Source organism: Pipra filicauda, unplaced genomic scaffold, assembly GCF_003945595.2.
Source record: "Pipra filicauda isolate LSUMZ 115617 unplaced genomic scaffold, ASM394559v2 scaffold224_size1409572_pilon, whole genome shotgun sequence".
Classification (NCBI taxonomy): domain Eukaryota; kingdom Metazoa; phylum Chordata; class Aves; order Passeriformes; family Pipridae; genus Pipra; species Pipra filicauda.
Window position 1 is genome coordinate 443095 of NW_024104337.1, and position 143183 is coordinate 586277.

General features: G+C 42.0%; 5 protein-coding genes across 10 annotated transcripts; 2 read left to right on the plus strand and 3 right to left on the minus strand.

Annotated features, from left to right (window-relative positions):
• Positions 1 to 19260: 19260 nt before the first annotated feature.
• On the minus strand, positions 19261 to 25838 carry TDP2 (tyrosyl-DNA phosphodiesterase 2). Its single transcript, XM_027745325.2, has 7 exons — positions 25559 to 25838; positions 25402 to 25484; positions 23194 to 23361; positions 21882 to 21973; positions 21318 to 21436; positions 20765 to 20935; positions 19261 to 19925 (listed from the first exon to the last, which is right to left on the minus strand). Exons 1-7 carry the CDS (start codon positions 25769 to 25771, stop codon positions 19644 to 19646), a joined length of 1128 nt encoding a protein of 375 aa, XP_027601126.1. The 5' UTR covers positions 25772 to 25838; the 3' UTR covers positions 19261 to 19643.
• Positions 25790 to 31993, plus strand: ACOT13 (acyl-CoA thioesterase 13). 2 transcript variants are annotated; one of them, XM_027745326.2, is made up of 3 exons: positions 25790 to 25932; positions 28935 to 29119; positions 31285 to 31993. In XM_027745326.2, exons 1-3 carry the CDS (start codon positions 25852 to 25854, stop codon positions 31439 to 31441), a joined length of 423 nt encoding a protein of 140 aa, XP_027601127.1. In that variant the 5' UTR covers positions 25790 to 25851; the 3' UTR covers positions 31442 to 31993. The 2 variants fall into 2 exon arrangements, with proteins under 2 accessions (XP_027601127.1, XP_027601128.1); XM_027745327.2 differs by lacking the exon at positions 25790 to 25932 and adding an exon at positions 27599 to 27770.
• A 7218-nt stretch (positions 31994 to 39211) lies between these two features.
• CUNH6orf62 (chromosome unknown C6orf62 homolog) lies at positions 39212 to 46054 on the minus strand. The gene is made up of 5 exons (XM_027745339.2): positions 44681 to 46054; positions 42584 to 42760; positions 41873 to 41995; positions 41003 to 41137; positions 39212 to 40500 (listed from the first exon to the last, which is right to left on the minus strand). Exons 1-5 carry the CDS (start codon positions 44807 to 44809, stop codon positions 40375 to 40377), a joined length of 690 nt encoding a protein of 229 aa, XP_027601140.1. The 5' UTR covers positions 44810 to 46054; the 3' UTR covers positions 39212 to 40374.
• A 1252-nt stretch (positions 46055 to 47306) lies between these two features.
• On the plus strand, positions 47307 to 61857 carry GMNN (geminin DNA replication inhibitor). Of its 4 annotated transcripts, none has more exons than XM_027745336.2 (7): positions 47307 to 50241; positions 56501 to 56565; positions 58250 to 58348; positions 58738 to 58867; positions 59541 to 59623; positions 59697 to 59807; positions 61382 to 61857. In XM_027745336.2, the coding sequence occupies exons 1-7, from the start codon at positions 50220 to 50222 to the stop codon at positions 61565 to 61567; spliced, it is 696 nt and encodes a 231-aa protein (XP_027601137.2). In that variant the 5' UTR covers positions 47307 to 50219; the 3' UTR covers positions 61568 to 61857. The 4 variants fall into 4 exon arrangements, with proteins under 4 accessions (XP_027601137.2, XP_039237379.1, XP_027601138.1 ...); XM_039381445.1 differs by having other exon boundaries at positions 47313 to 50241; positions 58735 to 58867; XM_027745337.2 differs by lacking the exon at positions 47307 to 50241 and adding an exon at positions 55814 to 55873 and having other exon boundaries at positions 58735 to 58867.
• A 4736-nt stretch (positions 61858 to 66593) lies between these two features.
• Positions 66594 to 119284, minus strand: RIPOR2 (RHO family interacting cell polarization regulator 2). 2 transcript variants are annotated; one of them, XM_039381448.1, is made up of 22 exons: positions 119018 to 119284; positions 101278 to 101404; positions 99909 to 100064; positions 99192 to 99270; positions 98968 to 98991; positions 97768 to 97821; positions 95406 to 95555; positions 94393 to 94456; positions 90280 to 90323; positions 88870 to 88995; positions 87328 to 87476; positions 86170 to 86299; positions 83506 to 84195; positions 80297 to 80367; positions 78782 to 78950; positions 77232 to 77367; positions 76169 to 76330; positions 75009 to 75167; positions 73760 to 73962; positions 72150 to 72233; positions 70445 to 70535; positions 66594 to 68208 (listed from the first exon to the last, which is right to left on the minus strand). In XM_039381448.1, exons 2-22 carry the CDS (start codon positions 101376 to 101378, stop codon positions 68108 to 68110), a joined length of 2943 nt encoding a protein of 980 aa, XP_039237382.1. In that variant the 5' UTR covers positions 101379 to 101404; positions 119018 to 119284; the 3' UTR covers positions 66594 to 68107. The 2 variants fall into 2 exon arrangements, with proteins under 2 accessions (XP_039237382.1, XP_039237381.1); XM_039381447.1 differs by lacking the exon at positions 80297 to 80367 and adding an exon at positions 80722 to 80906 and having other exon boundaries at positions 119018 to 119281.
• Between the last annotated feature and the right edge of the window lie 23899 nt (positions 119285 to 143183).

The following is a 143183-nucleotide window of genomic DNA, read 5'->3' on the forward strand; positions in this document are numbered from 1 at the left end:
CTGTGACTCTATCTACTTCAGTGAATGATTGCATCTATGGCAAAAATTGACTCCCTACCTTCCCTAAAAGATTTTTTTTTTAGTGAGATGATGATAGGGTAAAGAAAAAATATGAACTTATGACTAAGTTGTCATTTTTTTCCCTAGAAAGAATGCTTTCCATATTTCCACAACTGAGACATCAATGAATGTTAAGACACATGGACAAAAATATTTGAATAAATTTTTACTGCAATTGTACAAAGTCATGCTTTGCAGAATCAAAAAAAATTTGCAAGCATACAGCTATTTGTACTGTAGTTTTTCCTTCACATTTCAAGATAACACAAGTGTAAAATGTCAGATTTTTTTCACCCATTGCTATCACCATTCCATTCTAACTGTTAGCTAACAAGTACCACTTAGGCTTGAGGCCGTTGGGAAGACCCTGTTTTGCAGTTTCTGCTGTTGTAAGCCACAATATCATTAACTGCCAAAGCCTATCTGTAGGCCAAGGTCAGGTAAGAGAAATGACTGGGGAAGAAGGTAACTCTTATCAAGTAGTCAGAGAGATCATGTTGAAGGAAGGAACTAAAAAACTCAGCCCTATAAACTGTAATAATCATGTTCAATTAAGCAGTCCCACTTCTAATCAAGTTGACTTTCTACTAATGCTTAATAATCGGCAAAAATGCAATCCTTTCTTCTCTCCATTCACTGTCAGGTATCTTGCACAGCAGGACCACTTTGATCAAATTCCTTTTGCACCTGACATTGCATAAGCAGGAATCGTTTCACCAAGTGGACTGCATAAAGTCTGCCTCATTTTCACTTCAGCAGACAGCAGTTCAGGGTATAATTGTCACTAGTATTCACCCACATAAAAGTACCATTTGAGATGACAGGAAAGGAACTCAATTACACCAAGTCCACGCTTGTCTTGCTAGTGCACTTTCTGGTGTGCACTGAATATTGGTGTCCTGCTGTTAACACTGACCTTCCTCAGTGAGAATAAACATTGGTGGAGAAAGACAAAAAGAAATGCTTCTATGTAGCATCTTTCCAAAACAGACTAAAGGAGTTAATCTGAGAGACAAACTACCCTTGATTGGGCCATGTACACAAATAGCGTTTGAATGTTTTTGTCATTTTACATTGTTTGTACTAAACATAGTTAAATGGAAACATTATTCTTACTGCTTTCTACTTCTGCAATCATTTTCTTTTTTTTTTTTTTTAATCAGTAGCTTCCCTTCTAATTATAGGAACAGTCATGTGCAAATCACAATTTGCCAATATAAGTTTAAGTAGCTATTCTGGGGACAGCAATGTTTCAGATATAAGCAATCGGCTCATGACGCATCTCACAGCTTCACGGCTTTTTTTATCCTAGGCACTAGGGGGCAAAAGACATAGAAATAACTTGGACATGGTGTTCTTTTATATGGATTTATGTTAGGTGTATTGCAAGCTTTAGGAATAAAGCTGAACTAGACCTGAACTAGTATCCACTAAGTTTTTCTTAGATAGACTTAGATGGACTTGCGATGTCTTGTATGGGACATAAGTTTGCTCTTTTCTCACAAACTAAAAAAGAAATAAATTATACATTTTGGGCACAGAAAACATTTATAGATGATTATGAAGTCAACATCGTGGGTGAAAGTGAAGTTGTCGTTATATCAAGAGTAATCTTCTTTAAGAATGGGAATAGGTTTTTCAGATTCTTCTTTGCCAACTGTCTTGTGAGGAAGGTGTGACTGACCTCCCCTATGCAGCTGCCCTGCTGCCATGAGAAACCTGACAAATACACCACCAACTAATTTTGATCCGTTGACTAAAAAACAGATTTTGAGTTAATCTTATCCAGTTATAACACATAAAGAGTCTGCAGCTCATGAATACAGCACCGGAGAATACGGCTTTGAAGTTTCACAGCAGTTTAGAATAGTGGTGTTTAGTCTCTCACATGCATATAAACTTTGGATGGCAGCTTTCCTTTCAAGCCAACCCAGGTTTGCTCAGAAAAAGAGATGATGCAGAGCAGGTATGAGGAGACAAGTCTGTGGTCAGAATATGAAAGCACTTTAAACAAAAATTTTAATTCTCCTGCCTTTTACACTGGTGTCACACCAGTTTCCTCCTGAGCATTTCAGTGCATTTGCACTTGGCCTAGCCAAGAGCTCCAGCTGAGACCATAGTGGTGTTACATAATTCATATGTATCTACTTTCCAAAATTCCAGAGTTTGGGCTAAGAAACTGGTAAAATTACTGTACCTTCCACAAGAAGTGTTTAATCAATTTTAAGTATAAAACAAGTAGTGGTCATAATCAGATGGTAGAAAACAAAAAGATAAAGTTAAACAAACTTCTACTAACCCTTGATTCTTGAATTCTTAGGTTTTGCTTTCTGGTTGGAGCAGGCCTTATAAAAACTGACATGAGCCCACACTCGTGCTGTAGGTGAAATAAAAGCCTTTTTTTTTTGAGCTTGAATCATCAGCAGTTTCAGGATGAGATATTTCCTGTTCTGTTAAATGGAAGCTGTGATGTAAAAATAGACAGTGCTATTTATTGGAAGCTTAAGCATGCTGAAGTTTTACAGATTTAGAAAGTTCACTAATCATTATCAATTAAAAAGGCTGCTTCATTCTGCATAAATTAATCATAATGATGCACTTAACTGCAGAGCCTGCTGAAAATATTTATTTTGAAAAAGTGATACCAAATTTAATCCAAAAGTGGTACTTATAGTAACAGTCAAAGCTTTTAAACTGCTACAATTACGGGGCTTTTTTCTAAATATCTTATAAACTCAGCAAGATTGTGTTACCGGTGTCTTTGCATCTGGTAACTATTCAGGATATTCTGAAAGGCGAGAACAGGAAAGCAATACTTACTTTGAGTGTCTGGAAGACTGAAAGTATACAGTGTTCCCATTAGACTTTCTTACATTCAAGACTATAGCTGAGAACAAAAGCATTCATTCCACACTACTGTGAGAGAGAGTAACACAGCTATTACCCAGTATCCTGTCCCTGCAAATGCTTGAACATAAGAAGATTCTCCTGGGTGGAATTCCTGTCAAGGTCTATGCCAATGGCGAGGCTTCTGTTATGTGTTATCAGGTTTTCATATATTGTGATCCTAACATCCAGACTATTTTCAGGAGGAGAAGCCGCATGGATTATATCTGTACAGGCGCCAGTGGTTTCATACAGAGCACTGCAGAGGTGCGTGCAACTTCCTCTTTAAACGTGCAGCGTCTGACTTTTCGGGTTCCCATAACTCATTACTGCTAAGGCTTCTTAAAAAGCATCAGAAGCACAGGGTCTGTTGTGCTCATCATGGTGCACCATGTTCAAGCAGAGACAGAGCACAAAGACCTGCAAGCTGATCTGGTAAAGTCTGAACTCATTAACTTTTCTCACTAGATTCATGATAGGCATAATTGTACCTACTGTTATATATGTATACCTATAGTAAGAGTCTATACAACTGAGTACTTGGAGTGCTGTTGTGTCAGATTGGGACTTGCCTCTTCCCCACACAGTGCCCCCATCCGTGGACCATGTGATGACAGCATTGGGCTGACAAAGAGGAGCAGAGCTGCTCCCAGGGGCTTTCCAACCTGGTAATGGAATTATCTCAATTTTGCTCTAAAAAAACAACAAACAGCTAACAAAAGGTCGAGAATGAGTTCCCATGATCTGGAAACACAGCATGAACAGATTTAACGTGGAATTGTTTTATTCAATGCAAAATAGTACAAACAAATGAAAATATCTGAGATTCCATAAATAAAGCATGGACTTACTATTACAATAAAAGTGATATTTTGATTTCATGAAGAGTATCTTTCCTAGTGATTGTGATAATAAAGCACTTGTGGTATATTGTGAATCACTGGCTCAGATTGCCAGTGTTAAAACCTGACTTTTACAGCTAGGCACTTATTAAGTCATACGTACGTTGTTTTCACTCTTGAAATAACCAATAATCAAATGGTATTTGGATAGAATTTCAAGTGGAAGCATCTCAAATCTCTAAGGGCTTCAGCACTTTTGATATCTCCAAGGTGTTTTGAGAAGCAGCCAGTACTGGTGACCTCCAGCACATGATAGTGACCAGGCAATAGCTTCTTAAAAAAACCTCAAGTTTCAATGCTGGTTTTTTTGTATGTAGTAAAATAAAAAAAAATGTATTGAATATTTCCAGTCTATATGTTTACACTACTTTACATAAATATACTGGTAAGTGATGTAAAAATTCCAGAGACTTCAGCTTTAAATCAAACTAGTTTGGCACATTGTGGATGCACAGTATCACTAGTAGTTATCTTTTACCATTGTATGCATTAAAGATGTAATTTGGAAGGTTTTTTTTTAAAATCCCAAACATTCAAAGAACATCATTACTGTAATCTTGCACGGGCAAACAGAATTAATTAAAAACCTCTGACATTATGAGTTGATTAATCAAACATACATTGATTTTGTAAGCTTTATGACCTGTAAATTCACTAAGAGCATTGTATAGCTGATTTATGAAGTCTTCCATTCAATACAATATATTATGTACATATTATTGATAGGTCATAGCATAAAACAGTGCATACTGGTGCTTTCATTCAATATTACAAACTACATACCCACAAGTGCCAAAAGGTGGATGGTTTCTTCCTAGCAAAATAAATCAGAAACTAATTTATATGGAGAGTAAGGGGTAGTAAATATTTATATGTAATATTTTTACTTAGAATGTTTCTTTGTAAAATCAATTATATAAAAGACACTCATCTTACATTGGATCTAAAGTATCATGGGCTCATACAGATAATGCATATAATGAATATTATTCTCCAAGTGGGTGCTATAGTGTTTGTTTATCCTACTGCAGAAAATAAAGTGCAAATATTTAGTCAAATACTACTAAATTCTTCAAAAACTTGTAAAATATTTATTAAAGTTTTACAACATTAACTGTGCCTTAAAATGATACTCATCTGTGTCATAGCTGTGCACTCAATATGTTCGTGGCAGCATTTTAGTAGTCTCAAAGCTCACCATCCAGTTCTTCTTTTACCATCCACTTTTTCAAAAGTGAATTAAAATATTAGTCATTGTTATAAAAGAAGAAGGATGTTCCTTCATGTCTGCAGTCTAATGATAAAGTAGTAGCCCAGTTTTAATTATAAACCATAAAGTAAATTAAGTAAAATAGCAAAACCTTGAAGTATTTATCAGCAAATAACATCCCACGGCGGAATAAGACATTATCTAATTGCATCTGGCAGACCTCTCACCCCCAATATACTGCAACCTCTCTGCTCCTTGGATCATCTGTCCCATTCCCTCTTTGCTTTTATACAGTGGCCTTTTTTTTAAGTTTTAATTTCCCTAGGACTATTAAAAAAAAAAATTCCCCCACAAAACCAACCAACCAACCAACCAACCAATAACAACAATAAAAAAATCTGTCTGGTAGCTCTGTTTAAAACTTATGCTTAGTTTACTGACAATAAACACTAAAATTTCCCTTTCTCAGTGCCATCTTTTCTCAAGAATGCATTTTGGTTAACTAAACCTAATTCTCATTCACTAGAAGTGAAATATTAACATATACAAAGGCCATTGATACCTGCTGATTCTCAACATTTTTTTTCTCATTTCAGACATAGCTTTTGATTGCCATATGTTTTCAATTTGTAGTAATTTAAAACCTTGCCTCTCTGTAGCAGAATGAAATTTGGCTTCAATGATTGTCTCACTGTTATCGGTGCTGTCCAGATTTTTCTTTCCAAAAGCCACACACTGCTGGTGCTTTTTTATTTGTCTTGTGCTTAGAAAAACAAACAAAATTCAACTGAAAGAATCAGACTAACATTATTTCCTTTTTTTTGGAGTTGAATGGAATATTCATTGAAGTGACTCATTCACTGGCAAAGTACAATAGTTTGAAAGAGACAGGAACAACTCTACTGAACCGTCAGGTTGCTTAGAAGTCTACAATATTGTCAGAATTAAACTTGAAGATAAACATTCCTCTTCAAAAAATCTGAGTGTTTGTGGAAAAATATTATGATTGCTAGAAAAGGTAGACTGTGTGTCTCCTCTTGCTGATACATTTCTTTTCTGATATAATAGAGCCTGGCAGTAGTCTTACCAAAAATAGCTGGTTAAGCAAGATGGCCTCATCTAATACTTTTACAACCATCTTATAGGGGCTTTCAAGGGCAGTATCAGTCCCTCTGTTTTCATGAATGTGAATGAACAATTCCATAGGGATTAATCTTAAAGAATTTTTTTCTCCAGAAAACTGTGGTTGTGTGGGAAAGAACATAATATAAAATACAACCTTTCATTCTCTTGTCTCTCCCCTGAGAAGAATGAAAAAGAAAAGTTCTCCAAACGTCCCTTTCAGGCATTTTGTGATCTATGTGTGCTCCTCAGAAAAGTAAACCAGATATGTGCATGTTTTCTGGTTTATTACATGTCTGTAATTTTTTTTATAATATATATTCCCATTTTTGTTCTGGAGTTCACTGCTAAGATTTGGACAAAAATTGAAATGCTATCTTAAGACCCTTGATTTTGTAGGAGTCTTCATCTACAGTCTAATGTGTTAATATATCTGTGAACTTTTTTCCAGTCTGGAATTTTGCGCAAAATATTCCCTCTTTATCAGTGTAGGCATATACAAAATGCAGTCCTTTTGCTATACGTTAGATTACATATTTCTCTGTGGTAGAGTTATCACAGATAACTTCAGCTAGATAGAGATTTTTCAACCAAATCTCCACACTCTATAAGGAAAAACCGAGACTTACAGAATGGCCTGGGTTGGAAGATCACCTAGTTCTACCCCCATCCCATGGACAGGGACACCTTTCACTAGATCAGGTTCCTCAGAGCTCCATCCAGTCTGGCCTTGAACACTTCCGGGGATGGAGCATCCACAATTTCTATGGGCAACCCGTTCCAGTGCCTCACCACTGTCACAGCATAGAATTTCCTCCTAATTTCTAATCTGAATCTGTCCTCTTTCGGTTTGAATCCATTACCCCTTGTTCTGTCACTACATGCTCTTGTAAAATGTCCCCCTCCATCCTTCTTGTAGGCTCCCTTCAGGTGGTGGAAAGTTGGAATTAGGTCACCCCAAAGCCTTTTCTTTTCCAGGCTGAACAAACACAATTTTGAGCCTTTCCTTGTAGGAGAAGTGCTCCATCCCTCCAATCATATTGGTGGCCCTCTGGACTCACTCCAACAGGTCAATGTCCTTCCTGTGGTGGGGACCCCAGAGCTGGACACAGCACTTCAGGTGGGGTCTCACCAAAGCAGAGCAGAGGGGCAGAATCCCCTTCCTCAACCTGCTGGCCACGCTGCTTTTGATGCAGCCCAGGACATGTTTGGCTTTCTGGGTGGCGAGTGTTCATTGCTGGCTCCTATTTAGTTTCTCATCCACCAGCACCCCCAAGTCTTTCTTGGCAGGGTTGCTCTTGATCTGCTCATCCCCCAGCCTGTATTGATACCAGAGGTTGCCCCAATCCAGGTACAGCACCTTCCACTTGGTCCTGTTAAACATCATGAGATTCTCATGGATCCAATCCTAGATCTTGTCCAGGTCCCTCTGGATGGCATCCCATCCTTCAGGTGTGCCACCACCACCACTCAGCTTTGTGTCATCTGAAAATTTGCTGAGGGTGCTCTCAATCCTTTCATCTACATCATTAATGAAGATATTAAATAACATTGGTCCCAGTATGGACTCCTGAGGGACAGCACTTGTCATGATATCCACTGAGACTCAGAGACATGGACCACTACCCTCCAGATGCAACCATCTATCTAACAGTCCACTCATCAAATCCTTCTCTTTGCAATTTAGAGAGAAGGATGTTGTGGGGGACCATGTCAAAGGCCTTACAGCAGTCCAGATAAATGATATCTTTAGCCCTTCCACTTCCCTTGTCCACTGATGTAGTCACTCCATCATGGAAGGCCACCAGGTTTGTCAGGCAGGACTTGTCTTTAGTGAAGCCATGCTGTTTGTCTCAAATCAGCTCCCTGTCCTCCATATGCCTTAGCGTATCTTCTAGGAGGATCTGTTCCATAATGTTCCTAGGCACAGCGGTGAGGTCGACAGGTCAGTAGTTTCCAGGGTGCTCCTTTCTACCCTTTTTAAAGATGAATACAATGTTTCCCCTTTTCCAGTCACCCAGGACTTCACTTGACTGCCAAGATTTTTCAAAACTTCACTGTAATAATAATAACAGTAGTAATAATACTAATAGTAACAACAAAACCAACATTAATAAATGGGAATATTTACTTAATTTAAAACTTTTGGGGCTATAATGATATTAAAATACTGGTAATACTGTAGTAATATGAAAATATTTTTTTTCTGTAATTTAAAAACTGTAAACAGTTCTTAGTTAGATGTCTTTTCTGCCTTCCAGTGTGTGACTCCTTCAGCTGCCATAAAAAGGCAATCTTCAGACAATATCGTTGTAATTTCTGAAGACATAAAATCTGCATAACCAGTTTTGTTGTAGCTCAATGATAAATTTCTGAATAAGTGTAAAAACATTGTGGTTACTTTTAGGATTAGGCTAGAGGATTTGGTAATGTAATTTATGTCATCGTTGCATGAAGAAGTGATTTTTTCCTCCTACTTTGTGATAAGCAGATAGTAACATTTTTTAAATCGGTGCTGTGCTCTCAAAACCTATTCTTTCAAGAACCATACATCAACCAAGCCAAAATTGCTCTCTTGTGTATACAAATCCTCACCTCACATACAGTAATTTGAAACTATATGAATTAAAGAACATTGAAAAGAAATAAAATATCTCTGCTCTGCAGGTCCACGATGGGGAAAACCATTAAGATCACTATGTTTTGTGTCTCATTTGCCGTGTGCACAAGCTGTCCTCTGGAAAGCTAATAGCTTGTAGAGAGTGTTTGTTTTTCCTACTCAGCCAGCATTTGATCTTTTGATCAAATAAACTCAGAAATGTTTACTGTAAAGTAGAAATACCCTCCAAGAACTTACTGAAGGACACGTAGTAAATCCTTTCAGTCAAGCTTCAACAACAACCAGAAAAGATGCTAGCAGATTCTTCTTCAGCAGGAAAAAAGATGTTTTGATACAGCTCTTAAACAATTTGAGTAAGTACATTACCTATAAAAAGAACAATAGAGATTGACACTGACGGTTTTCACGACTACGAACAAATAATTTGTAAGTGCATTGTGCTCAGAGCCAAAATAGGACCAGGAATTCAATGAGCCTCTAGCTGACCAGGATATGAAGATGATCTGATAAGGATCACTCTATGACAGTTTTGCTTTTGCATTGGCTGCTGAACAGACAGAACCTGTTTTCTGTGGCCAGCCAACTATTGATCCAACTCCTTTCTGCCAGTGGTGCAGCTAATGGGAATTCCACAGGCAAATCAAAGTTACCTTTTATCTTCATTTTCATCCGAAATATGAGTTGGTCTTTTGTACTCTAGGCAGTCATTTACTGCTCATTTCCCTTTATCGATGGGTAAGAGCTGAAGTATAAAATGATTCTCAAGTGTAGTTAAACTGAGGTAACAGTTGACATTGTGACCATGATTATCGCTGCAGAACAACTGCATGAATCTAGATTTCATTCATCTTTGAGGTAAAATACAGTAGAAAGTATCCTTAAAAGAGAATTGTGCTGTAGTTGAAGAGATGTATTGATTTGTCTGCATAGGGACTAAGGGCGGGGGGGGAAAGGTGTCCAAAGTCCTTAGCGAACAACAACAGAGCAGTAAGGTGTTTCTCACTAATTTACATTCAAGGGCTTTTCCCCACACTGTATCTTAGAAATAATTTCCAAAGTGGTCTTTCTTATATGTTTTTTAATACTTTTCTCACAAAATTATTACTAACAAAATGAACAGAACACAAGAAGAGGAAAGCCAAGTCACTCAATTCATTTGTAAAATGGTAAAGGATGATTGATACTGTAGGTAAGTATTTTTTATATGTAGTTTTAATTCATAAACTACAGTATATCTCATCTCATTTCAACAACAGCTGATGTCTCCATTTCTCCCTGGAAACTCCTTCAGGTGCCATTATAAGAATCATAAATAATATGTGCTAATGAGACATGGATTGATTATGTTGGAAAAGCTGACATTTTCACCCATCATTCTAAACTATGTTTAATGATGGATTACCAGCAGTAATTCCTCTGATATGAGATTAAATAAAATAGCAGGCTGTTTCAGCAGGCTAGTCCAAGGAGATGACAATAAATCTGCTCAATTATTGTATTACCAATCCAGTTTTCACTGCTAAGGATATTATTATTTCATTTAGACTTGTTCATGCATCATAGATTACTTTATTTGAGTCAGTCAATGGGAGAAACTGCAGTATTTTATTTTCAGAGCTGCAAAGAACCGAGCTTTGAGAGAGTACAGTACATGCAGCTCAGCAGGCTTCAAGCAGACAGAAGAAAGCTACCAGTCCCCTTTCAGACCAAAAATATATTGTGAAAGGAACATTTTGTTTTCACGTTAGTTAACTCTCTGGAAAGCCTCAACCAAAGGATACTGCCTGAGAAACTAATCGATTGAAACAGAATCATTGGATCTTCTAGGATTTGTACTCCACCCAGGTCCTGTAGTATATTGATAATTCAGGTCATTCAGAATATCATTTGGCTTGAAAAACTAGACTGCAAATAACTGCAACAAAAGAATCCCTCTTTTCTCCTTACCTCATGCTTGGAAGGGAGGAGACATGCCAAGTTTATTAACAGAAAATTAATAAACACAGGTAATAACACAGAAAGTTATTTTCTTTGCCAGACTGACCTCACAGTCCTGATAAACTCCCCTTCCTTGCAATAAAATGAAAAACGTTGCAGTTCACTCAGTGCCCCTGTTCTCCTCAGAATGTTTTGCAATGGCAGATAATACTACAATATGGAGCATGCCAAGTGCCCAGCTAAGCCATACAGATGTGAGGGAACTTTTAGGTAGATGAGTAAGTTTTAAACTTTTATCCCAGACTGCAAATCAGTGCAGCAGGTGGTCTGTTGAAAACACATCACACACAAAGTAGTGTAACTTTACCAGTTACTCTTCTGTAAAATAAGGAAATATGCAAACAATGGTTCCTCCACTCTCTATACACTAGAAAGGTGACAGCCTTGCAGTGGCAAGTTGTAATCTGTTCCTTGCAGAAGGAAATTTCTCCAATCCTGCTCCAAAATCTACTTCCCAAGTTTTCACAGACCTGACCCTTTCCCTGTGCTTACGGGCATTCCCTAAAGAAAGATGTCAATAAGGTAGAATTTTCCTCAAAAATAAAAGTACAAGATCATTTATGCTCTAATTGTGGAAATTCTGTACTGAAGTGTCGCAACGAGGGAAGAGAGTGACGCTCAATATGAGAATCAGCAAGCTTCGTTTATTGATCATTGCTAACAGCTTAATATATGCTTTATAATTAGCTCATACATATTGCAAAAGCTAAGCTCATTATTGGCTCTGGCTTAAATGTTGATTCCGTCTCTCACTCCTTTCCTTTGTTGACACTTAGATGTTGATTCCGTCTCTCACTCCCTTCTTATGTTGACACAGGTGGCTCTCAGTTGCTTTTGTTTTGCTAATCACAACGACCTGTTTACTAGCCAACTAGCAGGCACAAAGACACTGTAGCTTTTGCTATCTCAGATTTTCTCACGGCCTAGGCAAGCCGTGTTCTATAGCCAATTCCCTACACTGAAGTGCAGTAGTTAGATGAAGAGGAGAGATGTGTGGGACATAGAATTTGTTTCTTCCCTAGTATTGTCACTCAGGAGTCAGCGAAGAAGTGAAAGCTGCTGACATGCAATGGGAAAGCTTGCTTTAGCAAAAAGGTCTTCTCCCTGGCTTGTTCCTTTTTCACTGCCCATCAGATAAGCTTTCTTCTTATCATATAGACCAAAACAAGGACATGTGCCCTCGTGGAAGGATAACCACACGTGTCTCTGCAGTGCTGGACTAATTTAGCAATATGGGAGTCAGTGTGACTAGGTTTTTGAAAAAAAAATCAGTTTGATTCTCGTCATTTGTCAAAAAGGCAAAGAGAATTGTTAGGAATTATTGGATAGTAGTGGAAGTAAAATAAAAATGCTGTTACATCACTGTGTTGACTAACATCACCCATTCAAAAAGGGTATAGCAGGATTAGAGAATGCAACACAGTCAAGAGTCAAGTCAGGCCTAACCTATTAAATAAATATTTGAAAAATATTTGTTTCACAGCCATATTCCAGCTACTGCTAAGACCTCAAAAAACTCATCAACAGCTAATTACTGATTTTAAAAAGACAATAAATGCACCCCAGATGTTGTATTTTGAGGATGCACAGCACTGCAGATTTTAATTTTGGGTACCTTGACAGTGTTTACTCTGTCCAGATTTCTAAATATATTCATATTATTGATCTCCTTAAGGTTGGCAGTTCAAACAATCTCTCTCAACTCTGAAGATAAACCCAAAAGCCAGTTAACTCAATGAAAGGACAAACTCCATAAGCCATATTCAAAGCCACATACAGAACCCACACACGCACCTGAGCACGTTTATGGCAAGGATGCTGCTGAGGCACAAACTCCTGAGGCTGTTTGGCCAGTCTCATGATTTAAAGTCTCTCTGCAGGCCCTGGCACAAGGAGCACAACACTCGAGGACATTGCATTCTGCTCACTACTGTGAAGGGAGGGAATGGTATTTTTGCCATCATGGCCTGTCTTGCTTGTCAAAACAGCTTTGTATGGAAACTGCACAATGGAGAACGTCAGCACAGATCCAGGAGCAGAGCCATGGAATTTCTGTGTCAGAATGAGTGGAGGGTATAAAAATATTGTAATACATGCAATAAGCAGTGGATAGTTTGCTAAACTATTAGTAGAATGGTTCAAAGATGGTCGTATTTTCCTAACCTACCCAACAGTATACACCTATATGTATTCCTTAGTTCCTTAGTTCTGCACTTATCAATGGTGTCTCAAGATGTTTCCAGTTTCTCTGTACTCAGCTGCACTTCAAAGATGCCAGCTTTGCTTCTCAAGGATGCTCGTGTTTCCCAGATTGGTAGGCATTTTCCCTGTATTTCAGCAGGTACCTTCTTCTGTTCTGTATTTTTCCCTTTATAACCAGGTCGCCTTTATGGCTGCTCCCCTATGTGTTAAGTTCTGCCTACTCTTTGATAAATTGACAATTCTTGACACAGGAAAATGGTATTTCACAGGTGCTAGAGGATGACGGGAACAAAAGGTGTTCTAAAGATGTAAAAATGTCATCTCTTCAGCATATAAGTTTTTTGCCTTGTCTTTTTACTTTTCCTCTAATTCCCACCTTACCAATTTTTTTTAACAGTAGGCTGTATGACATTTCCTGAAGCTACTCAAATCTTCCCTTGTACAAGGAGCCAGTAACTTATGCACTTGATCTGTAAATGAGGATATTAATCTCTGAACTGTTATACTGGATTTCTTGTGGGTATATATGAAGGAGCCTAAAGAAATTGTCTGACTGCATTTAAAATATTTTTTCATGCTGTGTTGTTATGTCAATTTTGATTCCTCAGTTTCTGTGATTGCCATGTTTAGGCTACGGTTACGGAGGCTGAAGTCAGCATATTTGGTGTAAAAATAATTATTCTAATAATAACACAAAAAAAGATCAATGAGAATGTTGCAATTTTTTGATGTTGCCAGAGACTGCTTGGCTTTGAAAAGGAAGTGTGTGTGCAGAGAGGAAGCCTGGCTATCTCTCCTTTTTGAGGCACCCCCATTTCCCATGCCCTGCAGCCTTCTTGTCAGGGTTGATTTTCAGAGCCAGCGAGGGACAATGATTGTCCTCCAATGCATTGTGTGCTTGTGAGTTCCTAATTTTACTGATTGGAAAAGCACCAGATATAACTGCAGATTTTTTTTTATTATTTCTTTATTATTTTATTACTTCTTCTGCAGGAAAGAATATTCATTTAGATACTCTGTGCTAAAGCTTTTTGAACCATCTGTGCAAGTATGCAAAAGGCTCCATGGTGCAGTGCAGGCGTAAGGAGATAAGGCCTCTTCTCATCCTGTCAGGAGGAGACATCTCAGTGAAAGTAGGGGGAAAAGGATGAAAGTAGCAAGTGCATCTCTTTGCTTTCCCTGCATGGCAGTAGCTGGTGCAGTGCCCTTGGTTTTCTCGCAGACAGACTTTCCTTATTCATTGAACAAACAGAATGCAAACAGTCCAATGCAAACACAAAGGCATCAGAGCAAATGGCTCTCACTCATGAACTCTAGCAGCAGCTCATATTGCCTACTCACTGTCTGTTAAGTCCAGAAATGCTATGAAACTGAGGAGCAGACCAAGAAAGCAGATGGCTGAGGCTAAGATGGTATTTTCTAGCTGAGCCAATTCTTGCCTTTCATAGCACTGAGGAGCTAAAAGTTTAACACTGATGATATAATAGGCTGAGTGTGCTGTAAGCTATCTAAAGACTACCAAAGCTTTAAAAAGTAGCTTACTAAACGAATGTTGATCTGGTTACCTCCAGCTCCTTTCTGCAGTAAGTTAATTCAGCTGGGCAGACAAAAGCCCTGTGAAGCTGTCGTCAGCTAGGACAACTAACTCACTGCCAGACTTTCAGAGGTAGTTTGGATACCTGGCAAGCACCCATTCCATCACCACCAAATGGACCTACGATGCTGGTAGCAGGGAAGCCCTGACTCAAGGCACGGTATTACTGGGAGGTTTCACTCATTGCAGGGAGCTGGTGCAGCCCTCTGAGCACCTGAACCCTTCTTATCTGCCTTGTTCACAAATCAACCAGCTGTTTGGAAGTTTGTCATGTGACACCTGTTCCAAAGAGGTCTAGAAGAGGCACTGGATTGATTATCACACCTTGGTGAGATTGTGTTATGCTTTTCCAGAAAGACTCTTCTTCCCCACCTCCCATCTTAAATGGATAAAAATTTTGACCTGTTTCAGTTAATGTCTGCCTGTCGCTGATAAGTGTCGGAACGGCCAAAGCGACACAAAAAAAGGTTCCAGCAAAGTTTATTCCAAGAAAAAAGCAGGGACCCCCGGGGCTGCTGCACAGCCCCTTAAGTACAGTTTTTGAACACACGTAATGCACATGGATAGGACAGTTCAAACTTTCACACCAGAATTCTTACAGCTAATAGGTGCATTTTCTAAACTCTACTTTCTCACAACAACTTTGCTCTTTCTCAAAACAGCCCAGTTCTTTCCCACAACAGTCCCGAGCACCTGCTCTTATTTTTCTCTCATGTTGATGTTCTTCCCAACCACTCTCGTTCAAAACAGGTCCTTGTTCTCATGAGACAGTGCTCCTGTTCTCATGAGACAGTGTTCTCTGTTCCCACAGGACAGCTTCTTCAGGGTGCATCAGTATGTTGTCAGGATCAGGGCCTCCATTTTCAGTCCTCTCTTTTCAGTCCATCTCAGGGGTATACTTTGATCTGGTCAACATCTATTGTTTCATCAGTATGTGCCAAGGTGCTGACAGACCCGCTGTCACCCGTGACATCTGCCAACACTGAAAAGGAGGGTTGTATTCATCTTCAAGGCAGATTTTTTTCTGATTCTTCAATCACTGGGAAAATTTTTGAAAGCCACAAGGAAGTGAGCTCCCTTTCTTGGACTATTTGTTCAGCCTTGTCAGTTGTACTTGCATGCATCTTCTACCAGGTCCAGGTAAAGCTTCTGTCTCAGCAAATGATTTTTGTTTTTGTTAGCATCTCTGTCCCACCAGCAGCAGTATCAGGAAATAGAATAGTTCAAAATATTATAATGGCATGGTGTAATCCTTACTTTTTGTCTTTCATTTAAGTGTTATCCTTCAACAAGACGAACAAACGTTCTTACCCTTTTCCTTGGTCAAAACTGTACATCTACAATACGTTAGTAGGCCAATTTCTTATCATATGAGCATAAATATGTAAGATAACACTAGTGATTTTTCTGTGGGTTGTTGCAGATACAATATAACTTTCATTTCAATAGTTGTAATTAAGCAGTGTTTCTGCCTACTGTGCCTCCTGTTTAAGCCTCCTCATCTCTCAGGCATTACCAAAACAGCAGTGTTACACTGACGGCTTCTCAGTCACTGGGACTCATTTCCTCTGAGCTCATATCACACAACAAGCCTGGTCTCCAAGAAATAAAAATATGCTGTTTTCGAATCTTCATTAATTAGTATTTATTATACTCTTAGTGAACAAAAACCTGGAAAACTTACTCTAATGAAGTTAAGTGAACTCACTCTGTAACCCCTGTATGGGGTTAACCTGCCATCGGTATTCCAAGGCAGCACCCACAGGCACTGTGTCGTCAGCAGGATTTTGTACAGGATTTGGCTGCCACTGGGGGAAAATATGTTAAGATATGCAGAAGTGAAAACATGACCTTTATGGAGTTTTTCAACTATACTGGCTGAAACAACTGAAAACCAAGCCACTAGCTCATCAAAACACAGCCCATCTGTTTCTGTGCAAATATTCTTGTCTTTTATTTTATACAGCATCCATAACACTGAGGTCTGCAGGTGTTGACATAATATAGATTATCATGTTTGTATTTTGATCTAGTAATTTTGAATATGTCTGGTCTGTTATTGCATGAAGTTAACTTTGAAACCAGCATATGATGTGTGATGTTCATTGTTTTAATCTTCCATACACTTCCTCTTTGTAAAACAATTTTTTATTAGTTAGAGTTTCAGATTACTCTCTACAGTCAAGAGCATAGATATTCTTTACATATACAGTTTCAATAATGATTAGGGAGTTTTCTGCTGTTACTGTGGTTATGCCTGCTACTATTTTTTCCCCTTTTTTTTTTCTGCAATCCATCTATTTGCCTCCTTGGATGTTTAACATTTCTTTATTTTATTCTAGGTATATCTCTTCTCTTTTAGCAAATTCAAGCTCTTTTGATGTAAAAATGTGTAAGACTGGCTGGATTCTCAGTAAAAATTGCTTCTCTTGATATCTGAATCAAAGAATTAATAAAACAATGCCTCCAACAGCACATAAGAGAATGATTGCACTTTCTCACATTCACATGTTTGTATAAGTTCTTTGGGCTATAAAGATGCCATAAGATTATGCTACTGAATAAGGAAAATAAATCAAATTACTAATTGCAGGCCAAGACATCTTTGGTTTAGTTTTGCTGTTTCTACCGCTTTAGGTTTTAGTTGCTGTATTCAGCAGATATTTTACCTTTTACATCACTGATTAAATTAAGACAAATTATTTTAAGGACTCTGACTGCTCTTGATTGTCAGCAATTTGGATGCTTATTAAGTGGTTAAAGTACATTTAATTAAAGAAGTATTGCTTCATATCCAGTAGTCGGTAAAACATTTAGCATTTATGTCTTCTTAAACTTATTTAAGTATTATCACTTTTTCCATAGAAAAACTCAGTAAGACTTTTAAAAGACGTAGGCATAATTTCCTCATTTGAAAGCATGACTAACCACTAATTGCACTGACTATAGTCTTACTCTTACCCACCGTTTATAATTACAAAAATGAATTGGCCCTTACAAAGTGTTATGTCTTTGCTTGTGCCTATTAAAAATCTTACGTAGCCCCTCATTATCTATTCCAAAGTTTAAGAAACACTGTTCATCAGAGAAGGGATCAGTCAATGCTAAAAATGGGTCTGGAGTTTAGGCATCTAAGCTAAGTCACACACTGTTATGAATATTTTCTTTTTTTGAATCTTTTCTCCTTCTTTTTGTTCTTTCTTCCCCAAGTTAAAAGCCTATTCTAGAACAACAGGAGTCATCCTTTTTCATGTCTTCCAAAACAGTCCAGAAGATGCAGCCTCAAAAACAAAAGCAGCCCTAATACAGAAGCCACATAATCTGGTGTTTATTGTGAGGAAACATGAGTTTATTGTGCTTTCCCCTTCTCCAACACCTTTAGAAAAGTCAAACTTATTCCACGCCTTCACCTTTACCTTCCCCACAAATCCTTTGGCTATAACTAACAGAGAGGAGGAGGAGGAGGAGGTTTAAGCCCTGAAAACAAACCCCATGACATTTCTTCAAAGGCTCTTGGTGAGGAAGACAAGATCATGGAGCAAGTCAGAATGTGTGACCTGTGTCAGCCCCATTTTAAGCCTGAAAGGAAAATCCTGTCAGTTGTAGATATTTTTCACTTTCTTATATAACTGTTTATTTGGGAATAGAAAGAAGAGATCATAGGCTCAACGTGACTCTGCCCTCCTCTTTTTGAAGCTGAGTTATTATAAAATAATGGAATATGTTGAGAGCAATCAGGATACAAAGATTTGGACATCCTTCCCAAAACAGGCTGTTCTTTTACCTTCCGTAAAAGGAATTTGGGTTTTGATGTTTAAAGCAACAGCAGAACAAGAGACTTCCGCAGCTGATTTCTGTGGAGATGAATTAATATCCTGAGGTTTATTTGCTTGTTTAGTACGGTCACCTGGGCCTCCTGCTGAATCAAAGGAAAACCACACCGACCTCAGGCCTCCCTGTCCCTGTGATGAAGGGAGGAGCTGGTTAAGGTTAACCTTTTGAACACTAGGAAGCACTTATTTACCAAGAGGGTGATCAAACACCAGAACAAGCTTCCTAGAGAGGCGGTCAATGCCCCAAGCTTGTCAGTGTTTAAGAGGCATTGGGACAGTGCCCTCAAAACGTGCTTTAACTTTTGGTCTGCCCTGAATTGGTCAGGTAGCTGGAGCAGATGGTCCTTGTAGGTCGCTTCCATTCTACGAGAATGATTACACAGTTCCTAGAGTAAGAAATTCTGTTTGATCTTTTGCAAAGTCAGTGAGACCTTGGGCTGCTCAGGCTTTGCACAGCAGTTTACAAGAGCTTCTAGAAGAACATCGAAAGACAACACGTTTTAATCCACAACTTATATCCATGTTAATAAACATAAAGGAAGGTATATACTATCCCAAGTGAACAACTTCCACGCAACTGCCTATAATCTTTTCTTGTCAAGTAGAAGGCATATTGTTCTTAAATCTGTTCAATAGTAGTTTAATTCCTTCTTAAGAAACCCTTATTCTGTGAGAATCTACTCATTCTTTCCTCAGCTGCCTTACTGTCTTGCCTGAAGGGGTATGTAAATTCAACACAAACTTCAGAAGTTAATACAGAACACCCTACAAAAGACAAGGTTGTAAAGGATGATGGAAATGGTTACAAAATAAACACAGTAGGCACAATAAAAGTAGTTTTAAAATAAAAAAGCAGGTTTTATTATAAGATCATAATATGTGCCAAAATAAAAGTGCTTTTAAAACCACTGAGTATGTTTGTGAATTGTTTTTACAGGTTTCTCCTCCCATTTTAAAACTAGAATTTTGTTTAGTATTTGCAGATATTCTTAAAAATAAATATTTAAAAATGTGATTCAAGAGCAGATGCAAACAATAAGGAAGAGGGAACCCTAGCCTGAAATGAAGCCACTCCTGCCAAAGCCATTCTGCCAAAGAGCAGAGCATATGTTGGGGCTGAAAATTTAAATACACCCTACTTAAACTGAGAAGGTAAAATTTTGTAAAAACAAGAATAAGTCATGTAAAAACTAACGATGCAAGCCTTGTTACGTTTTTATAATATCACATCAAAATTACACAGAACACCCCAGTGATCACTAGGGAATCTGCCACAGTCTAGTTTTTCCAAGCCGATTAAGTCCATACTTCGAGGAATAATATTTCCCCCTTCCACTGCAGGACGAAAGTAAACACGGTCAAATCTCATCTTGCACTTGTATGGTGCATTTAGGTTGGTATTGGAGTGGGTGTCCCAAGTATAGCGGCAGTGTTGTGGTTTACCCAAAAACTCCCAGATATCCGTAACATTTTTAGGTAAGTCACCAAGTTTAGCAACCTGAAGGTAGAAGAGGGGGAAAAACCACATAAACCCACAACGTACTGAATTCGCAAGTTTTACCTTCAAAAATAGAACTGAGTTGTCACAGCATTGCTTTTTTCTGCAAAACATTAAGTTGTTAAGAACAAAGATCTTGGAGATGTTTCTAAACTGTGGTATTTCTCAGGATTCTCTAAAGACTGACCAATTCTTGTAGTACTGTCTAAATCCAAAACATGTTACAAAATAAATGTTCAGCTCTGAATTGTTGAGGTATAGGGGTCAACACTGTGTTCTCTGAACCAATGTCACTCCAATTCACTGCAATGGAATTTCATGACAGGGAGAGATGAAACTCTGATGTTCTAGTAACAACGCACAAATTTCACTTCTAGTATTGAAAGCAAAAAATTACCTCTAATTTTGAATGTCTTGATTATGGGGGATTAAAATCCCAAGATCTACTTCTCTAGAGTACCCTTTTCTTTCATTGGTTCTACAGGCTGAGAATCGGCAAGTTGGGCAACTAAAGATCAGGTTCTCAAAATGAGAACATGTTTTTGAAGTCAAAACTTCATCAACTCTCCCTGCATCTGCTCAGATATAAATATTGTCAATAAAGTATTTCATTATTGGGAAAGGGTCTCCATATAAATCATCTCAGCTATAACAATGCCTCAGCATAGCAATGCTTACCTCTACTTAGCCACTCTTTCACTTTTTAAGAATAAGTGTTGAATATCTCTGTTCTGCTTAAGCAGTTAATTTCTCATAAGGACAACAGAAAAGCCTGAGAAGATTAGAAGATTTTGTCAGAATACCTTCTCTAAATAACATGGTTGTTTATTTCTATTTACCTCGCTGTCTCTGAGGTTTGTATCCCCTCCAAATATAACAGTGGTGGACTCAGACTCCTCCTGCATTCTGTTTAACACTATTTGCAGCTGCTTTGTACGTTCCTTAGAGTGATCTTTAGTGCTCTCCAGATGAGAGGTCATAAGGCAAAGTTCATTACCAGATATGCTCACCTATGTGTGAAACAAAGAGGCAATGTTACTAACCAAACCACAATAAGAAGTTCAAAGACAAAATCTAATCACAAAGCAGATTACTGAATGACAGAGTTCTGGTTAATATTAGTTTCACATTGAAGAAAAGTGGCTTACAGGAGGATAACAGGCTTTTAGTTTTGTTTTCAGAGATTATGAGACTTGAAAATAAAGTACAGTAAGTAATTTTGATAAAAGATTTAAGTTTGCTAGTATCAAATGCCACTGGGTTTGTATGTTTGGAGAAGTAATTTTTCTGCTGTTTGAGACTGTCATAGAGAAAAAGCCACTCCAGGATTTCCTGGCATTTTTTGTTTGGAAGGCATAAATAAAGCTGTTTAGTACATACTGACTCACTCACATGCACAACCAAAAGGTTCCTCTTCATGGCAGTTGTTGGAAAAGGTATTATCTCATGTTTCAGTAGCTTCACTCTGGATTTCTTTAACATTATGACAGTGAAATACTCATCTATGTTACCTAAAGAGAACCAGGGAAAGGAATGTTCGAGGATATCTTATGCTGTATCATAAATAAGTTAACGTTCTGAAAGAGACCTTATTATCACAACTTGTGAGAATCAACATTAATTTGTACAAAGTCACTAGTGAAATGTTGCATAATAGTGGTCTGAATTTTTCAGATTTTTTAAATGTAAATTTTTATGAAATTAGTTATCTATGGTACTTTTCGGCTACACTGCTACCAGTCTTTCAAAATGCAGAAAAAAAATATAAAGGAAACCACCAGGCAAGCAAACTTTAGACATGCGTGATTTGCATCAAGCTATATGCTGGTATGAAAACACAGAAAATAATTTAAGTACTTCCTTCTTCACTTCATTCTTTATATTCCTACAAATCATTGGAGGGTTTGGCAAGGGAGACGGAATAAAACCAAACTTCATTTTCTGTTTTTTTCTTACCTGGAATAATAGTGTAACTGCCTGCTTTCATCTGTAGAAGACAGAGATGTGGTGGGATGACCTCTTGTAAAAACACAACGTCTGGATTGTATCTGAAATCAGCAAGGCAAGATTTTCAATTTAACTACTAAAAGGTAGTACTGCTACACTCTGAGGCCAAATAGAACAGGGTCAGGGATTTCAGGTGCCCCTTGCCCTCTATTTCCTAGATATTGTAAGAATCTATTCTTTAAATAAAGAAAAAAAATATTTCCATCATATTTAGCAGCATGTAGACACATCACCATTATATACCATGACTTTGCAAACGTTTGCACAGGTTTCATATACTATATACATGAGGAATTCAACTTAAGCTGCTGCAAAGCAGCTCTGGGACATGTTCTCCATAAGACTGCAACCACCACCTTACTCCACACCCTTATAACAGATCCCCTCAGGTAACCTTCAATTCATTTTGTCCCAGTCTCTTATTTCTTAGAGCTGTACAATCAGTAACAGTTCACATGGGGCAGCAGTCTTGAAAATGCTGATTCAGACATGACTTTACAGCTGTCCCTATTTTTGCTACGCTGCTGAATAGCCCTGCTCTAAGCAGGTGAAGGACAAACCTAAGGCCTTATTTACAGAAGAAAAATACTGTCACCCCAGGTTAACTAAATCAATTTTCACTTGATTTAGCTAAGGAATTTCTGCTGTTTTGAGAGGAAATTACCACATGTTTAAATAATTTAATTTACATTGATAAGTTACTGTACTAAGATAAATCAATGAGCTTTTAAATTGCTCATAAATGTATTCAAGGTAGGCTTTCACTGATAGAACTGTAAAAGATAATCACAGATTCTATTGCTTTTATCTTGCATATTTACTTTTTTGATAGACAACTAAACATTGTCTAGCAAGAGAAAAAATTTCACTACAAAAATCTTTGTTGTTTCAAACAGTTTGCTCTCGTGTGAAGTTGTTCATACTACTGGAATGTGACAAGAAAGTCTCTCGCAGTTTTACTCTTCTTATGCACAGGATGCAAGTATGAAGTATGTTCCTGATGTGTGACTTCAACTTGAACAATATTGTTCATCAACAGATTTTTAAAGTAGCTATCGCAGAACACTTAACCCTTGGGATCTGCATACCTCTTCCAGTCAGTATACGAACTTTCAGCTACTTAGGGTTTATGAAGTGATTGCACTGCGCATCTAACATTAAGATAATTTGGGCATGAAGATTTGTAAATACCTAAATCAAGAAACTTTTTTTTTCCTTTAAATCCAGGTACATGACAATACAAAGATGAAGCTATACTTACAATGCCAGGTACGAACAGACCCCTCTAGCTCGTTCTTTCACATTTCCTAGATCCAGCCCATCGATGTTCCAGGTTATCAGTGAGAATTTACTGTCATCTTCTTTTTGCTCTGGGTCTGCACCATTGACACCGCCATTACTAGTAGTTGCATCTGCTGTGAGGTCAATACTAAAGAGAGAGTTTACTTGTTTGTCAACATGCATAATACTGTTCTTTCTGCCGTTACCTCCCTTATTTTCTAAACCATGTATTGATCTCAACATAATTTAAAAGCGCAGTAACTAAAACAGAGACTCCAGTCATACAGAGCTGTAGTACACAGGCGAAGTAAGTGGTTCCTCTTCCTCCTTACAGACACAAAATAACATTTACCATTCTGATTTAAGCTACTCAGATGACAATCAGTGTAACCCAAAGCACCTGAGTAGTTCAACTCTTTCCTCCTGCTCCCACTCTTTCCCCATATCCTTCAGGAACAGGCTGCTCCCCATTGGACTCCCCACAGGGTCACAAGTCCTGCCAGCAAACCTGCTTCAGCATGGGCTCCTCTCTCCATGGGTGCACAGGTGCTGCCAGGAGCCTGCTCCAGCACAGGCTTCCACTGGGGTCACAGCCTCCTTCAGGCATCCACCTGCTCCAGCGTAGGGTCCTTCCAGGGCTCCAGGTGGATCTCTGCTCCACCGTGATCCTCCATGGGCTGCAGACGCACAGCTGCATCATCACGGTCTTCACCACGGGCTGCAGGGGAATCTCTGCTCCAATGCCTGGAGCACCTCCTGTCCCTCCTTCTTCACTGAACAGTCTGCAGCGCTGTTTCTCTCACATATACTCAGTTCTCTCTTCTGCTGCAATTACTGCTGTGCAGCAGCTTTTTAACCTTCTTAAATACATTACCCCAGAGGTGCTACCACCATCACTGATGGGCTTGGGCTTGTTCCATGGCAGGTCCATCTTGGAGCTAGCTGGCATTGGCTCTGTCAGATGTAGGGGAAGCTTCGGGTACCTTCTCATAGAAGCCACTCTTGTAGCCCCACACAATCAAAACCTTGCCATGCAAACCCAGTACAGAATAACCACACTGATGTTGTGGTTGTTGCTAGCTAGCACTTTCCCCAAAACCAGGACTTTTCAGCTTCTCATGCTCTGCCAGTAAGCAAGTACATAAGAAGCTGGGAGAAAACATGGCCAAGAGAGCTAACCTAAACTGGCCAAAGAGATATTCCATTCCACAGAGCATCATGTTCAGTGTATGAACTGGTGGGAATTGGCCAGGAGGGGCCAACTGCTGCTTGGAGATGGGCTGGGTATCAGTCAGTGGGTGGCTGAGCAACTGTATTTTGCCTCACTTGTCTTTCTTGGGTTTTATTTCTCTCTCTCTCTTTTGGTTGTCTCCCTTTTCATTACTATTAATATTATATTATTTATTTTATTTCAACCATAAAACTGTTTTTATCGCAACATACGGGTTTTACCTTTTTTTTTTTTCCAATTCTCTTTCCCACCCCACTGAGGGTGTCCAAGCAAATGGGTGCATGCCACTTAGTTGGCATCTGGGGTTAAACCATGACAGGTAGAGATGTGTAAAAATTCAATTCCACTTGCAGTTTGATATCTTTTGTATGGCCTGGTGATGTGCTGTGAGACTGTGTATGTAAGACACAGATCTTACATCTTAACTTCCACAGGTACATTTAACAAGGTGTGCATGCACATGCCGATTTTATTTAAAGATATAAAGATCCGTACATCTAGTATAATACATATATGCATTGTTTCCACGTACACAAATGTGTGTGTGTGTGTACAGTAAACTGCATGTGTATTGCTGCACAAGGCAATGAGAAGAAAATGAGCCTGTCTCTTCTCCAAACGCTCGCAATCCACGAGCCCATCGGAAGGTGGTTGAAGCATCCACAGAGAGAAAGTGCAGCCCCTAAGTCTGGCAGCCTCTCAAGGCGAGAGAAACGTCGGGAAACGACGAGAACAGTGCAGAAAAGGCACAGAACTACCTGTCTCGGCACATGTCAGCCGAGGTGCGATGCCATGCTCGCCGGGCTAGGCCCCGACCCGGGGATGGTCCTCCCCAGGTGAGGGGGTCCCAGCGCCTTCCCTCGGAGGGGAACCTGCCTCCACCCGGGGAGGCACCGCTGCCCCCACCTCGGACCCATCTCCTCCTGCCACATCCCCCCTTGCCCCGGTCTCACCTACCAGGTGCCGGAGCCCGCGGAGGCCGCCCCGCCTGCCGCCCCCTCCGTCTCCAGCGGCGATTCGAAGTAGGCGTTCAGCGCCCTCTGAAACACAGGGGCCGGTGGCAGCGAGGGGCCGCCGCCGGGCAGCCCCGCGGCCCCGCCGCCCCCGGCCGTACCTCCATGTGCCAGTCGCTGCCGGCCAAGAAGCTGCGCGCCACCGCCACGTCGCTGCTGGTGATGGCGGCGAACTCGGAGCACAGCACCTTCCTCCGTTTGGCGACGTGCAGCGCCTCCTCACCCTCACCCTCCTCCCGCGCCGCCGGCGGTGGGTCCCGGGCTGCCTGGACCAGCTCCTCCCGCCGCCCCTCTGCCGCCGCCGTCTCCTCCATGTTGGAAGGCGGCGGGAAGCACCGCCCGCCGGCGTTGCCGTTCCGGGGCGCGGGCGGGCAGCGATCGGCCGGGCGGCAACATGGGGTTCACGGTGGAAACCCTGAGGGAGGCCATGAAGTTCATGCTGGAGTCGCAGGGCTTCGACCGGGTGCTCCGCAAGGTACGGGCACTCGGGAGGCAGGGAGCGCGTCCCGCCGGGCTGCTCGTTTAAACGCCGCTCTCTCCTCTCCCGGAATGTCGGGCTGGATTGGGATGGGGGGGGGGGCACGGCACTAGCCCGGTGTTGCAGGCCCGGCGGTGTTTTCCCCGGATTCGAGGCCTCGGAACGGGGCTTGTGCCGTGGTGGTAACACGGGGATAGAAAACGCAATTGTTCTTCGGTGACTCTCGTTAGATACTCCAGCTGCCTTCCAGCAGCTCTCTGAAGGTGAGGACTGTGCTGAATAACCTTCAGGAGTCATTCAGTAGCTGATATTCTTCTTCCAGGAGTGTGAAATTATGAAATAAATGATTCCTCTTCTCTGTTTAAAAAGGGAGCTCATTATGACATCTCACACCTAACCCTGAAGTCAGGCTGAAAACACAAGCACCTCAGTGCTCTCTGAGTTTCTACACAAGGCCCTACAGTAATACCTTCTGGTATAAAGAAATGTATTTGACTGGTACTGCTGTAATGACTTACTCCTCCTTATAGACACAATTACGTGTATTACATGTACATTAATTGTACATCATATGTACAATTATGTGTATTACATGTACATTATGCTCAAAAAGGTTGAAGTTACTGTGTTGTCTTAAACTGTGTAGTGCGTGGTAGCGCAGCTGCTGTGTACGGCAGTCCTGTGAAGCAGTTTCAGTGTTTTCATTAAATTTTGCAATGCTACAATTCTCCGTTGAATTTCTATTTATTTGTGCAACTGTGACATGGAGTGATGCTGTAAATATATCTAAGAAAACCAACCATGCAAAAATTCATATGATTTGCCTTGTAGAGGAGCAAATGTAATGATGGAAACAGTGCTTTTGTTGACAGCTCCATGATCTGATACATCCAGTAAAAACCAACTATTTGCAAAGCAATTCTTACTGTCATGTGTCTCCAAGACATGTTGGGAAGTATGAAGTTTAAAAAAAATGTATAAAGCTTTATGTTTAAGAAGCTCATTTATTTATAAAGAGTCCAGTTAGTTTTTAGTCACCTCTTCCTGTGATATCTTTACTGTCCTTTACCTTAAAATTATATGAGGTGGAGAGCAAATGCAGCATTTCAGCTCATAAAGGACAGTGAGCCTTTGGAGACAGGCTTCCTTCCTTGCTCTGGAATACTTTTAGACTTTTCCTGGAATCTTCTAGAATTACGCTGACACTAACCTGATCATAGTAAGAATCAAAGTACAGTTGTGTTTGAATTGAAAGTAGCTGCTGTTTTTCTGGGAGGTACCTGAAGTCTTTCTTACCGTAACTAAATGGGCCAAGATTTTTCCTATCCTGGAGAAGACAGGTTTTAGTCTGAAACTGGTTCAGCTCCAGCATTAGACTTAGTTTCTGGTTTAACTCCAGTGTGGTATCTACCTAGGGCTCAGAACTGTGAGTTTTAAAGCCCTTTTTGCAAAGTAGTGCATGGCAATAGTGGCTGGAAGCTGAAGCAGTATGCTGGTTCCTAAGGCAGACGAGTGGGAGGACAAGCACAGGAGGGCTGTGAACTACGGACCAGCAGTTATAGCTGTGTAGGTCCTGGAAGCACTCAAGTACTGAACTATTTTTGTCAATGACAGCAGGCACCTAGTGCCAGATCAGAGCAATGGCAAATGGAACTGGATGCTTTCCTTGCCTCACAGGTGGATTGGAGCACCACTCCCTGACAGAAGTGGAAGCCATCTGCTCCCAGTGTCAAGCATCAGTGAAGTCCTCATTAGGAATTCTGTCAGAAGTCTAGGCCTCCAGTGAGTGCAGCACAGCATGTCTGGTGTAGGACTTGGGATTTTCACTGATCAAGGTGCTATTTCTGTATTAGAACATTGCCTCAGTGATTTCCCCTCTGTTTAATCCCAGCTTTTTCCATTCGTAGACAGACTGTGTACTACATCATCATTGATGATGTATCATTTCTCTGCAAAATTTGAATAAACTTTGGCTTATCAGAAAGGGACACTGGCTGACACTGAGCTCTTACGCTGCATTATAAATAAGGAATAATGAAACTGGAGACATTTCAATCTCAATACCTTTTAAAAGAGATTTAGATCAACTCAGCTGATAACAGTATGGAAATATGGAAGTTTAAGAAAAGGCTTTTAAAAAGGAAGGAGGAATTAAAATTAGTAGGAATTATAATAAATACGTCCCCATTTCACTTTTAATACTCTAAAGTTGTAGGAATAAATATATATGCTGAACTTAGCCCAGTTTTTCATCTGCTTTCAGACTTTGAAGATAGTGCTACTAACTGAGAAAACTTGAATTGAGACTTTAAAATGCTGAATTGCAGTAACTTCTTGGTCTCAAAATTCTAGTTTCATGTATTGGTTACAGGGAAAGGCATGGTACCATAGATGTACTGTAATTCTGTATTTAACACCTATGAGGTGGAATAAAACTGTATATGCAAATAATGATGCTGTAACACTGTGATACAGTCTTGGATACTTCTACACGAGTATGAATTTCAGATCAGAGAGGCCAATCTGATTAGTATTTCCAGTGCTCATTTCAAAATACTGATTCTGAGATTGCTCTAATATAATGATTAATGAATTACTGGTGGTCTTGTTCCTATTTTGTGAGCCAACAAATACGGCTTCACAACTGTGGTACACAGAGATAGAGCATTTTTGTGTTCCCTCTAATCTGGCCTTTCACTCACAGATTAAAGCTAAAGAAAAACTTAAGAAGAATGTTACCTCCTAAGGATTCCTGACAGCATAGAAAGTATTGAAGTTTTGTTAAGCTGTGTGCAATAGAAATACACATTTTTCTAAGGCAATAGTCTTCTGCTCAAAATTTATGGAAATACCTAATGTGACAGTTGAGTTACTGTATCTGTCATCGTTTGTCTCGTGAGTCCAGAATTAAACAAGCTCTACTTTCATTTGGATTCAGGGCGATATTGGGTGTTGGTACTATGATCAGTAAGCTTTTTATTCCTTTTTTGGTCATACAGATGAAACTTGTTTCTGCAACTCCTGGAAACATTGTTTGTGAAATGAAAGTAGAGGAGGAACATACGAACAGATTTGGCACATTACATGGAGGTTTGACAGCCACACTCGTGGATGTGGTGTCAACAGCAGCGTTGCTGTACACGGAAAGAGCAGCACCTGGAGTCAGTGTGGACATGAACATCTCGTAGGTATCATTCACCATGTTTACTAAAACATACTAACTTTTCTTCCCATATTGACTCCACTGTACCTCATTTCTGTACTGTGGCACCCACCTGAAACCGGTTTCTTTGGTTTCAGAAGTCCTGTTTTGATAAATAAAGGGGAGGCAGATGTGTATTTGGAGACACTGGCATTTGGTTGCAAATTCTGAGTTGGACTTTTTTAAGCTTTTATTACACGTGTTTCAGAGACAGTGTCCATTCATTCATAGAATGTAAAGGTATGTTGATATGTTGTCAATTGTAGTCTTAAGAAATTGGTTCGGCTTCAGACTTTGCTTGTGTAGATACATTAATGTCTCCTCAAAAACCAAGATCTAGGGTAAGCAGCTTTCTATAAACCCTCTTTTAGTATTAGTCCATAAAATGTTAAACCAGAAAAAATATTAAAACAGGAAACAGTTCAGCTCTGAACTGTTGTGTGCTCATACAGAGGGTAAATTACAGATTGAATCAGAATTTATCAGTGGAGGAAGATTCCTTTGTTCTATGTCATTTCAAGGTAGTTTTATACTGAGAACAGTTCTTCCTGTAATGCAGATTTAAAGCACAGTGTCTTTAAAAAAATAGTTGTTCTGAAACTTTCTTTGATCATGCTATTATAGCTTGTCAGCTTTGCTTCATTACTTTTAATGAAGATATTATGACTGATTGGAACTAAAGTAATCCTACTTGGAATAACTAGAGCATTAAAAATCTTAGAAAAGTAACCCCTCTTCAAAACTGTCTTTAAAAAAAAAAAAAGCCTTAAAATTGTGTGGGGAGTGATCTGTATCTTTACAAGGTTCCCTTCTTTCTCCCCCAGCATCTTCTGATTTGTCCACTGGCAGATGGGACTGAAGCATCTATTTAAGCTTTATACTACCACTGTGATGACTAGGATCTTACTGGAAATTAAAACCTGAAATTCCCCTATGATTATGGGGTTTTCCCTGTATCTGACATCTGAATCATTTACACTATCAAGTATGCCCACCCAATTACATAAGGGATAAAATCTTAGGAAGGTGCTGTCTCTTGGAGGTGATTCAAAATCACCTTTAGGCAATGTTACATGAAGCAGTATTAATAGCTTTGTTTAATCTGGACTACTGCTTTCATTGAACAAGTAATATTGGATATTGAACGTTGCTATAAGACAACTTTTTTCCTTTTTGGGAAAGGAGCTTTTAAAAAAGTTGTCATGAGGATAGCTATTTTAGTAATGGAAAGAACAGAGAGAAACAGAGAAACATTTTTTTTTTGTAACCACAAGAGGATCAGCAGCAGCCTCTGGGAAAGAGACAAGGCTGAAACTCTGCCCTTGTCAACTAACAGACCTTGTGTTACATCAGCATTAGGCATGACTGACATACTTGTGACATGGTGTCATCTATAAAAATGGACTGGTTGATGGAATTTATCTCAGTAAGATTTATATCCAGCAATTCTACATTCTGCTCTGTAGTTCTAACATTTGAATATTGTTCCCTTACCTCAGGTCATGATTGGAGATTGGATCATGTTCCTCCTAATCCTTTCCAGGCTTTTTGTGGAGGAATTTCTTCCTATTCTCTGAAGTGTGTTTTAAAAGCACACCCTCCTGCTCATGTAAATAAAAACAAAGAGTTATCTAATGAATGGAAACAGCATTTGAGGGCTGCCCAGATTTCCATGACTTCCCTCTAACCAGGGTATGGGAAGCAGTTAACCTATGCTTAGGTTCCATACAGAAATGACCTGGAGCTTTTGTAAACAATGACATTCTGCAGCTGAACCAGCCAGACTAGTTCAGAAAGGCTGTAGGCAGCCAGCAGTGGTTGGAATAGGACTTGGCACTTAACTTTTAACTGAGGTCTTGGATACTGATTGTTTCAGTTCCAAAATGGACTTTTCCTCAGAACCAAGCCAATGGGTTTCTTTCTAGCCTCCATTTTTTCAGAGAACTCTTATACTTACTTCCAATGGCAGTACTTAGAGGAGCTCAAATACTTTAAGAAGTGGGGATTTGCAAGCAGGCAGTTAGAGACACGTATCTTTATTGCCCACTTTTGCTAATTCCCTTTGTGATAATCTAAAATGCAGGAATATTCTTGGATTTGTCCTCTATACAGCCTCTTTTAATAGTTCATTTTTTATTTCCTTCAAGATACACTTCTGCTGCTAAGATTGGAGAAGAGATATTGATTACAGCTCAGATTTTGAAGCAAGGAAGAAGTCTCGCGTTTGCCACCGTGGATTTAACAAATAAGGCAACAGGAAAGTTAATTGCACAAGGCAGACACACAAAGTTCCTAGAACATTAATATAAGAAAGTAATGTAAATAATAATGTTGGACTTCAGAATGCCATACAGAATTATTTTCTCACTTAAATAAGATACCTGCACAAAGTTGTGTTATTCTGTAAAAGTGAATTTGTCTCACTTCCATCATGAACAAATCTTTTGCCACCAGAATTGCCACAAGGCTAAAACTAGTGCCTATTTTGGGACGAACAACAGAGTGTGATGGCATAGGGATGCATCTGGCTTTTTTTTTGGTCAAGGTAGCAGAAGGGAAGAGCCTTTGGAACAGCCATATGGTTTACCAGCATGACAGAGTTTTAAGAGATCCGTTCTCTTTACCTGTGGTGTCATGTGACAAAGCAACCCTGTCTTCTGGCCTGTCACAGTCACACGCAAACACAACTATATATGCTTATAAACTGTACTTGTTCTGTAAGATGATAGTACAGAGTTCTTATAGTGCAAAACTGGTTTAAAAGTGTAAAGCAGGCTAATGCAAAATGTTAATTTACTGATGCTGTTAACAAATTCAAAAGTATTCAATAAAGCTTCCTGAAACTACCTTTTTAAAGATTATTTCATGGGTTGGTAACCTCTTTGCACTGAGTAAAAGTTTGCCAACACGATGTGCTTGAGAGGATGTAGCGGAACCTTTGTACACAAACTCACCTCAGGTGTCATCATCTCCCTCTGATTCCTGAATGTGAAAATGCAGTTATATCACATGGGTTTTTCACCTCTACCTACCTGAAGTTCTGATTATATTTGTTTAAAACTCATCAGCTGCACGTTAGAGATGTATCAAAATAAATCTGGTGACCTTTGATCAGGCTGAGGCTGTAGGTTGTCTGACTCAGGTTGAATGTGGTAGTTAAGCTGCTGTTCATAGCTGAAGACTGGGCTCCTTGTGCACTGTTCTGGTCAGCCTTAACTGCTTTCTTCTAACTGATGACAAACTATACATGGCCAGGCTATCAAACTGCAATAAAGACAGCAATGCTACGTATGCAGGGCACATTTTTCTTCCCTAGCGGGAGATTTGAAAAAGCTAATCTACACTAGTAAAGAGCACATGTTGTGGAATTTGACTCATTGTCTTTCGTCATTCGACTTCTTTGATGAAATGTGCAGTTGGGGGGGTTTTTCTGGGGGTTCCTCAACCTAAAGAAATAATTTCCAATGAGTTAGGTGACCTGTTCATGCAGACTGATTTTCAGGATAAAGTCAAACAAGTTTACTAATGTGTCATCAATCTTTCCGAAATTACTTTTAAACAAGTGATATAGCTGATAACTAACCCTTCAGTGGAAGTTCTCTAAAAAAATAGCTACAGTGGGCTCAGGCTACCAGCACGTATTTTTCCTGCTCAGGAAAAATAGAACAGTTGTTCATGGTATATACATTTCCAACAGAAGCTTTTTCTCTGACGCTGTCTCAGAAGCAAACATTGCTTACATGCCTGTGGCTAGTTGAACTTTTAATAGCGGCATCTTCTCTTCAGCAGTACATTCATAAATTGTTTTTTCCTCAGCACTTGCAGTTAATCATGCTCAGAATCTCCCTGAATCCTCTTTAAAGGAGCATAATGCTTTGCTAAAATAGTTCTGCAAAGATGCTTCCTACAAGAGCAACCTTTTTTGTTTTAAATCTTCACTCAGCAGAACTAGATCCTTCACTGTATTAAATTCTCACTTTACCGCTCCCTCTGCCTGGAGCTCTGTTACGAGTCTCAAGCATCTCCAGTTCTTCTACAATTACTAGGATGAGCAGTCAGAGAGAATTCATCACAGCAAGTGGACACACCTAGTGAATTTGGCAGTTGCTGATCTGGTTATCTTCCTATAAACATGTTCTGGCATCCCCAGTCATCTTTTTTCTCATTCTTAAGTTTACCGGTTTTCTGCCATAGGCTACTCATGTAGAGTGTAAGGAAATGAAAGTGAACATTAAAACTGCTCCCTCAATTGCTATAACCGCCCCCCCAATTCACTGGAACACAAGACTGATTTTGACTATTACCTGAAATAAAAGGCAGAGGGTGAGAACAAAGGAGGTGCCGAATTCAATATGTGCTGAAAGACTGAGAATGCTCTCAGCTCTGTGTGCTTGGGCGATTCTGTCCTTGTCTAACTGTCCCACTGCAACTTCACATGACTTCCCTCAATCAACACCGGCTGCCTCAGGAACTTACCATAGTTAAGTGGTCTCATTCTATCACTTAGCATTCATCATATCTACATAATTACAACTGAAAAGCGTCCAGGCAAATTGAGAGTGGCAAACCTCAACACAAAAACAACAGTACTCTCCCGTTCCCAATCGAGCCTGCCAAGGACTGTTTCAGTCCAAGAGGGAAATGGGAAAAAAACCCTGAAAAAACAAGTGAATTTCTCCCTTACAACAGACTATTCAACATAGTATTTTAGTGCTGCCTAATTAATGAGGGACATCATTAATATGCAGGCCAGTTATTTTAGAAGAAGTTAATTAAACTGATTAATTTAAGACAACCTTGTCTGTTATCCCTCTACCAGCAGCATGTTGACCTTGTAATTTATTTCACAACTTAGGCACAGAGATGACCTTAGAAGGATTTGTCACCATTGAGCCTGCCTTGCTTTGGGAGTAAACTGTCAAACATCAGACCTAATACTTGGATGTGTTCTCTGCTGATTTCACTCCAACATACACACTGAAAATTCTGTATCTTACCTTAGCTGAGTCTTGAAGAAAGCAATGGAAAAAAATTACCATAATAAGGACAAATGGTACTTGGCTCCACCTGGCATCAGAACAAACAGATCTCCTGTGGGGTTGACCTGGTTCCATCACTGCAGATTTAGGCACAATTCTCTTACAGGCAAGAAAATACAGTGACTTCATGAGATCATCTTGTGAGTCTTAGTAGTATACCAGATTACATATCCAGTAACTGACAGACAACTGCAAGTTCCGTATTTTAGAGCTTGGAGACCAGCCCTCCCATATTGTATTTGTTGTGGTTTGGGTCGTTTTTTTTTTTTAAAACATACCAAACACCTACACCATACTTGATGTCTAGACGTCTGTCCTCATGGAGGGCCACATAGTGGTATGCCATATGTTGTGGAACAGTTTGTCTTTCTCAGTGAAAATAACTTCAGCTTCCCACTTCATACAATACGTTGGCCAGCCAAGTGTTTGATGCTGGTTTCACATCATGACTTTTGCACGAATGCATTCAGACTGACACCCAGGGGCTTGCACCATGTACAGCTGTGCATTACAGATGCCTTAAGAAAGTGAGGAATCAGAAAAGACTTCTTCCCTCTGGCGTTTAAAACCAGGAGTCCAAATACTAATCAGGGCAAATACCTACAACAGATTAAGGTGCAGTGAGGAGGGGTTTAGTCATTAAGGATTCCAGCTCTCAAGAAGACTCAATTTGTCAGTGATTAACTGAGGGGAGGAATAGGTAAGGAAGGGCATCACTGCTGAAATAGGCGTTAAACTATCAGGACTCCTTGTTACTCCTTCAGGTCAAGCCACTCCATCACAGGGGTCTCACACCTGAGCTGCTGGGTAATCTGCCAATTTAATGATGAGCTAGCTGGTTGGTTTACAATTCTCAAATTGACAAACATTACCACCTAAAGGGGATGGGGCAGGGAGGGCAGGGATGTGAGGAGAATTAGGCAGTTAAATAACTATTCTGAACAGCAGTTCAAATCTGTTCAGCTTCATTGACTGGCTCTGAGCCACAGCCACGGGATACAGAAGAATTTCCAACTGCATTATGTCACTGACCATTGTTGAATTCTCTATCTAGAGAGGCCATTTAGCCAGTAGAAAGAAACCCCCAAACCTCTCCCTTACCTCATTGTCCATGGGAATGAAGAAAAAAACACTTAGATTCCTATTTTGCTACTTGAGTTCAGGGACAACATGATGACAGTTATGACCTTTGTGATTCTATAATGCATTCACTGAATGACTGCTACCACCAGATCCCAGTCTCAAGCTGCTGTGGACACAGCAGCATATACAGTCCTCGCCTAAAACAGAGTCAAATTACATGCAAGCTTTCATCAAAAAAGACACATTTGCTATCCCTTCAGGAAAACAAACAAACCCCACCCAACAATAGAAACCCTACTTTTGTTCACCAAGACAGTACCTGCAGCTGTACCACTGTAGTAAAATTCTAGATCTTTGATTTCTTTTGCTTAAAAGCAGTAGCTGTTTGAATAAATAGATTTCAGGAGTCCAGAAAAGCAGTTTGCTGAATGGGTGCTCTAGCATACTGTAATTGTGCTCAAATTAAGGGACCTTTCCATATGTAAATCCTTTCCAAACAGAAGTAGGTCACGAATATCTTCAGCCCTGAAAAGCATTTCAGTCAGCCATGCAGAAGAGAAATTACACTTAGCTTCAGTTAACCTGTAGAGCTGACACAGCCCTTCATGGCATCTGCACTGCCAAGTCAGGCTCATGAGCTCCCTCCCAGCTGTGGTGCACAAATCAGGAAACAGCACCTGCTGCTGCAGACAGAACTGCGGCCTCCTCCATGGTATTCCTCACAGCACGGTTCATCTCTACTCCAAGACCACCACATCAAGTAAGACTTAAACACCAAAGTAATACAAAGCACCCACCTCTGGTCCATGACAGCAGGGAAAGCTAAGGGGACTTCCAGTTGTAGTGTAGAGGTTTGCTCGTCTCAACCTCTGAAGTGCAACAGCCGAGCAGATACAGACAAGACCTACAAGCTGAAGCCTTGCACTCACAACAACAGCAGGCCATAAAGTAGTACAGGTGCAAATGAAGGCAAAACTTGTACACAGAAATGTCATTTCTGGGTGCTAATGATATTAAGGGATAAATTACAACATTGGCCTTATGGTTTAGGAAAGAGTCATTTATAAGAAAAGATTACCAAAATGAAAAAAATTCACAGAATGAATTCTAGAATAAACACCACTCAGACTAGTACCATTCTTCAAACATCCACACTCCTTTTTTTCCCCTTATGTAAAGGGTTTTAATAGTTTTATCATGTTACTTCACTCCTAAGAGCTGTTCCAGAATTTGCAGGCTTACATAGCTTGTGAATTTGCTTCTGCAATAAATGCAAAAATGAAAAATCCGGCTGATAAAAGTAAATAGCAATTAAGTAAACTCACACTGCGTGTCCATCTGCTTAGTGGATGAAAATATGCTCTAGTAACTCTTGACTTTAACAACTATCATGCTCAATGGCAGGAACCTTAATGTAATCTTAAATGAAGCCTCCAACAGTCCATTAGACTAATCTCTGCATTAAGAGACAAAAAACCCTTCAGTGACTCTTCTCACCGTTCAACCCCCAGAGATCTAGATGTAACGCAACTTGGCATTCAATAACTGCAAGTAATCTAATGACTCAGTACACGACAAGTGCAAGAAAAAGCAGGGTTCTCTCAGTAGTGGAACAGGAGTGGGCAGGGAAGGATGCTTGCAGAGTTCACAAGCTGGGACTATGTGCAAGGAGCGAGAGTTTATGGCACTCCTGTCGGGTTTTAAAGTTATTTCAAAATTAATACAGTGCATCTTAGTGTGCCAAATAAAGATATGGTAATTCACAAGGACCATAGCCACCTACCCCCAGTGAAGAGTGATTCTCTGGTTTGTATTTTCTAAGTACAAATCATGTAGGTCTTTCAGAAGTGTCAATTTTTTAAGTGCCTAAAAAATTAAAATTTGTAAAATTACTATTTTTCCACCCCACCAGTTTTGTTTCTAATAGGTTTAACATTTTGTGATGAAAAAAAAAGAAAATTAAAGAGAAAGGCTGAATAATCTCAATGTATTTCTACTATCTGATCTATCACTTAACAGATCAACTTTAGCGTAACAAAATAGTTTTTGAGAAGGAATTTGTTTTGTTTGAGACAGACGTGACAATGGGCATCGACTGCAAACTAGTTACAGGCCTATTACATTTTGGCAATGCTTGTACAGCAGTTCTGCCTTACCATATTTTGGTAACTCTTGCGCAGCTGAAGAAGCTTGAAAAGTGAGAAACATGTACCGACTATGACATTTAAGAACCTTCTCCTCATCATGCAGGAAGCACCTGACACAAGCTTCCCTTCACCAGACAATTCATTGAGATGCAAGAAATCTAACGGGCTTCTATCTACTTAATTTATCTGTGCCCCACTGGCACTTACCAAATTCTCAGGACAAATCCTCAAGAAAACAGCCTCTTAAAACTCCATATTCAGGTGAAATATTGAGTGTATTTCAATTATTGGTAGTAGCATATCCAAAGTAGCCACACAAGCAGTTGACAGCAGGTAGTAACTATTATTCTTATACAAGAGCCCTTTCTGTATTTACAAACAGCTCCACTGAACACCAAATTAGGTGCACACCATGACAACCTGTGCTTTGGAAACATTAGTTTTGAGATAAAACCTACACTTTGAAGAAAGCCTACCAGAAAGCCACTAAGCTGATATAAAGAGGGCCTGAAACCAAAAGCTAGATATTATGAACTGCTTCCATTCACTTCTGAAGGGCATTTTGCTGAAGTAACTTATCAGAAGAATATTCTAAGATCAAACTGAAAGCTCCACTGAGGAAGAATGGAACAAGAGTTCAATCTCTTCCCTCGAAAGCCATTCTGTTTAAGAGGAGAAAGAGATACCCTTCAAAGCTGACAACACAAGAACAAATTTGCACTCCCCAAGATTCTCATGCTCTGAAGCCCATTGGTCCCCTTTACCTTTTTCCCCCCACTACTTAGACAATACAGATGGCTATCAACTCAATCTGATAGCACAGCAAAGGCATAATGTTTGTTAGTTGGGTAGAATGGACATTTAGCAAAATTAGTATTCCAATTTTTTGTTTTGCCTAATTCCAACTGTGTTCTCCCAAGAAAGCATGGTATTATTGAACTCTGGGATCACTGTCACAAGGAACAAACAAGCAGCCTGTCTTACGCATCCCATACAAAACTAAAGCGATTAAACTGAATGGGTTGTTTCCTGTAATACAGACAATTAAACTTAAGGATCATACCACTGCTGACACTTAAAAAACACTGTACGCAGCCACTCAGGCACACACACCTTGAGGTTTCTTCTAAGAGAAATCAGAATGAAGAAAACCAAAATTCCTAATGCAAGAACTACATCATTTGCTTTGCTAACCAAGGTAACTATGGCCCTATTCTCATTGCTGTGAGATGATGTCCAAAATGACAAATTAAGAACAAAGGGTGGCATTTAGGTTTTGTAGGGTCTTGAAAGTTAAAGTTTCAGGAGCCTGGAATTTGTTTCCTATCTCAAGCTTCATGTGGACCCTTGGTATTATATCTTACACATCATTCAAAGAGGCACTTAAAGCTGGGAAATTTTCAGTGATTTTAAGAGGTGTGGCAGTTACTAAATATTTTAGAAAGTCTTAGCATTCTGTAGAGCAGCATTTTCAAGATATTTCTTTGTAATGTATGGCATCTATGAAAGTGAAGTTGGAGCTTCCACGTGGTGTTCTTCTAGGGTGCTTCAGATTAACTTGTAGGAACTTATAACTGAGGAAGTAAAAATACCCGTGTACTAATACAACAGTATGCCAGTAATTCCATTATTTCTGGCAGGTACTTTCAAAACATAGAGCCCACATAGAACACCTTTGCCACTAATCTTTGCTAACCTTCATAAACATTTACATTCTGTACATTTTCAGTGTTTGCAATGGGGGACACTTAAGACATAAGACACTACTGAAATTCAATTCATAGGATTTTCATAAATAAAACCAGTCATCTTTCACCTAATTTATTTAAATTCCAATTTTTTTCCAATTCCAAACAAAAGCTAAATACAAGTTTTAAACAGGTAAGCACTAGTTTTATCCAAAGGGAGCAGGCTTATGCAGTTTTATTCCAGTAAAGTACTCAACCCTTAAGCAGAGCCTTCTTTGTCATCAAAACTATACAGTAGTCTTCCTTTTATAATTGCACAATCTTAAAATGTTCTGCCAGAACCAACTTTTGACACTCCAAACACTATTTTACATTGGTTTATAATGTCTATTCCAAAAGAAAAAAAAAAAAACCTCAATGGGTTTTCCATAAGAAATGTTTTAGAAACCAGTATTTCCTGCACAGTTCACCTGCAAGTTTACAAGTCTCAACTCTCAAGAAAAAATAATCCTCTACCAACATTGTTTCTGCAGCTATTATTTTACCTTTTTTTGAGCTGCTTTAGCAACTTCAGACTCCAGGTCTGCCTCATCTGTATAAATGCATCCAACTCAAAAGAATACCTTCATACAGTTATACAGCAACTTGGGGAAAGAGATCCAAAACAAAAGTGCCAGTAAACTTAGACATGGCCAAGCAAACTAAAAGAGGCAAAAAATGCCTACACATTAAATGAGATGCATTTTTTTTAAAGAAAGATTTCTTTCCCACATTTACGTCCTATTGTAATAGCCACTTTTTCGTTCATTAAAACGAGTGATAGTGCTCTTCGATACAATCATTAATAGCAAAGCTATAAGGCTTTTATACCCGTTACATTCACTTCTCACCCTCCAAATACTGATGGTTAACATTATAGATGTTAGGGGGCATGACCAGCACAAATGGGAACACCACCACAAATGATCACCTTGTGCTTTCGGATACATTTGTTTCAATGTAGAGTCCCTTCATTTCACATTTTAGCAAGATGCTGATGCAGTGCAGAAGTGTGCAGAGCATCCTTTCTTTCACAAGGTCCATGCAGAAAACATCTAAAAAAAAATTGCAAAGTTCTGAGATACAAATGATTAAAAAAATCCAGGATGATCAAGTTTCACAATGTATAGTGTTCTGAACATGAGTCCATTTTCTTCTAAATTCTGAAAGAATAAAGTGGTGAGGAAAGTGAAAATCCACTGCTGCACTCTGTGATCTTCCCCATTTTGCTGGCCAGTATCTTACTCTGGCATGTAAGGACAGAGGTGATCCTCTATGGTACCAACCGTCCAGTGAGTGAGCTGCTCCTGTGGCAGATACAGGCAGATGCTGCATAACTTGAAGATTGTAGCTTTGTTTTTTGGAGTCTAGAGGCAAAGAAAACCCAAAGAAAAGCTATTAAACCTAAAAGTTAACTCAGGACTAACAGGCAGACCCCACAGACATTTAAAATTCACTGTTTCATACATATAAACAGCCTGAACTTAAAATTAGTCTGCAACCTCTAATGAATAAAATGTTTTCGTTATTCTGTTCATTCTTCACTTGAACAATTTCTGTATTATCACCCAAATCAAAACAATGTTTTAATTTTTCCAGAACACTTCTAGGTCTATTTTAGAACTTATTTAATTTTTAATACAAAAACATTAATTCTATGTGAATGCATCTGTGACCCATAGTTAGCTTTTGCACGTATGAATCCTATTTATAGCGTAACTTTCCTCTGAAACTGCCAAAACGCAATCGTGAATGCATGATCCATTTTTCTACTTGAGTATTTTCCAACAGAATCACTGATGTTCCCAAGTAGAAAAGGCTTTTTATGATTAAAACACACTTGTTAAGATGAGGACAAAAGAAGTTTACCTGCAAGTGCTGTCTGTCAATGAAGAGAAACACTGACTGGTTAGGGTTGTTGACAACAATTCCAGTCTTGTCCTTTCGGCTCAGAACATGCAGAAACTGTTTTTCATAGTCACCATGATGAAATTCAAACTTGGCCTACATGGTGTGAGGGAGGGGAATAAAATATTTATTAAGATAAAGCTTGTGCAACCTCTAATTTCCTTCAATCTGGGGCTTAACAACCACTTTAGTTTCTTTCCTTCTCCAATCTATGAAAAGCAGAAATTGGGGACCACAGCAACGACATACTTGAGTCTTGGCACCATTTAAAGAATTCCCTAGTTTCATTCTGCCAACACTGACATTAGCCATTGCAATGACATATTAACAATTCAAAGGTACGACTTTAACTGCAGATATATCACTCAATTTACCTTGTTGTTGTGGCAGAACATCCCTGTGCATCAATTTCTAGGGAAAATTATAATGCAAAGGTTCCATCCATCTCAGACCCTCTTTCATCCAACCAAATACAGCAACTTGGGATACTCACAGAACCTTAATGACACCATCATATTTACACGAAGATTCATTTGTACTAAGAGGCTAATCCACTTCTACAAATACAAACACACTGTGTGCATTTCTACATATACGTCATTTGCAAAGATCCTTCGGAAGCTTAAATTTTGGAAGGACTAATATAACAGTGCATAAAGACAGGAGGCAGAATTTGGCATTCAAAACACTGATTTCTTTATAAATAAAAATAGCATACTTTCTAATACCCACAGAAGTCACATACCTTATCAGCTTATTGGTTAAGGTGAGCACTTATCCTCCCCTCCAGGAGTGAGTTACTTATTGAAGTTAAAAACCAAAACCAAATACCTGAACAGGCCTAAAGGGTTCATCAGATCCCTTCCACCGAGAAAACAGGAGACAGACTATCTTCTCAATATCATTGCGAGGCCATAGAATGAAGTCCATCTCCTGGGTACAGCCGATCACATCCTGTGAATGGCAAAGTTCTGTGTTTATATTCCCTTCATTAATCAAAGACACAGATAAGCAACTTATCTATACAGGCACATAATTTAGAGGTGGTACTTATTACAATGTTTGTGTAATTTTCCATTTGTATTACTCAAAGCACAACTAGTCTTCCTTGCCTTCCACTGAATTTTAGTATCAGTAGCCAGTTAATGTAAATTACAAATTTAAGAAAACATTAGCAAAGACTGTCTACCTTCCAATATTCATAAAGCAAAACCACTTAGTTGTACAACAGGAGTCACTGTAAGAATTATAAACACATGCCTACTAAAGGACAAACAGGACAAGAAGATACAATTCCCAAGGCAAACCTCCGAATGAGACAAATGAAAGGTAAAGCTTAGGCACTATATATTTAAACAGTTTTTAAAACACATATGCTCTTGTTACCCTTCAAATGAGACCCCATAAACACATGGCTGCAGAACCCTCATGTTGCAAATGTGGTGAGAAAATAAAAAAAGGAAAGGATTAGCCTTAAGATTCACAAAGAAAAGCACAAGTGTTGAAAGACTAAGATTCAGCAAGTGTAAAAAGAAGACCTACCCTGCGCATAGACTGGTAGCGGGGTGCATGGAGCTGTACTACATCCTTCTGCAGAAGCTCTAAGGAACTTTCCAAAGAATAGCTGGAATCCCGCACACCTTTCAGGATATTTTCTTCATAATTATTGGTCATGACTGGTATCACTTCAGACACTTCAAAAAGTGCTGACTTTTTCTTCTAAAAAACAATAAAAAAATCACAGATTACATAAAGACTACAATCCTTTCTAAGGCAACTAGAGGTAACACTTTGTTTTGGGATTTGTGATTTTCTGTATAAATGTATAAAGTCCACATCACACAAGTTAGCACTTTGACACAAACCACACTAAAATTTACATGTGAAAATTTATAAATGAATCAGATTAACAACTTTTTATAAAAGTTGAACACATTTTTGTAGTCTCCAAAGATTTGCATACTAATCTTGCAAACATTAAAGCTATATCTAAACACTAACAGAATTTCTGCTTTATCAAGTAGAGTACATGGCTTTGGGCTGACCAAGAGCCCTCTGCAAGGTTCTCTTTGCCAATCAACACCTTTTTTCCCCCCTTTTCAATTTTTTATAGTTGACCTATAATGAAAAGTGAAATCTTTCAATACCACATTTGGTGATAGCAGGTGATTGAGAGCCCATCTGAAGTCAACTATAAACTATAATCCTCTCAAAGGAGGTCTATTTTAATTTGCTAAGTAACTTTTGTACTCACTATAAATATTGCAGTATCTCTCAAGGAAGGCCAAAACATTATGAGAATGTAAAATAAGTTTTTGCTGTACATAAAATCACCTGAAGTTGTATTTCTGTTTCTAACAGCTTTCTTATAGCTCATGAGAAATCTTGAGCTACTTGAGAGCTCCATAACAGACAAAGTATATTTTACCAAACAGTGCTCCACTCCCCCCTCATCAGAACACACACAGCAGGCAACTATTTGCTGACCAAGCTAACCTGAGCTAAACTCCTACTTTAAGCAATCTGGTATGGGATGGACGTCTTCAAGTTCACTATGATATAAGAAAAGAAACTTGCAACAAATTTCTATACAGCAACCCAACAGCTGTATGAATGCTTCAACTAAGAGCGTTAAACTTGTGTCATCTAAGAAAATCTGTTGGTACGGCTTAGACATTCGTATCTGTATTACTGAGTCAGCACCCAGAAATTATATCCAAACATATCCACCTCTGCTTGTACTAGGACTGACAAAGAAAAGCAAATTGAACTCATGAATTTTAAAGATTTTCAAAGCTTTTCAGGAAACAGTCTTCATTAAAAATACATCATTATTGCAGTGAATGCAAAAAAACTATACATTTGAGAGGATTAAACAATTTCAGTCCTCATCTACGTGCAGTTTGTGTATTATGTACTCTGTTGCCATTTCCTTTTATCTCCACTTCCTCGTCATTTTTTCAGCACATTCACTTCCTGAAGCACCTACTTTTCTTCACCGCCTATGGATGGAAACTCTCCTACAATTTTAGGTCTGTAGCTGGCTTTAGAAATATCACCCGGCTCCCCACCTGGATGCACAGCGGTAGAGGCAGCCAAGCAAATGGAAATTTCCTCTGCGCCCTCCCCGCTCCCTTTCAAAATGGTAGCAGCAGTTTCACATGTGCGTGCGCACTTGGGCCACTTCCACATCCCATTTTGCGACTCCTCCCTTCAACTGCCAGGTCTTCCCTTCTGCTTTCACCAGATAAAAGCAGGAACTCGGCAATCGCCCCAGCCAGTTCTCCCTTCACAACTCAGCTCCTCGCAGCGAACAATTGTGAAAGTTAGGGACCAATTAGAGTTAACAAGTTACAGTGTTAACTTTGAAAAATATCTACCCAATACAGAAGTTACCAAGTAACCGTGTAATGATGCACTGGCACCCTCCGCGTTACAAAACTACAGCATACAAAGAGCCAAAATGGCAAACACGAGCTAAGTAAATATTACAGCAATTAGCAATTAAAAAAATAAATGTTAAAAAGTCAATGGAATCTATCCAAGACAAAACATTTGATGCAATCAGACAGCAAGACTTTGCACAGCACACTTAACATGCAACGGACAACACAGAGAGACACATTAAAACCAAGTTACCTTGTCTTTGAACACAAAGGCAACGTACATCTTGAAGTCAAACTGGTCAGCTAAAGATTCTTTTTTCTTTCTAAGCTGAGCACGAAGTCTGTTCAGAGCTTGTTTCTTCCGGGAGTTTGGGTCCCCCATTTTGTAATACAGGTGGTACTAAAGCCTTTGGAAACTGTCGCTAAACTATGGGCACCTTTTCGTAAGACTCAAGTACAACAGAAACAAGTCGTTTGATTCCTGCTAATACGACTGAATAGATCAAACGCTAATGTAACCCAAAACCGCACCTCAGGCAATATTTTAAGAAAATGTCGTATTGGAGGGGTCAGGAAACAAAGTGAGTAGTTGTCCAGCCATGGCTCGACAAGAGGTTTTACAATAAATCAAGAAAAAAACCCGAAGAATTTTAAAGACAAAAATTCGAACAGTTTAGCCGCAGGAATAATGGGGTAAGAATAAAAAAAAAAAAAAAACCAAACCAAAACAAAAAAAACCAAGCCCCAACCAAATCTTATCACAATTTATGTGAACAATAAAAAGCAACTGGCACAAGCCCAATCCATGGGGGGTACTTTTGCTCTGCTTACAAAAAAAAAATCACGAAGCTGAAATCACAAATTGCGTTTTACCCCAGCCAGATTCATGACTCTACTGATTATTATTCTCAGCCTTCCACTATTGCTATGTTGCCCGCCTTTTTCTTTAGAATTATTACACTTGGTGGAGAGCAGAGAAAAGGGTGCAAAGGAAGAGTGCACAACCCGGGAAGTATGACATTTCTCTGCCAACAACAACAAAATCAACTACAGACAACACAGCGCTGGTTCGCAGGGGAGCAAAGAGAAAAGACAGCGGAGTCATTTCTAACTTCATCCTGCTCATCATTGCCCTGAGGCTACTGCTGCCAAAGAGGAGAGGGATCATGATAGCCATTGACAAGGGGCGGATAAGGGTTCAAAGGACAGTATTATCTCACCTAGAGACTAAAACCCGAATCTGTGCCCCAAACCCGGGCTCCCTAACACTGGGAGAGCCCTACATCCCCCGACACCTCATACACTCCCTGGGCTGCTGATCCCCCGGGGATCCTTCTCTCTCTCTCTCTCTGCTGCTGCGAGCACAGTCAGCCGAGGCTGTGCATGGCCGGCGCTCTTGGCTTTCCCTTCGGCCCCTCTCTGCAAACAGGGCGGCAGCGCCCGGGGCGGCGGGACACCCACAGCAGCACCGCGTCTCTCCCCTCTCACTTCATGGCCACGACTCGGAAAACATGGAGTGTTTTTCTGCTCCTGCTTTTCAGTGTAAAAATTTTTTCCGAGGTTTGTTCAATTGCAAATCTGCGTTGCAATTTTAAACCTCTAAAATACCCTCCCCCCTCTTAAAAAAAAAAAAAAAAAAAAAAAGCAAATCCCCAATTATCAGGTTATTTTCTTCCTCTCTCCAGACATTTTTTTTTCCCCCACCACAGGTGTTTGATTAGTTGGGGTTAAAAAGTTTTTAGGTTAGCAAATTCGTGGGACCAGGTTAAGAAGAGGAGGGGGGAAAAAGTATTCCCCTCCCTGCTGTGTCTGGAGAGAAAGGAAAAGAAAGAAAGGAAAACAAAAACAAAACAAAAGGAACCCCTCCCGAAACTTCCCCCCCCCAGTTAAGCAAGAGACTGAGAGGCTCCGATGAGAGCCCGGGGCCGTGGCCGCTCTCTACCCGCAGCCGGCGGGCGCAGGAGGAGCAGTGGAGGAGGAGGAGGCGGCGGCGCTGCTGGCAGCACGGAGAGGAGCCATGTCAAGATAAAGCCACGAAGCCGCGGAGCCCCCCCATCCCTGCCGCAGGGGACACGGTGACCGGGCCGCCCGCTCTGCCGCCGCTCGGCCCCGACCTGGTCCCCATAGTCTAGCTCAGCGCCCCGGGGCCGGGGAGTGGGGAAATCGTGGCGGAGAGCGGAAGAGGAGAAGAGGAAGAGGCGAAGGCGGCGGTGGAACGAGGAGGAGGATGCGGTCCCTGCGCTAGCGGCTCCTACGGAGGAGGGCGACGGGCATAGAAATCCCGGAGCGGCGTTGGAGGAGTACGGGTACGGCCGGGAAGAGGATGGAAGGGCTGAGGAAAGCAGCTCTTCGCCCAGGCGTCCTCGGAGGCGACGGCAGGAACGGACGGGAGGCTGCGGAAGCGCCTGCGCCTCGGCAAAGAGCGAGCGCCAAGCGAAGCTGCGCTGCCACCACCGACCCCTCAAAATGGCAGCGCCTTAGTCACACAGGCGCCGCCCTGACCGCTCTGCCGGCGCGTACCAAGCGCCTGCGTCTCTGGGGGGGGGGCGCTATCTTATGCTCCCGGCAGGAGGGTTCAGCCACCGTAGCAACCGACAAGCCTTGTCGGAAGAGGCAGAGAAGAGAGTACAACAGCGGCGTTGAGCATCTCCGAGCCGTCACCACACCAGGAATCTGGGTCGTACTTCCATGCTCTTCCCTCTCCCCCCGTCACGCCTCGTGTAACTGCCCGTGGGACAAGTACCCGGATGGGGCTGCCTAACGCCGTTGTCGGAGGGGGAGGCCAGGGCAGGGCAGGGAGGCAAAGAGGGAGGGAAGGAACACCGCCTTCCCCCCCCGCCCCGAGGTGGTATCGGCTTGGGGCAGCTCCTCTTCCTTCATCTCCGACAAATGACTGTTCCCGAAATTCCCCCTGTCCCAAATTCCGTCACCTTAAGGGAATACCTAAATTTGTTTCAGCCTTAAGCGTGGTGATATTATGGGTAAATAAGTCTTGTAGTGGCACATCTTGTGTAATTTAATCCGTCGCACGCATGCAAAGTAAAACTGTAAGTAAAACAAATATAAAAGTCCAACGAAGCTGAAGTATTCGAAACTGAAATGGCAATGGGCTCATCCCCAGCACTGATCTTGCCCACGCACAGCCCAGCCCGTGTGTGACGGTCCATGTTTCTCTGTGGTGGATGTAGCGCTTCCCAAGGAAGCTGGTTAGGGTTTATAAATAAGTAATTGCTGTTCCACAGACGCAAACCCAATCCTTTGAGAGAATTAAGCATTTTTATTTCTGCACTACAAGGACAGCCTGGAATGGAAGCGATGGAAGCGAAGCAAGGACACAAATTGCTGTGACCTATGTTCTCCCTGTCGGAAGGCCCAGGGCAAGCAGGGAGAACTGCCATCTCAGCACTGGGCCTGAGTGCCTGCTGGCCCACCCTTCATGCCTTCCTTCAGGCGTGCCAGGGAAAGCCTCGCTGTCCAACATTACCCAGACTGGAGGCGCCGGGGAGCCAAAGGGGTGGTGACTTGCTGGTATGTGGCTGCAGTGAGGCGCGGGCTGCCAAGGTGGGTGAAGGCATCTCCCCCCCCTTTCCCTGGAAGCTGGTGCCTGTGAGTCACTGGAATAGCAACGATATTACAAAGATTACGGGCAGAAGACAAGTGCGGGCACTGTTCTCTCTCATTTGATTGTGTTTCAAAGCCCATGCGGCATTGGTGATGGCACTCTTCAGTAACTCCAACAGATTTCAGTCTTTGTTCCCCCAGTCTCTGCTCTTACTTGTCTCTGCTGGTTCCCCTTGTTCTCTCCTGACCTTCTTATTAGTTATTTCCCTATAGCACACCTTTCCTTTACACACCTCCCCTGCAACACCTTTCTCTTGCCCATCTTGTAGGCAGCAGCTGCGTTTCAGTCCTTGGACCTTATTGTCTTTCCCCTGGCATTAGTCAGGCCCTCTGATGTGAACACTCTGTCTTGTCTTCCCTGACACGGGCATTGCCCACAACATTCCTCTGTTGTTTGAACAAGAACAGAGTAGAAACAGATCATTTTTACCTACTTACAGATTGCTTTTCGCTCCTAATGGCAATGCCTATTGAAAATAATCCTTTATTTGGAGGTAAAAAAGCAGGGCAGCTAAATAGGAAGATTACATTAGCTCTGCACTGTTTGGGCTATTTCAAAATGCCAGAGTTTTTTAACTATAACATCAGTCTGTCCTTAACAAGAGCTGCGTTTAGATAACTGCTTTTCCAGCCAGTTTTTTCCAGTTTTGTTTTCCACACTGCCCCGTACGACATTTTGTGCTGCAGTCTTATGCCCACTGCTATTTTAAGCCGTGACTCACACTTGGCCTGTGACCCTCTTTGTGCCGGCACAGCGGATGCAAAGAAAGCTCGGCACAGCAGTGCTGCTTGACGTGGGGATTGCCCCAGCACAGAAAGCCCTCAGAGGGAACTGGCACCTTGCCTGCCTGCGGAGGAGAAAGGAAGGAGTTTTCTTCCAGCCCAGTAACTCCAGCTGCCCTTTCGAGTGCAGGGATGCAGTCACAAGGGATCAGGCAGCTGCCCAGCCCCAGGTTGAAGAATGCATCCAAAAAATTTTGTCAAATGTAGTGCTGGCAGGAGAACAGTTTTTCTTCTGGAGGACTTTCTAGAAGAGCTATGAGGAGAGGAATATGTATACTTAGAATATATATATATATGCATATATATATATAGAGAGAGAGAGGAAACAGGAGATCAAGTACAAAATATTACGTGTTAAGCAGCCACCAGCTGTCTTCTGCAAACTCAGGCTGCTCAAATCCTTCCACAACCTTTCAGAAGGGGATGACGAGTGGAAATCACTGCAGGTTCCTTCTGTAAAGATTGCTTCTCCTCCTAATATAGTCAACTACCTCTCTTACCAAGCTCAGTAAAGATTTTTTTTTTGCTCATTGGCTGTTAAAGGTATCCTGACAATGTTTACATAAATGAGTACTTCAACCAACCCAAGTATGTTTATTATACATATATGTGCAGAAATATTTGCCATTAAAGCAATGAGTAATAGCTGAGTCTTGTCCTACTTTTATATAGTTGTGCTTCTTTTCCTCCATCACACACAATGATGAAGCTCATATGATAGAAAAATATCATCATTTCTATTTAAACATATTAAGTAACATCTTGTACTGAATGGAGAGCTAAGGCTTAGCAAAATAAATATTTGTATGCTATTGATCCATAATTCTCTTGACTAGATAACTGTATATTATTGTTATGCTTCTGACTTGGTTATGCAATGTTGTAGCATTTATAAGACAAGCTTGTGGGCCTGAAAGCTGGTGTGTATTTTGCAATTATAACACTTTGTCTAATGACAGACTGCCTCTCTTCAAATCTAATTTAATATAATATAAGATCTATTGCTAAGAAGAGAGGAATGTGCATGGTATACAGAACAAACCTGACAAGTAGGTTGTGGCAATAGATGCAAAATACGTAATAGTTCTTTTTGTTTAGGCTTCAATCCCATTAGCACAGTAAAAATAGTGTTTCTTGTGCATGTTAAATCCAGGCTGAGCAAAACAGTCAGTAGAGCGGGTCAGCTTCTGCTTGGTTAGCACAGCACAGACAAATCAGCTGGTGTCCTTGAGGCTTTCCCTCAGAGTGAGGACAGTACCATACCAAGTAGCTGCAGTCCTGTAGTCTTTGAGGAGTCAGATGCATACAGACCTTTAAGGATTTGGGTCTCAGCAGTGGGGGGTGATACTGTCCAGCTGTCATCCTGGAGAAATACAGAATCAAGCAGCATGGGCAACATTCCGTGTGAAGGTAGGAAAGACCTTGCCACAAAAATACATTCCTTGGGATAGAAAGTGAGTCATGTTTTGAGAAGCACTGCAAGTTTAGAATACGTCATTGCTGGTGTATTTTTCCTTTTCTGCTCTGAAAAACTTGCATTTTCTAGTCACCATTTTATCATTTTTTTGCTGTTTTCAGTGTAATAAAATACTTGATTACATAATAGCGTGTGGCTTTTTTTCTCTAAATTAAAAAGGATTGGTAACTTTATAGAAACATCTTTTCGGTTTGTTTTTTTTTTTTTTTTTTTTTTTTTTTTTTTTTGGGTTTGTTTTTTTTTTAATGTGTGTAATTCAGAATCTAATTCCTGTTTTCAGAATTAAATGTTTACTCATAAGTCCGTAGGCAAGACTGTACTCTAATACCTCTGCTCTTAATTTCTGGCTTAATAATTAGTTACTTCAAGATTAGTGATTTCTAGTTCATAATTAGTTTGTAAGAGATTGTAGCAAATTGGTATGGATGTTACAGACATAGGTAGGAAGAGATGAGATGGATTCTGTTATCTTTCTGTTTATACTTTCCACGCATATTGTACTGGCTGTATATGTTATAAGGAGTAACAGCCCTGAAGCTACTTGCTTCAAAAACAGTACTCTGATTAATTCAGTGCCAAATATTTATGCATCAGACAAAAATAAATTAGTATTCTTTTTAAATTTAAACAAGACAAATTAGGTGGTAATTAAAACTCTTCCATATACTTTAGAATATAATAACTAACTCTTTTCTGCCTTCAGAGTAAACATTCGTTTCTAAGGCATAACAGGAATGCTTTTGTGTAAAGAAATGTCAGTGTTTAATGCGTACACATTCCTTACATCATGTTCTGAACAACTATATAACCAATGAGAATCACAGAATCATAGAATGGTTTGGGTTGTCCACCACTGTCCACCAACTGTTGTGGTGGACAGCCATGGATAGAAGAAAATTAACTCTATCCCAGCCAAAACTAGCACACCACTGCACAGCTGTCACAGTGAATATTAAGCTTCATTCACCACTTCCCTGTGTCCCACCTTATAGTTGCGGGGTGCTTGGTCATGAAATGGGACACACGGTCTTGGAGGTATTGATCCTAAACTTCAGTTAAAGTTTACCTACTATCTTGCTGGATTTGTTACATCTTAATAATTATGTGTCTGTGTATGTATATACATACACACTTAAATATGCTTGACTATCTGTGTTCTCATTTTCTGCTTGTCCATCTTGTGCTTTCCTGACACTTAGGAGTATAACTAAAATTAACTAAAGGTTCTCAGTGCCTTTGCTGAGATGATAACTTCCACAAACAAGATATCAAATCAATTGCCACTTTTGAGTATGGTAGTTATGATTTCTTTAAGAGCTTGGCCATTTTTTTTGTGTAACAAATGCACGTCCCATCTCTAAAACTTTGCATTTATTTTAAAAATGTCTCAAATATACATTAAAAACAAGGATCCCTGCCTGTGCTTTGTACATAAATTTGTGATTCAACTTCCAGTGGACGAAGTTTTTGGTATCTGAAACACTATTGGCTCTTTTCACTGTGCTGTGTCACCTTTAACTTATGTTCTCAGTTAGTGGTGTACAAATGTATTTGTCTTTTTTAGACTGGTTTGTTCTATAAAAAACAAAAATAGTGATGTTCTGAAGTAGGTTTTGTGTTTGTCGGCAGGTGCTTGCAAGAGTAAGGGTAAAATTTGAAACAACTTGTTTTATTTGTTCAGTCTGTAAATAATATTCTATTTACTTGTAGTCAACAGATTTGGAAGTGGTTTTAGGTTATTAAATCCTAGCCTTTATAGAGAATTTTTAATTTTTAAATCTTAAAGCACTACATAAATGATGTTTTTTTCAAGGTAACTCCATTGCTGAGAAGGTTAGGACCTAACAGTGTTTAAGGGATGTCTTAGTGACTCACAAGGTTATTAACTAGGGAAAAAAATCACTAGGTGAGATGTAGATATTTCTTTTAACCTTTCACCTCCAGAGCACTAAGGATCAGTATTCACAGGACAATCTTTCATTCTAATACAAGAAAATTGTGTACTCTCTGGATATAATTAAAATGGGCTTGCATTATGAATTGTACCTAGATTGTGCTGTGCATATAATAGTTTCTTTATGCAGAGTTTCATTAGCATGCAGCCATCCATACTGATTAACCTAGTGAAAAGAAGGTAAATCTTTAATTTCTTGTCGGTAACACACTTCTATACGATGAAACACCCCAGAAACAAGAGGCTAAGGGAGGGGAAGCATGATGCCACGCTGCCATCTACTGTCACCCGGTGGATGGCTGGGAGCCCTTTCATCCCTTAAATAAATATTGAACAGAAGGGCCAAAAGAAACAGCAGCGAGGGACAGTGAGAGCCACAGGCCTTTTTTATTGATTCAGAGAGCCCAAAGCCATCTTCAGATATTCCCCAGACCTTGCTGCAGGGCTTGCACCCAGAGCAGGACTGAGAAGAGACGTTCATGTGTGTCAGAGGCTCAGCACTGCACTGGCTCTCCTGGCCCTCTCCCTGGTGGTTTTCTGCATCTCAAACAGTTATAGTCGTTGCTTACATGATATTTATGTAATAATTTAACATACACACACAAAAAAAGTTACGATGTCGTTTAGCTGCCCTTAATGTAGAAGGTAGAAATAAAGAGTCCTTAAGCACCCCAGAGAGAGATCATTATCTGCAGAGTACAATAAAGGCCTTGGCAAAAGTCACAGTGTGACTGTCAAGAAGAAATACAGTTTTGTCAGCACTTGATTCTAATAGCCAAGTCCAGACTCCCTCTGTGCAATGCTTAGGAAGTTTCCACACACTGGCATCTAAGCAAGACAGGACCTGGAGACCGGATAATGCCTCCCCACCTATTCCTATGTTCCCAGGCATGTGAAGTCATCCAAGAAGGTTTTTTTTCCAGTTATCATTTGCTATAAAAACTGATAACATTTATCAGTAGCAATGGAGTATAAAAGCTTTAAAATGTACACATTCTCTGCTACCATGAATAATCTAACAAATTGGCTGAGCTCTGTGGGAAACCTCGGGGTATTTGCTTAGGCTCACTTGAAGTGCAAATAGTCATAAGTATTCATGATAGAGAGTTTTATTTTTTATGAAACAAACAAGCTGAAATGCATTATATTGCATTCAATCTGAAGAAAAATATATTCTGCTAGCATTGGGCTGACAGATTTTTGCATGTAAAAATGCCCTAATCCCTATTTAAATCTAACCTTGGGCCACCAAAATGGGAATTATTACAATAAAGTAACTTTTTTTTGTGAGATTTTTATATAATTATACTGGTTTCTCACAATTAGGACTATGAATAACTAACTAATAATAAACTAACTAATAATAAACTCTCAGTGCTCTTTTTGAGACGGTGACAGGGTTCTTTACAACCCTTTCGAACTGAAGAAACTGAACTCAGAGACACAGTGGTTCATAAGAGGACATGTTCTTCAGATGGATAAATTGAAGGAGTGACAGCTTTGTAATAAACCTCCAGACTGTACGCCTCCAGCAAGGAACAAATTAAAAGGAAAAACAATCAGAACTGCCACATCAGAACCATATCCCATTACCTTGGCCCTTTCCTATTACCAACATTTCTAAAAACAGTTATCCCATTTCTGAACTGTAAATCCACTGGAAAACTTTCTGTGAATTAAATCTGAATCTTGAAAAGGTATTATTTGAGAAAGTTTCACTTGAAAACATAATATTTAGAAAAGTTGTATCACAGCCATAAAATACACACAGTGCATATAAATCTATGCTTGCATCTAATTTGAAAGTTTCATATGATGTTTTATTGCATTTTTATATTTCTGTATAAAAATACATAAAATTTAAAAACAGGAATGTCTTTATGTTGTGTTTATGTACACATTACCTGTATCCAGATTTTTCTGAAAGGAGATTTAATGCTGGTAAGATTTTATGCATATATTTAACTAGAGTTTAGCATATCTGCTAGTATTTTGAAATATGGAAATTTCAAATTTTCTTCCAGAATCCACAAGAATTTAACTAACTTAGGAGCCTGAGCTTTTTTTTAGTACTGTAACAGAAAAATATTAATTTAGATAGACATTCTGTATGTGTTATTTTCATTTTCTTGATAGAAGACAAAGCTAACTGAGGTGACAGCTTGCCGAGGACACTATTTATTCAAGATAGTAGGAACAAACCTGACAAAAACTGCCGAAGGGCATTATGGAATTGGGTAGCACATGAATAAAGCAATGAAATTCAATGTAAACAAACAAAGAATATATCAAAGCATAAGAAAAAGAATCTTAATTTCACATATCAAATGACAGACTTTGAACTGACCATCACTCAAGAACAGGATCTCAGAGTTATGGCAGATTTTTCCACAAGAGTGCGGCCCAGTGTTCAGCAGTATTTAAAAAGGCAAATCAAATGGCATACAGTTCACAAAAGAGCAGGAAGATGGAACAGCTTTCATGAAAGGGATATGTAAGTAGACCTGGGAGAGAGAACTGGAGGGCAGACTGTGTAATTGTGGCCTAGATAAGGACAGATTGTTTGTTGTCTCTTCCAGTCCAAGGACAGGGGACATTAAGGGCCAATACAGGAATCAGGTTCAAAGAGAAAAAAAAAAATTGAAAGAGAAAAAAAAAAAAAGGAAGGTGTTCTTCAGACACTGGTTATTTGAGCTCTAGAAGTACTTGCCAAAGGATATTGTGGACAATGCAAATTTAAATGGGTCAATGGGAGACTACACAAGTTTATGAAAGAGAGATCAGCTTTATTTCCTTATTCTTGTTTAAAGATTTCCTAATGCATAATTTTTTATGTTCTGCTTTTCATCTTTCATCGTGCTTAATACATTTTGATAAGTACCATACAGTTTATTTCCAAACAGAAGATTAACAGTGTGACATGCTAAGTAAATACTTCCCTCTGAAATTATCCTAATTTCTAACAGCTCCATCATATTGCTTGGGAAAAATGTTGATAGCTGCTCTACAAGACCTTGATCACAAGGAAAGTCCTAACTCTACAAATGTTTACTCAGGAGTTAGCAAAAGATACTATTAACATAAATAAAAGATAAATGTGCAAATACTTGCAGGAACATAAGTGTCAAGTGGCCTCTAACAAAGTTAACGGCATACTTCAGGCATAATTAATAAAAGCTGTAGCCTGTATCATGTATAAAATTATTACTGTGTATCAGGCATGGCGGCTTAACACTCTTAAATTTTCTTCCCCGGTTTTGCAGATTGTGCTGTGTTTAGATTGTGATGACAATAAAGCGGAGAGGTGATTAAATTTGCTTTGGTACAACTTCTTTATTAAAAAAAAACAAAGAGAAAACAACCCAACGAAAATCCAAACGACCACGAACTGCTCAGCGTTCCCCCTCCCGACCCTCACGGCCCTCAGCCCCCGTCACGGCCCGCGGGGCGGGGCTCCGCCGGCGGAGCGGGGGGAGTGTGGCCCGTGATTGGCTCGGAAAGCGGCCGGAGGCTCACGTGACCTCGGCGCTCCTTATAGGGGAGGGCCGGGCGCGCGAAGAGTGCTAGGGGTGGGAGCGCGCGCTTGGGCGTCTGTGCGGGAGCGGCCGCCGGTGAGCGGGATGGACGGAGCGAGGGAGGGAGGGAGGGAAACGGCGGTGGTGGGCGCTGGGATGGGATCGGGAGACGAGTGGGAGGGAGGGAGGGACAGGGCTCTCCGTCTTGCTTGAGCCGCGGGGGCGGGGGGAGCGGGCGCTCGGGCTTTCACGGCCGCATTTGGGTGTTGGCGCGCTCCTGCCTGGCTGCTCCCATTGGCCGCGGCGGCGCGCGCGGAGGGAGGGGTGGTGCGCGCCCCGCTGGCGGGAGCGGGACGGGGGGGGGGGACGACGGGACGGGACAGGGATGTCTCGTGTGTCCCCCGTGTCCCCCCTCCCGGTCGTTTTGGGAGTGCGACTGGGCCTGCCCCCGCCAACCCTGCGGGAAGGCCCGTCCACGAGGGGTCATGTGGCAGCGCCGGTAACAGCGATGTGGGGCGCTGCCTTCCCAGCTCGTATCTCGGTGAGGAACTCCAGGAGAGGCTCCAGAGGCTGTAGAAGAGCCTCGTCACCACGACTGACTACATAATGCTGCCATAAAAGCTGATAAACCGAAATTGTAATGTTCTGTAACTAGTGTCCCCCGAACTTCGGTTGCAGCCGAATGTTATATTATTTTTTTTACCTCTTTTTGTTGTTTTGCAGTTGATCCTATGCATTCCAAAATGAAACAGAAACTGCCTGCAGAAAAATCATCAGAATCTCTGCAGGTATGGGCTTTAAGGCCTTGAAGCTAGTACCTGCTATCTGATGCAAGCTTTATATCCACCGAAGAAATACAAAGCAATCTGTTGCAATGTGCTTCCACCTGACTTATGTTTAGTTGGCTTGAGTAGTCTCCTGGCCGTCTGTGTGGCTTGGGAACATGCTGTCCTTCTTGGGCATATGTGCTTATGACTACTTTTTTTCCTGTTGCTCAGCAAGTCCTTTTTACTTTGACACTGAACTTACTGTCTCTCCATGTGATTTTTCCCGGGTTTATTTGGTGCTGGCTATGTGCCTTTGCCTACTGAATCTGTCTGGCTGGTGAGGGGTTGTAGAGTAGGTTCTCTAGTCTGTCCTTTATAGGGATGAACTCAGAAAGAGTTAAATCTCTCTTGACTTGAGCATGCTTTAGCTGAAGTATTCAAGCAGGCAGATTGGTTTCTAAAGTCACCCTCCTGAATCGTGGTTACCTTGGAATTCGTGGAAATGCTTACAAGATTTAAGATTTTGAGGGTTGAGTGATAAGTTACTAAAGTTTGTACCTATTCTTGTGTAAGCCTTTTAACGTAGGCCCTAATCAGAATTGTACAAATACAATGTGTAATAGAGGCTAGTAGTCCTCATGTCAGGAGGCATATTGATTGTAATGAAAACCTCTGGTATTAATGAAAATTGCCAATTGATAAGTCTGACTTACACACACAGCAGTCTTGTCCCGTAGCGTCTCTACTGTGTAAATTCTTCGGTGTGGCTTTTTGCACTTTCAATGGGTTAACTCCAGAATTGGTCAATAACTTCTTGGCAGAGTGTACTTAACTAACCTTCAATAGCAGCGAGTGCTGTCTGACACACAGTGTGATTCTTGTTCCCACAGCAGTTAATGTTTGTCCTTGAGTTGAACAGTAGGATAATTGGTGGCAGAAACTACCGTGGGAAAGGCGAACTTGTGTCATACGAAGTGCGGTGTGAATCGTAACTTTCTCACGCTGGTGTGGCATTGTGTTCTGGCTACTCTTGCTTGGTTGTCTGCCATTGTTTGCTATCCCATGGTGGCAGTGTAACCAACCCAATCAGAAAGCCTTAATGCAGGAAAGAAGTATTTATGCATGATAGGAGGGGTGATAATCATACTGTTTAGACAAAACAATAGTCTGGATCAAAGCAGGGAAACTTTTGATCCATTTTAATGGATAATCAAAGTAACACAGCTATTGAAGTGAGCACCACTTGATGGTGTGTTCTCGGGTAACAAAATCGGTTACTGCCTGAAGTGATGTGTGTAACTTCACCACCTAAACATGCAATTGCAGTCACTTTTGTCTCTGTCCCCAAAAGTCTAATGCTGCTGCTCTCAAATGCAAGTTTCAGAGTTTTAGCTGAAGTTCAACACTGTAACTGGCCTTCAAATACAGTCAGAATATTTCTGCTGTAAGACCTGTTCAAGTTCTGTTATGAAGGGTGTTTTTATAAGAGGCAGGGACTGAACATTGCTTCATGAGATTAAGATCTCTCTCTGCTACAAATAACTAGATCCCCTTATTTACAAAAGCATTAACATAGACCAGAGTGTCATATCTTTGTCTTGAAAAGAATACCCATGGGTTATCATAATGGAAGTATGAGTAATTCCTAATTTTCAGTTTATGTAAAGAGGAATGGCAACTGCCTGAACCATATTTGTCTTTTTAGAAATACCTCACAGATACCACATGCACTGCTTCCCCAAGACGGACTCTTAAAATGATTCAGCCTTCAGCAGCAGGTAGCCTGGTTGGCAGATACAATGAGGTATGAACTAAAAGATAATCTGTAGATGTGTAATTATTTTGACCCATAGTGAAATACTTTTTTCCTTTTTTCAGTTTTTAGCTGAAAAATATCTGAAAAAGTGTAATCTGCTAACTAGTGTGGCACAGCTTAAGCTTTCTATTATTTTAGTAATAAATTATATTAAAAACTAGCAACTTCCCAGTACTTTGGGAAAATTTCTGAGGCATTTATTTTGTTAAATCTATCGATATCAAGGAGCATGTTGGTAAACTAGACCTATAACGTGAAGAAAGCAGGACTTGTAGAGACTTATTTGCAGTCATGATTGAGCAGACTTAGAAGTTTGTATTTCTATAAAAGCTGAAATGTTGCTCTGAAACTAAACCTGCCTGTGTTTTATACAGAAGAAATCTTCAGTCAAAAGGAAACTCTGGAATAACAAGTTTGCCTCAAAGGCTTGTAATGCTGAGGTGTCTGTGGACAAGGAGCAAGAAAATGAGGATGGTGTCATTCAAGCTGTAGATCTCATGATGAAAGGTATGTAGTAACTTCTGAAACATTTTCTTGCACTTTAAGTGCTATGCTGCTGTTGGAGTACAATTGAAACAGTTTCTTTGTCATTTAGATAAGAGCTTTTTGGCTTTTTGTAATGCCTAGCAGGAATTGATGATACTTATCCTCTGTAGTATAATAAAGTTAAGATATCTAATATTTGAGTTTATGGCAACCACTAGCTGAGAACCATTGTATGCAGCAGTATTAAGAAGTCTTGTAGTTTGTTACCTTGGCTGGGCTATAAGCTTTCAAGTGACTAATAATTAAGTTGAAATGAAGGCCTGTTCTGGCACAGTGTGCTGTGTGTGCAGTTTCTCAGAACCATTATGCCCAGCATGGACATAGACTTGGGAATAAGACTTCTGTCTCCCACAAAGTACACAGTTAGACCAACATTTGCAAATCTTGCAGAGCCTGCTGCCATGCTTGAGGCAGCTTTGTGAAGGCACTGTCTGTATAGCCATTAATGCAGTGTAGCATCTGTTTCCTGTAAGTTTATGTAATTAGTTGGAGTTTTACAGCTAAGATCTGAAAATGCTATATGGAGTGAGTTCTTAGTATCACAGCTCATAGGATACTTGTGTGTGTTAGATATTGTCAGGTGTTCTCAAGAATTTCAGTCTTAGCACAGACTTACTGTAGCCTGTTACTTCAGGAAGTCCTTCACCTCAGTATTGGAAAGAAGTGGCTGAAGAAAGGAGGAAGGCTCTGTATGAAGTGCTTCAAGAAAATGAAAAGGTAGCTTCTGAAAGATAACTACTTCACTACTGGCTATTGTCTTCCTCTTCTAACATTTTGTTATTTGAACCAGTTGCACAAAGAAATCGAACAGAAGGATGGTGAAATTGCCCGCCTAAAAGAAGAAAATGAAGAACTCATGTCCCTTGCTGAACATGTGCATTACATGACCAGTGTGATTGAGGTACTTAAAGCAATTTTCAGTTAATGTTGTAGAATGAAAAAGTGAAAGACCAGCAAAGGTTTTTATAATGAATCATGACTTCTGTTTTGTGTGCTCATGTGACTCTTCATTTTAAATTGCTGCCTGACCTGTTTCTTGCAGGATTGCTCTAATTCTAGAGGCATAAAGTTCCATCTAGGGGATGAGTTTTTCCCACTTTAGAACCTACAGGAGTAATGGCAAAGTACTAAGACTAATGCTTTCTGAAGGGGGGATTCAATCTACTTTTAACAGCATTTGCATATTGGAGATGGTGACAAGGGAAGGAAGGGTTCATCTTCACTTTTTTGAGATGACTTAAATATACTTTTATATATATATATAAAATATACTTAGTAGGTTGTGTGAGACTGCTGGCTAAATGAAGTGCCTGTATGTACTGTATCCTTTAAGGAACTGAACTTGAAACAGGAACACAAAGTAGAGCAGTGAGAGGGAGAAAGGAACACTATGTTCTTTAAAGTCAAGGTTTCACTGAGGCATTGCCAGTTTTATGGCCCAAAAAAGGCTATGCATAAAGTCTGTAAGGTTCTTAAATGTGTAAATCTCGAGTTCCTTCTGAGAATTCCTTGGGGGTAGGTAGTTGTGTCACTAATTCCATGGCTCCTCTATCAGGAATGGATTCTCTGTAACAGCCTCTGAAGCTGTAATAAATATATAGATAACTTGAACATCAAGGTTCCATGGCTATCAGCTAGCTTATTTTTGCAGGGTTGCAGCTCTCGACTGGGATGTAAAGCTAGGCAAATATTTTGATTCTGTGATGACTAGACTGGGGAGGTGGAAACAAAATGAAATATTATTGAAAGCAACTTGATTAATCAAGAAGTAAACTTCATCAAATTAATTTGCAATTAATGCAGTTATTTAGATCAGCCTTGAAAGACTGCTTATTTGCTACACTTGAATTTTTTTTCTATTCAGGGAGTACTGCTTGTTAGTGATAAACCTATGGGCTGAAATTACATTACTTGAAGACTTGAACTAATGTAATTAGAAACTTCTGTACAGTTCTTCAACAGCTAAGTTCACTTCTGAGCTTCAAAAATGACCTGTAAAAGTCCAGTTTATCTTCCTTAGATCAGGTTGGGTGAGGAACTTTTAGTTTGAAGTACTACAAACTGCTGAGTCTTATAGTTCATCTAGTCTTAATGTAGCTTTATTATCACTGATTAAAAATTATGGAGTTAATTGGTTGTACAGTAATTTTTTCTGAAATTAAACCTATATGGTACTATAGTAAATATTTAACTTGGGAAGCAGCTTCCCATATTTTAGGTTGCCTAAGGTAACCCATCCTACTGAAGAACCTAAGAAAAACTTAACAGTCAACAAAGCAAATGTGGTCTGCAAGTTAGAGGTAGTAATTTGAGTTGAAATTGTATGAAGATTTTTGTAAGTGACGAGTGTTTTTAATTATATCAACAACCTCCAAATGAAAGTGATTAGCTTGCTTAATTCAGTATGCAGAGTCTTATTTCACTGGTTATTAAGTAGAAAAAGTATTAAGTTCACTGTCCTCTGTTTCTTTGTAGAGGCTAACTGGTCAAGGACCTGAGAATCTTGAGACACTGGAGAATCTGACTCTGGAGGAATCTAGACGAAAAAATGAAGAGCATAACTGTGGAGATGAGGAAGGGCTGTCACAAGTATCATCTGGCTTAGGGGAGAATAGATCAGATCTTGCTTCAAAGGAAGAAAACCATTTGCAACTGGAATGACAGCTTTTAAATAGGCTTATGTATGTGGCTTTTAATTGCAGACTTCCTCTTAAAAGGATATACTACACCTTCTCAGGTATAGACACTCTTGTGGAAGTGTTACAGATGTTGGTATTTTTAACTGGCAGTATGTGGCAGTGGGAGTATCTGGATGCTGCATGGAAAACTTACTACAGGCTGCACGTAGTTACTTGTGTGAAATGCACATACTGTGAATTTCAACTGTTGTGTAAATACCTTATCTGACATAATTCATGAACATTGATAAATAAATCTTTGCCTTACCAAAACAGCCTCTTAATTGAGTGGGGAATGGCCTGTAGATGGAAACTTTCAAGTTTTTTAGGGAGTGCCTGGGTGGTTTTTAACTCTTTAGATTTGCAGAATTCTGGAGAACAGAGTGACTGTTGGTGGATGGGGGGGAAACAAAAACTTGTATGCTTTTTTGGTGAGGCTTCAGAAAGACAAGAATGAGTACTAAGAGTCAAAATTTCAAGTTTAGTTAGATTTATGCTTTTCAGGTGTCTTAAAGAATTTCCTCTGCCTTTTAAGGGAGCCTTTTGCAAGTTGTAGAGATGAAAGCTTCAGTAGAAAGTATTAGACCATCTCTTTTACTAATACATTCATTGGCTTATAAAGAGAAGGTAAAGTGTTCTTGATCACAGTAGCAGCTGTGCTGAAAATTAGGTAGAGACAAAGCAGCCTAAACTTGAGAGGTATGGTGGAAGCAAAGTCAGTGCCTGATATTTACCCAGAGATGAGACACCTTATTACCAAGGTAGTTAGGTTCTGAAGAATTTACATGAATAAAAAGCAGTCTTTAAAATCTTGAGCACCTTATCTGGCACCTGTATGGGGTGTGGCTGGAGAGTAAGTTGGATACAGGTTTTCCAATTGCAGTTGTTCTGTAACAAGGTCTTCTAAGGATATGGTGGACATTGCCATAGCTTGAGAGGGGCTTAAAGTTGAGTGGCTTTCAGGAGGCAGAGAGGGATCCTGGTTGGTGGATCTATCTGGCCTTGCCAAAGATGGTTGCTTCAGGGTATGTATGAATGAGTCTTTGGAGCTATCAGATTGGCACCTTTGGGTTCCTTCTGTCTTGCTCCCTGTGGCTGATTGTAACAACAGATATTTTGCAACTGATTTCAGTTGTGACATCCAGGGAATGTCAGAACCATTGTAGGAAGTAATATTCCTTTCTGGCTTCCATTTCACCTCAAGTATGGTAACTAGAAAATGAGGCATCATGTTTTCTTAGGAACTTGGTAAATGAAAGATTGCACCTTCCAGTTTGTGCTCTAGAGGGTCCTTAGACATATTCGTTTCCATCACAGATCAGAAAAGATGATAAAGGTGTGTCCTTTATGTTTTCTTTAAGAAAAACAACTGAATGCTTGGTAATTGCTTTGTAGAGAACCCTGGGTTGTCTCTTCAAGAGAAATGGATAATACTTGTAAAGTGACTTAGACCTCTCCTGTCTCAGATTCTAAGCAACCTCCTTGACAAAGTAGTTCAACAGTAGTAAATAAGGAAACATAAATTTTGTCTTGATATAATTGTTTTTATGCAGTTCAATTTAGTTTAGGTTGTTCACAGTTAAGTGTAATTTTTTTCAGAGGTGGCTTTATTTTTAAACATCAGGGATATTGCGTTTGCAGAGACTGTAGAAAGGAAGGAAGCACTGTGGCATAACTAGCAGGCCAGGCAGACCAATACAACAGAGACAGCAAGTGCAACTCTTCCACTATCTCACCTCTTGCTCTGTGAATTGCTATAATACAGGTGCTTTTGTTGGAACACAGAACTGCCAGAAAACAACTAATCCAGAATTTGTGTGCAGTATGTGTATCTGTCTTATCTTCAGGTTGCTCAAGAAGAACGCTTATTAGGTTTAAATCTTGTGCTTTTTCTGGATTGATTTTATTTAAGTAACAAACAAGACAGTCCCTTGAGAAGCTGGAACCTTACTTCTGTTGTAAGGAATAAATCATGGGAGTTCTTCAAGTAGGCTTATGGATTTATTGCAGCATTTGGTCCACCTGCAATAGAATAACTTCTTACATCTAAAAGGCATGTACCATTCGGTAATACATCCTAGTGCTTCAAACCAAGACTACTAGGGTTTTATTAAATGTAACTTGTTAGCAGAGAGAATAGTTTGCTGTATAAACTCCTGAAAAAAACCATGCTGCAGGAGAAGGCTAAGCAGGAGAGCCAAACTGTGCCATAGTAATAAACCCCATATATGTGCTTTGTCTTTGTCACAAACCTTGATGAAACACCGTCTATGCCTATCATATCAGTTATAGTAATGTATGAAAGTGGTGTCAGAAGTTTTATGATACTGCATTAATTGCTGTTTAAAAATGTTCTAAAAGGGTCAAGTTTTGTTTATTGTTCTAAAAAGTCCGGAGCGCTTTTTAAACATGCAAGCAGTAGCATTGTTACATAGTAAGTCTAGGAATTCTGTATTCACGTGTGAAAGGCATGTCAACTGTGTAAAAATTATACAGAGATTTGTGTGATTAGTTCTCTTACAACTATTTGACATTTTGTTTGTAGGGAAACTCTCATTTACCACTGCAACATAGCTATGTAACAGCTGAAAATCAACATCACTAAAGACAGATTTCATATCCAGCTGAATTACAGAGAATGTTCTATCTAGCACAATAAAGTTATCAGTTCTAGAACCTAACTGCAGAATGTGATTCTTTCTGAGAAGTCATAATGCTTTTGTACACCAGTGTTTAATCAGCATGCTGACTCCTTTTCATTGCAGAGGATACAGACACAATCTTCTCTTTCATTGAAGTATCCTAAGGCTGCATCTACTACGTCCTAGCACTTCTCCTATAAAATGTGCAAGTCCAAACAGGACAATTTCAGACATGGAAGAGTAAAGTGTGGGGAGATGGGCTGTTTGCAGGTGTCAGATGTTTCAAGAAGGAACAGCTGTGCAGGGACTAGTAGGGGCAAGCAAACCATGGGGTGGGTGGATGGTTTATGTGAGGAAGAATTCATAATTGGTTTTGCAAAAATAACAATTTTATTGTAAACACCTATTGTAGTGAAGACATCGTGTGGAGAAGTGAATTAGACCATAACTGCTTGGCTGAGCAGCTGAAACTCGGTGTATGGCACTGGATTGCTTATGTGAGTGCCTGCAGCATTGCTGCGTGTTGAGCCTCTGCATAAGTAATGAAGTTGGTCATCTTTTTTTTTTTCCCAAGGAAACATGATGCATATTCATTTACTTTTCCTCAAAGGCCATCTCAGGTTGGTCTCAGAACTGGATTTGAGCAGAAGATGTGCAAATCTGCCAAGGCCATGTGTTTCCTGTGCTCCCACTGTTATTAAGACTATTGTATTACCATCAGCATTTTCTTCAGCAGAAAATGTTTATTGTGTGTTATTTCTCTTTCCATTCTTATCACAAAGTAGTTCAGCAAATGACAATGGTATTCTGAGGAACCTTGGTTTGCTGCTGTTTGTTGATCTGCCAGCAACTGCCTGTAATGAAATGTGACTGGGCCATGTTCAAGGTCAAACCCTTGGGTGTGAAAGTACCCCTATCATACCCCCAGGGGCACCACAGCCATTTGAAGTGGGGTGCTGCAGATCCTATCCTCAGGATAATTCCATTGCAAATCAGCAAAGCAGAGAGCCATACACAGTCTGGCAGTTCTATTGACTCCTAATTTTCAATGCTTAAAGTCAGCATTAATCTGTACATAATGGGCTGCAGGATAGGGTCAAGCTATAGAGGATACCTTTTTCTGAAGGTATAGCGGGCACAGGAGGAATCTTGCCAAAATCAGTGTGAAACTGTGCAGCCTAACTTATGCTGCTGCTGTAGCTAGAGCAGTATAGAGGTACTATGGGTTTCTATATACTGGGCAAAATGCAGAGAGACAGTGAGAACACGGCAGGGGTAGTGAAAACCACTGTAGCTCACGAAAAGCATCAGGTGAGGATAAGCAACCACCAGGTAAGCCCCTTTCCCAAGTGTGCTTCTGGCGAGCTCCCCATCTCTTCCATCTGCACTGAGCTACTTTGGTACAGGAACGTTTTCCTAACGTACTTTTCTGGGGTGGCCCAAACCTTTTAAGTTTGTTTGAGTCAACCTGCTGCAGCCCTAAGAAAAAGGTTTGGTAATTACTGCCTGCTGGTTCCTTCTTTGCTAGTAGGTAAGCATCCGTCTTGTGACAATCACCTCTATGCATCTGATTTTTCCTACTCCGCAAAGGAGAGCTCTTGCATTAATGTGCTAGAAAAAGGCAGCGTTGTCAGCTCTGTGAGCATAAAAACATACATGTTATTAGACAAATACATGGTTTGTTCCTTTTTATTTGCCTTCAGGTTTTGGAAGTTTTAAGGTCTGTTAACTTTCTGAAGGTTGTAATGAATCATGTTAGAAGATGATAGTTTTATTTAGTTTTCTAAAACAGTATTAATGCTCAAAGTGAAATTTAGCCTCTATGCATCTGTATCCCAGGTTCAACCTTGTCCTACTAAAATTCCTGTGGATTCCCTTACTGACTTTATTGAGAGCAGGATTTTCTCCTTCCTATCTGGTTCTTAGGAGCTATATCCATGGTTTTTAATAGTCATAACGGTGTAGGATATCAGCTTTAGGCTAATGAACTTCCCTGAGGGTGGCTTTAAACCACAATGAAATGAGATATAAACTCCTTTTGGCATGGTACCTCTATATGTGAGCTGCCCCATGCTCTCTGCAGCTTTGGCTCTGTGCTCCATTTGCAGTTCTGCATTCCCTGAGGTGTGTGCCGTAAACCTCGATGTTTGTAAGAGGAAAAGGAACGTCTTCTGTCAGAGGAGAGTCTGTCTTCACAAAAGGGAAGAGTAATCAGCAGAAGTTTGGTAATAAACCTCTTCAGCATATTTTCTGCTAGACCCTGTGGAGCCTTTTTTGATAAGTATCTTGAATGCTCTGAACCTAAACTATGAGTGTGACAGTGGAGAGGCTGCTTATGGAAAGAGTGACTATACATATGGACTGATGTGCTTAGTAATTAAAAAATAATCTTTATTATAACTTAAATGTGATAGGAAATATGGTGAGTACAAATGCCACAAAACTAAAAGAAAAAAAAATTAAAAAAAAAAAAGCAGAAGTTGATACAAAAAGACATGTTGAAGGGATTCAACTGGTGGGACAAGTGTGATATAAAAACCATAACATGGCTATTTAACCTTCTGCAAAAAGAGTTTATATCGCTCAGTAAACAAGTAAGCATTTTGCACTGTACAAAATGTACTTCTTTAATTAAAGGAAGAATATATATATTTATAAATATACAGATATGTACATTTTTGTAACATTCACAGTAAACAAACCAAAACAAAAATGACCCCTGCCTGCCAATGTGTTTGGCTCACAAGGTTTCCTTTTGATGTGAATTGTTTGCAATATTTTCTATGTTGTCTATGCAAATTTGGATACTTCAATTGACATCTAAGTAGCATTTCATGCATAATGAACACAGTACAGGAACACTCTTCTGTTAAATTCTATTCACCTCCTCTGTTAACTTAAGGCTTGTAATCAACAGTTTGAAACACTCACTGCCTTTTATCCTTGCAGTGCAGGGAGGAGAGATGCATTCACTTCTCCCTCTGTTTCTTACTGCCTCCCAGGTCCACTTTAGTTTGTTCTAGTTCTTTATATTGAAATCACTCTATAGAAACTATGATCCACTAATTAGAGTATATGAAATCCAATCCTGCCTGCAACTTACAGGACAAAATGGCTTGGGGAACTCGTGCAATTAGCTGTATTCACTCCTTCTCAGAATAAATAAATGCACTTTACCTTTTCATTTAATTTTTAGAAACCTACATGATTGTTTGGTTCCCCCTTACAAATCTCTGGATTAATGATGGTTTGTTGCTGAAGGGCAAGAGAAAGGGAATAAAAGACCAGTGGAGGCATTTAGAATGAGTCACCCAAGTGATACCTCCCAGGGTTTACATCATGCTGTTTGTGGAGGCAAAACTTGAAGAAACTTGCTCTCTATTTCATTACTGAGACGCAACTGAGAAAGCTGAGCAGCATTTCCTGCCACTGGAGTGTTGCAGGGAACACTCTTGAAGGGGAAGCTGCTGTGCAGTCCTGCTCAGGTGGCCTCTTAATTGTCCTTGTTAGATACAGTATCGCATGTCTCAGGTTTTCACAACAAGTAAATATAAGAGGAGAATATATGAAGATGCCAAATTCTAAAAACCTCGCAGAAGTTTGTTGAGGCTGAATAACTGCAATTGCATTATTTGTTATGAATCAGCCAAGAAGGTATTTTTCCTCAGCATCCAACTAACTGTTCCATCATGAGCTGCGATGAGGAGCCAATAGGAACCCTTAAGCTGGATTTTAGATTTTGCTTTTCCTTAAGAAGTCTGTAAATTGCTATGTTTGGAAACACTTTTAGAATACTTCAAAGTTTTCCTCCTGCTCCCCACACTGAAGTGCAGCTCCATCCTACTTTAATGCCTGTTGAATATAAGCAGGTTCTTTTCCATCTAAAAAGCTGTGGCAGCTTCAGTTCCACGGCGGCTTCCAACTTTAACAAATTCCCTGGGAAATTTGTCCAGCTGTTCATATGCCAGTCTCCCATCTTCACCTGAATGCAAAATGTTAAAGCATAATAATGTATTACTTCATTGCCCTACAGCATTTTAAATACTGAGTTTTCTGCTGTTAGAAAGTAGGTAGTGATTTGCCAGTAACTTCTTGCCCTTCTTAAAATTTATCTTGTGGAAAGCAATTTCGGAAATTACTTGGAAAATTAAACATGCCCTGATTGTTCAATTTTTTCTTTTTTTATTTTGTCATGTAATTTGCTTGGTTGTCTAAAGCAAAACAGCAGCACATGTGGCTTGTATGATTAGAAGACGGTATCTGTACACTTGTCTTCCTGAATGACCTAAGGTACTTGTGTCAACTCAGTTATGATATACTTGAGGCAGATGATATTTATCCACTTCTGCCTTGGACAATTCAAAGCTGTGAGGGACTGAAATGTTAATGTTTTAAACATTGTCAAAATTATAAAAAGCCTTTTTGTCAAACTGCAAGAAGCCCACCCCCGCCATCCCCCCCCTCTGAATATGCCTCCTGACTGGAACTTGGACTGTGACAGGGAACTTGAGATAAGACTATTGTCTAATTATCTCAGGTCTGAAAAGAAGTAAACAAGGCTCATCAGGTGGTGGAGAAGAAGGGTTTTGGGTGTGTGATGGCAAAATCTCTCCACACTAAGCACAGTAAACTACCCACCCCACCACCAGAAAGACCACATACACACAGGACATTCATGTGAGAGGCAGCTGAGAAGGGTCATAAACCACCAAAGACCCTCAAAGCACTCCCCAGACTCATTCCTGGGGCCTTCTACCACCAGAGGACTGCAGGTGATCCAAGTGAGGCAACAAATCCAGAGCCTGTTGCAAGAGAGTGCAAAGCTTCCCCCCACCAGGGGAGGTGCCTGGGCATCTCCTGAACATATATTAATCCATTGGACACTATGCTTTGCAGGACCCTCACCACTAAGAAGACTAGAAGTAGACCCACGAGAAGCCACCTGGTTCACAGAGTGGTGATACATTTTCTATTTGAATCTCTCACTTTCTTTCTCCCCCCCCCCCCTTCTTTTTATCTATTTCTTTCTATCTCTCTCTGCCTCACATCTACTATTAAATAAAATCCATACTATTGGCTTTGGCATATCGTCTCATTTGCACCTTAGTTCAGGCAGAGGCATTTCTAGTAACATTATTTACTGGATCGTAACAAAAGTTTATCCACTTCTCACTTCCCGGCACTTCAAAGAAGTGAGTCTATCCTCATCTTTACTTATATACTGCTGAAAAAGAGGAAACAGTATATTTGCTAAATGTTTGTATCTCTCAAATCCTTTTCTTTTAGGTACTGTCATCTATATGCATCTTCATGAAGATAGCATTGAGTCTTGTTGAATTAACCATTAGGAACTAAAATGGTCTCTGTATGTTGTCTAAAAGAATGACAGAACAATCTCTCAGAGATTTCAAAAGAAGTGTCCCTGGGTCAGTTGTTTTATAACCTGAGCAATAACATGCCCAACAGCAGAGTGAATTCCTGCTGAACTGGTGAATGAAAGAGAGTATATTTGAGTTTGCATAACTAAAATCACACATGGACGCACCCCCCATGGAATAGAAATTCATGCCTAGCCTAAAGGCCAGAAAAATACAATTTTTCTGTGCCACCAAAGTACTGGTGCCCTGAAACTGTGCAGCCACACTTGCAGTCACATACTGCTAATACAGCTAAAGTACAGGTTAATGAACAGGGTGTTCTGTAGTCTCAAAGACAAATGAGGGTCAGCGCAAGGTGCTGGAGATACTATGTGGAGGAGGACTTGCAGACTGTCCAAACAAACATATAAAAATAATTTAGATTAAATGAACAATTCACAGTGCTAATGGCACATGAGAGTATAACTATGGCACTACAGGGGTGATAGGAGGATATCCCCAAAAGAAGGGTGTATAAGACACAGCAGGCAGTGTGCTGGTCTTGACTCCTCAAGGCTGTTATGTTTTCAAATTCATTATCAATTTTTTTCTGTTTCCCAACTTCTCCTTTGCTAGTCTTCCTTTTCTACTTCCACCTCCAGACTCACACAATTCAATTTCTGTCTTTTTGCTTTGTTTTCAAAATGAATGATTTTTAAGAATTTATATTTTCTAACCTGTTCGAGTCTCTGTGTAAAGTTTTGTTTCAATTTAGACTATCGCATTTGCATAACTCAGGTGTCTTACATGTTGCTCTGTTAAAAAATGAAATTAAATACTGCTCTGAACCAGGCAACTCACCAAGGGAGAGCAGGGTTTCAGACGCCACTTTTCTGATCTCTTCATTGTCAGACTGGCAGAGCGTGACCAGCATTTTAATGCTCTCAGTAGCCTGGAAAGTGCAAAAAGAACCACATTAGCACCACACAGTACACGCCAGTTTTTTTCACAGCCTTGCATGGAAATAATAACCATCCTCTGCATTGCCCTTCCTACTCCATGGGAAGGGGGCCTTGGTGGAGACACAAGTAATGGGGTTTCCATGAGGGGAAGCATGTGGAGAAGGCATATTTTCTGCTGTCAATGTGGAGCCTTTCTAATTTTCCTTCCCTATGCACTACATACATAATCCTGCCTGACCAGCTCTGTTCTGCAGCTTCTGACTGTGGGATGGGTGATGGGCTTTGGGCCAAGGCCATAAAACTGCCAAGGCAAGGATGTGGCAAGGAGACAAACAGGAGACAGGGATCTAGGGAATGAGTTTCACATAGAACATGTCAAACCTGGTAGGTCTGAGAAGGCTGCTTTTGCCATCCCAGCTGTCTACAGGGACATGTTGGCTGGCCAGCCCAGTCACTTCAGTGCAGGCTCCTCACCAACACCTGCGCTCACCAACATTTCCACACTTTTGCCTTGCCTTTGCTATTTTGGGTAGAAAGCAGGGAATAATCCTGTTCTCTGCTACAAAAATGTCAGGTCTTTAGGGAGAACGGCTGTCATAGTGTCTCTGGCAGGCTGTTTAATACAACAAGAAGAGAGATGAGTGAAAGGAAGGGCAAATGATGATACTTCCCCTCAGCAGCTTTTTTTTCCACGGCAGTTGCCATTCTCACTGTTCAAGATGCATCAGAGCCACACTGCTCAAGTTAAAAAGCGTCTAGCTCCAGTTCCCACCACCACTGATTTCTATTCTTGACTTTTCCTGAGTGGTCAAAAACCCCACTGCAACCTGCATGCAGCAAATGTGTAATGTGCCTCACCACTGCCTCTCAGGGATGCCTGTCAGCATCTCATTTAAGGGAAAAGTTTTTTCATATATTTAAACAATATTGGATTATGTATTGGATGGCACCAGTTGTGACTGGAATGAAGTTACATTTTGGAGCTGTCTTCTCCAGGGGACAGATTAGAGGGAGAAATACTCAGTCCACAGTGGGTCTGTCTCATGGAACCCATTTTTTGCCCCAGTGTCCAGTACGAGTCAGGCGTAGGTGGCTGCTCTTTCCTATGGCTCTATACAGCCAAAACAGAAGTGCATTTTAGGTGGGAGTACCAGATGCTAGCTGAAGCTGTAGTGCCCAGATGTACCAGTTATTTGTCATAAAACAAGCTGTGACCTGTCTCTCTCTTCTGCTATTGCAATACACATGCATTATAATTTTATCCTGGGAAAGGACGTTTTTTGTCCTTCTCAGTCAGTACTCTATGGATGAATATTTTTTTCTCTGTGATGTGGAACTAAGTCTCCTGAAGTCAATATGAGAGGGAGGAAAAGATGGTATGTGAAAGATAAATTCGGCCATTGTCACAGAGCCCAGGTGTTTGTGCAACGAAGCTTCTAAACCAGTCCCAAACAGCATGGTATCTGAGAAAGATGGAGCACAGCAATGCAAACCACAAACACTACTGCTGCTGTTATTGCAATTTCTATTTTGATTTTTGTACCTATTAAATGTCCTTTCTTTAAAGTAAAGCCAAGTGCCACGGTGAATTCCTTGTCTCTTACCTTGAGGTATCTTAGAGCCAAGCAAGCCGCTTTCTGCAGCTGGAGGTTGGGCTGGGTTAGTGCTTCACAGTAATAAATCAAGGCCTGAAAGCAGATAAAGGAGAATACTGATGAGAATGTCTGTGCCTCTGTGGAGCAGAAGGATGGAGCATGGAGGTATTCTTACCCTACTAAAAGGCAAACAATTGCAGCCTGCCTCCCTGACAGTGAGTATGTGGGATGGAAGGGAACAGTCCCTGCTACAGTTAACAGGGTGGGATAATTCCCTCCAGCAGATTCAGGCCAGGCCAGTAGTCATAGCTTAGTAGTCTCAGGCCAGCTTTTGGTGAGGAAAAGTTCATGTTAAAGTGAGATGCTCAATCTGTCACTCTTGAAGGCCTTTCACCATACATTGCCAAAGAGCTTTACATGGGCCTAGGAGTCTAAAAATCTCAAGAGATGACTGTTGAGATGGTCTCTCTAACATAGGGATAGTAATGAACAGGTCCGGATGTACCCCAAGGAGCCTTAAAATAATGATTACAAGTTTAACATGAGCTGCTAGACCAGTGTACTGCTTAGCCCCAAAAATTAGTAGGTACTACTGAGCAGCAAATCTCAGTGGCAGTTGGCTGTGCAGTGAACTCATCTGCAGCATAAAGCTGCACAATACGCTCATAGAAGGCACGCTGTGGTCCTTCCTGCAGGCAGTGAACCAGGTATCAGCTACCCACGCCATTTCCAGGAGGTGGTTATATTTTCCCTGAGATGCTGCCTCCATGAAGCTGGGGATGGAGAAGGCTGGTATGAGATACTAAGAGGCTGCAAAAATGGAAGATGAAGAGGGAGGGCAGGCAAAGAGGGGACTATATTGACAGAGCAAAGCAGAAGTAAAAAGTGAGCTCCTTTTTCTCCTCCTTCTGCCTTCCTTCTAGTCTTCCTCTTCTACTCTTCTACTCCTTCTACTCTTTCTCTTCCAACTGCATTTTCTTTCGCTCTTTCCTGACAGAGAACAAGAAGGATAGTAGGGAAAGATCTGCCATGAAGGGGCAGAAGCCAACTCTTAATTTCTTCTTACTCCCCTTCTCTCTTCTATCTAATTTCTGTGTTTAACCTGGCCCTGCTTGTTATTTTTGGTATCTGTGATAGACTCAAATCTTAGATCTCACAGCTGAGCTGCATTTGCCCAAGGCAATCCAGCCCCTCCAGAAATGGTGGTAAGTCCCACAGATGGCAGCCTCCTCCGGGAGAAAAAATAAAAATCTGAGACCTATGTCTTTGCATGTTGATGATGCTGGAAACTGTTACCTTGAAGCCTTGAACTGAAGCCAAGTCTGAGACAGGGCAGCAGAAATGCTGAAGTGAGGAAGATAGCTGGAGAGCACAGTACTCAGTAAGTATTTGCGGTTTTGGTTAGTACCTGTTTAGTGTAATGACAGGCAGAAGCAGACTGGCATAAAGACAGAAACAGACCTGCATATTTGCAGAAAAATTAGAGAGGATATCCCTCTGGATCAGTTCAAATCAAGTTTGGAGCAGTTATTTTATATGCATAGATATTTGAGACACACAGGTAGGAAAAAAGTCATGATGATACAGGTCTCTCATGCAACAGATTTTCTGCCACTTACCTTCTCCCTGAAATGCCTATTTTCTGCAGTTGCTGTCAGAAGTGATGCCACAGCCTCACTGACTTCATTTTTATTTTCATTGAGAAGTAAAGCCAAAGCTCTCAAAACTTCCTGCTGTGGTGGAAGGTTATTGGAGTTTATTTTGGACACATTTTGCTGCAGTTTTCCATCTTTCACTGACTGCAGCACCTGAACCACAGACGCTAGAAGTGCAAGAGAAAGGTCCTTGTTACTTTATCCTCTCAGTATTTTTGATTGCTCCTTTTCTCACTAGCAATCCTCAATTTACACTATATACACAAAAGACATGAAAAAAATCCCCATCTGATCAACTGTAACATTGCAGTGTGTCTGCATAGGGAATTGTCTGGGCTTTAAGTTGGGCTGGTTTCTCAGATGATCAGAGGAGGAGGAGATGAGTAGATGAGCTCTGTGGGACAGTGCAGCACTTACATCTACCCAGAGCTAAGAGTCTGCCTGTCAAATCTTCACTACTTTCTGCTGGAAGATGTAAATTCTCCCTATAACAAGTGAAACTTAATATCCTTGTCAGTGTATTGACTTCCAGAGCATGTTTGTGAGAGCTTTTCCTAGGCATATTGATGTCTGCCACCAAGAGCCAGGGCTAATGTGTTTCAGAGGTGGGCTGAAATACCTTGTTCCTTCCATGCTTTTGAGTAAAAGCTCTACAGTATGCCCAAATAAAAAGGAAAACTAGGCAAGGTTCCTCAAACTCCCTCTTAAATAGAGAAGAAAACTTGGCTTGCTAGGGGCTGCAGTCTAGCATACTTTGTGGAGTGTCTGCTTCTCTCTTTAGCTCTCGGTGGCAGAGCCTGCAAAACACTGAGGTGCTATGATCCCCTGGCTCCTGAGAATTGCTCAGCACTTCAGAAGGTGTCTCCATAACAGATGGTGAAAGACCAAAACATCACCCAAGCTGTGGGCACAGAAAACTTCCCAGACCACCACCATCAACCATTTCCTAAAAATCAATGCTTTCAACATAGTTTTTTCCCCATTTGAATATGGAAATAGAAATGACTGAGGGTCTATCTGCATCAGCTCCTTTCCCTTGACACGTACAACCATTCAGGTGCATTCACACTTAGTAGCCAGGGCACTTCTTGGTGCCTGTGTGCCTTTTCCTCCTTCTTTTGTAAAATCAGTCTCAGAGCTGAACTGCTTTGTGCCGCGCTCAGAAGTACACGGATGTACTTCCCAATTAGCCAGCAGAATTTATATACCCTACCTTCTTTTGCAAGCTGTAGTAAATAGCTTCCAAGGTCACTAACACTGTGGCAGGCAAAATAGTTGTAATACTGAAAGACGGTAATGATCTCGGAGGACATGCTGGAGTAGAGGACAGGTTCCGTCCGGTCCAGGATCTGAGACACTAGGATCCTGAAGACTGCAGGCAGCCATGGACAAAGGGTCAGGTTAGTAGGAGCAAAATGCCACAGTACACTTCAAAGCCAGAAAGAAAGAACTGTATCTGCAAATCCAGATACTTCCTAATGCTTCTAACCACAGCTGTGGTTAGGTGAGAAGCTAGACAGACCTTCTCCCTGTCTAGGTTTCATAACCAGAGGATATCTTCGTAAGGATGAACCTCTGCAGTTTATGGATGGCTAGTGCAGCTTTCTATCCAATTCACACAACATCATTTCTACCCAAATGATATCCTGAATCACTAAATACCTACCCACATGCACCACCAGCTACATCTCTGCAATGCCACTGAGGTAGGGAGATGTGCACAGAGATAGGATTTGGCTTTGCTGGTTTTTTTGCTCCTACGTGAGCATATGGCATACAGAAAGCAAGTCTGAGGCACTGTCTGTGAGAGCTGGAGCATGGAGAGGAAGGAGAACACTGCCCTGGGTAGGCATCTGCAATGCAGGTGCCCACACCCGAGCAGGTCAGCCTATATCCCTGTTCTGTCCAAAGGAGAGCTAGTCAGTATAGCTGGAGTTTGAGGTGTAGCACATCCCACTCCAGATAGAAACCTGTGCTCAGACAAACTCACTTGAATGTGGATTAATTTCATCCTAGTGCACTGTAATGGGGCATGGACATTATGTATATACAAAAAATTTAAATGTGAGGATTCCTACTTCACTGAATCACTTACAAACCTGTATTTGTGAACAGACTTACTTTCTGACTAAGTCATAAACCTTAAACAGTATTTACTTTTCTGTTTCTGCCTTTTTCTCCTATTATGATCTGATTATTTTGGGCCAAAACTGTTTCAAGAGTTGTAGCACCAGTTTTCAAATGAGATCTTGGAGCTATGCCCAAACAGACCTCCAAGGGGTTGGAAAACAAAACAGTGGAGATTGAATAAAGTCCAGTACACAACTGTTCCCCTTTTTGATGAGTGATACAATTTTTTGCAGCAGTTAGTACCTGTTTCTGCAAGTCCTGGACACTCCTCATTCACAGTGGTGGCAAAATTGATATCCAACTGCTTCATCATCTTGTCTGCAGATGTGTGATACACTCCTGAAGGGCCAGTACACTTCATCCAGAAAGCCAGCAGTGACAGTTTCTTGTGGAACTCTGGAATTGCTGGACGAGAAGACAAAATGAATGATAAAACAAAGCCATGCCGAAAGCATTGACTTCCAGAAGAGAAAAGATGGTAAGTGTGGAGGAAATTTCACCCTAGCCCACTGATGGACAGTTATTGTTTGCTTGGTCAGCCCATGCCATTACCTTCACAGAGCATGACTGTGTGCCCACCTCAGGTTTGTAACACGTTTTTTCTCTTTCCCATGGTACATGAGAAAATTTGTTCCTGATCCAGTTCTTGGCACTGATGTCCCATCTTTTTAAATATCACAAAATACTAGGGGAATACTGCAAACGGTCTGCACAAGATTGATCCCTGTTCTAGCACTGCTCTGTGGCCTTGTGTAAATCACTCAATTTTGTCTCAGTTTTCTGATAAAGTAAATACACCATGTTGTATTTACCCACCCTGCCAAAGTGCTCACGAGGGTGAGTAACTATGTGTTTGTCAGACTCTTCCAAGTATTAAAATAGATGCAACAACAAGAAAAATAACTAAATAATTCAACATAGAGATGACTAAAAATGAAAATTTTCAAGGTGTCGCCTCCGATAGTGTAATGCAGATCCTGCCTTTCCTCAGGAAAGAAAGGTGGAGGAATTTGGCTTTTCAGAGGTGGCAACATCCCCATCCCACCAATGACATCTATCCATCCTCTGCATATCAAGCAGGATAAGAAGTCCTTTCTCTTCTCACCTGCTTATTTCCAGATACCAGTGTTGAAGACACATGTAGATGGCACATGTAGTGGTGACTGCTACATCTACTGGTAACCCTGAGTCTGCCCTTCCTAGAGTGGCAGCTCTGCAGCAATGGTGAGCTCTGCACAGTGACTATTTCAGCAGGCATGCATGCCCGAACTCTTTTCAGAAGGAAATCCCCTAAACTGTCTCTTACCATCAGTAAGAGAGGTGATGTTTCCCAAGTTCTCAGTGCTGATCTCTGCAATATTCTCCATCACGAGGATCTGCCTGGATAGCTTATCCAGGAGGTCTCTTGTCACAAACGGTGTTTTACTGGAGAACACAATTTGCTGGTGAAGACAAATGGGAAGAGAGGAAAATAAGTCATTGAACCAAAAAAAAACCCAGCCTCAGAAGAAAACAAAAAACTCCAAAACACCTGATGTGAAATAGCAAATCCATTGCCTGGAACCACAACATCTCCTTAACATTCAAAGTTTTTGGTCTCTGGAATATTTTATGGTCCTGGTTGATACGCATAGTTGCTTATAACTTTAACATCTACATCCACACCCAGACACCTGAGTATCCAAGCATCCATTTGCATAAGTAATTTCTGATTTACCCACTCTGCAATGCTAAAGAAATCCATCATCAAAAGCCTTAAAGCCACAAAAGAATATTAGTCTGAATTTTGCATAATATAGGCCACAGAAGACCACAAGTTGCTCTTTTTCCAGTACATTTCAGCTCTGATTAGCTACTCAGGTGCCTTTGTTAATATGCTTTCTCCTTGCTAATACTCCCTAGTGCTGACATCTGCATTTTCTTCAGCAGTTCTTGTAAATATTGTTCATATCAAATCTGCTCTGTGTGTGGACATAGTTCAAGCTTGACTCCCTCAGATGCATACTTACAGTGTACTCTTGCATTTAAACCAAAACCCTCCCTTTTTTTCATACTTGTGAGTCAGTAGAGTGTCCAGAACAACACTAAGAGTGCTGGAATCAGGCTTACTCTGTATTGCTTCAATGGGCCTTTGGGAAAATAAAGTGAATTATATCTAAGATGGAAGAGCGAATAACTGTAAAGCAGTGTTGCAGCATGTTTTGATTCATCAGGAAAACCCTGATGCCCTCTCTTACTGGAAGTTTAAAGTCACATTTGCTGTGCACGGTCTCTGAAAAAAAAGCTACAAAAACTCACCTCCAGTAAGTTGTGAGCATGAACTGACAAGTCTGATGTCCCAGAGGGGCTGCCACATGCTGCCCTCACCATGTCTGTTGCAGACAATCTCTCTGCCTCATATTAGAAATTAATTTCTGTTCTTGAACACTGCAGCCTCAGCTGGGACTCAGTTAAACAGTGGGGACAGGGGCTTCTGTTTTACCTCTGAAGACATGGGCTGCCTTAACTGGAGACCAACCTCACTGAGGACCTCTCAGCGAAGCCAGCAGGCATTTGTAACCCAGACCATGGGATGCCTCTGTCATCTGCTGCACTGCCCCTCAGTCCTCCTGGGCAGCTTCTGCAAAGTGCCCCACAGTTCATATGTCAGATGTGCTCAAAAATGGGCCAGGATGGAAAAGACAGAGGCTCTTTTGGCTGGAGGTGGTCACCATCCTATCTCAGCATGGCATCTGTCCCAGCCCTGAGCTCCTGCTGCCTCCCAGGTGCAGTGCTGACCTTGCCAGCCTGCTTGTACCCATGTTGCAGGCAGGGATCATTTTAAAATATATGCCCCAAATGAGGCAGGCCTGGTACCTGAATGAGCTGTGTGCAATACTGCAAGTGCTTAACTATGGTTATATCGAGGCTGTCGTTCCCTGTGGTCAGGGGCAGAGGGCTGCCGGCCACGCTGGTGCCCACACCCGTATCCTCGGTGAGAGCTTCGCTCAGGTGGCCTCTGGCTTCTGGGTGCTCTGTCCTGTAACTGAGGAGGGAGGAAGGAGGAGGTCAGTGCAGGGTCGACTGCTGCCACAGCAGACACACACACACACACACAAACGCACGCACACGCACGCACACGCACACGCACGCTCACACAGGGTGATGAGCAAAAGAGCACGGCAGAAGAGCTGAAAGCAGGCAGAAGCCTGGTGATTAACACCTTCATATCGCAAAGGAGCAGTGCTGCCCTGGCTGGGTGCAGGAGGGATAAACCCACCAAGGGGACAGACCCGTCCCCTGACTGGTTTGCCTTGAGTCATGTGATGCCCAAGCAAGCCTTGTTAACCTGTCCCTTGGTGGTGACAGCTTTCTCCCATCTGTTAATGAATCACCTGCCCAGTCACTGCGGATTAAGCACCATGACAATTTGTGCCACCCCAAGCACTGAGCTGCTAAGAACAGCTCTGTGCTTTCCGTGTTCTCCTGCTGCCAGATTTAAGGCTCATTGCAGAAGAAAGGAAAACTACTGCTGAAGTAAGAGGCATGATGTCTTCTTATGCTGTTTTAGACACAATGTGTACAGCTTACTTTGCCAATTGTTTCTGTAAGAGTGTAGAGTTAGTCTCACTGTGTTTTAAATCATTATTTCCAAGATTGTCTTGCTGTACAAATGGTCCTCCCCATGTTTAAATGCAAAGCCTGAGGTCAGTCCCAAGATGGCAAGTGTATTTGGCTCCAAGTTCAGAAGTTTCAACACTTGCAATCTTTACACTGAGTCACACACTTACACATCTAAAAATGGAAGTGGGAATCTGTACTGTCTGGGGTTGAGCCAGAGAGGGAAAAAAGAAATTTTATTTCTACTCTAACTGGTTAAAGCTGGATCCTTAAATCAGGACAGACTGGACTGAGCTCAGAGTGCTAGTTTAGCAAGTAACACAATTTCCAAAATTTTTCTTCCCACCAAGTCTTATTCTGGAAAGAGAACATGAGATGAGGGGAACTGCATGATAGTTGCTTGTTGTACTCAAAATTGCTTTAAGCAAGCTGAGAGTAGTACTGCTCCCTGGTTGGAAAGTGCAGGGTGTGATGGAATCATGTTCTTTTCTTTTTTCCAGCTCTAGTGCCGCTTACATGCCTGCTGGGCATCGTGTCAGCTCAAAGTATGCAAACATGCTTTTAGGATCTAATGATTGAAGCACAGCATCTTGAAGTCACACAACAATGGCAGGCCACGGCACAAACACCACAGCTTTTTTGTTCTTTTTTTTTCTTTTTTGCTTTTTTTTTTTCCTCAGAAAGACCAAAAGTGATGCAAGAAGGGCAGGTAACACGCAGGGCCATGAACAGAGTACCAGTCATCACTCTTACATTCCAAAGCAAACCTACATCATGCTGCTTAAATCTGGCCCTGTGTTATTGTTACTGACAAGCTTAATCCACTGCAAAGACTCATTCGGCTAGAGAGAAAAGAAAAAGGGGGGGGGAAACCACAAAGGAATTAGTAATTACATCCAAGGAAGGCCAGGTCCAAACCTATGTCAAGGAAGAGGCTCTGCCAGTATTGATGTCAGCTTAATTTAATTTACCCTTTTCCTTTGAAGGACAAATTGCATATATTTGAACAGAGAAAGAAATGGTCCTGGAAGCTAAAGATTTTGTGTGCAGCAGCCACAGGGAACCCTCTGACCTATAAACTCATCAAGGATTAGTCAGTCTTCCTTGAATAAATTGTGCACCAGGATCCCCTTTAGTGACAAAGAGCTGGGGTATCAGTTTGGCGTAAGCACAGCTGGCAGTTACTACAAACTTACCTATTCTTCTCAATCTCAGTATCTGAAAATACTGAGTCTGCACCTCCTCCACCATTACAAACCTCCACACCACCACCTTCCTCATCATCAAAGTCAGAGGTGTTCAGGAAATCAAAGCTTTCTAAAGCACTTTCAACTGTTAGACTTAAACTGGAGGACCTGCTTCGGCTTACTGCTGGCTTGCACTGCAAAGGCAGAACGAACCAATGAAAACCCCAGATATTAGCTACTACTGAAAGATAAGAAAAAAAATTATAAAGCTTAAAACTTTCATATTCTTAATTTTATTTTTAAAACTTCATTTTATTGAGTGTTTCATTTCAAGACTTCATATTCATAGCATATACAATTAAAGCCTGAGAACTGGGAAAACCCTTCCGTTCCTCCTCCCCTCCCCATCCTACCCACTCTCTACCCCAAAGGAAAACCCTCAAAGGCAAAATTCAGTGTGTTTCATAGAAGTGTGAAGTATGTCTTGAATCCAAGTTTTGCAGCTTTCAGTGTTCTCCAAAAGGAAAGGTGGCAATTAATGCAATGGAAATTGAGAGGGGAAGGTACATTCCATAATTGCTGTCCTAGCTACAGAAGCCAGTTTATACATATCCAATGGCACTATCTGATTTATTCCAGATGAAACTCCAACAGATCTTAGCCAGGAATTAATTTGGTCCCATATCTGCAGATTTATTAATGGAATGAGAGGACTTTTGTGGCCTTTGAAGCCAAATGGCTAATCAAGGAAAAGCCAATCAGGTATCAGATTCCTAGGTGACAGAGAAAGGCAATATTGTAATTCAGAAATTAACAGTACTAGAAAGGGGGGAAACCATCCCACCTTGCTGCTAGGAAGAAATGCAAAGGAAACCTTGCAGTTGCTGTAGGAAATACCAAAGGCCCTGGCCCCATGTGGCAATTCATCCAGATGTGTCCACAGAGTTGCTTTCAGGGTCACCCTGCAGGATCAGATGTAGCTTGAGGGGTCATCTCCATTGGTTGGTTCAATGACTTCAACATCTTTCACACGATGTGATTGTTCAATCAGAAGCAGCCATGAGCCAACAATGCCATTATATAAGCTGCATCCTCCAGTCCCAGGCAGGAGCCATGACTTTGTTTCAGCTTGTAGAAAGAAATGCATTGGCCTCTGAGTTCAGATTCAGCACCACGTGGAGCTGAAGAGGGTTGGAGCTCTATTTCCAATTCATTTGCACACAATACAAATGCAGTGATGGTCATACATTTGCACTTACAATACTTGACTCCTTAAACTGACTGTACAGTCATTAGCTGATCAAACACACCTCCCAACACATCTGTGACATGGGTGGCTGCTGTATCCCACTTCCTGTGCAGCACTGATGGGTTTAGCTACCATTTCCTTTAGGGTAGTGCAGCTTCTTCAAGCAAAAGCAAACAGCAACATGTGGGCTTCTCCTTTTCTCTATATGGCCACAGCTCAACCTTTTTTCATGGGGAGCCCAGCACGGCTGCTGGTGATGCTGAATGTCAGTCTGCAAGCTGAACAATAGGCGGCAAACACACTTTAACAGATCTGGAAGAGGTGTCCATCCCAAGTGTGCATGAATCCTGTCTGCATACATCCATCCTCTCTGCCCCCCATCCCATATCCATCCGTTTGTCATTTCTGATCTAAGGAGTCTAAAGAAACAGTCTCCATTGTACCTCTGCTGTTTGGATAGTTGACCTCTTTGTATAGGCTGCAGAACAGCCATGAAGTTAGAAAGTGATAGTAATGGTACCTTTGTCTGCTTGAACCTCCTTGGGAAATAAATAATGCATGAAACAGGGGCTGCAGGCTGTCAAAAAAAGCACTCAACTTGGGAAAGTACCATGTGGCTTTGAATATCAATGGAAATAAGGAGGTTACAGAGTTTCTTTGTAAAAAGGTAATGGAGAAGAATAAATGTTTCCCTCCTTCTTCTTCAGCCATGTTTTTTGAATGATGAGGCTTAAATAACTCTCAGGGCAAGTTGCATATGAATATGAAGCATTTGAAATGATTATTTCCCATATAATACTCTTTGCACAGTAATGCATCATGAGTTATTATTCATGGGGGAGATATGAGTCACAGTGATTCATTGTAAACATATCAACAACACACATGCAAATCCCTTTTCTTCTGATTTTCAGCATTTTTGTCCATCTTGGTGTAATGACAGGATATTTCTCATTATAAAAATGGATGGGGGAAAAAGGAAAAGGCTTGGAAGAAGTGTAGGTGATGTGGGGATGGCAAGCTTCAGTGAGACTTGTTCTTTTAAATCCCTTTGGCAATTTAGAAAATTCAGCTTCTATGGCTACAAGGCCTGATCCTCAGCTGGTATAGTTTTGCACAGCTCCGTGGAGTTCAGGGGTAATATGCTAATGTGCACCCACTGAGGCTGTGACTCATAGATTTCAAAGGCAGGTGCCTGGCTATATTTGATCTCCAGTATGGCACAAGCAATGGGTTCACAAGTGGATTCTTCAGAGAAGGGTATAATTTAATTATACCTCTGCCACAGCACCTTTTTCTCTTTCCCCCAAGTTTTGATAAAAGATCCATTGCTTGAGGATACAAGGCTATGATAAGCACATCATTGCCAACAAAAGTTTAAAAATGCAATACTGTGAAAGGATGTTCCAAGTAGGAGCAAGCCTACTGCTACTGGGGGAATTTTACTATTCTCCAAAAAGCCAACTTTGATGTTTGCGAGTCAGGGGAGGAGATTCTACTGCTCAGATTTTCTTTAGGGTAGTATTTTCTGAAAATGTACTTACTTTTAGGATGTCATCTAGATGCATCACTTCTTGGTCCAGGTCCTGAAACTCTTTATACTGCTCTTTATGTGGCTCAAGAGCTAAGAGAAGCCCTTGCAAGGCTTCTTCAATGCTTCCATCAAGATAAGATTTATAACCTTCTGATTCCCCACTAATTGATCCCTCACATGTCAGCCTCTCTGGAGTCAGGGGTGTCTCTGCTGATGTAAGCCTTTTAACCAGCTGCTTTGTGATGTTGCCTTCATAGGTATCCAGCTCCACAGGCTTGAGCTCTGAAACTTCATCCGTGTCCTGCAGGAGAGACACCGGGACACTTGTTTCTATAAAGACATGATCGCTTCCAGCATCAGAGGTTTTTTGGCAAACTTCAGGAGCTGCCCTTGGCATGGTCTTGTTCTCAGCCACTGCTACCTCTCCCTGGGACGGCAGGTCCTTTGGCTCAGCAACAGAGTCTCTGCGGGAGTCACTGCTGCTACAGTCTAGGCTTGAGCTCTTGGAGGACTCCAGAGCTTGGTGCTGGGTGGGCATCGCACTGATGTCAGGGCTGGAGCTGACATGTGCAGAAGAGGACTCCGCTGAGTTGGCAGGGGGCACGGAGTCTTCATAAGGCAGGTCACCAAAAGTGAAGGAAAGAGGCCGCTTCTCGGTCGTCACTGTTCCATTTTCAAAGACATCATCTGGCAAATTCGACTAAAAAGATAACAGAGAGAAAATGTTTTTCATGCAGCATTGGAAATAAGAAAAAAATTAAGTATGTGCCCTTGAAAGAAAAAGGCAAGCAAAAAGATTAAATAGGTATTCAAGACTTGAGAGATAGGAAAAATGTTTCAAATCCAACTTCTGCTTTCATCTGGCATGGTTCCTCATCTCAGCAGTAAAACTGCTGGAAAACCTGGGCTTAGCATCTCTCTGTTAAGCAGAGAGCTCTAGGAGATAAGCCCCAGAAGAGAGACATGAATTCCACTCGCCCTACTAGATTTCCTCAGACAGCATTTCTAGTGCACTGCTCTGGTTCCCGAAGCATGGCTCTTTTTAATAGAGTTGTACTTAAGCCATCTTGTCTGCATTTTTCTATCCATTATAGATTTCTGTTCTGTTTTCTGACTTCTAAAGTGGCAATCCCTAAACTGTAACAGTTTGCTCCAGAAGTTTATCTAGTGTCATGGTGTTTTAATGGTGATATTACTGTGCAATTTCTTTTCTGTTGAAAGTATGCTCTGCCTGTGGCATGGATCTCTGTAAGAATTGTTGAACCAGAGTTATACAGGAGTCACATCCAATGTGAGTTTCTTCTGAAATGAAACAGCAAAATTGTGTGGTAGTGTATTGAGCAGGACATCGATCATTTAAGAAGCAAAACCAGCCTATACAGATTCCAGAACAATCACAGCATATATATATATATATATATGTTCATTTTGACTGACCTATGGGGAAAAATCATCTGCCTATCTGACCTACAGAGCTTCCTTTGTTATGTGGCTAACTCATGGAAATTCACAGCATAGATGGAAAGCAACTACTATTTTGCTGACAATTTGCTGGAAAGAACTGTAGGCATTCACGTCGTTAAGCCGCAAAAGGTTAAAATGTCCAAAACTTGCATCTTTTTTTTCCAGTACTATTAGCAGCTTTTTTCCCCCTAAACATAATTACATTCAAAGATTTATTTCTTCTTTCCCTTGACATGGGTATGTTTTTAGCATCTGAAAGTCATGTTACTAGGTTTAAGAACACTGTTGGCTTGTATTCCTGCCCTGCTCTCTGCCCACAGATAGTTGACTTCTGATTATTATCTCTGTAGAAACCAAGAGGAATTTGATCGAATGTGAGCTGCATGGGCTGACAGTTATGTCCTCCCCTCTAATCAGTCAGCAAAATGAGTGAGTTGCAAGGAGAGCAACACACGAAGCATGCGTGGGAATGGAGATGCCACATAGAGACTGAAAAAATCCTTCACCAAACAAAAACCAAGACTCACATATAGCTCTAGCCCTGCTTTTGGGCTTAGCCTGAGCGATGGTAGGTCACTAAAAGAGCGACTGCGACGAAGCTTGTCAAAGAAAGTGTCCTGCAGAGCATCTAAGATTGTCAACTTTGGCCTGTCTTGCAGAGGATGCAGCCATTTCTTCAACAGTTAAAGCAAAGAGGGTGTGAGGAAGGGCAAGTTAAATGAATGCTTTGTAGCAGTGCATTAAGTTACAGGCATGGGATGCAGCACTTGTAAAATTAATCTCTGTACAGATGGCCTGATTAGGCATTCAGAATTCAATTCATGCAAAATGTAGGAGTACCCTGTGAATATCTTTGGTATAGGGGAAAATTTTATCACAGGATACTTAAAAATACTTGTGCTATAATGGTTGTTTAACTACTGTTACAAAATGAAAACATATTTTATAAAGATTAATCAAGTATTATAGCAGTCAGGCAAGAAGAAGAGGTATGCAATAATTGGCCACATAGTTTCAAAGATGCTAGGATCACAGTCACCTTCTTTTAGGATTAGCAGCTAGGAATGCACTTGATTTATAAGCATTCATAAGGGTAACCTGCTGGAACCAGGGAAAAAAAGCTTAGACGTGTAAAGCAATGAAGTGTTTGCAGTGTTTGAACTGCTCTAGGGCTTCTCATTACATAAACATGAAGCTGAACAGAGCTTACAAAGAATGAGTGGTCCTTGAAGGTTGGTGTTTCAGGAGTGCCTTGGCTGTACATGGACATTCTCCTCTGGAGAGCAGATGCCTTGCTCACATTTCCTGTGGACGGGGTCAAATCTTCAACATCAAAGGGGCTATGGACACACAAGCAGAAGAAAAAAATAGGTTGTTAGGCTGAGCGAGAAGGTCTTTCAGGTCCATAGAAAGGCTTTTTGAAAAGGTGGCTTATTAGCACATCAAAACCCAGAGGTATAGCAAGTTTTTTTAACAGAAGTGTTTAAAAAAAAATGTTGTTAATTAGACAGCAGTCTCAGAAGTGTGGTTCTCAGTTCTGATAAAAGCATTCACTCAGAAATCATTTGTGTGTAGTCTGATGTTATTCTTCTCACATGAAAAGTATTCTTGGATTTGAGTTGCCAAGTGTCACACATACTAATGAGAAAGGTGCTCTACTATTAATAGAACTGTTGCATTATAAAGGAAACCAGGAGCTGTTATTGCTGACTTCATGTTTATTGCATTACAAGAAACAGCATACATGACTGTAAAAGTTAAATGCATCAACGCTTCTTCAATGACATTACCTATTTCATTAAAATGCAGTGAGAATTGGGTTTGGATCCTAATGCCATCAACTCACCAATATGGATAGAGATCGCTAGGAGGTTTCCCGCCACACTTGCGTTGTATAAAGCCCTTAGAAGCCAGCTTTTAAAGATGGGCCAACTTCTGAACTTCACTATGCTAGCATAAATCCATAAATCCAACACAGATTTTTAGACTAATATTAAAAAAGATCAGTGAATATATGAACACACAGTTATGCCCCCCTTTTTAATTTTGGGGAAGAAGTATAAGCTTTAGGAAATTCTGAGATCTCTTGTCACTATCCGTTTCCCATGCCTCATAACGACAGTACTTACCATGCCTAATTTAACAGCTGAAACTAGGCACAACCCCCTTTCCCACAGGTAACACAGGCAACCTGTGGCTGACCATGAACTATTTCTCATACACCAAACTTGGGCCACAATTCCTTCCCAGTCTGCCTCAGGAGGGAGCAAAATGGAGAGAACAGCACACATGAATGGACATTTTCTCTTAGGTTGAGGTTTTACAGCTGATTGATTGACCGATTGATTGAGCAACCAGTTCTACTTACTACCAGGTGATTTCAAGGTTCAGCTTTACTGTGCCAAGGTCATTGATGTCTACTGCAACCACCTGAGGCCGAGCTGCAAAGAGGTCTTTTGTCTCACAGGTTACACTTCCCACAAGGATATGAGTAGCAAGTCCTTTAACCTCTGTGACCTGTAAGAGACAAAACCAGGACATGTAAGATCATACATGGCATTGGAATCCTTAATCACAAGGCAATAGTTCTGATTTTCTGGCCTGGACTCCTTGCTAAAAGGCTTCTAAAATATGATTATGTCTGTTGCATGACTTAAGGGAAAAGTTGGGGTTTGGTTTTTTTTTCTTTTAATAAATTCATAGTTGAATATGATCGTGATTCTATAGTTTTCTTTATGTTTCTTTATGGGTGTCAGAAGAGAACAACCATACTGGCTCAGACTAAGGGGCTATCCAATCTTGTATTTGATCTTTTGCAGTAACCATAAGCAGAGCCTGAGGGAAGAATGAGAACAAGGAGAGCCTATAGTCTCTCAGAAGCTGACAATTTTCCTGACTGGGAATCTCCTGATATGATTTGCCCTCTTAATAATTCCCAAGGCAGCTCTCTTCCCGGTATTCATCTCTTGTAACTCTGAAGTCATGTAATTGTTTACAACAATGCTGGCCTTTTGTGAAGACTTCCACAGACTCAGTGGTGAGGAGCTACATCCATATATGTTGTTATAGTAAGAGTACAGCGCTATTCATAATTAAAGATACACTTGCCTAAAAATTCAGAGCAACAGTTACACATGCAGCTCCTACACAAACCAGCTTTTGGCTGTTTGCTTTAAAGTCAGTTCTTGAGCCTTTTATGTGAAAGTGTTTGGAGAGAATCCAAAAAGGGGAGAGAATATACACATTAACCTTAATAATACTGGGACTCTTGTGCACTATCAGAACAGGTTCTCTCCTAACTTTCCACCCATGTTGTTAAACTGGGGAGAGTGACTCACCTTGTGTCACAACTTGCCTTTCTATGAAAACCTACAGTCTCACACATTTGGAATTATTTTGTTGGGGGTTTTGTAATCATGTGCATTTTTTTCATAAAGTCTTTGCAGTGTCTAAGTAGGCCATTTCCCATAAGACTTTCAAGGCACTCCTCTGTTTAAGCTACCTAACCAGGGTCACCTGGAATAGTTTTTAGCAGCAATTTCTAGACAGGGGTCAGAGAATGGGTATCTCTAGGTTAGAGGCTTGTTGGAAGGAAAGCATATGGACTTTCAGCTAGGAGAAAAGTGTGTTGGGAGGCCAGAGGCAACGAAGGGATGGAGCAGTGGCAGAACTGCTCCCAAACTCCAGTTTGGGAGAAGAATCTCTACCACGGCACTGACAAACTGATTTGACTTGTAGCGAAACTGAACAATACTGTAGCACTTCACTTTAGTAGCTGTGTCAGAAATACTAATGATGGCTCATTTCTAAAGAGTTAAATGATCTGCTTCTTTGTTTTTGCTGAAGGTGCATGAAAAGACAGGTTCTTGACTGCTGCCTTGCTTGCAGGCAAAGAAGTCAGCATACATACCTTAATGGAGATCAGTCCGACAATGAGAGGGAGGAAAACCATTTCTTCTCCATCCCAGCTTTGCTTGCCATTCACTTCTATTTTCCCTTTCAGTTTCCATCGCTGGCGACCGTAACGCATGAAAATCTAAAACAGAAAAATCCTCTTATTTTCTTGAGAAATCTGCTCTCACAAAGCACAAATATCACAAACAAAACTGGGGAAAGAGGGTCTGAAAAAGATTGGAAGAGTTAGTGGCATAGGTGCTGCCATTCTGCTTCCCGTCGAGTCAGAGGAAAAAGTCTGTCTCTCAGTTCTCCTAGTTGCTCCCTTTGGTAGTGTACCCCTCACTCAAGCTTTCCCTTTCATGTAACTAGATGACTCATAACAAAGCTGCAAGACATTTAACTCTATTTATAGGGAAAGTGGCAGGGGAAGGGAGATTTGTGAGGGCGGGATGAAAGCTCCCATGGTCTTTCCTAATATCTACAACTGACTGGATCACCTGTCTTCCCAGGCAGGAGAGAAGGTAGATGAGCTTTTGGCCATTTCCCATCAGATGCCTCCCCACCTGCAATTTTTTGGCTGGCTGGTGATGGAAATGAATGATACCCGCAGTGCAGTAACATAAGAGCAGCAAGCCACTTTGGGCTGAAGGGCTGGTTGGGAGAGACCTGCTCCAACTAACCAGCCCCACAGAGGAAGCACATGCTATTGCAGGCGTAAGAGCAGCAGGAGACATTCATCACAGGGAACAAGAGTGGCAACAAATGAATCTATGATCAAGACAGCTGGGAAGTACTGGTTTGGGGGATCCATTATCAAGCCACTGTAAATTTCTTCAGAGCTATTTCTGTTCTGGACGGAGTGGGAGGCTTTTATTTTAATCCATCTCTAACTAACCTGCTCCTGATGTTCTCTACTGAAACATTGCAGTGACCGCAGATCGTGACACAGCCTTACAGCAGGCAACAGCTGGGTCTCAGGAAATGGTTATTCAATGTCTTTCTGCTACTCTGCTTTATGATGAAGTAGAGCCTAAGCATCCACTAAAGGATGCTCACAAGAATGTTTTCAGTTTTTTCTACATGCATGAGATGGGGCTTAGGCTTTCTTCCTGGGGAATTAGAAATGTTTGTCAGAAATATGATTTTTAAAAGTTAAAAAAAGAAAAAAAGCTTGTAGTTCTTTGAATAGCCATCACCCAGTGCTCTAAATAGAATTTCCAGGTCTTCAGACAGATGCCCTGACAAAAACAGACATACAGAGAACTGCAAGGTTTTTTCAGAGCACATATATGAAAAATAACAGCTGTTAGTTGGTGTGCTGATGTGAAAAGGTTTTATTCATCACAATGTAAAAAGCAGCATAAATCTGCCTTCCTTTTGATTCTTTTGCTATTGAGTACGTGATAAACCAAAGCAGACATACCTCGTATTGATCTCCTGGGCAGAGCCGAGCGAAGCCAGCCAGACCTGAGAAGGAAAGAGAGGGAGAGGCTGTGGGAGGGCCTGGGCTGCCAAGCACAGCTGTACCCAGGAATGGGGTGCAGTGGAGTGCCCAGGGCCACCACTGCCATACTTGGACAGAAGAGAGCAAGTGCCCCCTGCAGCCCCCAGCTGTTGCTTATATCCCCCCTCTTAGTGCTGCTTTTGCACCCTCCAAACCAGGACAGCCTCTCCATCTTAATTTTCTATTTTCTTTTTTATTTAGTATAAAATTCATTGGGCTGTGGTTTCTTGTGTATGGAAGATTTATACTTTCCAGCTTTCTTTGCTTCAAGAGCTCAGTTTCCTTTTATATAGTAATTATAGAAAAAGAACAGATTCCTGATCTCATGTACCTTCAGAAACTCAGCTCAAAGCTCTTACTATCATGAGTGTAGGCGAGCTGTGGATCACCATGTAGTGCTTGCTGCTTAACACTAATCCAACCAAGTTACACACTTCAACACAGATTCCTTTTTTAGTGCATCTTCATAGAGACACAGCAAGTGAGAGGGGCTCCTCCTGCTTGGCATTTCCATAACATTATCATTCTCATAACAGCTTTCAATAGTAAGTGCATCACATATCATGACTGACACCTGTAATATGAGATTTATCCCATTCTTCTGCATAGGGGGACAAAGAGCACAGCAAAGCACTTGTGATATATGTTTGCTTTTGGTATTTTGGGGTGGTTTTTTAACGTAGGACATGATGATTCTGTTTCTATATTGGCACCATGCACATGAAATGAAAGTTTTCTGAGGGACCACGCTGAAATCCTAGGGAAGTTACCATCCCTCTCCTGGCCTGCTGACCTGCTCTTCTGCGGGATTTAACTGGTTGTTTTTCTCAGAGAAGGAATCTCTCCTTTCTCACAAATCCCCTCAGTAGGTAGCTATTGCACTTGTTTTGGTATAAAAATTTACCCAGCTTTGCCTGGGTGAACCTGAACTATGCTCTAGTGTTGCAGTGCCCAAAGAAACCACCTTGAGGACACGTACAAAGCCTGTGGTAGAGAAAGGAATGAAAACAAAGCTGCTGGGGCTTTTGGGCTGCATTTATCCTAAAATGCCATGAGTGAACATACATGGGTGTGCTAAAATCAAAGCAAGTACGAGGAACCCTAGTGTTGTCTCTACTTTTTGATGAATTAGTCCTGCTAGCTGGACTGTAGAAGCAACTAGATCCCCGCATTCAGTCATGGACTGTCCCTGTGATCTGCTTATCCACCTCTCCCATTTCTTTGACCAGAAAACAGTTTTCTTCGCTCATCTTACTGTGTAGCAGAACAGAGAGGCCCCCGCATGGAGCTCATATTACCAATTCCTTCCTAATTTATTTACTGTTTATAAATAATTTAAGATTACTAGCACTCCACTACTGCTTCTCTCTCCCTAGGCATGCTTTTATAAGTGAATTTGATCTCTGCTGGGACCCATCTCCAAAAGTATCTGAGGAAAATAAAAGGTCCTTTCTTTGCCCAGTGGATGGGGTGGGAGGGTGAGGAAACAGCTTAAAACTCCTTATGGATGTTCTCTGAAGTCGAGGTCTTGAAAAATGACTGTCCCAACCAGGCTGGCCAAATACTTTCAGCCTGATGAACAGGGGGCTTAGTGCTGACTTGACAACAGGGGATAAGTACTTTCACAGATAACAGCTTTTTGGTGACTGGATGGCTTATGGGGAGTAAACAAATATTAGGAACCAATGGCCCTATCACACACTTTCAAATATCATACCTTTGTAAAAGCACTGGGCTTGTAAATGCAGACAGAATGGGAGATAGCTCCCCAGTGTGTCAGTATAAGTAATTAGGGGACAGGCCAGTATGTGGCTGTGAAAAGGTGACAGGGCCACCTGCCATTCATGCAGCAAGTACAGCTCTGCTGGTGTGCAGGATGCTGGACTCATGGACTGGAGTTGCTGGTGCTGGGCTCCCTGTTACAGAGCCCTCCATGTGTCAGGCCAGCATACTGCTCTTCCTGTGTGAAACAGGATGGGCATTCCACCTTCTGCTGTCCTGGCACTTCAAACAGGTATAGGGGCACTTCTTACATGTACAGGGGTGCTTTCCTGTACATCACAACAGGACACCTGATTCCATACAGGAATTTCCACATTGGGTTTCCCTGTTTAATTTCAACAACCAATTAATCCTGAGCAGTAATCCAAGCCTGCTGGCAAGTTTACTATCTTAATTTTGAAAAATGATTAGGCTTTTTTTTTCTTTGAATATCAGTCATAAAAACACAGTGCAGCTCCCCTGCTTCCTGACAGCATTGTGTAGGTTGGCTTGCTTTCAGTGTAAGTGACAGAGGGCACAAAATAAAAATAACTTTCACTGGAATGGCTAGGAACAGATAAGCTTTGGGGAGAGGAATGCTTTGATTTTAAATTAGATCCTAAAGTTAGCTGGATATGCTGCAGTATAACTTAAGGGGGAAACTTGCTGTGTGATCTGCAGGGTTTTGTGCAAGAGCTGTTGTGAGCCTTAAAAATAGGAATGGGTCGATTGTCCTACTGAATTCCTATTCCTAGGGAAAACTATCTAGATAGAAATCTTAGATGCCCTAATTAGAGAATACTTAATGATATGCCATTTCTCTTTGCTGTTTTCTAATTTGGGCTTCTTTATGCTGTGCAAACTGTGTTCAGAAGCAGCTGCTGTTTGTGGTTTGTGCTCTGCTCCCCCACAAGTGCACTACCTGCCTTCTAGAGAGCCCTTGAGTTTTGCTGGAGGGCTTGGGCATACAAAAGAGAAGGGGCAAGACCTCTTCAGCCCAGCCATTTATGACACTGTGGCACTTTCTGCAACATGTCCTGCTATCAGGAACTGTGCATTGCATTTATAGAAAATAAAGAAATGCTCCAAGGGACCTGACCTGGTGCAATTCCCTTTATACATTCCATGACATTGTGTTTCCTTCAGCATGCCCATGCTGTGGTTCTGCTTTGGGTTTCTTTACAGAAATATCTGGCTCAGTTTTTGCATGTCCATCTTGTAACTTTACATCTATGTGTCTTTGACTGCCTTTTCAGCACTGAAGAGTGGGGGCTTTAAAAGCTGAGGGATGGAGCTAGGAGAAACTCCAACAGCTGCTGCATTTGTCTTCTCTAACATAAGAGCACAGAGTAGCTATTTTAACTTAATCTAAGATTAATCTTAATCTTATGCAGTGCAACCATGGGACACAACTGTGACAAGGCAGGCAGAATCAAAACCCTGTATGACATTTGTGAGCTCTAAAAGCTCCACCAGCAGTACTGTGGATGTTTTAAATGGTAAGATTTCAAGTGAAGAATTAAGAGTTCATGAATATTTAGATGTTGGTTTTGTTTTACAGAACTATTTTCATGCCAGTGATTGAAGATCCAAAAAAGATATCTCCCCACAATCTCTTCTTTAAGACATTGAGTCTTAAAGGGATAACAACACTAGCAATACCCAATGATCCACTGAGGCTTCAGGTAGAACTGATTCCATTGTATTCAAACCCATAAAATCTCCTGTCATAAAGACAAGGAATAAAATGGAAAGGTAAATGCCACCATTGAGTTACCCAGGTAAACTACCCCCAGCTTTTTGGTTTTTTTACATTTGGTTGAAAATAATATTAGTCACAATTAGCAAAAGTAAAGGACTTAGAAACAGCTGATGTCAAATTAAGAAAGTATTCTGAACTTCAGCTCCATGGAATTTCATGGAATTTCCCAGTCATCTTCTTAAAGGATTACTGAAATAGAGGCAAAAAGTACATCAGCCTTCAAAACTGAATTGCTTTGGCTGTTGGGAGGAGTGGGAGGCAATTAGCCTAGAAAACAAGCAGCAGCATATCAGAAAGTCTCTTTGTAAGCTTTGGTGTTCCTGTGTCTGTGATCCTTTCCAGTGGACAAGGGCATAAGTTGGGGGTTTGAAGTCTCAGCAATGGATGTGTGCAGGGGAAACCACACCTGTCATAAATACATGTCACACAGCATGTGTTGATACTCTCACTAATATGCAGCAACTGCTACTGCTTATGGGGAAAGAAGGGGAAGTTGAAAAGGCATTTACCTTTCATCTTGATGCAAAATTCGCCCAATAGATTTTCCAGCTCTGCTTCTATGGTACACATGTTCTGTGTTGGATAGGAGAACAGTGAGGTCAGACAAACTCTCTTTGGGCCTGTTTTTTTTTCCTTTTTTAAGGTCTATTTGGAAGGATAGATTCTGTTATACAAATGAAAGATATTCTGCAGTAAAATCAATCTCAGAGCTATCTTTGCTGTTTAGCTAGGTCTGACCCTAAAAATGGCAGCTGAGCTATGCTTGCTTGCACTGACACTGAATACAATCCCGTGCTCTTCTGCTGCTGCATACTAATCCTCCTGTTGGCAGAGGGAAGCTGTGGCCCTTGGAGCATAACCTGGTCATTGTCCTGGCCCTCTCCAGCTAGGACATGTGCCAGCAGCAGCTCCATGCCAAACTGGCTCCCAGCACGATTAATCTCTCAAGAAATACGGACTACATTAAGAAAAAAGACTATGGGAGACGGGTATCGGACCCTTTCCAGTTTTTCCTTCAGATTTTGGAAGGTTGTCACAGCGTGACAGCATTGACAGCGTGGGATGTTTGCAACACTATTAGACTGTTGTCCTGTTGTTAATCTCCTGCCTGTTTAATAAAATAAATCTTGATCACAGCAAGTAAAACAGGTAGGATGCAGCACACGTCTGTATACACATGGGTTTCAGTCCATCTCTAAATCTGCGGGTGGGAAGGAGCTAGTTGGAGTGTAAGTGGGTTTGGCGCAGATTTACGCTTTTGTTCTTGTGCTGCAGTTCCCGGGTATAACCCAGCGCTCATAGAGCATAAACTGTTATTTCAAGCAACTCTTCAGGCCCATGTAACCTGTCTTTGTAAGTCATCATGTATTCACCTGAAGACAAACGAATAGTAATTATTCTTCTTCACTTGCTTTGCTTTTAATTCTTCTACGTGGATGAAACTCTCCCTGAAATCAGTGACGAAGTTCCCATGGCTTTCAAACACTGTGAGAGTAAAAAGAATAAACTGATGAGGATGTACCTCTGTGTACTCCTTGTAGCTCCTGTTGATTTCTGTTAAACTCTCTCGAGCTGCTTTGCTGGCAGGAGACATCGCAAAGGCTTGCTTCATTTTGCTGGCACCATCACAGAGACGCTTTTGGATACAATAGGCTTCATAAAGCTCATCCACCTAGCGGGAACAAGGAAAGTGCATTAAAAAAAAAAAGAAGCATAAAACCCAGCAAAATAAAGCCAATGCAATGAAGTAATTTGCATTAAAAGGAAACTCTGCCAAACTGTTAGATCCAATGGAGGGGCTGAGGAAATGAAGGTGTAATACTGTTTCAGTCTACGTGAAAGAAACACAAGATAAAAATAACTTCCACTGCAAAAGTCTCAATACAGCAACAGTAGATGTTGCCAGCAATTCACCTGCTTGCCCTGCATGCCTTTAAGTATTGCTATTCCCCATCTCCCACTCCGGTAGAGTACGGGACAGCAGGAGTGCAAGCAAGCTTCTCAAATATCAGGGTGAGGAGAAGGACAGGAATGGAAGAAGCTGTCTCTTTTTTCTGCTTCTAATGTCCCTGCTAAAACAAGATGATATTTTTTACCTAAAATAACCTTTTTCCCTTGTTATCTCTGACATCAAGAGATCACCCTGTGCCCCGTGATGCTTCTGTTCAGTAGTGGATTTTCATAGCAGCATTTCTCCCTGTGAAATCCAGCACCTTGGCTTCATCAGTCTATGACTTTGTGTTGCTGCATTAGAGATGGACCTGATGTGACAATCCAGACATGTTCCAAATCCCATTTTCCAAGCCTGCTTAACCACTAACAAAAGTGTTGTTGCTGATTTGTTTGGAACAGGACTTGTCTTCCTGATGGCTTCAAAGCCTTAGGTTGATTTTTACAAGGCAATCTTGGATAGCCAGTGGCTGAAGCCTCCGACTTGAGGGCACCCTAACCAAAACAGGGAATGCTTTGCAAAGTGAAAGAGTTCAGCAGAAGGTAATGGAGGCACACATAGTATTTTGCCATTTTGAAGTTATAAAAAGTTCTGCAGTCATACCCACTCTTATTTCTCTTGCAAGTCAGCAAGCTAAAAACAGCTACTATAAATAGCTATCACTTGGTATTTACTTCCGCCATCAGAGTGGAGCATTAGCCTGGGATTGATATCCTGCTCCCACCCATGTGAGTATGGCTAGGACAGGCTCATCTGCTCTCCAAATATGTGGGATCTGCTGCTGTGCATCCCATTCTCCCCACTTTCCTTCCTCTACAGAGCAGCAGCAGGTAGAGGACAGAAGGCATTCCTGTGGCCTTGAAAACATACTGCTAAAAAAGATCGCCTCTATCATTAGAAAGAAAGACATTTCTTCATCTGCCCAAGCCTATAAGCTTTAATACCACACAGCTCGGTTCCTTTTGTCTCTGTTGCTGTGGGTTACAGAAAGTGAACTAATGTACTCAGCAAGCTTGAGTAATACTGACCAGCATTACCTCTTGTGTGTGGAGCTTTTCAGTCTTATTATAAGCTGAGAAACCATTAGTTCTGAGCAGGGGCTGGAGTGGGAAGGACTTGAATGGAAATGTTCTTCAAGTACTAATTTTTGCCATTCATGTTGCCAGCAAGAGAGTAGGTGGCTTGGGGAACAAAATTTTAGTCTATCACCTTATGATTTATATTTTTATTTTCAGCTCCAAGAGTAAGAGAAGACTGAAGTGAAAAGGTTTGGATAGGTTGTCATAATTGGAGCACTTCAAGCTGTGCAAACGCTTTTCAAATGACTCTCAAAAGATATTTCATCTGTCAAAAATAATTCATTCCTTTGTCAGGCTCAGAAAAGTAACTAATTGCTAGCAGATATGTTTATAATAAGAGAATACATGCCATGGATTTTGTCCAGCTTTAAAACGTATTAGTGTAAATCATGAGTACCTCTACCGAATATTCTCACCGATATATTCAAATGGATGTGGGCCCCAAACCATGCAGCAAAAGAATTAGCAGTGAATCCAGGAATAAATCCAAACTAGCTGCTGTGTGTGCTAGAGATAACTGCTGAATTAAATTACTTTCAGATGCAACTCTCTTTCTACCTATATGCATGCAGTGAGATAGATTTTTCCCAGCAAGTCTCCAACCCTGTGTTCTCTCTGTAGCTAAAAGCATGCAGGAGTGTCTCAGGGCAGGGCTGGACCTTGGGGTTTACAAACCATGTGGAAACCCTTTCTTTGGCTCCAACCACCAGCCTATCATGGAAAAAATACCAAATCTGGGAGAGGTTTTGTCAAGACAGCCTCCTCAGTGCAGAGGGGTAGCAGGAGGCCAAGGGTTTGTTTTCCTAATAACATAGGAACAGATGCAGAAGCAAGATGATAGGAGAGCTCATTACCTTGCTAATATGGAACTCCAGCCTTCTCATGTATCTTTCGACTGCTTTGATTTGCTGAAAGAAAGAAAAAGGCTGATGGTGAGGCACATTTAAATAAATCAGTAAGACACTGACAGGCTAGATCTGCTAGTCCCCATGGATCTGAGAAACTCCTCCTTAAAATGCACCAGACCACAAATCTGGAATCAGTTGTCCCACCTTACTATCGTTAAGCTGCTGCAGACAACGGAGCTCCCTGACTTCTATACCTAACATATATTTTTAAACAAAAAAGAGTTTTAGTTTGGTGGAATTTCTCTAGTTTTTCTAATTATTAAAAAAAAAAAAAAAGAAAATTTAAAAAATCAGAGCTTTTTTTTTAGCCTAAAAAATAATATTTTCAATACTCTGAAAACCTGTATTAAAATTGATCAGGTTCTGCATTTCAAAATCCATTCTCATCCTTAGCAAACTGGTTTTGACCATAAACCCAAGCTTGGCATTTTGACTCAAAAAAAAATAAAAGTCAGACTTGTTCAGGAAATATTTTTGAAAGTTTTCCTTTTCTCTCACCCAAATTTTCCTGCAGGGAAAAAATATTTTTGAAAATTTTCCTTTTCTCTCACCCAAATTTTCCCTCAGGGAAAAAAATATTTTTGAAAATTTTCCTTTTCTCTCACCCAAATTTTCCTACAGGAAAAAATATTTTCAATTTTTCCCTCCTCAGAAATGACAGAAGCAGGAATGAACTGGGGCTGACCCAGCCCCCAGGCCCCACAGTGTGCCCTTGCCAGCCCCCATCCACCTGGAGCTAGCTGGGCAAGGTTGCACAAGGCAATGGATTTAAAGTCTATCAGATGACAGAAATAGGAGGTCTTACTCCTCCACTTCCTTCCTTCCCTGGCTAGGATCTGCCTCCTTCCCTGTGCCCATTTCAGAGCCAGTTTGACCCAGCAGTCCTCAGGAAAAAGGTCGATGGGGTGCATTTGATGCCGGGGTTAGTGAGCACAGCTGGCTGGTGGAGATACTGGGCAATATCAGAGCCCCTGGGAAGAGAAGGGGAGTAGGGCTTCTTCCTTTGAAAGCGCAAATACCCAGGTAACTTCCCCTCAACAGTGTTGGTTGGCATGGCTGGTAGATCTGCCTGAGAGAGGTTTCCCATGTACACTGTATGGTTCCTAATGTTTCCTTGCAAAACGAGTGTCAAAGGGAGTAACATACCTTATCTAAATCATACAGGACTCCCTGCAACAGAAAACAGGAAACTGTTATTAATTTTGCAACATCACAAAAAAGTAATGTTTGCCAGTCAATAGAAATCACAAACGACCATGGCTAGAAGAGAACCAGTACAAATTCCCTATATCCCACTCCCATCCCCTGGCTGCTCCAGTACCTCAAGAAGGTCACTGTGCATCTACACGATGACAAAGCATGACACGTACCAGGCGTGAGTTTCTTTTCATGTCTTTTAACTGAGTAGTCAACTTATCCAGCTCTGTCTGGTGAACTTCCAGATACTCACTGCAAACACAAACCAGAGAAGGAGGTATGAGCTCTGCAGCACATACCAAGCTGGCTGATGACCATCCTAAAAGAAAATCTTCCCAACAAATGGTTTTCCTCACTGGATGTGTTTACAGACAAAAACTCATTTACATTGATCTGTCTTAAAAGCAGCTCCCTGCTGCCTTTTTGGGAATAAATAGGAGCCACTTATTTAACTGTGTATAAGAGCTCGGTGTTTTCTTTACACTGAACAACCAGTTTCAAGTAAGCTAATCTGTTGCTTAGTTTATGGGCTGGTGCCTTCCAGTCACTGCCTTTGTATCTGGCTAATAAAAGCCCTGTTATCTGGGGTGTTATCCCAAAGGTGATATAAGCCTTTGATAGGATGCTAGGAAATTCAGAGGGCAAAAAAAATCTAATGTTGAAATCACAGACTTTGGGAGCTTTACATGAAATGTGAATGGAAATGGGATTCTGCCTCCTGTATTCCTGCTTCCCATACAAATATTTCAGATCCTACGTGTTACAATCCAGGCTTCAAGAGATGTATGTTCCTCTCCCATGAGGAAGGATTCCTGTTCTTGTGATATGCTTTTCCAGACTCTAAAATGCCACAGAAAGCTTCAATCAACAAGCAGGGTAAAAGTTCTTACTCCAGGCCACTCTTCAAGGCTTGGTAGACCTCTTCCATCCTTTTAGGCTGGGGTTCTTTGGGTGTGGTGCTGTTCTTATGGCCCAAATTATGCATTTTCTTCACCTTTGCTTGGGGCTTCTTGAGTGCAGAGGAATTTTCAATAAAGGAATTACACCTGCAAAATGAACATCAAAGAGGAAGAAATCCCTATAAATCATAGAAATCTCAAAGTAGCATAGCTTGAAGAAATCTTCTGATACTATATCTATCAGCAGAAAGGAATCTGCTTCTGTGTCTGCCAGTTTAAGAACTGCATTTGTTTACTGTTTAAGAGTCTGAGTAGCCTGGGACATGCGCTGTCAGCTTTTAATGTGCTCATTGCCTTTCCAAGACACAAATGCTCATCTGGAAATGCCAGGCTGAGTCTGAGGCTCATCAGATATTTCTCTGTCTTATACCATTGCTGTCCTAACTCACATTGCTTAGCCAAAGCCATGAGAGGGCCGAGCTACAACCAGCTGCTAAAAAGAAAGGGGAGCCCAGATAATCTCAGGTGTAAAGCCTGTGGACTCCTAAGAAAGACTGGGACTTGGTTAAGAGCGCTTCTGGAGGATAGTATCAGACCACTGATCTTCAGTATGGACCATAGGTAGCTCTGTATGGCAAAGGGAGGACACCTGCGTTGCATGTAGGTGCCTCTTTGGTGACTTTACTAGGGGGTAGGTCAGCATTTAACAACCATGACTACTTGGGCCCTCAAGGGGAGGCAACCCATTGCCTGCCATTCCTCCTCAGTTACTAAGTGGTGGTCTGGCACTGGGAGACTACACAAGTTAAAATTAATTGTAAAGCAGCCTCTGAGGGCATCAGGGACTGAATGACTTGGCAGGTGCCTGACTCAAAGCCATAAGTCCTGTCTAACTAAAGGGTCGTGCATGTAAAGGCTCCACAGCCAAGCTGAGGGAAACAGCACTGTTTTGAATTCATAGCAATGCAGCAAGGAGAAAACTGTGTTTTAGGTAGCAGTGGTCTTAAACTGAGGGCAGTGGGAAGTGTTTCATGTTCCTGCACATTTCACATGTTGAAAAGATCACTGCCTAAGTTAGTTAAGTTAAAATGATTCTCTAAAATTCTCTCACAGCTCTGAGGCATGTGAGGAAGCCCTGCATTAATGGTGGAGAGGCAAACAGGTGCTTGGTAGTTCAGGCAGAGGGTAATAGCTTAGTTATACAAACAATATATAGAGACATTTAAGCTTAGGACACTTTATTTGGCAAGTCAGAGAGAAAGAAGTCCTCTCTCACCTCTTTTCCACCTTCAACCCCTAAACCCCAGGGCTCCCTTAGGGCTTGATTTCGAAATTCCCCTTAGAGAAAAAGAGCACTTGCCTGGACCGTCTTTCCTGAAGCCCACTGAAGCCAGCAAAGGACTGGCTTCTAATAATCCCATTAGGACCTCCTGGGGAGAATGAATGTGATCCTATTGACATGATTTCAGGGAGCCTGGAAGATATTCCTGAAAAACAACAGAAAGCATGTCAGTAACGATGGAGAGTAAGAGATAGGCAGTGAGCGTGGGATAGCCTGGTGTCCATCAGTGAAGGTGAGGGTTAACTGAACCCCACGAGGTTCTGCGAGGAGCCAGGGCATGAATCTTTTTGAATCGCCAAATCATCCCTGCTCAAAAACAAATTGGTCCTATTTTAATTCTGACTTACAGCACAGCATCTACTGAAAATGTGCCAGAGACACAAAGAGGGTCTGGATGTGGCACTAGAAACAACTTCAGCGTGATAACCCCTTGATTTCTGCCATGCCTGGCATGCTTCACCCCCAGCCCCAGTGCCTCTAATTGCTACATCAGGGTGTCCTGGGAGTTATTCTGGGAACATGCAGTGCTCTTGGGGGGCACTCACCATCACTGCAAAGTGTGATAATGTATAATAATAAAAAAACCAAGGTTCATTCAGCATGAATCAAATCCTGCAGCTACCTTTTGATCCTTACTTGTCTTCCCCATGGCTGTTCCCACTTGGCTGCTGAGAAGGAAGATGCAGTGGCTGTATGTACAGCCATGATGTGCTGTGATGAGAGAGGGATGCTCTCCACTGGGAAGAGAGATGAGTAAATAAGCTCCAGGCACTGTATGCTCTGCATTTCGTGTGTCCAGTGCAGCCTCAGCAGAGAGGAAGCCCTGCGTGTGTGCTCATTTCCAATGCCCAGCTTACAATCTGCACCAAAGCAAGGTGATTTCAATCCACCCACAAATAAATAGCAAAGTGCTATGGCTCACAGCAGCTCCATCAGCTACCACAAGGGGAAGGGGGATGCCTCCCTCTTCCTTTCCTCCTTAATGCTCTGTTTTCTTTGTCTCTGCCCTCAGCAGACAATTAAGTTGATTTTTCTGCTGACTTGTTTTTGTGCTTCTCTGGCAAGAGGAATGGCCTCGCTGATCAGTGTGAGGAGTACTATGGCCAGCAGAGGCTAGGCAGCAGGGTAGGGAACAGAAGGGGAAGGGAGATGGTGGAGAAGAGGACATTGGTCAGCGGGTGCTGCCAGACACTGGCTCCCCCATCCCACATGACCCATCTTCTCACCGTCTCCATCCTTCCTGGGATGTCAGCACTGCTGCTGACGCCATTATGCAGTGAAATGGACTGAGAAACTAGGCCAGCTTAAAAATAACCTGACAGAAAATGAAAAAGGGGGCTTTTTATAGGTTTTTTCCATCTATTTTAAAAGCTGGACCCAGCCTGCCCCATGGCCCCAGTTCATTTCACTCCAACAGCTGGTGCCGAAGCAGTAGAGTGTGGCGGGGGTTAGACAGAGCTGATGTTCTGTGAAACTGTGACCTTCAGGGCTGACGAGGTGACAGTGAGTCTAAACCACCCTCTCATCCCCACAGAGGAGCGTCCAAAAAAGAAGCCACTTGTGAAGGCCACAAATTTGCAATGTAAGCCTTCACAACGGAACATATTTATTAAAGACAAGCACCAGAGCTACATGGTGCTTGCATGGCAAACACTCACTGCAGAAAGCAAATACATGGGAAAACATTGTGCACAGATGAGTTATATTTAATATGCAGCGTTGAGCTGGGCAAATACTCTTTTAGGTGGCAATATGTGCCATGGAGAGCTACTGCTTCTCTGTGGAGGAGACCGCATTGCCTTTGTCAGGAATATTTCTGCAAGAGCTCTGCCGGGAACACTTCTTCCAGTCTCAGCATTGCCAGTGCTACTGCTATTGAGATGTTTTCTCTATTGCACAACCAAACTAGCACATATCTTTCTGTTTCGGAAGCGAGGGCTGCCACCCCGGACAGCCTCAGAGATATCACCTGGGTGTGCAGTCAAGGGCAGTTTTCTCCTCCACTATGGTCAGCAGATAACAGTACTCCACCATTTGTGTCACCAGCCTAGCCTGGATACAGCCCATCCAGCTCAGGGCTCAGTTTAACCACAGCAGGGATAAACCCTTGGGACAGAGAAGTCCCTCTCAGGCAGACCAGGACCACAAGCACATGTACTGGGCAGAAATCCACAGGCAGGAGAGACCGGGAAGAGAGTGGGAGTCAGAGAAGTTCAGGAGCAGCTGCTCCTCCGAAGTTCAGAAGAAACCGCAGTGAGGATGTGCTTTGGCTAACTCACACAGGGATAAACATGCTGCAGCCACAGCTGGAGATACTTGTGTCTGGTCAATGAGAGCCCACATCTGGCCCTACACTCAGCCCTAGCTCTGTAAGGTTCTCAGCACACCTCTGCAGGACTGAGCTCTGCTCAGGCTTGCTGATATCTGGCACAGCACTTGCCCGAAGGCATTTTTCAGCTTCCAGGGTCAAACCTCATGTCCCTGTAGATGGCACAGGGTCTCCCTGTGCCAGCTCATGCCTAACAGCTCGAACTCCACTGAGAACCAGCTCCTGAGAGACATAGCAGAAATAACATGATCACAGTCCTCTGAGGGTCTGGGCAGCAATTTCCCTTTGGTTTTGCAAATAACCTTAAGATAGTCAGGCTGCAATCTGTACATTCCCACTTACACACAAGGATTTGCATTAAAAGTCAGGTCCAGAGAACCAAGGAGCAGAAAATCCCTTGCAAGTGTTCAGCACTTGCATGGCTTGACAGGATGATTAACACACACACCCCCTGACAGCATCTGGAGACCTATGAGGGTAGAAGCTAAACAACACTGACAGTCAGAGGAGATTTAACTGCATGAACATCATCCATTCCTTAAAAAATAAGAGGAATAAAACAAAACTTGAAGTTGAGTGCTAATCATGACTGCATTAACTATAAAACATAATTACTTTAGATTCAAAACTGTTGTCAAAATTCTAACATCTTGTGCAGGATGAGTCTCTTCTGTATTAAAGTGAACAGAAGATGAATGTATTTCACTCTGAACAAAATCTTAGTGTCCATGTGTGACTGTGTGCATACACAACTGAACTGTTTCGGTTTTCTTTTCCTTTGGGAAAACTTAAAAAATAAATAATTTTTGAAAAGGAATGCACTTATTTATTTTCTTTATTTTGCTCAAGCACTCAAATGGCTTTGCAAGGCTTTAGTAGCTAAGACTGTCCTCAAAACACCAGAAAGAAATGTTCAAGAAGTGCAATTCAAATGCACATTAAAGACCTGCCTGGAGCTACTTTTGCTTTGCTTTTGCATAAAATGGTCAGAACTAAGAGCCCAGATAGGCTTGTGGCCTCTCCCTATATATTATACATGATCTTGGTGAATAATGTATGTTTAATTTCTGTACAGAACAAAACTGATATAAAAGGAGGTAACAGAGTCAGAACTGATGAAATCACCCAGTTCTGTTCAGTTATTTTCCATTGGTCAGGTTAGATATTAACTCTATTGTACAAAACCAATCTGTTCTTAAGATTTAAACTTATATTGCTGACATCTCAGATATTTCCAACCAACCTCACAAAATTGCACTGACTGCCTCGCAGCAGCAGCCCCTCAGCCCAGATTCACATAGACAATGGCTGCATGTGGGCACAGCATTGATGAGTTATTTATGACACCTACATCCAGCAAATACACTTTGAGTGATTAGTATTGGTCACATTGTTGTGATATACTTTGCTGAGGGAGATTTATTTTCCTGCCTCTTAAACCATTCACAGGGCTCTGTGCTATTGACTAAGTAAACCTACCTCTGAATTTAATAATAGTTTTATCCTGATTACATGCATGGATGTAGTTGCTAGCATAACTTCAGTAAGGTTCGGCCCACAAGGACTTACCCACAGCTGAACTGACCTGACTGGTATCCCCACAGCTGAACACTACTAAGGGATTTTGGTGGTATGCCAACGCAGAGATCAAGTTTCTACATTTAGCAGTTACATGATATAATGCTACTGTTTTCTAGATACAGTATAAATTTTGCTCTCAATATAAAGCATGTTGCACATCTATAATGGTATTAAATGCTTTTGAGATTTGAGATCCACTTCAGCAGTGGATGCAATGAGTATTCTTACACTTTTAAATCTATGTAGCTAATGAACCAGTGATGCTACATTTTAAAAAGACACCAGTCTCCTTATTGCTAATATAAGCAGGCCCTGTATAAAAGTATAATTAATGTAATTAGCACTGCTTGTGCTAAGTGCATGGCAGTTGAATGATGAGCCCATCAGTGAGTCAAGGGATAAGGTGAAATCCTATCAGTTCTCTTCTGCCCTATTCACTGACGGCTTGCAGCAGGGAATGGCAGATAATTGATGATGTCTCTGTCCCTGAGGAAATAAAAGTCCCCTCTCTCAGCTCTCCTTTCAGTCTGGAAACAGGGAAACAGCTGAGCCTGAGCTAATTAGAGGGGATGGGACCATCAGGCCCATCACTTCCACAGAGCTGCCCTCTCTTCATCACCCTCAGCACAGAACTCTACCTCCCACAATGCTGAAATATTTGATAAACAGTGTGGACTTTGAACTAAGCTGAGAGAAGGAAAATTCCATCAGAAACACATTTGCTAAATCTAGACTGACTTTCTGTCCAGTCCCTTTCTATTTGCTTTTTCCCCCAAGACCAATCTAGCAAAGATATTTTTTGTTCACCACATGAATGAGAGGAAGTCGGTTTTGCTAGACAGGCACTAGCAACCATATAAAGCTGCAATATACTGGTGGTGATGATGCTCTTGATTCCTCCTGCTCCCTCCCTCCCCCCAGCTACAGTTATGGGTCTAGGGCTTGCTGGAGGCTGTTAGGGAGCTGTCTGCAGCTGAGGGTTCAAGGAATAAAGGCTTCGAGGACACTTGGGGATTATACATAATCCCTGATTAAATGAGAATGTGGGGTAGGTCTCAATGACTGAAAGGATCCTTGATAATAATTTTTTCCTATTTTCATGGTTCAAGGTCCATTCTGTATCCAAGAAGCTGTAATCCCTTCAGTTAGATGGTATGTTGATTCTTCTGTCCATAAAAAATTGGTGATAATTCTTTAGGTTAAGGGAAACTGAGAGGGTCCACTAATTAATGTGAGTGGATGGCTGCAGAAGTCAACTGATGGTGTTTTGCATGCTAGGAACATTTCTTATCTGCAAACCCAGGGTATGTCTGACAAATGAGCTGATATCTTCTTGACTAACAAAAGAAGATTTCATCATTTATGTCAAGGTCTAGCTTCTGCTTATTGGACTGACTGGCCAGCCTACAAAGGTAATAACTCTTAAATGCAATAAGATGACATTTAGGAGCATGCATTTCCTAAAGAATAACCTAAATAAGGGAAGAAACCAATTATACCCTAGAAGTCATGTCCTCCTCCCAGAAAACTAATTCTTTCTGCTCTGCACTCATAAACCCAAAGAGCACAATTCAAGTCTAAAATTGTGCCAGTTCCGTTCAATGCTAAGCTCATTCAGTGCACCTTCAGCTGGTGTCTCTTGCTTTTGTAGTCTAAAGTCTAGTCGTTTTTATTATTTATTTTCCAACTCCTTCCTTCTGATTCAGTTGAATCACCTTGGCAATATGAGGCCAGCATGGCCAGTAGCCCAAATAACCACCTGGAATTTATGGTTTCCATGTTCCCTAGGCTCCTAGAAGGTACAGAGGTATGCATCTTGGATGAGAATGTAGACATTCTTGGAAGTTTTTTAATATAAAAATTTGACAATATGCAGGTAAGAGCACTCAGGAGCGTTATAAATACTTGCACAAGAAATTTAATTCTTGCACAAGAGTTTTTGCATTTTCAGGACAAAAGCTTTTAGGCATTAGTGACTGGGCTCATAATTTCCATATGTGTCAGGAACATTTCTGTGGGATGGAATCTCCTGGAAGCACCTGTAGAAAGGTGTTTTCTGTTGGTCATTTGATTACACAAATTATGACTTTCACGGCATTTTTTATTCTCCTAGTGATTGGGCTGCTTCTTCTTTGAGCAGGCAGGGTAGCATTTGCCAGAGTTGTACAAACACGTGAGCTCCATCTGAAGAACTATTCTTGGTTACCAGAATAAAATCATGTGCATTCGTTCCATCAAAGTCCAAGGCTAAGAGATATTCCTAAATAGTAGCATATGGCTATACCAACAAGAACACTTCCCAAGTCTATATCAGCCGGTGAAAGGCCAGCAGATCTGTGAGCTTCAGACGTTAATTTTAGTGTACAGAAAGAGCCATGTGGGCTCACCAGCACGGCTGAGGAGAGCAGTATTGCACAGAGGAGATACAGCCGATCCCTCTCCTTCAAATGGGAGATGTGCCCACCCTGGGACATGCTTGGGTGGGCATCAAAGCCATTGGCAGCCATGTATTCCTGCCCCAGCACAAGGAGGTAAACTTCTGCCCTACCTCTTGTAGCAACAAGAATCTTAGTTTAGCCCACTGCAGCTCATCCTGTCTTTGCTGAGGCAGGTCTCTTCCCCCATCATGGACATCCAAGCCTCGGCACTGGCTATCCAGCAGGATCTCTCTGCAGGCTTGCATGCATTTTTCACTGATGACTTTATCTCCATCAGTGACACCTGCAGTGATTGTTTTATTAGCCATATTTTAATACCTTCAGTTTGGGTGGATTCAGTTTTTACAATTCACAAAGAAATGTTTATGCAACTCATGCATCTTTTAAAGCTCTTCTTGAGCACAAAGCTGTGAGCTTTAGTTTCTCATGCAGAAATCTCTGCCAGTGAGCACAAGGTGCTTATTACCTGTTTCTAATAAATGAAAATGTTAGCTAGAAAATGTTAGTATTTCAAATTTTAGCTTTTGTTTCAAATAATATTTTTCCCAAAACTTGATACTAATAGCAACACTTGTACTTTATGGTCTCATTTCTATAAGAACATTTTAAATGTTGCAGGTAAGGACATTTTCAACTCAAATGTTACAGTATTTGCTAGCTCATCACTAGACATCCTGAGCAGAAACACAAATTGTCTACCATCTGGAATAGCTCGTGTTGTTTGTTCTGCTCCTCCTACCCAAACTAGATGATGTACATAAACCAAAAACCAATAGTAACAGTAAGAAAAAAATCTAACAATACAGGTCAAGAGCAAAATGGTAAAGTATACGAGGCTGTAAATCTATAGGGCCTGATACCTTATGCTCTCAGTGCAACATAGCTCCATAAATTCAGTAAGTCATCTTTCACACTAGTCTAGGTGCCAAAGTCAGTGTGGGGACTTTTAACTTCCTCTTTTATTTTTACTGCAAAACATGCCTTTGGCTCCAATTCTCATCACTTCACTAGAACGCAGAAATAAGGATTGGCAGCAGCTAAGGTGAAAGCAGCACCCTTTTTGTCTCATACCATGGTTAGCTTTTTTCCTCCCCTTTTTACAGCTACTCCTTTACCAGAACTCTCAGCACATGCCCCGTTTCCCTATTTTTGTTGCCAGGGGAGCCACAAACTGCCTTTTCCTCCCCTTAAGCTCTCCTCAGAGAAAGACCTACACTGCTCCTTCCCCTTGGTAAAGCATGTGCCGGAAACCTAAGGAAATGCAAATGAGTTATTTCACTGTAATAAACCCAAGGAAAATAAATTTGATTCTAAATGGCTCCTGCACACAACAGATGGGTTCATGGCAGCTGACCTCCTTTTTTTTTTCAGTTCCAAGATTTGTTTCATGCAGATGGCTGGGGCGAGCGTGCGCAGGAACCCACGTGGAACCCTCACTAATGCTGCTCCCGTACTGGAGACACCGGAGCACTGGAGACACAGAGCAATCATATTCAGCTGGAATTAGTGCAAATAAGCAAAATTTGGTCTATAACAGTACATATGAGTGTGGCTGAGGGATCAGAATCTGACCATCTAATTAGATTTGACATTCATTAATTTCAAACCCACCCCAGTATGCGGAATTATCTTTGATTAGAAGTCATCTCTAATTCTACTCATCATCGATAACTCTTTATGTCAATGTAAGATTTAATTAAAAACAAAGTCCCACTGTCATTCAAGCGCTGGCAAATAATCTAAAGAAAAAGCACTTCTGAAACCCAACTGACAACGATCTTCTCATGCTTTAAATCCACCTTGCACAAAATCTCTAACAAGCAGTTCAGCACAAGCGACCTGCGCACACAATTAATCACGCTCTCATTTCAGCAGTGCTACACAGTAGTAAAGGTGGAAGGCTTTGTGCTGCTCTGTTATCTACCCCTATATCAGGAGATAACCTACAAGGAGCAATCTTGTGAGCAGTATAAAGACTAGCAGGATGCAAAACAGGCTGTGGAAACATGTCCATCTAGCAATAGCCTGGCTACTCCTCTGCCTCTTTTGACATATGCCACTAAACACTGCCTGGTTGACCACATACATTGGGTGGAATTTCTCATGTCACAAAGAGCGGCCAACCTACTGCCCACTTTTGCAAGCATTAACATTAGGGGATGACTAGAAACCCATGAGTGCTGCTGGTGGTCTCCCTTGTGCTTTACTGACCAACGATAATGTCTGGGCAAGCCCATGAGTAACATCTGAGCACAAGCGGGTAAGTCAGCCCTGATGTGCCAACAGATGCAACTCCTGTGGGAGTCCTCTGGCAAAATCCATGATGACTGAGCAGTGACCTAAATTTGCGTGTCAAGTTTAAGCAGCAGAGTGGCTTCACTTTCTCGGACTGTGTAAGGAACGAACATAAAAATCTTCCCAGTGGCAGGAGAGAAAAGTAATGACCCAGCAGCATTTAACAGAAAATCATCCTTAAGAGTGCTTCTTTTTTTAATTACTTCGCACCAATATTTTTGCTGCTTACAACCTCATTTAACGCAGATTGTAGCAGCATGGGCAAGGACAGCAAGCTAAGGATACCATCTCTTTGCATCTGCAGCAAAGTAAATGCATCAAAGTAAAAGCATGCAGGATGATTTGGGTAACCAGTGGGCTGCTCTAGAGATTATTTGTTTTGCTTCAGCCAAGGCAGAGAAACTGTAGCTGTACTTGGTATCCACTCCAGGTGCACTCTAATATAAGCATGAGTGAGCTAAATTAAACAAGTAAGACAGGCTTTTCATCCCTGAAAGGAAAGTAAAACATCATTGTTGTCAAATCCTTTCAGTCGCTAATGAGATAAAAATGCTTTACTGCTCCTACTTAAGTATGTGGGATTAGGGTGACTTAAAACTCCCTGGATGTTTATGTGATCATTCTATTTCAAGGTGTGTCATAATGGCACAATGCTCACAAAATATAGTTGAAGATACACCGTTACATGCCTTAGGACAGAAGATCTTAAAAGCTGGACAAGCATTGCAGAAACAGATTCATTTAATCTTTTTTACACCATACAAGTGTGACCATTTCAAGAGCACTGCCATAAAAGTCCTGAGCTACTTAACTTATATTTGGCTATAGCATACGTCTGAAGCTCTCTTCTAGTATGTCAAGTAGCTGGTTGAACACTGTCCATGCTCAACCCAGAGAGGCTGTGTGCTCTGATGCAACTCTCTTCTTTCTTGGCTTCAGTTCATTTAAATTCAAAACTTGACTCTTCTTACATATATGACTTTTAGCAAATTTATTTAAAGGTATGGCAGAGGTTATTATTCTTTTGGCTACAGCATTTTAAGCTTTAAAAACTCTTGAAGGTACAGGAGATAAGAGTACATATCTAATACCACCAAACTGCCTAAACTTCCCCCAAAACACCATCTTCTCAGGCCAGAATCATTAAAGGATCTGTAAGAAGCATCTGAAAGAGGATAAAGGGATAAGGGAAATCTATGCTAGGGAGACAGTCCCTCTTGAAAAAACTTTGTTAATGACATTGGTACTGGAGAAAAGATTTGATGACCAATGGGGCAACTCAGCAAAACCAAAAAGGTGATTGCTACGTGCAGATGTTTAAAAGGCACAGCTATTCCAGCCCTATCTCCCACTGTTTTCTTACACCAAGCAGTTGCAGCCTACCAGCACAAAAGAAGCAGGACAGCTTTACAGACACACAAGTGTTTACAGGAACCACTTGAAAAAAATATCTAGAATTTAGGGAGAATTGCTTTCCTTGCCACCGCTTTCTGAAACCACATTTCATTTCAGAACCTCTCAAGATGACTTGACAATGTGCACTTGTAGCCCAGAAAGCCAACTGTACCCTGGGCTGCATCAAAAGCAGTGCGGCCAACGGGTCAAGGGACACGGTTCTGCCCCTCTACTCCACTCTGGTGAGACCCCACATCAAGTATTGTGCCTATGTCTAGGAGCCTTCAGCACAGGAAAGACATGAACCTACTGGAACAAGTCCCGAATCTATTGGAACAAGTCCTGGCACTTCTCCTACAAAGACAGACTCAGAGAGTTGGGATTGTTCAGCTGAGGAAGAGAAGGCTACAGGGAGACTTGATTGTAGCCTTTCTGTACTTGAAGGGGGCTTGTAAGACAGATGGGATCACACTTCTTAGCAGGGCCTGTAGCGATAGGACAAGAGGCAATGTTTTTAAAAGAGGGTAAATTTAGACTAGATACAAGGAAGAAAGTTTTTACAATGAGGGTATTGAAACACTGGAACATCTACAACAGAGAGGCTGTAGGTGGCCCATTACTGGAAACATTGAAGGTTGACTTGGATTGGCCTTTGAGCAACCTGGTCTATTGGAAGCTGTCCCCACCCATGACAGGGGTGGGGTTGGAACGAGATGGCCTCTAAAGGTCCCTTCTGACCCAAACCATTCCATGACTCTAAGTTTCTCAGTACAGAAAAACTATTCTCTTCTGACTCTGCAAGAGCTTTCTGCTCCTTGGGACAAAGGAGGTTACACTGAGCAGTCACTGGCACAGATTTGTCTTGGGCCAGTTCACGCTCTCTCACACAACTACTGTGCATATTTTGGGAAGCAGCATGGACCAAGGACCATTCCCAAAGCAGTCTTGGTGTGCTTTCCTCTTTTGAAGGACAGGGGATTTTAATGCCACGGACACAGGCTGGTCTTTGCCTGTTGCCATTACTTTCCAAGAACATGGCAATGAAGACCTGAGGAAACTTTTAAATCTATGGCATGTAGATCTAGTCAGGTTAAACTGGTAAATTTAATCTATAGTGGACGTTAAAAAAAAGAAATCTTGAGTTTAAAATGTCATACGCTCCAGCCTTGCTACAGGATTAGTCACCATTTGAGTCTTCTAGACACAGAGACATTACCAACAAACAGAGCATGAATTGAACAGATCTGACAGCATTAATTGTCACTGAACTACAAGGTAATTATCTTGGGTAATTTTTCATTGCACAAATTAAGGCAGCACATCTTGGTACATCCCTATTAATCCACATCTGCCGTTTAAAAGAAAGACTTACCAGGGCCATCACAGGCTAAGGACAAGCTTATAGGAGAGACCCTTGGCCTCCATTGCCCTTCCTTTCTCCTTTCCTTCTCTGCTGAGATTTCTGCATTTTCCAAGTCACTAATGGACCAACGTTCAGGGTACAGGAAAAGGAGGATATCATGGATTGTCCTGAGGATGGGAGACTATCTTGTTGTTTTGCCAACTATCTTCCTCACCTGGTGGTAGCATGACATGCTGCAAGAAATACAGTGGCTGGAGAAATCCTGCATACAGTGTTCAGTTTAACATAAGAGCTGTTACACTGGATCCACTGCTGCCACCTTCTCTACCAGTAAGGAAGATTTTCTTTTTAAGGGTAGAGCTAGGAAAGAATAGGAGGGAAAGCAACCTCTTGCTGGATAACTGCAGATGAAGAGCCATCCCTTCAGGGAGCTTATGTTTTCAGCATAGAGTATGGAAATCAAGTGTATTGCAAGCACTTCCAATTCAGCACCTGCATGATGGAAACAAGGCTTTGTGGTCCAGCTGCCATCTGGGGAGATGATGCCAATGTCTCCCTCTGATTTCAAAGAAAGCAAATCTTAGTACATGCAGGCAGAATTTTAAGCTGATTATTCTCTACCCTCAGCTGAGTCTTAGCATTTTTAATATAGCTTTGGTTCGGTTTTGTGAAGCACAGATGACTTAGTGAGCATTTCCAGCTCTTGGTTTTATTAATCTGAACATCTAATAACCTAAACATTCATTTCTGTTTACTTTAGCAGACATCTATTCTTATTCATAGGATTTTGTGTATATCTAAGTAGATGTGGCCTGTAAATGTCACACTGAATTCAGGGAAAAAAGCCTCATGGATCAAAGAGCGCCTCAGAGCCAATTGCTTCCTATCCCACAATCAAATCTGTGTGAAAACCCAAGTCCTCCTTTGAGCTAACACTATTTTGCGGATGTACTGAACGACAAGGAAAGGGCAGTCAGTCATGCAGGACGACACATTATACACTTAATTGAGCATTGGCATCTTTTCAACAGCATCATCACCCACTGATGTGCCTGTATGGTCGGGAAAGTGCACAAGGATAGCTGTCGATACCATGATCCAGCGATGCCTGCAGGGATGAGCGGAGAAAAAGGTGTGTCCACACCCAGGGGGACTCCTTGCCAAAGGCTACTTGCAGGGATATTATTACACAAAGGTGTAACATACGACCCTACTTCTGTACCACAATTAAAGTTTTAAAACCAAACATTTTAAAGTTAAACACCAACAGAGCATGTCAAGTTGCTTAATTACGGAAGAGGCCTTTTTCCTAATGTTATACAACTAGAAAATGCCCATCAGACTTTGAATATAGAGCTACACTGTCCACCCTACCTGCCTGCCTGCAGCAGTACCACAGACCAGTGCCGCCACCTCAACCCCAAGCAAAAGCCCTGCCTCCCAGAACTTCTGAGGCATCTTCAAGGAGTGCATTCGCTACAAGCAAGATTTTTTTTTCTCTGTTTAGCTTTAATCTTCTAGCATAAATTTGACAAAGAAGAAAGACACCTCATTGAGGAAAAAAAATCAATCTGTTTTGTCTGCTCAGACAGCAAGACGTTAATTTGGGGAAAAAGAAAGGAAGCTGTGGTGTTCAACCTTGCCTGTCTGTGAAAACATGAACTTTCTGCAGCTATTTACAGGTGCTTATTTGCCTGTCTCCGAGAGATTTCACTGTAAATTAGTTCCTTCCTTTTGTCAGCTCAAGTAGAAAGGTTTAAATACTAAAAGATAGGGTCAGTCTAGCCTGGTGTTCTGTAGAGGTGAAGGCACAAGCTAAAACAGAACCTCAGTGATGATCAGATAGATTTTCTCTGCTGTGAAGTTTTCCTGTTGGTGAGCTTTCCAGGACAAAATCATCTCTGACAAATCTCTGGGTGTTGCAGTTAAATGTTTTTTAGTTTGTTTTTTTTTTTCAGTTAAAAAACCCAAAAGTTTTTTGCAGAAGGGATTATTTGAAACAGTTCTGGTGTCACTGAAGGGTTACCAGCAGGCCAGACAACCCCAGAAGCTATAGCTACTGCAGCTAATAGGGCTGTTGGAGGGCCAGGAGAGAGGGCAGGCTGTGAGCAGTGGGACAGCAGTAATGAGGTAGCTGGCTCTGCTAGCCAAGGTCAGCTTACTAGAGGCATCAGGGACCAGAGAGCTTCTGATGCTTTAAAAGGGCTGGAAGATAAAATGTATTATTGTCACTACTTCATGTGTTGCACTGGTTCCAGGGAACTGTCAGCTTCAATTTGTTACTCCCATTGAAAAGAAGAAAGATGCTCACATACTTCTGTGCTAATCCGTCATTTCTTTTGTGCTGGTTGGGAAGTAAAAATTACAGGATACCCTTGTAACATAAAAAGACATAAGAAAAAGATAACTTTAGGAAAAAAAACCAGTTACTCTTGTGTCATGCTTAGGGGACTCGCTGCTTCTTGAGGCCACTGGGTGCAGAGTCTGGATGCAAAGACCAAGGCAAGGTCTGTATTTGTGGCTGACAAAAAGCAATTCAAGACCACTGATGAACCTGGCCTTCTTCAAACCTTTCAGATCCTGTGGGGCAGTGTGTACTGGGACCAGCTTTTTGATCATGGCTGGGATACACCCAGTTCCTGGAGCCTCGCTGCAGCTCCCTAATTAACCTGAATATGATTGGGGGGTGGGGGGGATCCTCTTTCTTCCCAACAGCACCAGACCCAGTAGCAAAGGCACTTCAAAGCTAGAGCTGAGAGCAAAAACTCAGGGGATTGAATCCAAATCCCCTGGATGCAGACCTGTAGTGATAGGGGAAGTAGTAATGGTTTTTAACTATAAAAAGGAAGACTCAGGATAGACATAAGAATTTTTTTTACAGTGAGGGTGGTGAAACACTGGCACAGGTTGCCCAGAGAGGTGGTAGATGTCCCATCCCTAGAAACATTTAAGGTCAGGCTGGACAGATCTCTGAGCAACCTGATCCAGTTGAAGATGTTCTTGCTTCTTGCAGGAGTGTTCGACTAGATGACCTTCAAAGGTCCCTTCCAACCTAAACCATTCTACAATTCTATGAAAGTTGAAATAAAATTGCTGCCCACTTGCTGTAAAACAAGAGTTCAAGGTGTCCCAGGAAGCAGACCAGGTTTTGGCACAGCAGCTGTCCCTAGGTTGCCAAACAGGGATAAAGCCAGCTCCCACAGAGGATTACCTGGTACCCACTTCTTTCTTTGCCCTTGAAATACCTGCCTGGAGCAAGAGCCAGAGCACCAGCTTTTTGAGATGGGACAGGACAGGATTAAGCCAGCCCTTGGCTAGCCACACAGCCCACTTGGGTGCAGATAAGTGAGAGCATGAACAGCATTTACACTGAGGAGCAGAAATAAAGCTGCAGAACAGCTGTAGCCAGGAAAAGGCAGAGTTTCTGCTTTGATTTGGGGTATGTAGGGAAAGACGGTCGTGGGGCTCAAAGTGAGCTGGCTGCCCAGCCTTAGCTAACCTATTCCTGACATTAGGCAGAGAGATATAATATGATCCAGTTTATTGCATCCAGTGTTGGCTGCCGCTCTCCTTCCAGTTCTCTCATGGGGAGTTGGCAAAGCCCATCTTGCCATTTCTCCTCCAGCTGCCTGGCTCCTCTGCTCACAGACTGCCTTCTTGTCTTTGCTCTGGTATAAGTAAACTGTCTGGAGGACAGCACAGGAAACAAAGATGTTGGCAACTTAAATTCTCATTGACACTGTTACACTTCCAAAATGCAGCCACCACGGTTTGTAAAGTCCTCCAGAGCAAAATCACTTCAGCTGTCAAAAGACTTTACATATGACCTTAAATTCAGTGGGCCCAGTTCTTTCTCTCTGCCTTTTAAAAGGGCAAGCACATCTTGGAACCAGTGGCACGAACTGTGCAAAAGTGGCAGGCAAAAAAAATTGTCAGTGTGTGTTCTTGCTGATTAATGTTGAGAATCTCTTACTAAGAAACTTCTTTTAACAACCTCCCTGCCAGAAAAGCAATGAGCACTGAAAGCTGAGTGAACAGAACAATGACCTCCAAGCTCCTGCCAGGTGAGACAACAACAATTTTTTTTCCCCATTTTGTTAATAGAGTGGTCCAGGAACCACACAGCTTGAAAGTGATGTGACAGGCCCCTATTTGATACTAATTCATGTCCTGGTCCTCTCTAACAAGCCCGTGCCAGGAGCGTGCATTCAGGCATCACTCACTCTCCTCACTTCCTTGCCCTTCTGCTTTCAGCTGATGCTCTGTGCTGGCTGAATGGCCACAGACACAAGCTGTCTATGTCCCTGCTGCTTGCAGCTTAACTTGCCTGACGAAAACTACCCCAGTAAAGTGGTTGTTTGGGAGCAGCTTGTCAGTGCCACATGTACAGCATGAGGATAAAAAAAAAAAAAAAGTCAGACCAGTCATCCCTTTTTTGGAAAAAGCCAATGCTGCCTTTAGTTCTCACTCCCACTTCTTCCCAGTGGGGAAGCAAAGCAGCTTCCCCCAGAATCGGACCTTTTTCAGCAGTATGCTTTGTCTGGAAGTTATCTTTCTGCCTGTTCAGGCTTAAAAATATCAAAGAGCAAAAGGTAACCCTGCACAGCCTGTAAACATGCTGCTGTGAGTTTTGAGGCCATTCTTCACTACAGTCTTACCTCGAGTGTTTGTTCTGTGATACAGGTGAATAAATTGTCATGTGCCTTGAGAGCTCAAGGGAAGCAAAGCACCTTTCTCACTTATGGATGCTTCTTCACAAACCACACACTTCTCCCCTTACACATTCCCAAGCATTTAAGAAATATTAATTCTGCTGAATTAATAGAGAAAAATAGAGAATAGAGAAAAACCTCTAAGATACAACTGTACTGTCACTCTAGAGAGGAATAGAGACATGAAAAAGCTAAGTGCTCTGCTTCTTAGGCAGGATCCTGGAAATAAATTCAATATGCTTCTTCTTAAAAACAAAAACAAACAAACAAACCCCCCAAAGCTCACACCTTGTCAAGGAAGTGCTGTTTGGATGCGAAAAGTTAAACCAGCATCAGGTTATGGATGCTGTGATTGTAAAAGTCCACACTGCACAAGTGCTTATCTGCACTTGCAAGCAGCAGACACCATCTTAAGTGAGTGTACTAGAGCTTTCAGTTACTAGCTGAGAAATGTTGAATTTATGGTAAAAAAGATAAACTTTGCTGCCTTTAGGCTCCCACTGTGTAACAGATATACCCACCCACACTTAAATGCAGAACAATCTGTCACATTTGCCCATTATGTTTATAAAGCAGGGCTCCTAACCTATCCCAATGGATACCTTCCTGAGTCTGGTCACTATAAACCCGATCCCACAGTATCTCTTCCCAGTGTGTGAAGACCTCGAAGACAGCTGGGCAGCCAGCACAGAAATCTTCCAGGAAAGACACCTTTCATGTCTCCTTCCTCAAGCTCCCTGTTTGGATATGTTCCTACTTTTGTTTATGCAGGAGAAGGATGTTTGTGAAACCTAATTAGCCACTGGAGAAGATGAAGATAATGTTTCTGTTGGAGAGCGTGTTCCCTGCCCCGGGCTCCAGCTGCGTGACAGCAGCTCAAACACGGTAATTAAGATGAGCGTGGCTGAATGCACGGCCGGATTAATGAATGCTGAAACTACACTAGAAATACATTCAGCTCTTCCCGGGGAGATGGATGAAAGGGTGCAGAGGCAGAATGGCCACAAGCACACAGTTTCCAGAAAGCTTTTTGAAACTTTGAATGAGAGACAGCAAAATGCCCGGTTAACACAGCAATAGAAAGACCAGTCACAGGATTAGGATGACCTTTTGTAACCAGGGCATTCAAAGGTAAACCGAAGAGCAATGCCAGTGTGTAATGTGTTTGCATCAGTCCTTGGGAATGAGCCAGAGACAGAAAGGGGAACTTAAGAGGTTCTAAGCTCTCCTCCAACCAGTAATACCGTAAAACCTCACTGGAAATAGAAAGACAAGACCTAAGGAAACGCTGAGATTTTTTTTATGGAAACAGGGCTAAGCACTTCCACACGCTGTGAGAAAACATGAAACCAGTTTCGTGTCCCTCAGCGAGCACCCACAACCAACGTTTTCTTCACATTCACAGCCTAAAACCACGCACGGGAAGCCCTCCAGAAGCCCCTCTGTCCTCCTCAAAACCCTGCCGCCGCCTAACTCCCCGCCACCGGCGGATGAGAGGGGTCGGGAGCCGCTCCTGTGACAGCGGCTCTTCAGCCCCGCAGCCCTCGGGCTCCGCTCGGCCACGTCCATGCTCGGCACAGGCAGTGCCCCCTCCTCCCCACGCGGGTTCCTCGACCTCCACCCGTGTCGGAGCCCTGCCGGGTACCTGTTGCTGCCGGCGGTGCTCACAGCCCGCTTCGGGACGCCGCTCGCCCGCCGCCCAGCGCTCCTCGGGCACCGCGGTGCCCCATCCCGGGCGGCAGCGTCCGCAGCCGCAAAATTAATAACAGCGAATAATAATTTCTTAAAAAAAAAATAAAAAATTAAAGCTTTAAAATAATAAAACCGAGGAGGAGCGGAGAACAACCCTCCGGCAGTCGCCGCGCACAGCCGCTTTGGCAGCCAGTGCAGCCGCTGCCGGCTTTTCCTTGCGGAGCTGCGGGAGGGAGGAGGAGGAGGAGGCGGAGGCGGTGCTGCTGCTCGGCGCTGCGCGGCCGCGGCCCGCCCCCGCGGGCGGGGCTGAGGGTGCGGAGCCGGCTGTGGGCTCGTCCCGGCGGGATGTGGCGGAGCTGGCGCTGCTGGTGGCTCCGCACCTTTTTGGGAGCGGCGGCGGTGGTGGGGCTCTTCCATTTTTCCATTCCACGCGCCTGGCCTCTCGGGCGGTTTGTCCCAAAGGTGGGACATCCACAAAATACCACTCCCCCGTGGAATAGTACAGGGAACGGGCTGCCGCCGCTTGCCTTCCTCGTGGCCCGTGGGCCACTCACTGTATCCTCCGTTGCCTTCAGCAGGGTGTGTGTGAGAGCTCTAAATTTGGATATTGGGCGGGCTGAACACAGCAGTTAAAGGCGACTATAAATGAAAAAATGTTGCAATGAACGGATCTTGCATTTCTTCCTTTGAACATCTTTCCTCTGTTACCCTGAGAAAAAAGAGGCAGGAATACCACATTTTCCCAGAGACTGCGGGGTATTTTCTTCAAATTTAGTTGTCCTTCCAAAATGTATAGTCCTTTTTACTATAAATACATCTCTCTATAGGTGTAAGTATTCTGTATTTACTGCTGTCCTTAGGACTTCTTAATTTCTCTTTTGCGACTTTTTTACACGCTAGACTTCACATCAACCAACAGATGTACCAAACACACATGTTGTATTTTCTATACTATTTGCTGTTCCTCTGCCAACATTTAAGGCTGTTATAGGGTCCTTCAACAAGCTCTCCCTTGTGCTTCTTGGATAGCTGAAAGTGCCTTTTGTTTTGGTTTGGTTTGGTTTTTTTGTGGGTTGGAGGACAGAGGGAATCCCTGGCAGATCTATGAGCTGGTAAATAGACACAATTTGGAAGGTGGCTTGAGGAGGCAATACTGATGCCCTCCCTATATGCCTGTATCTTTCCCCATTTGGGTCAGGATAGGCAGACTTACCCTTTCAAATGCAAAGGTTTTTCGTTGAGTACACAGACCTGTCACACAGAGAATGATACTGCATGGAGAAGTTAAGGAAATTACAACAAAGAGTTAGGTTTTCATGGAGCATTGTGCATGGGGAAAAAAAAGACAACAAACCAAGGCTGTCCCTGAATAAAAAATCCAATCTGACCTATCATCTTGAATGATTTTCAGCAGTAACAATGAAGATGAGTTATTTATATTGTATGCTGAAAATAAACAGTACCCCGTAGCCTTAAAAAGAAGAAATGAAAGAAAATTACTCCAGATTCAGTAAAAGCAGAAAAGGATGCTCTTCACACTGGTGTGCAGACCCCTGGGGCCTACAGGCTGTTTCCAAGGTTTCTGAGTTCAAATGTGTTGTACAGCAACCATGGCTGTGGCATTTCCAGAGGAACCCACTTCTCCACTAGAAAAAGTGTAGGGGCTTCTGCCAACACAGTGCCATTGCTGTAGCTCCAAGGCAAAATTTTAAGGGTGACCTTTCTATGTCTCTGACTGAATCAACTATTCACCCATTTCATATATGTCACTTCGGACGTAAACTCTGAGGCTAAGGCAGAGAAGTTGCTTTCTGGAAAAAGCAGCTGTGCGCTTTGGGCTATGGAATGCCAGGGGAAGAGGAGAGGAAATATTTGTGGCAATGCTGAAAGCTATAAATGTCTCATCATGCATACTTAATATGCGCTTGAGTCCGTTTCAGCCTTTTAGGGGGTGGCAGCTCTCACTGTGGAAGCCTGGTTAATTTGTTAAAGATTTTCTGTGCCATAGACAAATTGCAGCATCTTACATTAACCTTGGGGCTTCTACAGTTCAGGGCAATTGTTACTAATTCCCTCTGGACCTTTTGGTCTTATCTTGCAAAAGATTCTTTGAACTTAAGGTTGCAGATGCAAATACCTCATTCATTTTGCAGCGTCTTCTTTCAAGGAAATATCCTCTATCCTATGCAAATACGTATGAGCTGTTTCTCTTGTTTTCTCAATATAGTTTTGCATAGCAAACACAGAAAGCTAATCTCCTCCTCTCCATCACCACAAACCCTACACACATTCCCACTTCCCTGCTCCCAGTGCTGTAGCTTGTTGAAACAGCTGGGAGACTGAGTAGATTTAAGGATGCTCTAGATAAAATCTTTGCCCCACTTAGGCCTTCTGGACATATATTCATCCTGACATACATGCTTTTGAAAGGCTCGGGTCAGTCATTCCACGTGTGTCTTGTTTTGCTAATTCAGTGGAAATTGCCAGAGAGCTCTGTCTCCCTCCATCATCAAGCAGGAACCGAAGCTGCCATTGTATTGTGGCTGTGATCATGCTACTATTCCTATGAATTATTCACTATTGCAGTGTGATCTTCTGTTATGTTAAAAATAGGTCATCTGTGAGTGTCCTCAATGAAATTTCTAAGTGACAACAGCTGATTCTAGCTTTGTTTCCAGAAAACAGTGACCTTTGCAAAGCAATAATTGCCAATTAGGCTGCATTTCCATCTCCCTGCCAGCTCCAGTGCACCTTCACAAACACTAATTCTCAGCGATAGTAACCCCACATTATACTTGAGACAACTAAGCCAGAGCTACTAAATTACCTAGTGAGCTTTGCCGTAGCACTTTGCTTTCTATTAGCCTTTGCTTCCAGGCCGAAGAGTAAATCAGGATTATCAGAGAAGAGATTATAGTCAGAGGACAGCTAAATGCTCTGCCCCTCCCAGGCACCCAGAAGGCTTCTTGAAGGGGCTGAGCAGGATTTTCTGGCTGATATGCATCAGTTACAGGGCGCTCTGGGGGGTGGATGTAACAAGAAGTACTTCACTTTTCCCATCGACGGCGCACAGGCTCCAGCCCACTGAATACCGTCAATCAACAGAACAGGAGGCTTTCAGATCTGTTGCAGATGTGTCTAGACAAAGTTGGAAAGGGGAGCAGGACCCAGTAGTCTGGACAGAGGTCTGCAGGAAACTCTCTTTCCCCCGTAAAATACTCTGTGGGAGGACTCTGTGTGGACCCACTCGAAAATGTGCGACATTGTTGCAATTTTCCTGCTTGCTGTGGGGATGTATGTCTATTATGCAGATACAAAGACTTAGCTCAGTCCTGGGTGACTTCATTCACCTGAAAGCAAGGGCTGGTGGTGGGTGGCAGCGCTCAGCAGACCATGCAGACAGGAATTCACATGGAGGTTTCTCATTAGCATGTTTGGACGAGCAAGAGGCCAAAGGAAGTGGGGGGATGGGTGGGCAGACCACAACTCTGAGTTTTGGTTGTTTGAGGTAGATCAGGCCTGATCAAGCCTTTAAGGAAGACAATTTATATATTTTTCTGGTTTAACTCCTTTATGCTGTGTTTCTGTGTATCTCCCACGCTCATAAGGGATGCACAAGGCATCCTCATATTGCTGATGAACATCCCATAGGACATCTCCAGCAGGTATCATCCCCAGGCAAGCCTTCTGTGGGAACACAGGGTGCAAGCCTTACTGCTCTCACCTGGGGACCTTGGTCAAAAACAAGAGGTGAATGATCATATTTGAGGTTGGGGAACATGGCAGGTACTGGAGCCATCACTTGGAAAAGCTTTTAGGGGAGAGGTAAGAGACAGGAGTCTGATGCCTGCCATGAGAAATCTGGGCAAAATGTGAACTCTAAGTTGCTGATCATTGCTGATCATAACCAAGTTCACCATTACTTTTTCCAACTAAACATACTGAAGTGTTGCCACAATTCTACTACACCCTGCCTGTGCTGCTCTTTGTATTGACTCTGTTTCAGTTTTTATACCTTCTTTGTCAGCCGAGCTTGCCCAGTACATTTAGCTTGCATTCACTGTCATCCTGTAACACTTGCTCTCCTTCTAAAAGAGTTTGATACCCAGTTGTTTTTCACTGCTGACATCCTCTAACCACTGTGCAACCATTTCCCCCCTTTTACTTCCCATCACAGTGTTGCTGCTCCACCCTCAAGTTCCTAATTTCTCATGATGTTGCTTTTGCAAAGATTTCCACCTGCTGCTCCGGGGCACTCTGTGGGAAAAAGTTATGAGCACTGATCCTCTGCAGTGATTCAGGAACAAATTCAGTCTTCTGGGACTTCTGGCCAGATGCTCTTTGGGAATGACCAGTGAATAATGCAGTGGTTGTGTCCTGTAGCATGGTGGTCAGGACACACTTGGTATACTGAGGAACAGCTATGGATGCAGACAAAGAGGGCTAGGGACAGAAAGGGGAGTCACCTTTATCTTTTAATATACTACACGAGATAACCCTTCCCACAAGTAATCCTTCTTTTATCTCTTCTTTGTCCCACCTTGCTGAATTTGTGGTGGTCTGAGATAGCTGCCTTCAGATCAAAAATACTTCCCACCCATGGTCTGTGCCTGTGGCATCATTTGAAGTTCCAAAGGAGTATGCACAAGCATACACCCTACCTGCCCTCACATAAGTAACTTGAGGGAGCAGGACAAATGAGCCACCAATTGCATTTTTTTTCCCCCAGAACCTGTTTCAAAATCATCCCCAATGCCTCTTCTGGGCAGACTTTGGGTGGCAATGTTCATGCAGGGTTGGAGGGAGAAGCACATTCCAGTTTCTCAGACTGCTTAGCAACCAGAGCTGGCTGAGCTGCTCTTAAGTGCACACCAAGTGTGTGGATGGCTTGTCTAGTACAGCAGCTCTAGCCTTATTTTTTCTCCCTCTCTTGTTTTTCAAGAGCATTCCTTGTTTTCTAGTTAAGGCACATGAAAAACTGCTGGAAACTAATTTTTGCTTTCCTGGACAGCTAGAAGTCAGCTATGCTATGCAATGATCAAAGCTACAGGAGGGATCAGAGATCTGAAGAGACAAGTATGACGCTGTTAGCCTACTTTTTGGGAGCCTGACTGTCAGACAAGGTTGGTGATGGGCCGGCTTAAAGTCCTGCTGCTGGACAGCTGCGAAACCACTTCCCCCAGAGGAGAGCAGAGAGTAGAACCCAGTGCTTTCCGTGGGTCTGCAGCATGTGAGATACCTGCTCAGGACAGCCTGTCCCAATATAACCAACACGATCAAGAAGGCCATCTCCAGGAATGGATTTGGCTTTGTAGACAGAAAGTCAATATGTTCCTAGCTTCCTCATTGGGATCTTCTTGAATCGCTAGGTAATCTCTTGCCTCCTTCTTGTTTCTTGGCTCTCAAGTGCCCAGACCTGGCTCCCTGCCACAACCTTCATCTTCCAACATGACAACAGGCTGAGATCCCCGCTGTGTTTGGGGTTTTAGGAACTGAAGCCATCTCTACCCATGCTACCAGACAGTAATGCCTGCTGCTGAAACCTGCTGGTTACATCAGGACTGCAGTTAAAATGTGGCCCCAGCCCACGTTCATCTCCAGATTCCCCTTGTACCCTCACCTGCACTTGTGAGGCAAATTTGGGGCAAGCTCTGAAGCACAGAGGAGGAGAAAATCTTTCTTTGTACATGTCCAAGCACATTCTGGTTAGTAGTCTCAGACATGGCTGTTCCAGCCCCATACTTGTCTGCCCCATGCCATGAAGCAGACAGCAGGCCTGGAAGGATTGTATTATATGGGACAAGACACTACGGGACATGTCAACAACCACCAAAGGTATCCTAAGTCCATGACTGAAAAAGCAGGTCAGGAGCACTCAGGACTTTGGCGTGCCTTGCTGTGACCTCCAGCAGCAGTGTAGAAACAGGGACTGCCTTCCTCCTGCTCAGTAGTTGTCCCACAGGTCATGGTTAAGAAGGGAGAAGTTGCAGAGATGATGGGCATGGTCTGGGGAAAATGGTTGTCAGGTAGGAGAAGGCTGCAAAGTCTGAGAGTGGGGGAAAAGGAACAAATAATGCCAGACAACTTAAAAATCAGGTCCTGTGCATGAATCCTGCAGTGCTGTGCACCTGTGTTCCTGCATGTCCCTAACATGGCAGTTTCACAATAGAAACCCAGGAGGAAGCTCTGGGGCACAGGCTCCAGGCAATTTCCACCCTCAGTTACACTAATGTAACACCAGACTTGCCCTGAAACCATTCCCAGATACACAGCAGTATGGGTGACCCAGCAAGGTCCTTGGTGCAGTCAGAGACCACGCTCCTCTTTCCTTCTCCTGGTCCGTGATTCTGCACAGATGATTGCAGCACTGAGAAATGATTTTAAATCCCTTTCTGCCCCCCAGATACCGCCACTTCCCTCTTTTCCTCATCAGCGCATATTTCTGTGGCTTAAATATAGCAAATGTAAAACAAGTGCAGCACACACAAAATGCCATTCGGGGGAGCGCAGTGAACATACTGCCTCTGTAATGTAATGAGGCCCAAGTGCATCTGCCAAGTATTTGGACTGAGATTCCAAAGGAGAGAGGGTGGTCCACAACACAGAGAAGCTCATGACTAAACCCTGAGACCAGTACGCCCACTCATGTCTTGAGGGAATACAGGTTGCTTGTTGGTCCAGCCTGCCTTCACCTGGAGGTGTTTAACCGCTTGGAGAAATCTTTTCCTCTAGGAAAGGTGAAGAGCAGCTTTTCATACCATGTCACTGGGGCTGTGAGTGGATTTGAATTAAAAGAATTTACAAACAATATGTAATGTAAAACAAACAAGAAGTGTTTCTTTAGGGGTGTGGTCTAGCTTTGCAGCTAAAGTTAAATGACACCAGAGAAACCTCGTCAGTTTTTGAACATCTGACCCTGGGAACTATTTTTGGTGCAGTGATTTTTGAAGTGATTAATGACAAAAACTTGGCACTAATCAGGGGCTGGTGTTGCTGATTAAGCTAACTCTTCCTTGGCTCACAACAGGCATCAGGAATAGAATGGGCAGGAAGCTCCCCAGAGTGCCAGAAGAGGCAGAGCACATCAGGACCTCCCGAGCTGCTTGCTTTTCAACAGGGAAATTAAAAAAAAAGCTACAGACATCCAACTCCAGAGCTGAGCTCAGCAGTGCTGGAGTGCTCTGCTCCTCCTGTGGCTTCATTTTTCTTTGAGAATATTTTTATATGGATTCTTTTCAACATTCCCACCCTTCTCTCTCTCAAAAAAAAAAGTGCTAGTGTGGCACTCCTTGCATGCGTTTGTAGGAGGATGTCAGAAATGCTATCTAGTTTCAAATCTATCTACATCTATAAAATCTCTCTTTTCTCCAAGACATTCAAGAAAAGGAAATCTGTTAGTTCAGTGTGAAGGCCCAATCCTTCATTCCTCATGTAAGCCTAAGTTCCTGGATCATTCAATTCATAAATTGGACAGATTCTGCACACGACACTCCAGAACTCACAGGTTCCCCAGAAGAAGCAGGCTATGCTCGCTCCACTCTTTACATTACCAGCATTAAGAAACCACAGTGACCTCTGGTCTGCTGGTGACGTTCAAGGCAGAAAAAAGTCTTATTTGCTTGGTGCTACCTCTGTTAGCTCTGTGCCATTACCTGGGCCCTGTCCTTACTTTTTCTTCTTCCTGGTTGCATGAGAAAACACAGTGAGTGGGACTTCAAAACTTTCAGGAGCTCTCAATTGGCAAACTGCACTTCTACACAGTCACAACCACCCTGCTAAAATGAACACGGTGTCAAGTAAGTTACATCCATGTTCACAACAGAGCCCTTCCACTGCCCTGAGCTACCATGTAGTGAGAAGGATGTGAGCAAAGCTCCATTTATGCTGTAGAGCCTGAACACTGGCCAGCCTTGCTAGCCACTGGCATCTTAATCACAAACTTCAGAGAGCCGTAGGGCTAATATGTGAGATTTTATAACCTCATCTCCCTGAGGTCCTGCAGGAGTCCCTGAAAACTTAATGTCTATGTCAATGAAAATAAAGTCACAGAGCTTTTAGCCATCCCACTGAGCTCCCCAAGAAAGGCTATCCCTCTCTCTTCCACCACAGGTGGTTGTGACACCCCTACAGGAAAGCTCCTGGATCGCTGCTTGGCTGCTGCCATACCTGAACCATAGGCACACTCCTCAGGGGACACCAGAGGGCTTTTCACTCTGGTATTGCACAAAAGCTCATCATTGCGTGTGACTTCCCCTAGGGTTGGGCACGGAGTGGGCAGGAAGGCAGGGCTGGCCCGGGGAGCAGCCGGGTGTGATGAAAGGAGAGCTGTTGCAAGCTCTTGTGTGCAGTGCTATAGGCACTTCAGAGAGCTCTGAATTTTGGGGGCAGTTTTGGGTTTTGCTTCCCAGGGTGGTCATTTCACCTGGGATTATGGGATTAAGCATTTATTGGGCTGGGCTACTTTGAGTGTATTTTCCTCTCTGAGAGATGGGTTGTGACTAATTTTAGGCAGGCTTATGCAATGCTGTGACATAGGCAGTTAAGGCCAGAGGTTTCCCCAAAATACCCCTTTATTTTCTCACTCTTTGTGGCTTCCTTTCTTTCTACCTCACTTTTTGTCTTTCTATCTTTTTACCAACCATTTGAACTCTAGGTATCATTTCCAAGCTCTAGGTCTCTTAACTTTCCAATTCCCAGACTGTCCACAATTAAACCAGAATAAACCAATGTCAGCCTTTGGAAGTTATGCAAAGTTAAGCCTATTATGCTCAGGATTTCCATAGCGGTTTTTCTTTACCTGTTTTCCAGTTGCCAAAGGCACAGGAATACCAGTGACTCTTCACAACATAAACCCCTACTTCAAACTATTTCTCCACTCTTGGATGCCAGATCAAGAACATACTGCTTAAAATTCTGTGAGGCCTGACAACACCCCTCACCCTCACAAGCAATGCTGAAATATATATATTTCCCTACTGTTGGGAAATCTTCCCACCACTAACTTTTTAGTGCCTCTGCGACATTGTCAAGTGCTTGACTGCTCTTTTCTCTCTCTTTCTCTCTAATATATGCTCTCAGACTGTTTTCACTCCTTGTCTTTTAACTCTGCACTTCCTGACCCAGTTGTTTTGTGCCTGTCACACCCTTGGTATACCAACCACAAGTCTTTGGTTTTAGCATCCTGGCAGGCGGAAGCTCATTTCACAGGCAGCTGAGCTGTGCCTCGAATTATTAAAGGGGTGAAGTTGTTTACGCCACCTGCTCATGTTAGCCAAGCCACATTTATTTTGTGAATTTAATGATGGGACTGAGTGACAAAAAGCTTGTGTTTCACAGAGCTTTGTAAAGACACTATGTAAAAACAGGAGGGGAAAAATGTGTGAAAAAGAAGGCAATTTTGCTTCAGACTTTAGTAAGACACTTGTTTTGCAAGCTTAGAAGATGCCCCAAGCACACCTGATCAGTGGTTTCTCTCTGGCTCGTACATACCTTCCTCTTTTCTCTGAGGGCTGGTTAAATGCCACTTGTTTATTTGACCTGTTTTTTCCCCTCACTGTTGTTATTATTAGTGATCTAAAAATATTGTCAACGGATATGAACCAAAAGTATTGTCTTCAAGAAACAGAGAAAGAAACACCAAGAAGATCAAAGATCTTTAATTAAAAAGTAGAGAGAGAACAAAGCAGAAAGTGACTCTCATTTCAATATTTTTCTTTTTTTTTTTTTTCATTTTGGGCCTCATGGACTCAAAATTTCCTGCTTCATAGATGGAGCAGGATGCCCTGTTAAAAATAGCCCTCCAGCTGCCCAGGACAGCTGGAAGTGCCGACGGGTCGGAGCACTGTGGGTGGGTCAGTGTGGGGGTGCCTAGGGTGGGGATGGGTGTCTTGCACTGACTCCTCCAACCAAAAAAAGCTCTCTCCCCAGTTCACATAACTCTGTGTCTGCCCATGGATCACAACCAAAAAGAAGCAGCTGCAAGGAGCAGGTGAGCGGAGCATTCAGTGTAAACAGGAATAAGAAAAAATGCTCCGTAAGAGAGCACCTTCTTTTCCTTGATGGCCTTGTACTGTGTGTTAAATAAGTCTGATCATGCTCTTGGAGAAAGGTGCTTCAATCTGAGTTTATAGGCCAAATATCTCTACAGTCTATCTATCTGGATGAAGCAGACACTGTTGCCTTGGTGATGGGACTTATCCTCTGAGCTGCAGCAAGGACAGCACACGTGTTCTCCACATTCAGGAACGTGAGATAAGCCGAAAGGACAAGTAGGGCTGGTGGGACCTGTAAACGTTTTCAGGACACTGATCCACTTTCTCCCAGCAGTCAGGAAGGAGGAGCTCCCAAGCTTGATACATCGCAAGGTTGCTCATCCTTACAATAGCCTTCTGAGATATTAGGCACTTGTGTGCTCGATAAAAAGTAGCCACTCTTTGGGATGAAAACACAGGAAAAACTGTATCTCTGTATATCTCTGAGGTAGGCATCTGCTGGAATACCCATAAGGATACGCACACATGAATATTCTTGGAAGACATGATTCGCTTATAGCTGCACCAGTCTGATGTGCTCTGTGGGGAGGGGTCATGCCTGATGGGGCTCAGGAAAGCAGAGCTAGATAAGGCATGGAAAGAAACCTGGTCCCATGGGTCACAGACAAGCTGTGACATGGATGTCCCTGCGTGACGTTTTGACAAGTCACTGCAGTTGTATGCCCAAGAGAAGCATAGTGTCTTGTATTGCTTTAGGGGAAGAGAAAAGTGGCTTAACCTGAATTGTTGCTGAACAAAGAGTATGTCTCAACTTTAAGTCAACATCCAAGGCTTTATCCTCATTTTTCTCCAGTACCTCTAACCTCATTATGTGCAGGCAGTGCATACAACCATGCCTCTCCTATAGGAGCAGGCAGGCTTTACAAGGATGTAAAGGCATCTGGCACATTTTTAAAGCACACCATAAAAGTTTGATGCAGTTACTGTCCTGCTGGGAGCCTTGATGGACAGCAGTGCTGGAATGTATTTCTGTGCCATAACAGCACATCAGTCCTGGGCAAGGAAAGGGCCCTGTGACTCTGAGACTGTGCAGGACACCACCTAAAGTGGGGCTCAGGTCTACTGAACTAGAGCATGGGCTTTCTTACTGAACACAAGGAAAAGGACAGTTTTGATTTTTTCCGCCACACCTTGAAAACATGCATGGGGTTTTGCATCAGTTATGGTCTGAGAGGCCGGTCGTGGTTACCCCAGGTGCAACCAGAGGGCACATAAAGGAGGTGAGAAGTACAGATGTGAAGAGAGATCAGTCTAGAGCAGGTGCATGAAAAGATCTGTGATAAAACACAGCCTAATTTCTACTTTTCCTGTTCATTCTCAGTTTGAATATGTTGATCACTGCTAACGAGATACTTGGACCCATATGCTTGCTGTGTTTGCTGAGTGCTTGCAAATTCTGTGCATAGATGTGTCTCCTTGACCTAGGAGCTCCTGCTGTGCCAAGCCTCCAGTCCCAGTCAGAGGCTGTGCTGGGGTGATGGCATCATGCCTCTCTGTGAGTCCTCAGCTCTCCCGCAGAAACCAGAATCTGCCAAGAGACCTGACTCGTGCCCAAATCTTCCTCCCTCTCTGGGCCTGGGAGCCACAGGAGCGTTCCTGGCTCCTCATCTTAGACAGAGCCAGGGAAAATCCATGCCTGTTTGGCTGCAGTGATGAGGGGAAACCTCCTGCTAGAGGAAGGGATTTCTTTTTAATGAAATATAACTTCAGAATCTAAAGGCACTTAGAGTCACTAAAATTTAAACAACATTTTCCCCAGAGTAGGTGTTTTGACCTAAGAAAAATGTAAGACTAACTGAAGACACTTGCCTTGAATTAACATAGTGAGTAGGGCCATAAAAGAAACAACACCTATCACTGACTGTGCTTTCAAGAGGCTAAAAGAGTTTCTTCTCAAAACTTTTGCATACTACAGCTGTGCCCTGCTAAACACCGGTCAGGTTGCAGAGGAGAGGGAGTTGTGCTTCACTGAACCTAAGCACAGTCACTTGCAAAGCCTCTGCAGACCCTTTGAAGGAGAGAGCACAATGTCAGTGCAAGGCTGCTATTAGAAAACAAGAGAGTTAGCTAACAAAGTTTCTTTGAGGACAAATGTTTCAAAGCCTTGAATATCTGTTGCAAGACTCAACCTGATTTTTTCTGAAAATAGTTCTAGCATACTTGGTCACAACCAGCCCTGTGACTTGCCATTTCAATGTATAATAGGGAAAAATTATTTCCTCCTGCAGCATAAGTATATGAAAATGTTGGAATTATCAATTATGCTGAAGAAAATACAGAAGTTTTCAACAAATGTTTTGGTTTGCATGTGGGAAAATATCAGTGCCAGCTTACAGTCTATATCAATGGGAAAATATTTCCCCCTTTATCTTTCCCAAAGGAGAATTTTAAACTGTAGTTTTGAGAAGAGTTATTCAAGGAACTTCTTGTTGATTTTTCAAAAAACTTGAAACACTAGAGGAATTCCAGAGAGCTATGAGTTCATGTTGTATCACCAATGATGTGATAGCCTGGCAGTGGTCCTGGCCTTCTTATGGAGTACCTGATGTAAGAGTCATATAAGCAAAATTAAAGGAGATGGAATACAATCAGTTGCACTTGTTAGAATTTTCGAGAAAATAATTGCATTGATAGTGTACTTGGATTTCTGTAAGAAATAAGACTTGGTACTGCATGAGATCTGGACAGATGTAACACAGCTGAGGAACCATCAGGGATGCCAGTTTCTAGTGAGGACATACAAAGATTGGTTCTTCCCTATGGGATTGAACTCTTTTCACTTCAGTGACCTGAAAGGGAATTTTAAACAGTGATTGACTGAGTATGTAGATGGCACGATGTCTGGAGAAGTGGTAAATCACTCCAAGAACAGGCTACTTAAGAAAGTGAGATAATTCATCTGGCTCTGTATGGGCATAGCTGGGAGCAAAGGAGATAAGCCATAGTTATAGCATTGACTATGTCCTGAGAAATTTGACTCTGAAAGACTTGGAGATTATAGAGAAAAATCTGGTGAAGAACAGACCCTCACATGATGCTGGCACCTGAAAAGACTTAAGCAGACCCTTGAACTGATCCTGATATATATATATTTATAAAGTATGAGTGAACAGATCACATAAATTCTGGATTTCTCCCTGGTCTAACAGTTTGGGAGCACTAGGCTCCATGCTGGTGTCCACCAAGGAACTGGTCTCAAGAACATGAAAATGCTTAAAAGATTAAAACTTTATAAGGAAACTGTCGTGATAACAGTCTGCTTGGCAAAGGATAGGAGTGGTCTGAATACATTCTGTAGATAGTAAATGAGATATTTATATTCACAAAAAATAGTGAGATCTTAGCTCTCCCTGGACAAGAAGGAAAACTAACTTCAAAAGACTAGACCAATCAGTGCTAGAAGAAATAAGATGCAGCTGCCTTTAACTGTGACAGTAGCTAAGCACTGGGACAAGTTCAAAAGGTAGACAGAGATCTGCCATCACCGTTTTCCAAACCAATCTGGATGTGGGAAATAATAAAAAATAGCGCAGGCTCTAAGAGCTGTGGTCTGCACTGAGCTGGGAGTTCAACATCTGACAAATGCCTCCATCTGGCCTAAAAACCTGTGACTAAGTTTTGGCTGGCGCCTGGGTTTCTGCAACATGAGCAGGCGAGGGCTGCCCTGTGAGTGAAACAGGCACTGCTCCTCCCCGCTCGGATCCCACCCAGCCCGGGGGAGAGAGCTGGGTTGTCCAGGGTCAACAGCGCTCCCAAAATAGCAGCCAAAAAGTTAATGTTTCCCTGCTAACCTGCTCAAAAAAGAGGAGAGGGAGGTGAAGGGGAAGGCCATCACTGTGCCTGTGTTGTCTGGGCTCTCCGGCTGGCAGATTTAGGAGCCAACAGACCCTCTGTCTGAGAGAGAAGCTGGGGTACATTTTTTCCCAGTTACATGTAGGTGAGTTGAAGAGGCTGTCACCAACTCATAGCCTCGTAGGATAACTCAGGTGGGAAGGGACCTCAGGAGGTCATCTGTTCCAACCTTCTGTTCCAAGCAGGGTCATGGAGAGGTTTTTAAAATGTTCTTGCCTTTGAAAAGCAGGATCAGTCTCTAGCTATTGCAGGATCAGCCCTGCCAGAAACAACTTAGCTGAGAGGCTGGAAAGGATTTTTTAAACGGTGTATCATTCCCTTCAGATAACACAATATATGTGTCAAATAACTCGAACACATTTCTCTCCTTCCTACATTTCTAATTAAGAACATAGGCTAAAGGTTTCAGAAACAGCAATGAAGCCTAAGTCCCACTGGCTCTTCAGAGCACTTGAAAATGTCCATATCAAGTAAGAGCATATGGATGATTATCCTGGGAAGCAGTATCCACCTGTGCAGAGTGCAGAATGCAGGGAATGCAACAGGGTACTTTCAATGCTAGTTGATTTGCCCAATGGCATCAGGTGTTCCTGGACTATGAGCACTTTTTCCATAATGCAAATGCTTCTGCCCTCTTCTTTCTGCAAATTCGTTGCCCTTCTGAGCCCAGACTGGGACACAGGGTGAAGAGTGGGGGCATATAGACGTGAGAAATGTATTTGAGTACAGACAGTACATCACTGAAACTGCTTTCTTTTCAGAGTTGGTGCCTTTCACTGGGGCTCAGATAACTTGATTTGGCACTATTCACTGCTAAGTTTTCCATACCAACCGCAGCTGAGCTTTGTTTAAATGAGGCTTGCTGAAGCTGTGCTGAAAGTGAGTTTAAAGGTTCACAGTCTTTGGAGTGGATCCAGGCAGCTCTTTGTGCCTTCAACTCCCTTGGAAACTGCAGAGGGCTGGGGGCCGGGAGAAGATTTGCATGAGCAAGTTCTCCCCCTGGCCCCTGCTCAAGTGCAAAGCAGTGAGCAGGGGCAGAAATTAAACACTGTGGGCCAGATTCTTTCTCCTTCTTTGAGTCCTCTTACCTGCATCTCTGCTATTTTGACCTGGTAGCACTGAGTACACATGTAAACGGTGGCACAGGATGCAAGCAGTGAGGAATCAAGCACCAGCAGAAGCAGTTTTAGGGATAAGGAACTATGACACTGGCTTAGTACCCCAGGTTGTGGCAGTCGGAGAGGAGGACGCTAATTCTGCTCAGATAATTTAAGTAGCAAATCACCTTTAGCCCCTGCAAAGAGCTCCTACTACTTTAATGACAGCTGCACCTGTGGTGTCGAATGCCCAACGTGCTGCTTTGCACAGTGCAGCCACTGTAGAAAACACACTGGGTGTCCCCCCAGCTTTCTTCTGCAGTAACTTCCTTTCTGAGGAAAAGTATTTTTATTGTATCTGTAGTCCTTTTGTTCTCCATTCTCTCAGGAGAAAAAGAAAGTCTGGTCACCCTGTGACCTTGGTGCCCATAGACAACTTCAGATTTACTCAAGAAATACCACCCAGGCTAGAAACCAGCCTCTAGTCTGAGTAGGAGAAGGATTAGTTTAATAAAAGATGACTTTACCTTCCTCAAAGGCATCATCTTCTTCTCCGGGTGCAGTCAAATCTTCCTGGGCGTGCTGCATCGTGGAAAGGACACAGCTCAGGGAGCAGCCAGAGCTGAGTGCTTGAACTGGTTCCTACACTACAGCTCGACTATTTCCTTTTACCAGCTGCCTAAACATTTTGGTGGTAACAGCTTCCGCATCTGCACTTACAAAAACAATCTCATTCATACAAACAACGCCTCTTCTTTTTACAGCCAGCCTTAGAGATGAGTTTTGAGGTCGAGTGTCTTTACTGTTGAGAGAGAAGTTGATTTTGAGAGCAGTGAGAGGCAGGGCAGGCTTAAAACGCACCCTGCCCTGTTGCTGAATGCTGTAGCAGTGAAGCCCTGTCAGCCCATGTAAGGGTTTTGCATATGAATGTGAATGTTTTCTGGTGGTAGAGATAGAGCCAGGGAACCACTCACCGTGCTGGGTCTGCAGAGCAACTCGTTTTCACCCCAGGGACAGTGTGACAACAGGAAACCCCCCATCTCTCTCAGTGCCATGTGTTCAGGGGACTAACTTTTTATTTAGCACAGCAGCAGTGACAGCACGTTCTCACCCACGCTGGGGTGACCCACGGCAATGGACATCTGGACAAGCTGGAAAGCCAAGGTGATGGCAATTGTCCCTTGGGCAGATGCCTTAGCAGGGACATGATTCTTGCAGTTAGACTTATCCCAGTCTGTGGTGCATTACCAAACCTAGGGACCTTCCTGATCAGGTGTACAACAGAACGACATCAAAGTAAAACTCACTGTCTGCCAATAATAGGCATATAATTTGAGTGTCTCTGTCACTACTAATTTGTCATCACACTGGTCCATTCAGTCACTGTGTTTCCTGACCTTTATATATCAAGTTGACTCCTTTGTGTCAGGTCTCTCAGTTTATGAGAGGACCTTCTCTACAAACAAACTTAATCCAAACTCTCACAAAAATACATTTGGTCTTCAGGTGTAGTGTCTGAGCCTTGCATAGCCCTGCTGTCTTCATCAATCTACTCAAGGATATTTCATGTGTATGTCTGTCCACATATAGCTGTGGAGCCTAGCACGGGTAGTCCCTCATATCGCTGCTACCAGAACTTAGAATGTAATGACAGTAAACCTCTACTAAGCTGTGATTAGTCAGTCTAGTAATTGCATGTGTCGCCACACCCTTGGAAGTGAGACTCCCAGCACAGCAGTCGTGTTCACTGCAGCTTCCGGATGATGAATCACAAGCAGATATCATGAGCTCATCTCTAGTTATTGTATTGGGGTTTTTAATAGCTCTAGCAGAGGGTTTCTGCACGGCAGTGCACAAGCTGCACTACTCCTGACGGAGAAGACAAGACAAAAGATGGGACAAGTTCATTTGGAGCACCTAACCTAACCTCAGCCCAGGCCATGTTCATTAGCAAATCCTGTGGCAGCACTTTGATCATCACAGGAAAGTGAAAATCCCCTTACCAATTCAAGCACAGCCTTCCTCTGGATGTGAGGTCCCTGGAAGGTGGTGCTGCAACCCATGGATCTTGTGCCTCCCTCTCACTGTCACATCAGGTGCCTTGGCTGCACAACCTGGGAGTTGCTGCCTTGCCAGGGTAGGAAAGCTGTATTTTCCTAGGTGAATGTGGGAGAAGCCAAGAGCACCCAAGGGCGTCTGTTTGGTAGAGCAGTATGGCTTGACTGCCCAGTTGTTTCTCTGCCTCATCAGCAAGACTTCTTGAGGAACTCTGTTTCTAGGAGGGTCCCCGTGATCTTTGCTTTGCTTTAAAATTACCCTTGGCTATTTCCCCACAGAGTAAAGATGACAGTTTGGCCCAACAGGTAAGGGAGAGGACTTGTTTCTGGCCCCACTGGACAGGCTTGGGGAAGTCACTTCTTTCTAGACTTCCCCCCTCACTTTTTTTCCTGCTCTGCTTATTTGAAGTGATTTCTTCACCTCTAATTAGAGCTGCTCCCTATTGTGCTCATGGGAGCATCCCTCTGCCTCAGTAAGGCCGTCCTGCCACAGTGCTGAGTAGATGGAGACAGTCATAAAAAGAGAGAAACAGCATTATGGGGTGATGAGGAGAAGCAGAGAAAAATGAGAGAGGTGTGAGAAGAGATGGAGACATGAAAGCTGCAGAGGAAAAGAATTAATTCGGAGGGAGGGGATGCCAGCACAGGAGGTCGGCACCTCTCCAGACGCTGACTCCCAGGCTCAGAGCTGGGAACCGCTGAGCTTGCAAAGCCTTGTGGGACCAGCACGTGAAATGGGTGTTGGGGGTGAAGGAAAGAAGTGCTGAAGGAAAGACAGCCACAGGATGTATCTTGCCTTAAAGCTTCCCGGCAAAAGCCACTCCCAGCAATGGGCAGCCACTGCCGTATGGTTTCCTGGAAACAGTAGGAGGTGGTTGGCAGAAATTTTGAGCCCCTGTAAAGTCAAGGGTTAAACTGCTCTGGGGTGCTGTGGAGCACGTCAGTCTCTGAGGACTGGGGTGAGCCAGAAGAGGCTCCTGGTCTGCTGAGAAAGATTTTTGGGCTTGATTTGGATAATTTGCAAGATGAATGATGGTACAAATACAGATGTGAGCACTCAAACCAGACAGACAGCCTATTAGGAAGAATCACAGAGAAAATACCCCACAACAGCAATGCTAACTTTCCTGTGTTGTCCTGTGATTGAAGCTTATTTGCAAACTGAGCATGGGAAGTTTTAGCCATTTACTGCTTCCTGCATGAAAGTGAAGGAGCAAGCCACACTGTCCTGGTTATTGTGGCAGCTCCCTTTTGTACTGCATTTCCCTGGGACTTAAAGTTATTTCCTTACCCACTGTTTTCAGTCAGCCTCTCCGGATGCCTGTTACCTTGACAGCCCTTTTTCTTTTATTTTCAGGAATTAAAAGGCATCAAAAGCTGTCCTCTCTCCCGAAAACAACTGTCACCAGAATGAACACACCAGTCGGGCTGGTGATGAATGGTAATGACTCAGCCTCCATTGCAGATGCACAAAGAGGAGTCGCTTTGATTCGTTCCTGTTTGCCACATCGTCCCTTGACGGCAGCCTTACCTACATTGCTCGCAGTATGTGATGTTCCTCCAGAAACCTGTCCCCCAGGGAGCACGGTGCTCTTTCCCTCAAGACAGGATAATTTAACATGGACAAAACCACTCCACCTCACATGGATACCCAGGCCCCCCTCCTCCTTGCTCCATGTTTGCCTTTGGGGCAGCATAATTTTGCCCTGGAAGTCTGTGTGCCTGTGCCTTTGCTGCTTACTGATCTCAACCATCCAGCCTAACAAAGTGCCTTCCTCCTTGCTTTGTTCTGTAGCATCTCTGGGTTTTTTTTTTCTCTCTGTCTCCAGAAGAAGCCCCTGACATTAGCTCAGTTGGTTAGAGCATGGTGCTAATACCGTCAAGGTCATGGGTTTAATCCCCATACAGGCCATTCACTTAGGAGTTGGACTCGATGATCCTTGGGTGTTCCGCGAAACAAACAAAGCCATATTTTTGCATCAAAATGTATTTTTTTGTCTTATTGAGCTTTTTGTTGTAAAACACAGTAATTTTTCTTTTTGCCTGTTGGCTAATGAAGCCCCACTTCAGAGCAAAAAAAGCCCCTAATCAGTTTTGCATCCACTGCAGAGCTCTCACGTGCGTATTTTTCATGTAACCACATCTGATGCTGCTCTCGGAAAAAGCCACCACCCATCCTCTCATAACCTGTCAACAAAAAGTGGGGGAGTCTGGGGAAATGTTAAAAACAAGGGTGGATCAAGCAAGAGGAGATAACATTCAGAGCAGCTTCTTTAAATTACTCTAACCTTACTCTTCTTCCCCTGCAACTTACTTTATTAGAATGTCTGATCCAGTAGAAAAGTCAAGTGTTCTGATGTTCTATCTTCAGATACAGGGCATTCCTAATGAAAAAGAAGTGTAAAAAATTGTGCCATTTCGAAATGTTGGATGGGGTTGTTTTAATTCATCCCTACCCTAAATTACCAACATCTCCACAAGCAGCAGGAGAGACAAGCTGACTATTTTCTGCCCTGCTGTGCTGGTGCATCAGGGAGGTGTCCAAAACTGTTCTGCCCTATTCACATCTCCTTCTGTTCCAGTGCAAGAAGGATTCTCAAGATATGGAAAGTTGCGTGTCAGAGGGTGTAGTCAGTCCCTTGCTTTGTTCTGGGGCTATTTTGATGGTGGAGATTCCATTTGGGGGGATAATCTAAGTGGAAAACAAGAAGGAAAAAAAAAAGAGGTAAAGGAAGGGCAGATGACCCTGAGGTGGAGATAGTATGAAAGAGAACCTAGGAAAAGGTGGTTGACACTGATCAGTTTGGGAAAGTGAGTGTTCACGTGGATTTGGACTAGTTGTAAAAGTTTTGCTCTAGATATTGCTGCAGTTTCAGTCCTCCTGCAAAACATGCTCCTCAGAAACCTGAAGAATGGAATTACAATAACTTTTTTAGTTGTTAACTCATTTGCAAGTTACAGAAACTCCAGGGACTTAGATTATGTTTAGACAGTCTGTGTCAGTCTCTGACTGAGCTTAGTGTAATTTTTTCTTTCCAACTCTTGAAACTTTTGCCAAAAAGTTAAACAGTTTTGTTGTTTGGGTTTTTTGTTGTTGTTGTTGTTGTTGTTGTTTTTTAATAGAGATATTCAGTTCCAGAGAAAACTTGGGAGAAATTCTCTCTTTTACTGTCCAGAAGGAGAGTCAGCAGGCCAGGCCAGTAGAAGATATGACTCACTCCACACAGCTTCACAGCCATTAGGAGCCCTGTGCACAAATCTTCACAAGGCTATAAAATACACACCATGTATTTTGGAGAGCTAAAAAGAAGGAAGGCTCCAGGAACTGTTCACCCAGCAGAGAGGACAGCATTTTCTGAAGACCCCTGTATTACATTAGACAGTGGAGACAAAGTAGTGTAGGAGCTGGCCTGTGGGAAAACTGCACTCTTGTGCCAGGCAGGTTGCAGTGCCAGTTTGGGATGTAGCTCAATGCACTTGAGCTATTCAAAAGGCATGATGGCTAAAGAACCACAGGGTGCTTCCCCAGCCCAGCTCTTGTCCACATCCATCTTGGACACCTTGGTTTGGGGGCTTGGGGAGAGCTCTGCACACAGCATTGTACTCAATTCCCCAGTACACACACACATTGCAGGAACCACAGCACATGTTGTTGATGCCCTACTGATCTCTTTTCATGTTCCCTGCCACAGTTATGAGCAGTGAATCCATTGTATGCCGTAGAGGTAAGCTGTATCTTTGTCCATTATGGTGTGCCACTGCAATCTACAATACTTAGCACATCCCACCAGCCCATCAAAGGTGATTTTGGCCTCTCCTAACACAGCCTTTTCCCATTTCAGTAATACTTGGCCTATGAAAATAAATAATTACCTTCTCATAGCAAAATATTATTTCAATTCACAGGGAGGAAGCAAACCATCCTGGATGAAACTCCTACAGAATGAATATAATTTTGAAAATTGCGCTCACTCGTGTAGTTCCCAAGTGGTTTGTTATCAAAAGATAAGAAAATGGTCAAACATGGTTTTGCAGGGCTTGGCCTTGGATCTGGTATTATTCAACATATACTTTAATATCCTAGATAGTATTTAATATCCTACAATGGATATGATCACGCTCATTACAATTGCAGATGCCAGGCTTCCAAGGAGTGTACATACACTGGAAGACAGAATCAAAATTCAAGCTGATAGTGACAAACTGGAGAAGCAGACTGGAAACAATTAAATGCAAGAGAGTGAGATGTGAAGTTCTATGCTCTAGCAAGAATAATCCTCACAAAGACAGTCTGAGCAATGGCTGCTTAATATCACATTTTCAGAAAGGAGGCTGGAGGCAGCTGGATGGCAGCTTGCCATCAGGTGTGATCAAAGGGAGAGACAGAAAGTAATTCAGGCACTGTGTTTGAGGTTAATAAGGCCTCTGCCAGGGCAGAACAGGGCCTTCAGGTATCTCAGTTCAAGGAGGATAGAGACTGTTTGGTTACAGTCCTGAGGAGAGCGACCAAACTGTTCTGAGCGCTAGGAAACAGGAAAATAAGGAAAATATTGGAGAAACTGGAACTACTTCATTTGAGAGAGAGGATGAATATGTAAGAGTAGTACTCAAGTCCTCTTCTCCACCTTTGTGGTGCACAAGGTGTCATGAATTTAGACTGCAGAATGGAGGAAGCAAATTAGAAAGCAGATTAGGTAGCATACTAGCAGAAACTAGGAAGAAGCAAGTTAGGAAAAACCCACTTTGCAACAGTCAAGACAATGAAGCAGAGAAAGAGTGCTTGGGTGAGTCAGCACTGAGTGAATTAAAGTGCTGCTTTAACTTACAAAGCATATGTAAATCTTTTGAAGAACAGAGTAGACAAGTAGCTATTGGGAATAATATAAGAATAGTTGATTCTGCCTTAGGGGAGGGCAGTGGGAGTAGGGGTCTCTTGAGGTTAGACTCCGATGTTGTTTTGCTGGAGCAGCTATTGAGTAATGCTGGATTTCTACTTTTTAGATTTATTTCTCAGTGACACATAGCTGAGTGCTAAATTTTCCCACTGCTTGAGGGGTCCAGCACATTCCAGCAGCTCTTGACTGGGATGGGAATATTTTTGCAGTTTCAACTGATTTCAATATCCCTACCATCTTTCTCCTTCTATAAGAAATCTTCATGTCTGGTTGCTTGTGCCTTCATTCTTTCTTCCTAGTTATTTTCACACCTATTCCTCTGTGATCCAGTGAGGTCATTGTCATCAGCAAAGAATAGATGATGGGTTTTTCACCCTTTGATGATTAAATCCCATGGGTTTCTCTCAGAAGTATTTCAGATTGCTACCATAAATTGTTAAAGAGAAGCAATCTGCATACCATAATAACATGGAAGCTATCTCATGTTATCCCCAGCATAACCAACAAATATGCTCAATCCTCCTAAGGATCAAAACCTTATGTCTTACTATAGGTTACACATCAATTATATAATATTTTTATCAATGTGAACAAATTGTAAGATTGATCAAATAGATGTATACAGCATTCTAATGCCTATGCCAAAGTCACAAGACCCTTCCAATTTTCTCTACCATAGCACTTGTTAATCAAGCCCTTTTTCCCCAGTAGTAATTTTCTTAAATGTTGGAGGAAATACAGGGAAGAAACTCATCTCATTGTTCAGCTATATGTCTTCCATCCCAGGCAAAGGATATCACAAGATGATTCACAACAATATTTTAGTAATATTTCCATAAAGATATGAAATCCCTTTTTTTCCCCTTTAGGTAGACTATTGGAAATGAAATAAAAGCCCTGGGTCATTTATTTTAGACTCTCAGGTCACACTGTCAAACAAATGATGTCTGTAGATAAATGCCTCTCCTTCACATTAATAATTCTGCTTGTAGACTATTCAGTTTGGGGGACTTTAGTGATCTTCAGTATGTAAACCGTGCTTCCAGTTTCTCCAGCTGCTGGAAGGAGTTCAGGAGTTGGCCTTCTCCCCTAGTCTTCTCTACTTCTTCCAGCTCCAATCAGCAGTGTTTTTTTCTGCTGGTCTGAGGATGAATCTTGACAGTACTGATCCCAAATATTTTGAAAGACAGTGTGGTTTTTTTCCCTTTCCCCAAGGCATTTTTCGAAGACATTCTCTCCTATTACAGCAAGTTGTGGGTGAGATGGGTAGCTTTAGTTGTGAGATGGCTTGGACCCTGTCTAGGGCAGCTCCCAAAGGAGCATGCACGCATTTCTCTAAGGCAGCTTGACTCAGTTGCTTCCGTTCCCAGGACACTGCCAAGTCCCAGCATTTCCCCCTCACCTACAATGAATTCTTTTGATCAGTTCCTAAAATGCTATAAATTACTGTTTAACGAGATTCTGTGGCTTTCTTGCAGAGCATCACTTAGCAGGGACTGGTGGACATAAGGAATTGCTGCTGTAAATAATGTTGCAGGCAGGAGTATGAAATTCAGGGAGTGCCTTTGCTTCCAAATGGTGTTACAGAAAGGTAACCACAGGTTATTTCTGGCAGGATTTTCTCTGCCAAATGTTGGGGAATATACTTAGTGCAGGGAGCTTGGTGTGCAAGCTGCACATTGCGCCCTGGGTGGTGGAAAATGTCAGAGGCACTGACATTTAATCCTAAGAAAGGGCAAGCCAGACCTGCGGTACTGGCTGGTTGGGGGGTGGCCAGTCCCACAAAGACTCTGCAGAACCCAGTAAGAAGACCCTAGACCACAAATCACCATTGGGCCAAAAGGTGCTTGAAGAGCAGGTGCATAGACTGTAAGGGTATAAAAGCCCAGGGATTCCTTTGTTTGGGATCCCTCTTAGCCAGCTTGAGCTGTTACTGTGTCACTGCACCGCAATTAAATTACCTAAAGAAGAAAGACATCTGGGACTCTGCTATGGGAAACCCAGGATTGAGAGGCAAGGGAAACTTGTCTGTGTGAGTGTGGTGTGTGTAAGGAGTCAAATGGGGGATCCCTTGGTTCACTGGAACTTACTCCTGTGAAGGGACTTCGGTCTCAGCAGTTAAAGTCTCAGGTGATGGGAGTGTGACTGTCAGAGTGGCATCTGAAT

Coding starts and splice junctions, on each gene's coding strand:
- ACOT13 (XM_027745326.2), top strand. CDS start 25,852: ATGGGGTTCACGGTGGAAACCCTGAGGGAGGCCATGAAGTTCATGCTG. Junction 25,933..28,934: donor TCGACCGGGTGCTCCGCAAG/GTACGGGCACTC, acceptor TTGGTCATACAG/ATGAAACTTGTTTCTGCAAC. Junction 29,120..31,284: donor AGTGTGGACATGAACATCTC/GTAGGTATCATT, acceptor ATTTCCTTCAAG/ATACACTTCTGCTGCTAAGA.
- CUNH6orf62 (XM_027745339.2), bottom strand. CDS start 44,809: ATGGGGGACCCAAACTCCCGGAAGAAACAAGCTCTGAACAGACTTCGT. Junction 41,138..41,872: donor AACCCTTTAGGCCTGTTCAG/GTATTTGGTTTT, acceptor CACACCATGTAG/GCCAAGTTTGAATTTCATCA. Junction 40,501..41,002: donor TTGACAGACAGCACTTGCAG/GTAAACTTCTTT, acceptor CTTTGCCTCTAG/ACTCCAAAAAACAAAGCTAC.
- RIPOR2 (XM_039381447.1), bottom strand. CDS start 101,378: ATGTCAATAGGATCACATTCATTCTCCCCAGGAGGTCCTAATGGGATT. Junction 99,271..99,908: donor GCCTTGAAGAGTGGCCTGGA/GTAAGAACTTTT, acceptor TTGTGTTTGCAG/TGAGTATCTGGAAGTTCACC. Junction 76,331..77,231: donor CATCACCTCTCTTACTGATG/GTAAGAGACAGT, acceptor CTTCTCGTCCAG/CAATTCCAGAGTTCCACAAG.
- TDP2 (XM_027745325.2), bottom strand. CDS start 25,771: ATGGAGGAGACGGCGGCGGCAGAGGGGCGGCGGGAGGAGCTGGTCCAG. Junction 21,437..21,881: donor CAGTTACACTATTATTCCAG/GTAAGAAAAAAA, acceptor GGTTCTCTTTAG/GTAACATAGATGAGTATTTC. Junction 19,926..20,764: donor CAAACCTCAGAGACAGCGAG/GTAAATAGAAAT, acceptor TTCTACCTTCAG/GTTGCTAAACTTGGTGACTT.
- GMNN (XM_039381445.1), top strand. CDS start 50,220: ATGGGCAACATTCCGTGTGAAG. Junction 50,242..56,500: donor GGGCAACATTCCGTGTGAAG/GTAGGAAAGACC, acceptor GTTGTTTTGCAG/TTGATCCTATGCATTCCAAA. Junction 59,624..59,696: donor TGCTTCAAGAAAATGAAAAG/GTAGCTTCTGAA, acceptor TATTTGAACCAG/TTGCACAAAGAAATCGAACA.